This window comes from Heloderma suspectum, chromosome 7 (genome assembly GCF_057233095.1).
Source record: "Heloderma suspectum isolate Gila_16-S chromosome 7, 16-S_ref, whole genome shotgun sequence".
In the NCBI taxonomy this organism is placed as follows: Eukaryota; Metazoa; Chordata; class Lepidosauria; order Squamata; family Helodermatidae; genus Heloderma; species Heloderma suspectum.
In genome coordinates, this window is record NC_139464.1 from 23,170,145 (window position 1) to 23,314,323 (window position 144,179).

Genomic DNA, 144,179 nt, shown 5'->3' on the forward strand with positions numbered 1-144,179 from the left:
ACTCTTGGTGCCTTCTGTCCCCAGTTCTGGTAACTTCATAATAGGTAGGCCAACACATCAACATTACACGCAACAACATTTCTTGTTTTTTCCCCCGCAGTCTCGGCTCTGTCATCAGACAGCTTGGTCTATTTGGCAGGTTCCCCATATAGACAAAATATTTGTTTCTGAAGTCCCAAACATATAATATTTGCAACTCCATGGAGGTTTGAGCTTGTGTCCCCTACAAGTCCCATATTACAAATCACATGACAATCTCAGTTGTAAAATGGGTTATTCTAATACAAGGTGATTTCCAATTTTCCTTTTCAGCAGTCTTAGCTTACATGCTCAATGCTTGCATATAGGATCAAAGGTTATCGCTTCCCACAAAAGCATGTCTGCATCCTACTATACCAGCTGGCTGAAATTTAAAGGGAGGAGCTCTATTTCTGCATTGTTCTCATGGGGACATGAGCCAAATTACACTGAGACCAAATAGCTCAATATGCATCTCCTCTTTGCCTTATCCTAACTAATGTTATAGTATTTTCAGTAAAGACACTGTAAGAATTTCGTCTATCCCAGCACCTTATGGACTAAGGTTTTGATTCTTACTGACATACTGATGATTCCCAGTCAAAAGATTAAGAAAAGGCTGCTACAGTCCCACACAAAATGTCCAATTTCCTGGAAATTCCAGTTCCTGATTTCCTTGTTCCTATAGTGGCAGGAACTGGCAGTGCATATAATCCATGGTCAGGAGAGGGGAACACTGTGATTTCTGCTGAGTAATCCCTATGACCAGTTACCAGACAGTGTCTCAGTCTCAGTCCCAGACCACAGACAGCTGATGTTGATTAAACAAAGAAATCACAAAAAGTTCTACTATTCCTCGCATCCACCCTCTCCTGAAGGATTTCAGTGTGACATGATTGTAAACAGTTTGTGATCATCCCAGTGCTATGCCCACAACATTTGGGGCCTACCACTCCCAGCCTAATAATGTACAATACATTCACCAACAGAAAGGTATTTTTTTTTTAAAAAGGCAACAGGTTAAAAAAAAAATCTGTAAACTGGATTCCATTCCAAACACGCATATTAATACAAATATTTTCCATAGTCCCCTATCTTTCACCCTGAAAAATATACCTGAGTTTTAACAGTTTATGAAACTTTCAAGTCCCTCAAACAGAGCCCCTTTAAACCCTGAATGAAACAAAAGTCTCTAGTCAGAAACAAGTCACTAGTTTGAGACGCTTCCTCTGCATCATTGTGACAGCCCTATGGCTGGCTCAGACCCAGGACAATTCCATGTTAATAGAAAGGCACCAAGGCACTGTAATCCACCAGACCTTGGAAGCCAGATGCTGCTGGGAAAGAAGATGAGGGTAGAAAGCATTTGCCCTTTTTCAGTCATATGTGGTTCTCATCTTCTTTTAATCCTTCTGTTCTTAGACTAGCTCTAGAAAAGAATAAACAAAAAGGTGATCAATACTTGTTTCAACAGGACTTCTTTTTAAATGTGAGAGTCAAATATCAACTAAAGCTACGTTAGCCAATATGATGAATGACTAAGTGCATTCAAGACATCTGCGTTTGTCTTTTAAATAGCAACTGCAGGGGCACATGACAGCAATAGGAGCTTCACTTTTGGAGGAGGGAAATAGCAGCTTTGGAGGATGATTTTTGTTAGGACTGTAGCATGAGGGAAAGGGAAGCTGATCAGGACCACCGCTTGTGGGGAGTTTCTTTTTTTTTTTTTCCAAACTTTCCCCCCACTCTGTGGTCTTGAATAAAACTACTCCCTACTTCAAAACTGCTATCCCCATGAAAGAAAACTGCTATTGCTATCTTCATTCCCACCACTCCCTACCCCGCAGTGATTTGGGGTGCAATCCTATGCATGCTTAGACAGAAAAAAATCTTGCGCGGCTGGCTGGGGAATGCTAGGAACTCTAGGACTTCTTTCTGTCTGAACATGCATAGGATTGTGCTCTTAAAAAATAAAAACAGACACACTCAATTAATTCATACAGTTATGCTGCAGTCCTATATTCCCAAGCCCCACTGAACTGAATGGGGCTTGCTTCTGAGTAGACATGTATAGGATTGTATTGTTAATGTATCATCTACTTTGGTCCTGAGATGGTACCATATCAGGCCACCCTAACACAGCACTGATTTACAGCCTTTGAAAACAAAGACCTTGAGAAATGTTATCAGCACCAGACAGAAATTATTTCTCATCTTCCCAGATAGGGCAACCAGAGAGCCAATGACTATGAAATCAAGAGCAACAACTTGGTGTAATGGTTAAAAGTGTGAGCTGTAAACTGTAAATGCCTGAATTCAAATCTTGCCTCAGTCACCAACTTGCCAGGTAGCTACAGGCAAGCCACAAGTGCTTTCTCTCTCTCAGCCTCAGCTTCCCTCTGCATTCCACAAGCTGCAATGTGGGTATTATAATGCTGACCTGCCATACTGAGAAGGGCTTTGAACAATCCAAAATGCTATATAAATGCTATGAATTTTTAAATTATTATATTATTAATTATTCAGATGGCATGAAATTAGCCTGTATATCTTCTTGTTTACTAGCCAAAAATCTCAGCTTAAGCAAAAATGCACAGAATCTGAATGTGTCCACAGGCACAAACAAGAATGAGAAAAGAATAGTTTACCATTGGCTCTATTCCCTCTCTTCCTACATAACACATGGGAGAGGGCTTTCTCTGTAGTGGCACCCCAGTTGTGGAATACCCTCCCCTTGGAGGCCTGATTGGTGCAGACGTTGGTTTCATTTTAGCACCAAGTTAAAACATGGCTTTTCACCAAAGCCTCTGAAGGCTAACTGAATTCCCCCAAGTTGCACACTGTTTTAACTGTTTTAGATTTTCTAATTTGCATTAGCTAATTAATAAATTAATTAATTAATTAATAGTTTAATATGCTTTTAGCTGTTTAAATTATTCATTGTTTTATACTGTTTAAATTGATTTTATCTGTATGCTGCCCTGATATCTTAATTATACAGGGTGGGATACAAAAGTTTTAAATAAATAAATAAACTGCTAAAAGTCTTGCACCTTTGATACCTGATGATAAGCAAACATTGTCCCCTAAATTCTGTTCTTTATTGGCACTTACTTGATCCAGAGGCAATGCTGGTGGTTTCTGTGGTGGCAGCTCTTCCCGGGCTGGTGTTGCTGTAGGCACCTTTGGGAATGGGGCTTGTGGCTGGTGCATGTGCATTCTGGAATCACACATAATGGAGATGGAAACTTTAGCAACCATAGCCCTTTCATATGCACACAGTTTACCCAGAGACATACATTTCTGAACTGAGAAAATCATTTGGTGGAGAGGGCCAAATTTCATGTTTGGTCATTACTTATTTTTTGTACTGTTCATATCTATGTTGTGTTGAGTTATTTCTTTTGGGTTGAATACAGATGGAGGATAGGAAAGAGAAGTCTAATTCTGATAAGCAATGGAGTTAGCATTGTAAGCAACCATCAGTCTTAATTACTGAACTATTTCTTCAATCAGTATGAAATAGCTGAATAATTTCCCCTCCATAAAATCTGAGAAAACACTATTGCTGAGTTCACCATATGAAAAAAAGATCATGATTATACAGTATAGCACATAAATGATTAGAGCTGTCTCCTCTGTCCTTGAATGGTTGCATGTGAGGCTCTCTCAGAAATGATAACAGCTTGTGCTGTTCATTGTTGGTTGCAGCTCTTTGGAGTCTTATCTTTATGAAAGCAACCACCATTCACCACTTCCCCCCTTCCTCCCCCAACCTCCCTGACCCATGGAGAACAGTCTTACCCTGCTGTTCTATACATATCTGGGGACAGTCCCCCCATGCCACCTCCACATCCAGTCTGTTCCATCATTAAGGCCTGAAAGTGCCCCACATTCTCTTCTTGGCACCGGTACAGAGGTCCCTCATAAGCAAGCCCATTGGCTTGATTACTGGCTGGATGATGCGACAAGTGAGCATTCACTGGTGACCCATAAGCCCTGGGCTGGAAGTGACTGGCTGGATGTCGTGATGCATAAGGTGTCCCTGCCTGCAGCATGACACCATGTGGTGGGAAAGCAGATGGGCTAAATCCAAGCCCAGAAGAACTCATGGGTGGTGGGGGAGAACCATACAGGTACTCTCCTGCTGCAACTGATCTCTGCCTCTTGGTGGCTGCATTATGGTTGTCCAAATCAAGAAACTCTTTGGGACTCTCAGGTCTCTCTTGAGACTCATCTGTTTTCTCAGCCTCTGGTGGCAGGTCTTGCCCACTGCTCGGAACCTCTTTGGTGCTTGCCATGTCCATTCGGTTTGGGGAAGTCAGAGCAGTGCTAAGCACCTCACAGCCCTGCATGCTACTGCCCATGGTCCCTCTGTCTGAGAAAGGAGGCCTAGTCAGAGGTGACTGGGCAGGTGGATGCCCAGTGGGATTGGACTGGGGAGGGAAAGACCTCTGCCAGTCTGAATAACCCTGTGGACAAGCATAGTAAGGAGGCTGCTGGTAATGGTGATAAGAAGGGGCAGGCTGAGGCTGGTAAGGATATGGCACTCCCTGGTGGGGACGGTAACGAGGGAAAACACCATGGGGGTTATTAGGCTGAAAGCCCCGAGCAGAAAAATGTTGAGAGTGTGACACTGGAGGGGGCTTCCCTCCCATCATAGGACTGAATCCCTGCAATCCTGGATTAATGTGGTATCTTGTGGCTGAATTTGGATACTCCAAGTTGGGCATGTAGAGAGTGGCAAACTGGCCAGAGGTGCCTCCCACTGGACTGCCATCCACACCAGCAGGAGAACTGGTGCTCTGTCCAATGCAAGGCACAGTTGTTTCCAACAGATTTTTTCCCCCAGTACACCGCGGCTTCTCCATTATATTAGCAGCAACTGCTTTCCCTTCTGTTCCACTGGATGGCCCTTCACCTACAGCACCATTTTCAGGCACAGGTCCTCTCTCCGTTGCTGTTACGATGTCCCTCACACACCCCTGGGCTACCGGACTGGTATAGTTACTCTCCACTGGCCATGTGCTCTTGCTCTGTATTGCTTTTGGATCGTTTTTATTTCCAGAATCATCTCCCTCCCCTTCTTGTGTCAAGTTCTGCCTGGAGCAATCCATTTGCAAGGGGGGCTTGGAATGAGGTAGCAGCTTGGGGTACGTCCCTTCTGGGAGGCCAATACACTGGGTTTTCTGTTCCACTCCTGATGGAGGCTCTGCTGCACAAAGGGAAACAAAAACAAATCAAAGGGCTTTTTCATAGTACATCATGCAGCTCTTTGGCCACAAGAACTAGTAACACCCCAAGCAGTTAACAGTGCAACTCTAAGGCCTAATACAAACATAATATTAACCAGGTTTTCTAAGATGGGCATGTAGGAGCATGCTCATTTCAACAAGGGTTAGCAATGGTCACATGCAAAACTGAACTATGATAAAGGGGTGGGGTTAGAGCAATTTAATGGGTATGTGCATGTGTGCATGTTCCTCCAGGTGTTACCAAGTATGAATGTAACATGTATTATTGACAAGAATTTATTGTGTTTTATATTCAAATTCAAAGTGATCTTGATAGGCTGGAGCGCTGGGCAGAAAACAACAGAATGACATTTAATAGGGATAAATGCCAAGTTCTGCACCTAGGAAAAAGAAACCAAATGCACAGTTACAAAATGCGCGATACTTGGCTCAACAATACTACAAGCGAGAAGGATCTTGGAATTGTTGTCAATCACAAGCTGAATATGAGCCAACAATGTGATGTGGCTGCAAAAAAGGCCAATGCTGTTTTGGGCTGCATTCATAGACGTATAGCTTCCAAATCCCATGAAGTACTAGTTCCCCTCTACTCAGCACAGGTTAGGCCTCATCTAGAGTACTGTGTCCAGTTCTGGGCACGGCACTTTAAGAAACAAAGCCTTATGAGGAGAGACAGAAAGAACTGGGCGTGTTTAGCCTTGAGAAGAGAAGACTGAGGGGAGATACGATAGCGCTCTTCAAGTACTTGAAAGGTTGTCACGGAGAGGAAGGCTAGGATCTCTTCTCAAATCATCCCAGAGTGCAGGACACGGAATAATGGGCTCAAATTCCAGGAAGCCAGATTCCAGCTGAACATCAGGAGAAACTTTCTGACTGTTAGAGCAATATGACAATGGAACCCTTTACCTAGGGAGGTGGGCTCTCCCACACTGGAGGCATTCAAGATGAACCTGGACAGCCACTTGTCAGGGATGCTTTGACTTGGATTCTTGCATTGAGCAGGGGGTTGGACTCGATGGTCTTGTAGGCCCCTTCCAACCCTACTATTCTATGATATGAGTGTTATTCATTATAATCTGTGTGGGCTAACTGTAAGTATAGAGTGACTAGTTCTATATCTGCTATGAGGTAGCTTTAAGTGCAAACATTTGTTCTTGGAGCTAGGGTGATGGAGCTTGCTTCAGGTGGGCTGATCAGCTCTTGTAAGTGAAAAGCTGTTTTATATCATAAGGGGACTTTTGTAAGGGTGCTTCTCAAGTTAGCTGTAAGCCTGGCTGTGTTAGGGAGAGGCCCTTTTAAGGTTAGGTGCAGGAGCTATGACCAGGTCTGAAGCTTGTGTTTTAAGTCCAGCTGCATAGATGTTTTTTTAAAAAAAAATAGAGGTAATGTTAGGTAGAATGTTATAAATAATGAGATCTTAACATGGCTGAGCAGAGAGATCCTTGAAGAACGAGAAGATTATCAACCATGATTACCCAAGCTCTGCCAACCATGCCTGCTGGATAGGTAACTATAAGATCTCAGTGATTCATGTTTTGTTGGTTGAAAGAAGAAATTTAATTTTATTAAAAATCTGTTAGCTTTTTAATACTCTTTAATAGTTAACACTATTTCTGTTTAATAGTGTTAATAGTTAACACTATTTCTGTTGTGCGTCTAAAATTAGCCCAGGTGTATTGTATGTAGTAATGTGTCTTGCTTGTTTTATTCTTGCAAGGTTTTGCTGTTCTGTAATGCTGTTTGAGCAATAAATATATATTTTCTGGTACCAATTTGTATTGTCTAGCTTGAGGGGTGTTCAGGGATCACAACTCATAAATTGTAATAATACTTGAAGTCCAAAACACTCAGCTGGGATTTATAAATCTGTAACTAAGTGCTGTCTATCCATATGACTGCAGTTTTCTCTCTTAGTCAAGTGAATCACAGATACACCTGCTCAGGTAGGAGAAACAAGCTAGTCAGATGGAACAGTAATGGTTCACCCATCTCACAAGTATTAGGAGGGAGTATGCAATCCCACAGCCTGCTCCCAATCTCTAGACCCCAATTATGTTTTTATGTAGCTGGAGTGAAACTCCATCACCAATTATTCTCACAGACAGTTATAAATAGAGCAGGTAATATAACAGGAACATACTGAAGGAAATTTGCCAGATTTACTTCAAAATAAATATAGAGCTAGAAGGAGAAAGGCTGTAACATTCTGTACACATGCTCCATACATCAAAATATGGTGTTAACCATATTTGTGCACCTATTATTTGAATGGGAGAATTTTTCTGTATATTTGTGTCAAATCGGTCTGTCTCTTACTCTGCTGCTCTTAACAGTGCTCTATAAAATCTACTACTTTCTACTTGAGGCAGTCACTTCACTTTCCCAATGCCATAAGAGGGATGTGTATCACATTTATACTAAATATTAAATCAAGATTTATGTATGGCAAAGCATCAAAACAAACAAGCCCTAAAGAAACCCCATTCACCAGTGGGCATAGCAGTCTCTATGCAGGTGTTATTTATTGTAAGAGATTATTGTGAGTAAGACCGAGCAAAGTACCACAAAAAATAAATGGACCTAAATTAGTTGCTCAGCTGATGCAGTAGCCATGTTTTGCCCTAGCAAAGCAACAATATGCAATTACCTCGGTTGTTCTCCAGCTCTACTGTCTGACTGGTGTCCTGAGAGTTCCCATTCCCTGAAACTGGTTTTGGAGGCTGAATGTTCATTGATGCCACACGGGCCAGTTGTGGGAATGGTCCAGGTAAGTGTGGGGGAGGAGGCTGTCGTGGGTGATAAGGCACACCAGGTGGGCATACCCGGGAGGACAGCTGCTGCATGGCAATCATCTCTGGACTGTCCATCATGGAATCCCCACCCTGGGCTACTCTCTGCATTTGAGGAGGAGGCCCAAATAATGAGGCTGGTAGCTGCTGCTGCATTCTCTGACCAGGGCCTTTGCCTGGTTGTCGGATATATCCTGAGGGTGGAGCTCCATGAGGTAGGAAATTGGATTGCTCAGTCCACTGATTGGGTAGCAAAGGTGGTCTCAGCGCCCGAGGTTCCATCATGTGGCTCACAGCACGCGGTGGCATAGAGGGGCATGCACCCATTGGAGGTTTCTTGTCTACTCCTAGGGCCATCTGATTCGCTGCATCATGGCTTCCATTCCACACAGCAGGATGTGCACGGTTTAGGTACTTATAGGGTCTGTACATATGGCCAGGGGGAAGCTCTGAGGTCTCTGGTTGTCGCATGGGGGGCCCATTGTGCCTTGGAGAAAGGAATCCTTGCTGGAATTGTGCAGGGGAATACATACTGGCATCTGAAGGAGGGCTGCTCATCCGACCAAACTGCAGGGACCCAGGCTGAGGTCCTATTGTGGAGACATGCATTGGTCCTGCACACACCTGCTTCTCTGGAGCAGGAAGCCGATGTCCTCTCAGATCATTTAATCCAGCTGAAGGCTGAGGAAGGAAACCAAAGGAAAAGAGGCAGGTTCAATAAAAAAAATTATAGCACAGCACAAGGGAGAGTGGGGGGGGGGTCATAGCAGAGGAGGGAAGGGTTAACTCTCCCGTCCCCATGTGCTGTAACGCCCCCTCAAAAATCTCCCCACTCTGCAATTAAGCTTGGAAAAAGCCTTCCACTGAAGCTACATTTCTGCAGTGAACCCAAAACGAGTTCCTTTTTCCTGCTCTTAGTACTGCAAATCTTCCTGACCCTTAGTCTTTGTTGTCTGTTTTGCTTAACTGCATGACTACCACCACCCCGCCTCAAAACCCCTTTGTTGTCTTATTCCTTGTCCAAATACACAAAACTTTGCAGTAACAGCAACTGTAATAAAACCATGGGTAAGTAATCATTCATTTGCAAACACAGAATTTAGGTTTCCTTATCACAGACTTACATTTAACCCTTACATACGCAGGTGGAAGCTCACTTCCTACTATGTTTTTTACCTGTATGGCAAAGTGCTGGTGCTGCTGACCTGGCTCACCAGGGTGTGGTTCTGGTACTCGTGGTGATCCATATGGCTTCGCTGGATCAGCCCCATGTAGAGAGCTAAATGTTCCTGGCATTGCTGGCCTCTGAACAGGAAAACAGAAGTCACCTATGAGGTTTGGTCAGAGGTGGAGCCTCTGGAGTCACAGTCTTCAGTAATTTCAGATAAAGGAACTACCTTTAACTTCAAATGGAAACATAAAGCATAAAGGACCTATTTACTGAACCTGTCTGCCACTCTGCTCCTCCCTTTCTTTCTCATTCTCTTAAATTTCTTTATTAAAAATAGTTGTCCCCTAGCACTGCAGCAGTCAGAGGTGAACCTAGCAACATAGCAGAAGTTCTCCCACGGGCTACCTGCTATAACTGCAGGCATCTCCAAACAGAAACATGTGGAATCATCAGTGGCAAAGGCCAGTCGCCTAGTGGACAGAGTGTCAGACTAGGACCAGGGAGAACCAGGTTCAAGTCCTCACTCAGCCAGGAACCCCATTAAGTGACACTGAGCCAATCACACGCTCAGTGTAACTTATCTTACAGGGTTGGTGTGAGGAGAAAATTGGGGTGGGGGGGAGAGACAGAGACTATATATATACTACCCTGATTAAGAGTGGGATAAAAGTGTAATAAATTAAACAATCAAATAATTCTTTCTTAAAAGTTAGTCATTGTTTCACAACACGGTTTTTTGGTTATAATTAGTATAAGTTTTAAACCGGGTGATGATTATCTTCTTTATTATTCTCATTAAATTAATGCATTATAAATACTTGGCCATCGTTTGACCATTCAGTTGACCAAATCTTTTTTGACTGCTCAAATGCTTATCCCTATTCAAGACCACTAATGATCAATGCACAAGCGAAGTTGATGAACCACCCAGCAGTCATCAGAACCAAATATGCCTGTGTCTGGAAGAGCATCAGTTTCTACCTCCTGCCTAGCCTCGTTTGTTTTCCTGGAAGGTAAATCTGATAGATAAATCATGTTACCACTCCTGATTCTCAACAGATGCATCACTTCAGAAACAAAAGGTTAGTACACAACACCCTAGTCACCACATGCACAAATGCAGACAATTCTATTAAGAATGGTAATTTGTCTGCTTCCTTCCTTCTCCTCTTCTAGGATTTTAAATTAAATTTTCCCCTACTAATGTGCTGTACAGCAGATGTGATCTGAAACAGCCTTGCTTCAAAACTGGGAAATCAAACTCACATGTAAAATGTAACTATCAAGTGTATGAAGTTTTGGGATTGTTTCTCTAGAACAGTTATTAAAAAATAGAATCCTACTATGATTGCGTTACGGGTGGGTAAATTTATGAATCCTACTTTAATTTTTATTCATTCTTGGACCTCAGCTGATACCCAGTAGAGTTTGAAAAGGCTCCCCTTCCCTATGACCTTCAGTTTCCTTCCTTTTTTCTTAATGTTATTAAGGATGATCACAACTATAGCAGAGTGTTGGGTAGTGTGGACTCGAGCCAAATCAACTTTTCTTTGGGAAGACTCAGTTATGTTGCTCATGCTAAGGGGTGTGTAATTCATCACTACATTTGAGACTGGAAAGAAATTTTCTCCCCCAGTCATACTGGCCAGTGACCTAGGCAGTTATTGGGGATGGGTGCGGGAGTATGCAGTTCCCTTCCTCATTGAACTATTTGGAGCAAAATGCTTCATTGCCAAACTTTTGTAATACACTACCTCTCTGACAAAAAGTTTAATGTAGCCTGTGAACTGAGGCTAGATAAGTCATCTTCAAACCCTGATTCTATTAATTTGTATTCAGAAGGTATTTCTTTGCAGCTTAAAAGGTTAAAATACATTTACACTGAAAACAGTCCTTCCAATCCTCATACTTTCCAACTGCCCACTAAAAAAAACTGGGTTCTTTCAAGTCCAGTGTAAACTGCACCAAGGAGGAAGGAATGGGGGAAAGAAAGTGAAGAAGCCTGCATTATAAAAGACAACATTTTTTTTTAAAGGAGTGAATTAACTCTAATGCTTAATGTTACTTCCTCCCATCTGTTGGCAATTGTTCTGCCATCTCTGCCAAAGGATGTTTTTTCCTTTTGGTCCACTGGACTACTCACCATCTGCCCAGGATGGGATATACGGTTGGGCACTCCACTGTAGTGGTGTGAGCGCAAGAAGCCACGCCCATTGGAAGAAGCCACCTCTCCAGAGGGCTGAATTGAGCTGCTACTTGGATCTTCTACAGAGAAGGAGAAGGAAGACGAGGAAGAAGTGGGAACGCGATGTTTCGCCTTGTGAGGTGGAAGTTTTCCTCCGTTTTGCACATGTGGTTGCTTTTTGCCAGGTCCTTCAGAGTCTCTGGATCGTGTCCAAACATTTCCTGCAGTAGAACGTATAGTCCGACGACTTCTTTTCTCCCGCTTCCCATCCTCTCTGATCCAGAACTCATCATCTGTGTCTCCATCTTCTCCAGGAAAGTGCTTCATCATTGCCCGGTGGAAGCATCTCTCTAAGTTATAGGCCATTTTAGTGTATTCTGTGTTTAAACAAGCAAATCAAAGAAACTGAGTTTCATAGAGAGGCCTTTTGAATACTTACATTTCTCCACTGACTGGATCTACCCTTGACATCTAGGCTATTCCTTCTCTGTGCTTTACCAAGTTTGTTTTACGCAAGAAGCAAAATACAAGCAAAAGAACTGGAAAATGGGAGACTTATATTTCCTATGGATTTCAACCTATCATTTCAGTTGCATTCCTTATTTTAAATTACCCATATGGGTTCAAACTCTAATACCACAGAAGCCTCTGTGGTGTGTAAATAGATGATGTAGATACAGTGAAGGAAGTTGCACTATAACTCCAATTTACAGTGCTCTCAATGCTGTTCGTGTGCTCTAAGCTCTGTCAATATATGGACAGGGCTCTGAACAAACAAAAAGAGCTGGAGTTGCCAAGAGGAGACCATGCTCAGTCTTGTGGCTTCAGTCTAGGGTAGCTTACCCCTGAATAAACTGGGGTAGAGTACAGCCAATCTTGGAAAGTGTCTGAATGAAGAATTATGGGTTTCTCCTCTCCTTTCATTTCTGGTCCAATCCAGCTACAAGAGGCTGGAAGAGACTTGTTTTCAAACTATGTGCATCCAATAGATAGAACTCATGTTCCCAAACTCTTACCACTGTTTTCACCATTGTATTTAAGGCAGTTCCTGAACATGATCTTCATGTCACCCACAAATTCCTCCTTGGTGTAGTATTGGCCTCCATTTAGCTTCTTCTCCATGCTGGAGATATCCATGGGAGCCTGAAAAATACCATCAAAATTTGTTTCAAGCTAAATAACAGACCTTGAAAGTTACACTCCTCCTTAACAGAAGCCCTCTCACTCTCTCTGATCAATGAGGAAGATTCCACGTCATCATCTACAACCCAGTGACCTGAATGCAAAAACAATACTGCAGATAACACATCATGTTGCCTACCTTAATGATCTGGTAGTAATTTGGAGCATAGGATTCATCAACTGGCTCCAGAAATGGCCAGGAATCCTTGTGAGCTTTCACCACATCTAGAACTGGGAGCAGTAAAAAGATGGTAAACTGTTACACATAACAATGGGATGCCAATACTTCAAAAACAAACAAACTTGCAAAGCTAAGACCTGGAGTGTGGACTGACCTTTGTACATGGCAGTGAACTCATCATCCAATTCAAAGCTGTAAAGGGGAAATGCACAAATGAATATGAATCTCTTAAGCGTCATCCTTCCTCCAACTCTGGCTCTTGTATAGAATTCTTAACACTGAACATTCAACTCTAGCAGGTGTAATCCTTTCCAAGTCATGCCCTTCCCCGCCCTAATTTTCCTGCCACAAATCATTCCTCCATAACTTTCCTTCCTGCCCCCAACATCAGGGACTACCAATTGTTTTTTGTGTACATGGATTGTTTTTCTGTATTTATAGGCAATTCAGTACAGTGTACTTACAGGTCCTTGGTCTTCCTCTCATCCCTAGCAGGTGAACTGGGATCCAAATGAGAAAGCTCAGGGGGAAGCTCCTTCCCCTGGGCCAGCAGCCAGGCCCGCTCTTCTCGGAGCTTCCTTCTCTTGGCTCGTTCTGCAGATGGGGAAGAAAGTCATTACATTCCTAAGAAGTTTCCCTGCAAAATTCCCAAGGGGTTACTCAATTGCAGGTTTCAGGAGAGTATATGCACTGCTGGGTGTCACCACCAGAATACTGTCATCTTTTCAAAAGAGGCAGAGACTAGATAGACCTCGGTCTGATCTTGCATGGCTTTTCTTATGTAAAGGAACTTAGGTGGAATCTTGTGCCCTTGTAGGAAAGTTGCTACTTGCTTCTGCCTACATAATCTTACTCAGCAGAGTATGTCAGAATGATCTACTAAGCAAGCAGAGGTCAGCAGTTTACTTTGCCCACTCCTGACCAGGTAGTGGCGAGAGGATGTCTGTTGCTCTTTTGTTGGAAGGGAGAGTTCCAATTGCATGGGAAAGAACCAGACGATCAGCCTGCTCGTGTGGATGCAACAAAGCCATGTGGGATAGCACCTTGAGGAAATAGCCTCTATGCAGCTGGGTGAGCATGCAAATGGAACTCATGTGCTCCCTAAATGGGAAGCCTTGCTAGTAGATGCACCAATTGTATTATGAATCCCAACCACCCAGTTGTGAGGGAGTCATTTTGTGTGATGCTTTCTGGAGCTTGGAGAGGTTGCCAGGAATACAGAAGGGAGCTATCATTGTGAGCTAGAGTATGAGAAACAAAAATAAAGCAAGGGGATTTTAAACACACATCCCTCACTACGTCTTTATGATGGTCAGGTGGGATGTAGAGATTATCCTATGAAAGTGTCTGGAGTGATGAAGTCTGAGGTATTTTCCAAAGAGAAGCATGATATCAACTATCTAAATGACAGAGTCCATATAAAGCTATTATTCAGAGATGGGAGAAAGCAATTAAGCCCCCAAACAGAATGGCATACTGGATGTTAAGAGGCATTTGTAATGACTGCAATATGTATAAAACGAAACTACAGACCAAGAGCAACTAGTTACTTTCTTTTCCTCAACCCCAAATTTCAGAATGGATCACATGCAAGTTTCCTATCCTGAAGAAATCACAGGAATGGAAAATTCCATCTTTTAAATCCTCCTCTATACCCAATGGTTGCAAGTCCATCTCCCCACACCCAAGGCAAAGGTTTTCAAACTGTTTATTTATTTAATTTATTTATTACATTTATATCCCGCCATTTTTGCTCTTTAAGAAACCCAAGGCGGCGTACATAATCCTCCTCCTCTCCATTTTATCCTCACAACAACAACCCTGTGAGGTAAAAAACATGGGTATTCCATTTCACAAAGGTAAACCACATGCCTTCCACTGCCTTGACTTTCTCCTCCATTTCTCGTTTCCGCTCCTCCTTCAGCATTTGTTCTTGCTCCTTCTTCTGAACTGCCAAAAGGATCTGACGCTCCTCCTCCTCTTCTCGCCGTCTTTGCTTCTCTATTCTGTTGAGCACCTGTGGAGTCACCTGCAGAAAGAGACACATCTGTTTACTTATTTATTACATTTATATCCGGGCTTTCCTCCAAGGAGCAACAACTCTTGTGAGGTAGATTAGGCTGAAAGATAGTGACTTGGCCAAGGTCAATGAGTGAGCTTCATGGAAATTTGAACCCATTCCTCCTCAGTCCTAGTCTAACATTCTAGCTAATACAGCATACTGGCTCTCTATTTATGATTATATTACTTGAAGTTATAGCCTAACAAAAGAATACCATCCCAGGATGACATCTCCCTGTAATTCTTCTCTTGGTCTTATAAATGTATCTCCATATGGCAAAATCAAGATATAACCAAGAGAAAAATATTGTTTTCAGTGGCAGCATTTCCCATGTGTGTAGTTTGATTTCACTATACAAGATGACATAAATAACTAGGAAATAATTACATCAGGGGTGCACAATCTTTTCAGCCCTGAGGCCTATATCAGGAGGGCTCACTGGGGTCATACATGCGCGCGCGCGTGCGTGCACACACATACACGTGCGTGCACATACACACAGCCTATCAACCATGCTTTAAAATGCAGAATCAGTTATAACTGAAATAAGATACGCTCCTAATTGAGAATGCAGAGAGAGACTCAAGTTCTTTAAGACATAAATCTGGGATTCTCTTATGGTTATGGCTGTTTGCTTGAGATTCCTTGTTTGAAGTTGTTTTAGAATCATAGAATAGTAGGCTTGGAAGGGGCCTATAAGACCATCAAGTCCAACACCCTGCTCAGTGCAGGAATCCAAGTCAGAACATCCCTGACAGATCGCTGTCCAGCCTCATCTTGAATGCCTCCAGTGTGGGAGAGCCCACTACCTCCCTAGGTAATTGGTTCCATTGTCATATTGCTCTAACGGTCAGGAAGTTTTTCCCGATGTTCAGTCGGAATCTGGCTTCCTGTAACTTGAGCCCATTATTCCATGTCCTGCATTCTGGGATGATCGAGAAGAGATCTTGGCTTTCCTTTCTGTGACAACCTTCCAAGTACTTGAGGAGCGCTATCATATCTCCCCTCAGTCTTCTCTTCTCACGGCTAAACATGCCCAGTTCTTTCAGTCTCTCCTCATAGGGCTTTGTTTCCAATCCCTTGATCATCTTCGTTGCCCTCCTCTGAACCCTCTCCAGTTTGTCTGCATCCTTCTTAAAGTGCGGTGCCCAGAACTGGACACAGTACTCCAGATAAGGCCTAACCAGTGCTGAGTAGCAGGGAAATAGTGTCAGGAGTGCCTTGGTGGTTTCTCTCAGTAGATTCCAGTAGCCAACTCAGACACAGATGAAAGGATTTCTTTTCAAAGCTTTAATCCTTTTACAACTTAATGACCCTTTCAGATGCTAATCACCAGCGACTAAAGCAAGGAACAGCAGAGTGGCCTAAGCTTCAGGTAGGCAGTTGATCCCCGTTTGAAAGAGAGTCACTTGAAGACCCAGAACTTATGGGCTAGGGAGAGATCCTCCCTCTTTCCCTTGATTCCATGGGAGGCGGCTGTTGCTTGCGGGCCAAACGGGCGCTTACGCCTCCTTTCCGCACCCTCCATCGCTCGTCGCTCTTTGTGTCTGCGTCAAGCATCTAAGAAGCCCCCCTCCCGCACTCCCTCACTACCAGGATCATTATCTATCTCAGGAATGCTGGCAGGAGGAATCTCTGCCAGGTGCTGAGCCTGTGAGGGATGAGCTGGCTCCTCTCCCACGGATTGCTGTTCCTCCTCAGAATCCGAACTGCTCTGAGGCTCTCCGGGCTGAGTTTCCACCCTGATAAATAGTACTCCCCAGGATTTGGAAGCTATGCTTCTATTAATGCAGCCCAAAGTAGCATTTGCCTTTTTTGCAGCCACATCACATTGTTGGCTCATATTCAGCTTGTGATTGACAACAATTCCAAGATCCTTCTCGCTTGTGGTGTTGTTGAGCCAATTATCACCCATTTTGTAACTGTGCAGAACTTGGCATTTATCCCTATTAAATTTCATTCTGTTGTTTTCTGCCCAGCACTCCAGTCTATCAAGATCACTTTGAATTTTGTTTCTGTCTTCCAAAGTATTAGCTATCCCTACCAATTTTGTGTCATCTGCAGATCTGATCAGCATTCCCTGCACCTCCTCCTCCAAATCATTAATAAAAATGTTGAAGAGCACTGGGCCCAGGACTGAGCCCTGCGTTACCCCGCTCATTACCTCTCCCCAGTTTGAGAAGATCCCATTTGAGAAGATCCCATTGATAAGCACTCTTTGAGTCCGATTCTGTAGCCAACTGTGGATCCACCTGAGAGTTGTTTCATCTAGCCTACTTTTAGCTAGTTTGCTAAGCAGGATATCATGGGGCACTTTGTCGAAAGCTTTGCTGAAGTCAAGGTATATTATGTCCACATAGATAGATGTTATCTTGTGTATATTGTCTGTTCATGTGTTTTTTATGTAAATGGCTTTTAATATCTGTATACTGTATTTTTAATGTTTTTAATCTTTGTAAAACTGCCCAGAAAGCTTTGGCTATTGGACAGTATGGGAATGTTAATAATAATAATAATACCCCATATTTTAAAGAATTTTTTACTTTATTTTTTTTAATGTATAACAATATCACACACATATAAAATAATACTCCAAATATGTATACATATTACAAATGCAGCAAAAATTAAAAATTAAAAATGTAAGACGAGGAACACCATTCAACACAATTCATACAATCCTGATTGGCACTAGACCTGCAGAGCTTATTCGTAATCATATATACTAATAGCAAACTCCTTCTCTGAATGCAAATCCTTCTGCAGTTCTTGGGGGTGGGGGGACTACAGGGAACAGAATGAAGCATTCTGGAAGAGGGCATGGCTGGCTGGAACCCTGAACAGGAGCATTCCACACTGCTACAAATTGTTGCAGGTCCTACTTATATAAGTAATTACTAGTCCCCAAGCTTGAGTTACATTGCAGTGTAATCTTATGTATGTCATTAAATTCAATGGGACTTAGTCCCAGGTAAATGGGTAGACAGTTGCAGCCTTGGCTGTTGTTTGAAATACAGTCAATTTAACCAGTGTTAACTGCTCCCATATTTTTATTAAGCTATTCTACCTTTCTTGGTCTCAACTCAGAATTCAAATACCTGGCAAAAAGAATTCTAGCAACTGCTAATACACAAGTAGGTTTCTTTGTACATCTTAGACATGATTATTTAAAAATAATTAAGAACACACATTATGGGTTCGAAAGATATTTATAGCTAGGACATCTCATAAACAGTACTGATTACCATATTCCAAAACCTTAGTGCTTTCCTACAGTTCTACTACATGTGATAGAACATCTCTAATTGTTTCTCAGTGCCAACATTTGCCAACTCCTATACGTTTTTGTAGAATTTTCATGACGTTAAATGCTGCTGGGAGACCATTTTGAAACATTTTTCTCTATACCTTAAGGCTATGAAGAACTGGGATCCTTTATTGAATAAGAAAATCTATTATAAGCCCTTCTCCTGGACCCTAGAAACCATCATTACCTACAACATTATAGTATCTAATTCTGTGAATCAGACAAACCATATATTCAATGAAAAATAGAATAAATTATGAAAATATGCCTGATTTGGATACACAGTTTGTTCTGCTTGAAGACTGTATCTGAAGAAAAAAAATACATCTATATTATTCCACATTTTTGTCAAATTCATAGGAAACGGGAAATGAATACTGAAGGACTAAGGCGTAGCAGGAAGGACTGAAAGCTGTGTGAAAAACAAAAACAACCCTAGCCAATAGAAAACTGTATAGTTCTTCTAATTTGAGCTTTTTCTCATAATCTTGAAGGCTATAAACCTGCATTTCCCATTGTTTGCATTCTGGTTCTGGTCAAATCCTCAATCTTCAAAATAAGAACTGCTCTGCTTCTGTTTACAAAGTCAATTATACTATTGGTCATCACTAGATAACTGATACCTGCATCGTCTGTCAACATATCTATCTCACTTAGAGAGCTGTATAGCACAGATCCTTCCTTAATGCCAAGAGAAAACCTGCACACCCCCAATGGCTTTACTGTAAGCCCCCATGGCTACCCTGACCTCACCACTGTCACTGCATTCTGCCTTGCCTCTACTCTCCACTCCCTTCCCCACAGATCCTCATGTACAGCACTCTTTCCTCACCACTGCTAACAGCAAGGAAAGAGCAATCTATATCAGGATCACTGGGGGGGGGGGGTGCACACACGGGTCTGTGCAGCCCTTGATCCCTCATCACATGTGGCCCTCTGGGCTGAAAAGCTCATGGACTCCTGCTCTATAGTTACCTTCCCTCTATATTTAGGTTATAAATGGTCTCTCAGTCCTAGTTCTTGCTAAGGTGTGTCTGGGCTACAGCTGGGGGATCACATGTGGAATGCCTCTCTGTACAAAAATAATAATAAATCCCTGCCTGTAGAAAAATAGCATGCCAGGTAGAAGACTAGGACAGAACCCTTATATCATACATCACTTCTGGCTGCAGCTGGAGGCTCCTATGATTGAATGCTTTGTCCACATAGAAAACTAGATACATGGAAGGAGCATTCAATCATGGGAGCCTCCATCAATAGTCAGAAATGGCATTGACCGGACAGGTTTACCACCTCAGTGAAAACTTTGGCACCATGAGAATTAATAATAATCTGGAGCCTCTGCACTACCCTTCAAGGCCTTGGCCCATCATTAATCCAGAGAAAAAGCCTGTGTCTTAGATATTATTGCTTCATTTTTTTTCACCTCCTGCAAATGGGGCCAGGAGGGCACTGATAAATTGTTGGAAAGGCAGGCTAGCTTCCACTGGAGATACCCTAAGTGCCTCTCTATTTGTGTTGTTGCAGAAATGCTATTTAGTCATTCCCTTCAGTAATGCTCCCACTGAGAATTGTCTGACATCATCTCCCACGCCTGCCACCAGCAACAGCCATGCATTAAGGAACCTACCCCAGGTCCGTTTGGTCCTCCAATAGCAGAACACTTCAGTTCAACAAGGATGGAAAAAAAAATATAACAAGCCTTGGGTGGCTTCACAACATGCCAGATCCTGGGAGAAAAGTGCAAACAGAGCAGAAAACTGGATACAAACACCTGCTCCTCACATCCACACAAAGGTGTCCTTTGAGTGTAACCCTATCCACTAGAGTGAACTTGTGTATTTGAACAAGTGCTGCTTCAGTACTCAATTAATCCAAAGTAACTCATCCCAGGAGAATAATTTAAAAAGAGAATCAGAGCCATTAGCTAGCGAAGAGACCTTTTAAGTTATTTAAGCCCATTTCGTCTGACCACTCACAGGACTGTCCCCCAAGAATGTATTCAGATACAGTAGTGCCTGAATAGTTATGGTTAGGTTAAGATAAATATAATAAAAGAAAACTACTCAAAATACATAGCCTATCTTGACTGGTGCTTCTAGGGAATTATTTCCCAGGACTTTTAGATTTTTGTAAACAAGCTTTGTTTCAACCTTTTGACTGTTACGAATCTAGTGTCAACAAATAAGAAAGAATTCAAAGGGCAGCTAGGAGGGTAAAGGTGAGGCTGTCTCTTTAAATTCCACACCAAAAGAGTCCAGCACAGCAACCTGAATATGTTCTTCTGTTGCTAACCTTGGGAGCGAGCTGCACAATTTACTGAAGACATCATATGCCATCCCCCATCCTGCTAAAGGCAGATTGTTCAATAAACTTATCAGGTAATTGCTTAAGAATGTATAATGCTGCCTTCTACAGAGACAGACCATTGCTCTATCTAATCCAGATTTGTCTAACCTGACTGCCTGCAGCAATCCAGCACCTCAGGCAGAAGTCTTTCCCATCAGCTGCCACCTGACCCTTTTATCAAGGCGATCCACAGGACTGCTTACTATTTTGCCTTATCCATATCAAGTGCGTGCACAACTTGCTTTAGTCTGTAGCTTGGCTATATGGTGGGCACTGCAACTGAGAAGGTGTTTCCTTCTGTGCCATGGCCAAATGAGCTTCAGTAGGCCTGGGTATGGTAAACAAGGCCTCCCCCTAAGAACTTAAGAGACCAGGGTGGCCTATATGGGAGAAGGTGGTCTCACAGATAATGTGGTTCTGAACTGTTTAAGGACTTATAAACCAAAAGTAACACCTTGAAATGGCTTGGTAGCTAACTAATAGCTAGCTGGTAGCCACTGCAGAGTTTGGCGATTAGCTACCAAGCCATGTTCAAGCTTTCAGCACAGGGTTTTAGGGTTTCAGTCTTAGAGTTTTAAAGGTCAAAGCCAGCACTTTAAACTGAGCTCCGAAATGCACTGGAAACTACTGTAGCTGGTACAAGATTGGTGTAATACGATCTGGCCATCTAGTTCCAATGAGGATTTGAGTGGCCACATTCTGTACCATCTGAAGTTTCCAAAGGCAGACCCATATAAAGTACATTACAGTAGTCTAGTCTGGACAGAACTAGGGCATGCATAACTGAGGCCAGGTCCACTTTTCCTATATAGGGTCGCAGCTGACATACCTCTCAAAGTCAATAAAAGGCACTCCTGGCTACTGCCGCCAACTGTGCTTCCACAATTACTGTTTTGTTGTTGTTATGTACATTTATTTTTATTATTTTATTTATTTGTGAAACTTATATACCAATGAATATAATAAAATCCCTCAGGAGTCACAATAAGTATTAAAATCATATTTAAAATACAATATTAAAAACACAACATTAAAAACACTTCCAACTACAACAAAAAATTCAAGCAGTAAAATGGAGCAGCATTATTAATTTAATTACAGCTCAGGGAAAGCCTGGGTAAACAAGTGTGTTTTCAGAAGTGGTTTAAACAATGCCACATCTTCTGCCTCCCGAACCACACGAGGGAATTTTCCAAAGGGTGGGTGCCGCTGCAGAGAAGGTCCGGCATCAGGGTTCTGCATGGCGGCATTCTGTTCATTTGGAATGACCCGCAAGGCCTCCTCTGATTATCATAAAGGTCGCCTGGGTATGTATAAGGGAAGGAGGTCTGCTAGGTATTCCTCGTCCCAAGTTGTTTAGGGTTCGGTATGACAATAACATAACCTTCTATGTGGCTCGGTAGCTAATAGGCAGCCAGTGCAGTTCTTTTACACAGGTGTTGTGTGAGCATAGCTAGGTGTCCCAGTAACAGAGATGTGAAGGTTTGGAAAAAAACCCAGAAAAATTTGGACAAAGCCAGTTTTTTCCCCAAGGACCATTTTTGTTTTATTCTGAAAAATTGGAGAAATTGAACAGCGTTGGATTATGAAATATTTTCCTTTAGAATTTAAGACAAAGTGTTTATATATTGTTACCAAGCTTTTACTCCCCCCAAATGATTTCTTAAAACTATGTAATAAGAACACTTATATAGAAAGACTAGAGATGTAAAATGTCTGGAAATAATGAAGCCATGGGGGAAAATGTTTTTTAATCCCCTCTGTAAGATTCTCAGCGTAGTTATTTCTTTCATTTCATATTAAAATTATTGATCCAATGTATTTATTACTGGTAAACATTTTGGGATGCTCCAAGTCATGCTCAGTTTCCCAACATGTGAATAGAGTCACCCTATCATATATGGAAGAAAATGTACATTCTTGACAGTCTGGATTTTGTTCTACAGAGCTGCACTTGTTTTTCTCTGCCTCTAGTTCTTCCTTCTCCTGGCTTCTAGGTGATTCAGATATTTCAGGGACTACTTGCTGAAATTCCCTCATTCAGACATAAACTAGGAACCTAAAATATGTTACGTATAACTTGGTTTACTCATAAAATCAATCATCTTGGGTATATTACATTTTAAAAGTATGATTTATTCAAATTTACTGAGTTCACTTTTTAACATTTTCAAATATAACAATAATTTTATAAACAAATCAAGTTATACATAATATAACCTTAGGAACACAAGGGCTGCTTTACATTCCTAAGGCAGCCTTCCTAAACCTGGTGCTCTACAGATGTTTTGGACTACAATGCCCAGCATTCCTGACCAGTAGCCATCCTGCCTGAGGCTGATAGAAGCGAAAGTCCAAAGTATCTGGAGAACACCAGGTTGGGGAAGTTTGACTTAAAGGAACAAAGTGACTTTAGAAAGAATTGCTTATTTTTCAATTTTCCCCCAAATTACTGTCCCCCCACTCCCGAAAAACAGGAAATATTGTGTTTTTTTCCCATGGTTTCAAAATTTCCAGAAATTTTACATCTCTACCCAGTTAGCACCCTAGCTGCTGCATTCTGTACTACCTGCAGCTTCTGAACCATGCACAAGGGCAGCCCCACACAGAGCGCAGCCCTATGTTGGCAGAAAAGCAATTCAGAAATACTATTAATATTAAAAGCAATCATAATGAATAAGTTCAATAAAGTTCAATGTAAGCAAGTGTAAAGTGATGCACATTGAAGCAAAAAGTCAATTGAAGCATAAAGTTCACATATATGTTGATGGGATCTCAGCTGGTGGTGACAGACCAGGAAAGGGATCTTGAGATTGTGGTGGTCAGCGCAATGGAAACATCAACCCAGTATGCAACTGCAGTGAAAAAGCCCATTGACTCTACTTAGTTCCAGTCTGGTTTCTGAGAGATTTGCAAATGCTGTCCATATGCTCTCAGGCTTCTCTCTAGAACCATGAAACCTAGAAATATTTCCTTTTTACTGAAGGATGAGTTCTAAGGGGCCAGATTCTACCCTACAGTTTGTCTTCTAGGACTAAAATGAAGTTATGTTGCTATCTACAAACTGCTGTGACATTTCAGTGACTGTGTATTAATCCATTTGTGGATTCATTAGGAAAGGAATGAAAAATAAGGCTGTCAATATCATAATGCCTCTATAAAAATCTGTAGTGCCACCACACCTGGAATACTGTGTGCAGTTCTAGTCACTGTACCTCAAAAGGGATATTGTTGAGCTGGAAAAGGTGCAAAAAAGAGCAACCAAAATGATCAAAGGGCAGGGGCAACACCACTATGAGGAAAGATTACACAGTTTGGGGCTTTAAAATTTAGAAAAAAGGTGAACGAGGGGGAACACAATAGAGGTATATAAAATTATGCTTTATGTGGAGAAAGTGGACAGGGAGAAGCTTTTCACCTTCTCTCATAATACTAAAATCTGGGGTCATCCAGTGAAGTTAAATGGTGGGTGAGTCAGGATAGATAAAAGGAAGAAATTATTCTCATAGTGTCTATCTAAATATGGTATTTGCTACCACAAGATGTAGTGATGGCCACCAACTTGAATGGCTTTAAAAGGATTAGACAAATTCAGGGAAGACAAAGGCTATCAGTGACAACTCATCATGATGGCTGTATCAGAGACAGTATGCCTCTCAATACCAGTTGATGGGGAACATGAATGGGAGGGTGCTACTGCACTCACGTCCTGCTTGTGGACACCTTTTTGGCCACTGTGGGAACAGAACGTTGGACTGTTTCAGTCTCCTCTTCACACAAAAACATGTGCTGAAGAACATTTGGCTCCACCCAAGTTAACAAATACAACACTGTGTTGCCCCAGCCATGGTGCCAAGATAGTGATAAATCAGACCTAGGTTTACTTACAAGGAGTATTTTATTGAGTAACTTACAGCACACAGGCATACCCAATGGTTGGATCAGACAGCTTCTCTGAACCCAGAGCCATGAGGTACAATGGGTTTTATACCATACATGTTAGCAATCAGGCAGCATGACAACAAGCGCCCCCTAGTGTTCATTCCCAGCACAGACTAGCATTGTGTGGTTCCCAGCACAGCCACCTGCAGCTCAGCATAAACACATTTCACTTCCCAGGCACATCTTGATTCACTCATTAGTATGGAATGTGCTAGCCCGCGCTATCGGCCCTTTGACTCATCTTTACATGCTCAGAGGCTTACGAGCAAGGGAATTGCACCAATAATGAACTTAAGCAAGCATTATGGATCTCTAGGCCCCTCTACCCCATAGTAACCTATGGCTGCGAGAGCTGGACCATAAGGAAGGCTGAGCGAAGGAAAATAGATGCTCTTGAACTGTGATGTTGGAGGAAAATTCTGAGGGTGCCTTGGACTGCAAGAAGATCAAACCAGTCCATACTCCAGGAAATAAAGCCAGACTACTCACTTGAGGGAATTATATTAAAGGCAAAACTGAAGTACTTTGGCCACATAACGAGAAGACAGGATACCCTGGAGAAGATGCTGATGCTAGGGAAAGTGGAAGGCAAAAGGAAGAGGGGCCGACCAAGGGCAAGATGGATGGATGATAATCTGGAGGTGACGGATTCGAGCTTGGGGGAGCTGGGGGTGGCAATGGCCGACAGGAAGCTCTGGCGTGGGCTGGTCCATGAAGTCATGAAGAGTCGGAAGTGACTGAACAAATAAACAACAACAAGGCCCCTCTAACACTACAGGTGACTTGATTATCTCCTGGGGCCAGTACAAAGACCTAATCAGAAATAATGTGAGATATGTAGCTTTTGGCTTAACCCCATTAGGTCCCTATCCCCACCTCAAACAAACCCTATATCCATGTAACTGCATTTGCAAATATTCATGCCATTATCCTCCTCCCTCTGTTGTCTCCTCTCTGATAAATATTAAGTTTGAACATAAGAACATAAGAAGAGCCATGCTGGATCAGACCAAGGGGCCATCTAGTCCAGCATTCTGTTCACACAGTGGCCAACCAGCTGTTGACCAAGAACCTACAAGCAGGGCATGAGTGCAACAGCACCCTCCCACCCATATTCCCCAGCAACTGGTGTACATGGGCTGACTGCCTCCGATACTGGAGGTAGCACATAGCCATCAAGACTAGCAGCCACTGATAGCCTTTTCCTCCAGGAATTGGTCCAACCCACTTTTAAAGCCATCCAAATTGGTGGCCAACACTACATCCTGTGGTAGCGAATTCCATAGTTTAACTATGTACTGTGTGAAGAAGTACTTACTTTTTATCTGTCCTGAATCTCCCACCAATCAGCTTCATAGGATGACCCCGGGTTCTAGTATTTTAAGAGAGGGAGAAAAATGTCTCCCTATCCACATTCTCCACACCATACATAATTATGTACACCTCTATCATGTCTCCTGTTACCGTCCTCTTTTCCAAGCAAAACAATCCCAGCTGTTGTAACCTTCTCTCATAGAGGAGATACTCCAGCCCCTTGATAATTTTAGTTGTCCTTTTTCTGCACTTTTTCCAGCTCTACAGTATCTTTTTTTAGATACTGGTGACCAGAACTGTACACAGTATTCCAAGTGTGGTCGCACCATAGATTTGTATATGGGCAGTATGATATTGGCAGTTTTATTCTCAATTCCTTTTCTAATTATGCCTAACATGCACTTTGCCTTTTTTGTAGCAGCCGCACACTGGGTTGACATCTTCATTGAGTTGCCCACCACAACTCCAATATCTCTTTCCTGGTCAGTCACCACTAGCTCAGACACCATCAGGCTATACTTGAAGTTGGGATTTTTTGCCCCAACGTGCATCACTTTACACTTGCTTACATTGAACCGCATTTGCCATTTAGATGCCCATTCTCCCAATTTGGAGAGATCCTTTTGGAGGTTTTCATAATCCCTTTTTGTTTTAACCACCCTAAATAATTTGGTGTCATCTGCAAACTTGGCCACTTCACCGCTCACTCCTAATTCCAGATCGTTTATGAACAGGTTGAAAAGCACTGGTCCTAATACAGATCCCTGTGGGACCCCACTATTTATTTCCCTCCATTGGGAGAATTTACCATTTATTCCTACTCTCTGCTTTCTGTTCTTTAACCAGTTACTGATGCATAACAGGACCTGTCCTCTTATTCCATGACTGCTAAGTTTGCTCAGGAGTCTTTGGTGAGGGACTTTGTCAAAAGCCTTTTGGAAGTCCAAGTAAACTATGTCTATCAGATCATCCCTGTCTACATGTTTACTGACACTCTCAAAGAACTCTAAACTCAGTTTATTGACACTCCCAAAGAACTCAGGGGGCTGGACTCGATGGTCTTATAGGCCCCTTCCAATCCTACCATTCTGCTATTATATGATGAATGGTTAGTGAGACAGGACTTACCTTTGTGGAAGCCGTTGATTCTTTTTCAGCAGGGCTTGTCCCTCTATGTGCTTAATAAGTTTATCTTTAATAATGCTTTCAATCAATTTACCAGGAACAGACGTTAAGCTAAACAGCCTATAATTTCCCAGATCCCCCCGGGTCCTTTTTTGAAAACTGGTGTTACATTGGCCATCTTCCAGTCCTCTGGTATAGAGGCTGATCTTAGGGACATGTTGCATATTTTGGTTAGAAGACCACCAATTTCATACTTGAGTTCTTTGAAAACTCTAGGATGGATACTATCTGGGCCAAGTGATTTATTTGCTTTCAATTATCAATGATGTTGAGAACTTCATCTTTTGTCACCGCTATTTGCCTCAGTTCCTCAGATGCCTTTCCTGAAAACATCTGGTCTGGCACAGGTATCTGTCCTATATCTTCTGCAGTGAAGACTGATGAAAGGAATTCATTCAGCTTCTCTGCAGTCTCCTTGTCCTCCTTCGGTACTCCTTTAACTCCACTGTCATCCAATGGTCCAACTGTCTCCCTAGCTGGTTTTCTGCTTTTGATATATTTAAATAATTCTTTATTGTTGGCCTTGACGTTGTTAGTGATATGCTCTTCAAAATGCTTTTTTGCATCTTTTATTGTCTGTTGTGCAAGCTTGTGCTGCCTTTTATTTTCCTCACTTGGGCAAGACTCCCATTTTCTAAAGGAAGCTCTCTTTTCTAATAGCTTCCTTAACACTGCTCAGTAACCATGTTGGCGACCTCCTGGACTTGGTGCTACTTCTCCTAACCTGTGGGATACATTTCAGCTGAGTTCTATTATTGTGGTTTTGAGTAATCTCCAAGCATTTTGAAGGGATTTAATCCTCTTGACTTCCTTTTAACTTCCTTTTTACCAGTTCCCTCATTTTAGAGAAGTTTCCTCTTTTGAAGTCAAATGTGACTGTGCTGGACTTCCTGGGCAATTTTCCACTTAAATATATATTAAATCTGAGAGCGCTGTGATCACTGTTTCTAATTGGTTCAACAACAATTACATCTTGTACTAGGTTCTGCGAGACACCACTTAGGATTAAATCCAAGGTCGCCTCCCCTCTGGTCAACTGTTCTAGGGCACCTAGAAGTTTTTAAGTTCTTCAGATCATGGACCTGTCCTTGCTTATATTATTCTGCAAAGCACCATGGAGACTGATGGCATTAAACACAAGTGTGAAATCACCAACCTTTTTGGCTTGGTGTAAGTTTGGGTTCAGCTGCGACTGAAGCTGGTCTGGTTCAAGCCAATGAAAGTTCAGGAACTGGTTCAGTTCAGCATAGGGATGGGCAGATTCCCTACCTGCTGCTCCAGGGGGAATCCGCCTGCGGGGGGAGGCAATCCGTCCCTCCCCCCAGAATCCTCTTTGGCCAGCTCTGCTCTGCAGTGATTCTGCAAAGCTGGCTGCCAGCTCCATATCACCAGTGATACAGCCGGCCACCACTGCCGTGCCGTATCGCTAGGTTAAGGGCTGAGTCCAGACGCAAATGGCATCCACTATGCCATTTGCAGCCATCAAGCTCTTAGATTAACCTAAAAGCAGCTGTAAATGGCTGCATTTAGCTTAAACTAAGGGCTTTACGGCTGCAAATGGGGTCCACTATGCCATTTGCGTCTGTGGCTTTTCCCGCGATGGCGTATTCGACCCCATTTGTGGCCGTAAAACCCTTAGTTTAAGCTAAATGCAGCCATTTACAGCTGCATTTAGGTTAATCTAAGAGCTTTATGGCCGCAAATGGTGTAGCGGATGCCATTTGCGTCTGGAGTCAGCCCTTAACCTAGTGATATGGCACGGCAATGGGAGCCATGTTGCTGGTGATACGGGGCCATATCACTGGTGATACAGGGCCGTATAGCTGGTGATATGGAGCTGGCTGGAGGCTCCGCGGAGTCACTGCAGGGAAGATCCAGCTCCGGAGAATTCCGGAGGGATGCGGAGGTGAGTAGTGCCATTCCGCCGCAGACTCCGGAGGCCGAATTCCTTTGAATCCGGTCTCACTGGGGTCCATGGCGGATTTCTCCACCATCCAAAGTACTTTGTATGCAGAACCGCATGACAGCTGTGAGATGATATATTGTATAATTTGGGTAGAAATGCCCTTGGGCCTGAAGAATGTGTGTTTTCTGCTTTTCTGTAGTGCCACCCACATGCCTGCAGCTGGGGGCACTGTTGGCTATGCAGAACAATAGGTTCCAGGGACTTCTGATGTCTCCCTTCTGCTTTCTCTTCTGATATAGCCTCCACAAAAGGCATTCTCTCTCAGATTTCAGGAATGCAAGATTTGCAGCCCCATCTGCCTTGGTCTTGTTGCAGACATTGCACAGACCCTGTCCTTCCCTCTCTCCCCCTGTATGATTCCTACTAGGATTCCCGCAGCTTCTCCTTAACGAAGGTGCTGCTCAGAAGGTTTTTTCATGAGGAGCTAATCTGAACCACCTGTCTGAGAAATACTCTAAAGGATTAGAAGCCTACAGGGCTGTTACATCAGAGTTTTAAGTTGTATCTACATTTTTGAACTAGAAGGAAGGTGCCATTCCACAGATACGATACACGTTCATAAACAAGGAGGGTTTTGTGCTACTACTACAATCTTCCTAACTTCCCCGCATTGTGTCTTGACAATCCTTCCAACTTAAAGAGAAGCATATGTGCAACTGCAAAAACACAAAGCACTAGATATTCTGTTTCCCTGGAAATGTGTATGTCTAGAGATTTGCATCCAAAATAATTGCTGCCTCCCCAATTAGGTAAAAAACAGCAGGGAGGAACTTGAGTGAACAGAAGGCTGGACACACACACTGGGCCATGGTCAGCGAATAACCTATATTAAGTGCCGTGGCTGCTACAGCAAGCCTGCTATTTATTAGTACCCATTTGTCTCTCTCTATCCAAATTTGAGATTTTTGCTGCTGCAAATAATTATGCACCATATAATTTAATGGATTTTTTTTCTGTTGCACCTCTAAAATCTAAGAATGGAAATAATGCAGCAGCACATACATCTCTCCAGATGTTCCTCTGTTAAACAAGAGAAGTGGCTCCTAAGGTGAAGATAAGGTCACACTTTTTACTCTGATTAATTAACCTAGAATTAGCACCACTTCTTGGCATCACAGTATACAATCCTAACTTTGTTCACAAAGTTATATTGAAAGAATTGGCCATGGTTCTGAAAAAGCTTAATTCTACAACCTGTATACGTTTATACAAATTAAGCATTTTTCCATAATTTATCTTATTTAAAACAATTTATTCTCCTTTTTGTGATGTACAGACAGCCTGGGGTGTGCTCTCATACTATCGTGTCCAGTCTCTCCGCCATTAGAAGGTAGTTCAGTTTACCAAAACCACCTGTGAGAATGTCAGTGTTAATTTCTCAACATAATTTTATTCATTCATTCACTCACTCACTCATTTCATTTCTATACCACCCAATAACCGAAGCTCTCTGAGCGCTTCACAAAAATTAAAATTAATATCCTTCTGTTTATCCAAAATCTAGGACAATGTGTTACATCCCCAAAAAATCAATCCAAACCTCACCTCTCAGACACTGCAATCTCAGATTCTTCCTATTAAGAATGTCTAGACTGATGAGAAGCTGCCAATATGTACCTGGTATGTACCTGGTATGTACAAATGTGCCCCAGGTACATTTCTATTCCTCTCCTTTCCACTTGTGTATAGCAAGAAAGGCAATTGGCAACTTGTACAAGTGCAGTTTATCAAGGCAAAAACAACTTCAGAAGTAACTTGGCATGAATCTCAGATTTGGGAAGGCACTGATTTGTAATTATATAGTGCAGAAACTGCCACTGTGTACCATCTCACTTCCCAGATGTGGAAGAAACAGCTTAATCTGCCATTCAATACTTTGAAGTGCTTCAACAGAGACCTTTGTTTCTGGATTACAACGAAGCCCGGAAGTTCTCTGTGGTGATGACAACCAGATGGCTATCTGGGAGGTAGGTATACAGCCAAATATTCTTCCCAACCTGCCTCTAGATTAAATGAAGGCATTTCAGGAGCTTTATCTCTACTGCCAAATAAAGCTTCAGTGACTTTATGCATAGCTTTGTAATGTTCTTTGAGATTGATAAAATGAAATTGGCTTGATGGTAATCATAAACTATACACCTGTGTCTCTCCATCTGGGGTGAAGTCACAGCAGGCAAGTTGTGTGTTTTTTCAGGTAGAAAGTGTTTTATTAACAGTTATGGATAACAATAATATCCAAATGACATATTGGCCCTGTTCAGATGCACATTAGGCTAACCATGGTGCATCGTGGCTACCGCTAACCACTGCAAGTGCTACTGCCGCACGTACAGGTAACCATGCTCCTCAACATGATTAGACTAACCACTCTCTAACCACCCTCCCTCCCGCAGGAACCCGCAGTCCTCCGGATGGGTGGCCATGCATCCTGGTAGCCTTTGTGCTGTCAGCAATTTTGGTGCTTGCTGCTGCTGGCCATTTTGGTGCTTGGTGCTCAGTGGTTCAGCAGCCTGCTGCCCCCTGTGCCACAGTATACGGCCTCCGGGCATGTCCTGCAGCATGGACTCACATGGTGTGAGATCCGTCTTTCCCATTCCGGAGGCCTATAAGCACTGCTCACTGCTGTAATCCAACACCTTGATGCACAGCACATTCAAGCGTCCCCTGTGGCACAAATGGACACAGGCGGCCATCAGGAATCAGCTTCCGTTGCTTCTGCCAACCATTTATGCCATGCAGGCACAGTGCTGGAGTCCATGCTGCTGGCCATGCCCATAGCAGTTGTGGGCCCTAGCAGCTCTATGCTCACTTATCTGCTGGCATGCAGTGGGCTGTTGCTGGGGGCAGCGTAGCAGCAGGCTCACGGCAGCCTGTGTCATTTGCTGATAGGCAGAGCTCAACCATAGAGATTTGTTGCTCAGGCATGAGTGGCTACTCCTTCTTTGGCCGTTCTTGCCATGGAATTCTATGGCAGCTGTAAATTAACCATGGAGGCTGTTCAGACATCACACTGAGCCATGGTAGAGCCCACTAACCATCTTGCAGGTAGTGGTTAGTGAACGCGATTAGTCCATGGTTAATAAACCAGGATGGTAGGGACAGATGACTGTTCAGACATCATACTAAGCCAACATGGTTAGCGCAAAACTCCTAACCATCATGGCTTAGCATGATGTCTGAACAGGGCCATTAAATATCTACCCAAGATGCATGAGTCAGAGCAGGGAGGTACTGAAGAGGGGTCTGCTATAATGACCTAGATGATTCTCTCCAAAATAGTAAGCTTCAAGTGTAGCAATCTGGCAAATAAGCTGTTTGTTTACACTGGTGTAAAAAATTAGTCTGGCAGGTATACCAGAGACAGAGAGTTGATCTTCATATTAAGCACCCAAGATGCCATAACATTGATGCGTTTCTCTCTGTTCGTACTTCCCCCCTATCTTTGTCCCAGATTAATTGTGAGAACCCTTTATTTAAACTGCAATTTAAAAATTTTACATTAAAAAATATTAAGTAATTAGATACAATCATAAAATGCACAGTATCTCTACTGTATTAACTGGGACCAGGGATTATGAACATATTATGTTATGTACACCAGTTGCTGGGGAACATGGGTGGGAGGGTGCTGTTGTACTTATGCCCCGCTTGTGGGTTCCTGGTCAGCAGCTGGTTGGCCACTCTGTGAACAGAATGCTGGACTAGATGGCCCCTTGGTCTGATCCGGCATGGCTCTTATGTTCTTATTATGCCAGTATTGTATCATCTTCACTGACTCCCAGTCCATTTCCAGACCCAATTCAAAGTGCTGGTGTTGACCTTTAAAGGCCTTCACAGCTTAGGACCTTGGTATCTGAAAGACTCCCTCTTCCTGTATGTACATACCTGAGTCCTGAGATCATCAACTGAAGCCCTTCTTCAAGTGCCTCTGCCAAGTAAGTTATGGTAGGTAGCTATGAGTGAAAAGGCATTTTCAGTAGTGGCTCCCCATTTGTGGAATGGTGCCACAGAGAGACCTGCCTGGTGCCTACTTTAATGTCTTCTTGGTGCCAAAACTCTTTTTATTCTGTTTTTTTATACCTCTGCTCCCTGCTTTTAATTGGTCTGCGTTGATCTTAACTGGTGTGTTTTTATTTGCAGCATGTTATTGTATTTTATTATAATGTATTTTAAATTATTTATTATTATTTTATGCTGTGAGCCACCCAGATAACTTACTGTTATGGAGCAGCATAGAAATAGCATAAATATCAGAAACATAAAGTAAAACACATACCTGGCACTCCCATGCTCAAAAGGTCTCTTACCTCTTGCTGGATTGGCTTGATGTGCTGATGATCTGACATCCACCTGGAAGAAAACTCCATCCGGTGCAAACGTTTTTCCTGAAAAGTGGAGAAAGAAGTTAACATGGATCATCACAGTTCCTGCTGTGAGTATCCATTATTATTAATAATAGTTTCTACAATATTTTCAATGTGCAAAGGGCTTCACAATGTATTTCTCATTTATGTGCCATGAAATCTTGATGCCTTTATTAAGATAGAATCATATGAAATTACCCAAAGAACCAGTCTGAGTATTCAGTTGCTTGGGCTGATTTTTAAAATGACATCAAAAACATCATTGGTTCAGGTAGTTTACTATTGTCTACACTGACTGGCAGCAGCTTACCAAGAGTTCAGGCAAGGGGTCTTTCTTAGCTTGGCTATTCCTATTAGCCTATTTTTAAAATGACATCAAGAACAAGATTAAAAAAAAAAAAAACAGGCACCAAAATGCTGCTGTGGTGATTAAGTATCCTCCAGACTCAAATCTCAGAGAGCCAGAGAGTTGAAAAGGGCCTAGAAGACCACCCAGTCCAACCTTCTGCCACAAGATAGGACCATCCACCCATCTATCCACCAGCCCCCCCCCGCCGTGATTCTGCTCAACCAAGAATATAATGTGTCAGAAGGAAAGAGTAAGTATATCCACACATACCAGTCTGTCAGGAGGCGCCCTAGCGGCCTCTTTCAGTAGACTCCAATAGCCAACTCAAGACACAGACAAAAGAATTCTTTTCAAGGCTTTAATCCTTTTACAACATAATGACTCTTTCAGATGCTAATTCACCAGCGACTAAGCAAGGAACAGCAGAGTGGCCTATGTGCGAGTAGGCAGCTGATCCCCGTTTGAAGGAGAGTCACTTGAAGACCCTGAAATTATGGGCTAGGGAGAGATCCTCCCTCTTCCCCTTGGGTCCACGGGAGGCAGCCATTCCTTGCACACCAAACGGGCGCTACGCCTCCTTTCCGCGCCCTCCATCGCTTGTCGCTCCCTGCGTCTGTGTCGAGCATCAAGCAAGCCCCGTTCCTGCACTTTCTCACTGCTAGGATCACTATCTATCTCAGGAATGCCAGCAGGAGGAATCTCTGCCAGCTGCTGTGCCTGTGAGGGATGAGCTGGCTCCTCTCCCACGGATTGCTGCTCCTCCTCAGAATCAGAACTGCTCTGGGGTTCTATCGGCTCAGTTTCCACCCTGACACAGTCAAGCCACTACAAAAGAAGGCATGCTCTCTCTCCCCCAGATCCCTGCCAATGTGAGGGATGGGGAATAGAACACATATTCACTAATACATCCTCAAGAGAAATGTTATTAAGTTCATCTTCATTCTACTCTTCCCATCTCTGAGCATACCTGCAGCCACCACTCATGGAGGTTACCAGTTCTTCCTAAACAAAACAAAACAAAACAAAACAAAACGGCCTTGTCTACTACAAAGAATGTGGAAATTGTATTCTTCAAAGTAGCTCTTCAGCAGTTCCAGGTAGTCAAAGATCTTTCTACTTTTCCCCATTGCTCACTGGCTATCTGAATTTAACCTTGTGACAAGAATGTACTTGTAAACGTCTTCTCATCTTCTAAATCTTCAAGATTGTGAAGAAAACATTAAACACCTGCTGGTAGTGAATGCAAATGCCTCAGAAATTCAAGGAGTCTTGAGCGAACGATCCAAAAGCCAAATGTCTTCTACTATGCACAGGTCCTGTCTCTCTCCCTAGCACCAAGTCCTGTCTCTTTTCTTCTCCACAACTATTGCCACTCCAACATTACCTATGTGTACCCTCCCCTTTCTCCTCCATTAATCTATGCATGTCCCCCAAAAAGGACAGGTCAAGCAAAATTTCATAAGTTACAAAAGTATGCAAATGTATCCTAAGAAAATTAGTATCATCTGGATAATTTATTCCAACAACTTAATTTTGGATAGGTGGCCACAGAATCTGAGTCCTGTAGTCTTTTCCTTCTTCATACAACCAAGAAGTATACTTGTTCAGCTACTCTCAACACTTGAGGCTGCCTCAAAGGATTCAGATATTCTGTCTTACCTTTTGTGCAATCATGTTGCAGATCTCTGGGAGGAAATCTTCACTCAGGAGTTTGTAGAGCTGTCTCTCCCTTAAAGATGTTCTTTCTCGGAAGCTCTCCGTGACCTGCCTCCACTCCTCTTCTGTCTGACACAGTAACCACCATGTTCCACGACCTGGTCCTTGAGAACCTTCCATAAAATAAAGATGCACTGTTGCTAAATCAAATAGAGCACAGACATTACCTCTAATAGGTCTTACATGACAGGTCTTATATGACAGTACCAATAAGCCAGAATCCAGATTTCTGTGCGATGCATTTTGCAATTTCATCTTATACATTTGACTATTTATTTGGGTAACACCCACAAGAAATTCACTGGTGACAAATCAAAATAGAGTCCATACTTTGATTTCAGCCATTTGATTTAGCCATTTCAGCTAAAATTTGATGGATATGACATTTACTACATATCCTCAGTCTAATACTAGATTTAATGCCTTGAAACTGAAACCACGAATGAAACAAATAGTCAGCATGGCACCATGGTGACACGACTAATTGGTTTCCCTCAGACTGTCTGGTCAGTTGCTATGTGCTCTGCATTCCTTGTGGGCATTTTAAAGGCCTTAAAAATGTAACCAGCATCTTTCTGCAAATCTGTACAGTCATGCCTTTTATATGCTGAAGGGCCAAACTAAATGTAAGGTTAAAGGCACGATTGCATTTAATGCATGTAGGGTTTTTCTAGACATGTTAAATGTTGAGGGTGGGAGTCAGGATTGGGATTACAGCATGTAGGGAAGAGGTTTTTACTCGCCACCCCCACCCCCAACTATTTTGTTGTTCAGTCGTTTAGTCGTGTCCGACTCTTCGTGACCCCATGGACCATAGCACGCCAGGCCATCCTGTCCTCCGCTCTCTCCCGGAGCGTGCTCAAGTTCATATTCATTGCATCCGTGATGCTATCTAGCCATCTCATCCTCTGCCGTCCCCTTCTCCTTTTGCCTTCAGTCTTTCCCAGCATCAGGGGCTTTTCCAGGGAATTTTCTCTTCGCATTAGGTGGCCAAAATATTTGAGCTTCAGCTTCAGTATCTGTCCTTCCAATGAGCACTCAGGGTTGATTTCCTTTAGGATTGATTGATTTGACCTCCTTGCAGTCCAGGGGACTCGTAAGAGTCTTCTCCAGGACCACAGTTCAAAAGCATCAATTCTTTGGCGCTCAGCCTTCCTTATAGTCCAGCTCTCACAGCCATACATTACTACTGGGAAAACCATAGCTTTCATTAGATGGACCTTTGTCGGCAAGGTGATGTCTCTGCTTCTTACTATGCTGTCTAGGTTTGCCATAGCTTTCCTTCCAAGGAGCAAGCGTCTTTTAATTTCATGGCTACAGTCACCATCTGCGGTGATCTTGGAGCCCAAGAAAGTAAAATCTGTCACTGCTTCCCCTTCTATATGCCAGGAAGTGATAGGGCCAGATGCCATGATCTTCGTTTTTTTAATGTTGAGTTTCAAACCAGCTTTTGCACTCTCCTCTTTCACCCTCAACAACAGGCTCTTTAGATCCTCTTCGTTTTCTGCCATTAGGGTGGTATTGTCTGAATATCGGAAGTTGTTGATCATTCTCCCGGCAATCTTAATTCCGACCTGTGATTCATCTAACCCAGCGTTCCTCATGATGTACTCTGCATATAAGTTAAATAAGCAGGGTGACAATATGCAGCCTTGTCGTACTCCTTTCCCAATTTGGAACCACTTGGTTGTTCCATGTCTGGTTCTGACTGTTGCTTCTTGACCCTCGTACAGGTTTCTCAGGAGACGGGTAAGGTGGTCTGGTATTCCCATCACTTTAAGAATTTGCCACAGTTTGTTGTGATCCACACAATCAAAGGCTTTAGCGTAGTCAATGAAGCAGAAATAGACGTTTTTCTGGAATTCTCTTGTTTTCTCCATGATGCAGCGAATGTTGGCGATTTGATCTCTAGTTCCTCTGCCTCTTCGAAACCTAGCTTGTACTTCCGGTAGTTCTCGGTTCACATACTGCTGAAGCCTAGCTTGTAGGATTTTGAGCATAACCTTGCTGGCATGTGAAATGAGCGCAATTGTGCGGTAGTTTGAACGCTCATTGGCGTTGCCCTTCTTTGGAATTGGAATGTAAATTGATCTTTTCCAGTCTTGCGGCCATTGTTGAGTGTTCCAAATGTGTTGGCATATTGAATGCAGCACTTTAACAGCATCATCTTTTAGGATTTTAAATAGCTCAGCTGTCTCCGCTAGCTTTGTTGTTACTAATGCTTCCTAAGGCCCACTTGACTTCACTCTCGAGGATGTCCAGCTCAAGTTCAGTGACCGCACTATCATGGCTATCAGGGACATTCAGATCTTTCCTGTATAGTTCTTCTGTGTATTCTTTCCACCTCTTCTTAATCTCATCTGCTTCTGTTAGGTCCCTGCCTTCTTTGTCCTTTATCATGCCCGTCTTTGCACAAAACGTTCCCTTGAGATCTCCAATTTTCTTGAAGAGATCTCTAGTCTTTCCCATTCTGTTGTTTTCCTCGATTTCTTTGCATTGTTCATTTAAGAAGGCCTTCTTGTCTCTCCTTGCTATTCTCTGGAACTCTGCATTCAGTTGGATAGATCTTCCCCTTTCTCCCTTGCTTTTCGCTTCCCTTCTTTCTTCAGCTACTTGTAAAGCCTCATCAGACAGCCACTTTGCTTTTGTGCATTTCTTTTTCTTTGGGATGGATTTCATTGCTGCCTCCTGAACAATGTTACGGACCTCCGCCCATAGTTCCTCAGGCACTCTGTCTATCAGGTCTAATCCCTGAAATCTATTCCTCACCTCCACTGTATATTCATAAGGGATATGATTGAGGTCATACCTCAATGGTTTAGTGGTTTTCCCTAAGTTCTTCAATTTAAGCCGAAATTTTGCAACAAGAAGCTCATGATCTGAGCCACAGTCAGCTCCAGGTCTTGTTTTTACTGACTGTATAGAGCTTCTCCATCTTTGGCTGCAAAGGACATAATCAATCTGATTTCGATATTGACCATCTGTTGATGTCCATGTGTAGAGTCATCTCTTGTGCTGTTGGAAAAGAGTGTTTGCTATGATCAGCGTGTTCTCTTGGCAAAACTCTATTAGCTTTTGTCCTGCTTCATTTTGTACACCAAGGCCATGCCTGCCTGTTATCCCGGTGATTTCTTGACTTCCTACTTTAGCATTCCAATTCCTTATGATGAAGAGGACATCTTTGTTTGGTGTTAGTTCTAGAAGGTGTTGTAGGTCTTCATAGAACCAATCAACCTCAGCTTCTTCGGCATCAGTGGTTGGGGCATAGACTTGAATTACTGTGATGTTGAATGGTTTGCCTTGGATTCGTACTGAGATCATTCTGTCGTTTTTGAGATTGTACCCCAGTACTGCTTTTCCCACCCTTTTGTTGACTATGAGTGCTACTCCATTTCTTCTAAGGGATTCTTGCCCACAATAGTAGATATGATGGTCACCTGAATTAAATTCGCCCATGCCTGTCCATTTTAGTTCGCTGATTCCCAAGATGTCGATGTTCAGTCTTGCCATCTCATGTTTGACCACCTCCAGCTTACCTTGATTCATTGATCTGACATTCCAGGTTCCTAAACAATATTGTTTTTTACAGAATCGGATTTTCTTTTCACCACCAGACACATCCACAGCTGAGTGTCCTTTCGGCTTTGGCCCAGCCGCTTCACTCTTTCTGGCGCTACTTGGAAATTCCCTCTGCTCTTCCCCAGTAGTATATTGGACACCTTCCGACCTGAGGGGCTCATCTTCCGGCGTCATCTCTTTTAGCCTTGTGATACGTTCCATGGCGTTTTCTTGGCAAGAATACTGGAGTGGGTTGCGATTTCCTTCTCCAGTGGACCACATTTTGTCAGAACTCTCCGCCATGACCTGTCCGTCTTGGGTGGCCCTGCACGGCATAGCTTATGGCTTCACTGAGTTACGCAAGCCCCTTCGCCACAACAAGGCAGTGATCCACGAAGGGGACCCCCAACGATGGTCCTGATTAAAATTCCTCCTTCACCAGAAGTTGCTAATGGCCTCAGGAAGGAATTTGCATTGGCATCAATGGAAGCTTCTCTCACAGGGTTAATAGCAACTTTGGGTGTGTATGTGCGATTTGCATTCAGACTGCGGGAGGGGGAAAGGGTTAAAAAGGGCTAAACCACAGTTAAACTATAGAAGTTGCTGTTGCAAGATGTAGTGAAAGCCACTAACTTAGATGGCTTTAAAAGGGAATTAGACAAATTATGGAGAATAAGGTTATCAATGGCCACTAGTCAGAATGGCTACATGCTACTTCTACTTCTAGGATCAGAGACAGCATGCCTCTGAATACACATTGTTGGGGAACTCATGACCTTCCCACAGGTATCTTGTTGGCCATTGTGGGAAACAGGATGCTGGACTAGATGGGCCTTTGGTCTGACCCAGCAGCTTTTCTTATATTCTTAACCCAGTCTCACCCGACCCCCCCCAACACACACACACTACTGATCTTGATCCCTCCCCCTGAACCTTGGTGGCTGTTACTGAGAAGAAGAAAATAGACACGTAAAAAGCAAGCATGCATCTAACGTGCCTAGTTTGGCCCTAGATATATTCTGTATCTAAACTCGCCCATCCACACTGTGGGAAAGCTTAGATATACAATATATGTAAGTGTATTATTCTCATAATGAAGATTAATCAGTGCTTGAATATATATGGGAGTATAGCACAGCCATAATGAAAACTATGGCATCAGTGAGAATCTGGGAAAATTTAAATTCCTGGGATTTGGAAGTCTGTTTACATAAATTTTAAACAACCTGCCTGCCTCCAATCATAGTTGTGTAGTGATGCACAACAATGTTTAAAAAGAGGGCTTCCCAGCTCTTATCACTAAAATGACAGGGGTCCCCCAAAAACCAAAACCCTATCACAGTCCCCATAGATTTGGAGGCCTCAGCTCAAGAGGTGCATAGATGGAAGGGATGAACAAGGGAAATGGAGTGCCTCCAGTAAGGTCAGAGGTTCCACTGTCAAACGTGATGAATTCAACCAGGGAGTATAAGGATTCCCCTCCCTCCTCCTATGGAATAACGAGTAAGGATACAGGTGCTCAAAAGAGCATTTGGTATCATGTGTCTTGCATGCATATTCTGCCCCATGACTGAAAGAGTATCAATATGATGACACTAGGGAAGACAATATCTCCAGACAGAATCTAAACCCATTCCACATTTAGCTGCCATTCCTTTAAATACAAGAAGATTTTCTACTGAAAATCCAAGGAATACAGGCCAACCTCTTGTTGCCCATCTGCTCAGAATGAAATGGGCAAGAGAGAGAAGACAGTATCAGGAGACTTTCCATTCTGGGATATTGCACTTTTAGATTAACTACGTTTAAACTTTCTCTTACCATTTCTCAACTGTGACTCATGCACAAGTGCATTTTCTTCTGCCTTCTCTCTACAAGCAAAACGAAAAGATAATGTACTATTAGAAAATGATAAAAAGCAACTTAAACAAAGAAATATGCCTACTGCTGGGATAAAACACAGTGTCACTGAAATGTCACAGCAGTTTGTAGATAGCAACATAACTTCATTTTAGTCCTAGAAGACAAACTGTAGGGTAGAATCTGGCCCCTTAGAACTCATCCCTCAGTAAAAAGAAAATATTTCTAGGTTTCATGGTTCTAGAGAGAAGCCTATCATCTGCAAATCTGTCAGAAACCAGATTGGAACTAAGTAGACTCAATGGGCCAGTTCATCATAATTAACCACAGTGGCTTATTTAAATTGTGTTGCATGTCTGGCATGGTTTCCATAATCACTACATGAGCATGGCTTGTCCTGTCATCCGAACCCAGGCAGCAAGGCTTGTTGGAGGTGGAAACAACCCTGCAACAGCCCATGAGTTGTTGGAGGGTTGTGTCCCCTTCCAACAAGCCATGCCGCCCAGGTTCGGATGACATGACAAGCTACAACCAGGCAATGATTATGGAAATCGTGCCCAGCACGCACCGCAATTTAAATAAGCCATGGTGGCTTATTTAAGCTGGTTCTTTTAAAAAATAGATTATTAGTTTTCCAAAACAAAATCAACCAAACCAAGAAGAAGAAGAAAAAGAAAATTCAATAGATAAAAAGAAATACATTAAGTTTAACTCTAATTATTGACAGAGGTTAGTACATTTAACATCTATTCATATTTTCCCGCTTTACTTTACAGATCAAGATATAAGTGGAATCCATAGGCTGCATAAAAGTTTTCATTATAGTTCTTCAGTATATCAAGTTTATATTTAGTCTTTTTTCCATACTCTGAGGAAAGGCTTTGACAAGTACTGCTGTATATGTTCCTGATCAGTATACAGAATATAGAATAAAATCCTGCCATATTTTATAAAAGTCAGATATTCGCCTTTGCCTTTAGCTTACTTCAGTTGGTATGTCAATTTTTCTCTCACGGCTATTTGCCATAATTCCATATACCATGATTTCAATGTTAAAAGTTCTGCAGTTTTTCAATTGACCTGGTTCACGTGACATGTCAGGGCACAGTGGCTTAATTTACCCATGTTACATCATGCTGTGGTTTATTATGTCATGCGAATCCAGGAGGCAGGGGTTGTTTGAGGGTTAGACAAAATAACCCTAAAACAAGCCATGGGATATTTGAGGGTTGTCTAACCCTCAAACAACCCTTCCCGCCTGGATTCGCATGACATGACAAGCCACAGCAAGCTGGGCACCCATGGGCACCATGCAAAAATGGCATCCATGGGTATCCAGCACAATGCAACAGCCCCCATGGGTAAATGAAGCCACTGTGGTTTGTCATGTTGTGTGAACCAGGTCAAGTGCTATTTCCACTACACCAGCACTAATAAAAAGTGCTACATTCTCTAAAAGTGCAACCTTTACAATAAAAATAAATGACCCTAATAAAGTACATTTATACAAATTAACATGTTTTTGAGTCTGAAATCAGTGTTTGTGCTTCCTTAGGCCCAGGTAAATCCATCCCTAATTCAATTCAAGAAGCCATTTTAGGATTCAGCAGCATAAAAATATAAAACACAGTGACATCTTAAAGGCCATCTACTTTACTGCGATATGGATTTTGAAGCAAAGAGCTGCTTCATGAGCTGCAAAGGCACAAGGGATACACACACATGCGCACACATACATGCGCGCACACACACACAGGTTAGAATACACTGAAGGATAAGCCAATTTAACAAAGGTATTCTATTTATTTAAAAGTTTTTTATACTGCCTTTTCAATTAAAAACATCCAAGGCTGTTTAGAATAGAACACAAAACAGTGAAACAACAATAAACAGATCTGCTGACAATTGTTGAAGTACTAGTTCCCCTCCACTCAGCACTGGTTAGGCGTCATCTTTAGTACTGTGTCCAGTTCTGGGCACCACACTTTAAGAAGGATGCAGACAAACTGGAGAGGGTTCAAAGGAGGGCAACGAAGATGATCAGGGAATTGGAAACAAAGCCCTATGAGGAGAGACTGAAAGAACTGGGCATGTTTAGCCTTGAGAAGAGAAGACTGAGGGGAGATATGATGGTGCTCCTCAAGTGCTTGGAAGGTTGTCACAGAGAAGAAGGCCAGGATCTCTTCTCGATCATCCCAGAGTGCAGGACATGGAATAATGGGCTCAAGTTACAGGAAGCCAGATTCCAGCTGAACATCAGGAAACATTCCCTGACTGTTAGAGCAATACGACAATGGAACCAATGACCTAGGGAAGTAGTGGGCTCTCCCACCCTGGAGGCATTCAAGATGAAGCTGGACAGCCATCTGTCAGGGATGCTTTGACTTAGATTCCTGCATTGAGCAGGGGGTTGGATTTGATAGTCTCATAGGCCCCTTCCAACCCTACTATTCTATGATTCTAATAACGAGCAGCACTAAAAAAATCACAGAAATGACAAATTCATATAATATTTGAAAACCTGGGGAAAGTACAGTCTTCAACTAACACCTAAAAGACAACAGTGTAAGTCACAGATGAGCCTCCCGGGGGGGCAAGTTCCATAAATGGGGCACAGCCTGCCTCACCTCAGATGGTAACGGCATGCCGTACAGAGAAGATCTCATTGTACAGGCAGGTTGGTGTGGGAGAAGATGTTCCCTCAAATACCTGGATCCTAAACTATGTAAGCACCAGCAGATTGCATTGTGCTCAGAAATTGATGGCAAGCCAGTGGAGCTCTTTAGGCACTGGAGACATGCACTCCTAATGCCCAGTCTCAGTTAGTAGCCTAGTGGACGTGTTTTGAACTAACTGCAGTTTCCAGGCAGTCTTTAAAGGCAGCTTCACACACAATGCATTGCAGTAGTCTAACCTGGAGGTTACCAGAGTATGAATAACCATGGCAAGCTATCTTTGTTCAGGAGGAGTTGCAGCTGGTGCATTGGGCTTAGCTGGCGAAAGGCACTCTAATGGCAGAACTGGACCAGTGTGCACCCACCAGACTGTGAACCTAATCCTTTACCGAGTGAGTGCAACCCCATTCAAAACAGGTTGCAGACTACCTCCCTGGACAGATGAACCACCCACTCACAGTACCTTCATCTTGTCAGGATTGAAGTTCAGTTTGTTGGCCCTCATCCAGTCCATTACTGCTTCCAGGCAACAATTCAGCACTTCCACTGCCTCACCTGAAGCCGATGTAAAGGAGAGATAGAGTTGAGTGTCATCTGCATATTAATGACACCCAACTCCAAAACTCCAGATGAACTCACTCAGCAGTTTCGTATTGATTTTTTTAAAAGCACAGAGGACAAGGTGGAAATCTGTGTGACCTCATTGCCTAGAGGTTACAGGGTTGAGCAGAAGTCCCCCAGCACCACTTTCTAGAATCGGCTCTCTAGATAGGAGCAGAACCACTGAAACACTATGCCTATCAATCCCAAAACAGAGCTGTTTAAAAAATACCATGGTTGGTGGTTTCTAAAGCTGCTGAGGGATCCAGGAAAATTAGCAGGGTAGCACTCCCCCTGCCTGCCCTTCTCCTGGTGCAGGTCATTCATAAGGGCAGTTTCTGTGCCAACCTCAGGCCTGAAGCCAGACTGAAATGGATCCAGATAATCAGTTTCATCCAAGACTGCCTGGAGCTACACAGCTATCACCTGCTCTTACCCAAGATGGGAATATCTTAAATAAGCTGCAGCCCTCAGGGCTTCTTCAGAAATGGCCCCACAACATAACTTCTTTTAATTAATTAAGATTTATACTCCACCTTCCCAATACATATGTATTACTAAAGGCAGTTTAGAGTAATTAAAATCACAATAGTAAAATAAGAAACAAACATGACAGATAAAATACAGTCTTCAATAAAATCACTTCACTCACAAATTAAAAGCCTGCTGAAATTTTAAAAGAAATTCACAAGCTGGCAAAAGGGAATGAGGTCATCTGAACCTAATGGGGCAAGCTCATCCATAACACTGGTGGCACTGAGAAAGTCCTATCCTTCAACCCAACCAACTGTGCTTCTGCCATGGATGGGACACAGAGAAGGGGCTTCCCCATTTGATCTTAATGAGCAGGCAGGCTAATATGGGAGAAGGTGGTCCCTCAAGTATCCTGGACCCAGGCCATTAAGGCTTTTAAAGGTAATCACTGACATTTTGAATTCCACCCAGAAACTGACCGTAACCAGTATAAAGCATTGCAGAACAGATGTAGTATGATCCCATGGGTGAACACCCATTAACATCCTTGCCATTGCGTTCTAGACCAATTGAACCTTCTGAAAACTCTTCAAAAGCAGCCCCACGTAGAATGTACTACAATAATCCAATCTAGCTGCAACTCAGGCATGTGCTACTATAGTCAGGTCAGACCTTCTGATAAATAGGCAGAAATGGTACACCAGCCTAAATTGGTCAAAGGCACCCCTGGCCACAGCTGCAGCCTAGGCACATCCAGGTATAAAGCTGAATCCAGGAGCATCCTCATACTGTAAACCTGTTCTTCAAGGGAAGTACTACTCCAGGCAAAACAGGTTGAATCCCTACTGAGTCCATCTCCATCCTGACCAGGAACACCTGTCTTATCTGGATTACGCTTCAATTTATAAATGCTCATCTATCCAACCCATTGCTGTTTCCAGTCACTGATTCACGAGATCAATAGCTTCCTTGGTATTTAATGAAAAGGAGAAATAAAGCTAGGTCTCACCAGCGTATTGATGACAATGCACTCCAAATACACAGGTGATCTTTCCTAGCAGTTCCACATAGACGTTAAATAACACGGAGGATTAAATTTTACCCTGGGGAACACCAAGGCATTGAATTGGAGCCTCCAAACATCACCTTCTCAAACAGACCCTCAAGGACAGACCAGAGCCAACACAAACAGTGCCTCCTAGGCCCATCCCTTCCAGGTGGCCCAGAATATCTGCTGCACTGGGACTGATGGTGACTGAGCTTCTGCCATCTTGCTTACCTGTTTGTGGCACCCTCCTCACAAATAGACCTACTGCAGAAGATCTTGCTTCCCAGAAAGTTCCTGCTTCCTAGGGAGGCTGGGAAGTAATTCAGCATCTTCCAGCAGCCCCAGCCACATTGGACCATTGCTGGACCCAGGGCTATAAGGGGTGATGGGCTCACAGCCAGTGGGGTAACACCGGGGAGGGGGGTACCTCTTTGGAAGGCCGGGAGGCTGAGGTGGCCCACTGTGTTTCCTTTTTGTGTGTGTGTGGACTTTCAGTTACATTTTAGCACTGACTGGGTCTTTTAGATTCTGTATTTCAGGAGGTGGTTTTAATGTTCCTTGCATGGGCTTTTTGAGATGTGTCTTCAATAGCGGAGATATGGGATGGGGTTGGGAGCAGTTATTCAATAAATTACTGGCAGCAGAAGATATGGTAGGACATTCTAACCTGGCCATTTCAGGGAAAGGAGGAGAAGCTGCTGGCTACTGTTCCCTCCCTTCAGGTTACCTACCCAAGAAAACCATAATGATAGCAAAAGTAGTTCTTCCAGCCAAACAGTCCTGCTTTTTATTGCCAGGTCAGTCACTGGGAAAACATCACTGATCCAAGATTTAATTGGGAGTGAAGATGCTGACCTGGCACATATCACAGAGACCTGCTAATGGAAGAGGGAGGATTGCGTCTCACCCCACTTTGTTTTGAAGCCCTGGCTGATCTGTGGAATACAAAAATGGCCTGGGTGATTGACACTATTGCTCCCCCTGGTGGAGCCAGGTCAGTTCCCTGGTTTAACAGGGAGCTGAGGGTAATGAAACAGAAGGGATGATGACTAGAGTGCCCCTGGAGAAAACATTGGACAAATCAGACTAAACACTGGCTAAAGTCCAACTGAGACCTACCCTATGGCAGTGAGGTCAGCAAACAAGAGTTTACTTCTCTGCCACCATCACATCTGCAGAAAATAGGCCAGCAAAGCTTTTCTGTACTGTGGAGGGCCTCCATTGCCAGGATCCTAGAGGGGAGCCGGAGCAGTCAATGGCTCACTGTGAGAATTTATTTCATGTTTTGTGGATCAAGTTGCTCAGATATACCTTGATTTGGATTCCAATATTGGGGCAGGCCAGGTTAATATGGCTGTGAACTGAACTGCTTGTCCAGTCATGTTTGATTTCTTTTAGCTTGTAGATCTCAAGACTGTGGATAGGTTGTCTGTAGCAGTGAGGGGTACCACCTATTTATTTGACCTTTGTCCCTCTTGGCTGATTAAATCAGCCAAGACAGTAATGTTGCTATGGTTAAGGAAGCTGATTAATGCTTCTTTGCAGGAAGGGATTGTTCCCTCTCACTTAAAGGAGACAGTAATAAGACTTTTATTAAAGAAACCTTCCCTTGGCCCAGAGAGTTGTTACTACGCCTGTTTCAAATGTACTATTTTTGGCTTAGGTGGTAGAGAAGGTGGTGGCCTCACAACTCGATACATCTAAATGATACTGATTATGTGGATCCATTTCAAATCAGGCTTTCAGTGGGATATGGGATTGAGACTGCTTTCATCACATTGGTGAATTACCTACGCTGGGAACTGGATAGGAAGAGTGTGGCCCTATTAGTTTTCTTGGCCCTCTCAGCTTCTTTCACTACCATCAACCATGGTTTCCTTCTGTGCTGTCTGGTGGGGTTGGGCCTTGGTGGGCACTGTGTTGCAGTAGTTCTGGTCTTTTCTTCAAAGTCATGTTCAGAAGGTGGTGCTGGGGGACTACTTTTCAACACCACAGCTTCTGGCTTATGGTGTCCCACAGGATTCTATCTTGTTTCCTATGTTATTTAATATCTACATGAAGCCACTAGGAGCTTTGGTATGAGATGACACCCAGCTCTACTGCTCTTTGTCACTTAACACCTAGGAAGCGGTCAAGACCCTTGCATGTTGCCTGGGCTTGATAATGGGCTGGATGAGGGTGAACAAGCTGAGATGAAATCCAGGTAGGACAGAGGTGCTGTTGTTCAGTAGAAAGTCAGGCTCAGGGATTGGAATTTAACCTGTTTCTAGAAGGGGTTGAATTGCCCCTGAAAGACTGGGTCCATAGCCTTGGGAGCACTCCTTGATTATGTGCTGTCCCAGGGTCTTCATGTGGCAGTGGTGGCAAGGAGTACATTTGCATAATTACATTTAGTGCACCAGCTGTGACCTTCCCTGAGTTGCTCTGATTTGGCAGCAGTTATCCATGCCTTGGCCACATCACATTTAGACTCTTGTAATGCGCTCTACATAGAGCTACCATTGAAGAGTATCTGGAAGCTTCAATTGATGCAAAATGCAACAGCTATGCTGCTTATGAAAATCATATTACTCCTATATTGAAAGTTCTGCACAGGTTACCAATGGTTATCCAGGCTCAATTCAAGGTGTCAGTTTTAACATTTAAAGCCTTAAGCTGTGTAGGGCCTGGCTATCTAAAGTACTGCCTGACTCACTATGAACCTGTCCAGTTTCTAAGATCTGCAGGAGCCCTTCTGAGGACACCATCACTTGCGGAGTCCCACCTGACAGGCACAAATGGGATGGCTTTCTCCTGTGTCATCTCCAAATTGTGGACAATCACTCTGTTTGCTTTTAGAAAAGGTGCCAAGACAACTTGCCATTTTAATTGTTTTAGTGTTTTTATTGTTGTTTTTAATGCTTTAATCAGAGTTTTATTGCTGTTCTAATTCTTACATTGTTGTTCTTATTCTTTTGATATGTTGTACACTGGCTTGGTGGCTTTTGGAGAAAGGCAGTATAAAAATACTTCAAATAAATAAATAACATATCATGGCCACCACTGAGAGGACCAGCAAAACCAACAGGGTTGTACTTCCCCTGTCTAGGTCCCAGTGTAGACAGTCTACCAAAGTGACCAAAGCTGCCTCAGTTCCCAAACCAGGTCTAAACCCTGGCAGTTCAAAGCAGTTGGGATTGCTTTCTCTCATGAAGAGACATTTATTACCTCCTGCACCCAGGCAGTCAATCTCCTTCCGCTAAATAAGCCACAAAGGCCAAGGGTCAGGCAAGCATGAAGTAAGCTGCACTCCTTCAAGTACCATGTCCACATCCTCAAGCTGCAATAATTAACATTCATCCCATAACCCAAGTCTAGATGCTGATTTAGACACACCAACTGCTGAACTACTGCTGTCCAGGTTGAGACGGATATCCTCCAAGAGGTTAGCAAATACTTCACAGTACTCCTCTTCAGAGGATGACCAAGAGCCCCATGAACCCCGTATCACAGAGGAACTGCCTTTGTCTGGGGACCTTGAGATGGATCAGCAGGATCCTGGGGCCTTGGAGGAGACATCTGTTGGCCCTAACCCTCACAACACAGTATCATCTCAGACTCAGAGGCAGATGCCAAGTAGCTGCCTAGCCCTAAGGAGCACAGGCAACAAAATGTCAAAGCTCAGTCAGCTGACATAATAGGGGCTCCTCATGAGTAAAGATATACTTGTGATCAAGGACCTGCTCATGAGCAGACCATCCCTCAGGTTGCGCTAATGGCCTGCAGCTTTGCTTTGGGTGGGGCTCTGAAGGCTCAAGTCTTAAAAGCCTTCAGTTTCAGATGCTAGGAGTAGGAGTGATGTTTGAGTATAAGCTTTCAGTACTGAGCTTCTATATTTGACTGGTCTTGTACTGCTAACCTCTGGATTCCTGATAAAATTCTGCTCCTTGGATTGTATTTGTATTGGATTATTTGCCTGTGCTTGACTTTGGCTCTGGCTCAGACCCTATTTTTAAACTGCTCTCTGCTTGACTGGTAACACTGTGCTTCTGACCTCTGCCTTTTGACCTTTGAGATAGATTTGCCCCATAGACTACCTCAAGACTGTGCCTGAACCAGCCACAGCAGGACACTGGGGAGAAAGCAGGTTGAAGTATGCCTTGAACTACTCCAAAAAGCTCAGCTGGATATCATCCTGAGGATGCAATGGTGATGGAGAAGTATTGCTTCTTTGCAATCACTGCCACAGACTAGGCTCAATAATAGGTACCCATCTGTGTTTGGTCAGGTTTCCTTTGAGACTTCTGCTTTGCATTCTTATAATCTTCTTCCCTGCTTCATTGCCTCTAGTTTCCTGGAAAACCAAGAAGACTGGGCTTTGCAGAGTGAAAGAGTGTGCTTGGGAGCGACTGGCCTACTGCTAGAGGGCAGTCAGGAATCCTTCAGTTCTAAAGTATGAATTGAGGATAGAACAGTACGAGCTGGATCCAGGCTCAGTAAGTTGCACTTAAGTCCCATTGAAATCAATGTGGAAAGTTAGTCATGACTCAACTTGAATGTGGAGTTAGTCATGACTTAACTTGACATCAATGGGATTTAAGTGCAACTACTTTAGTCTGGATCCAACCTACAACCTTGCTGATAGTTCACTCTGTTATTGCTGCCTCAGATTACTGAGGTATACCATTCACGGTAACCTTATTGAAGTATACTACTTACCACATATAAGTGTTTACTCCCGTGGAAGCTTAAATGTGACCAGTAAAGAATAAAATACCTCTGGTGTCATCTGGAAATGTCTATAGCGTGCACTGAAAATAGATCATTACTAGTCTATGGCCTGTTTTCTCCAAACTGTTTCTTTTTTATAGAAGTATTGTATAGAGTTGACCATGCTTTGCTTAGCAGCTCTGTAAAAGTCACAGTTCAAGTTGCAACAGATGCAAGGGAATTACATTTGCTTCTAATTAGAAAGTTTGTTAGGATTCAGATGCCCTTCATAAGACTGTACATCCAGCAGTTTGTGCTGATATTCATTCCTTGTTATCCTAGCCACTCACTTTTCACACAAACCTTCAATTTTCATCCCTGTCAACATTTAGACTGTAACCTCCTCTACTCTGTAAAGGGTTGTGTACACTGATAACACTAAACAGACAAAATTTCATTTGCCTACTGAGGTATATCAGGTTAATATTCCAAGCTTAGTATTTCTTTACCTCAAGAGATTCTCCTCCAGCAATTTTTTCCTCTTTGGAGGTCGCCCTCTTCTTTTTACTATTTTTCCAGGAACATTTGGAGTGCTTGTCTGTGTCCCACATCCCCTGAAACACATTGAAAAGTTACAGAATAGCAACAGAACATGATAGCAGCACTTGGCAAGAGCAGGAGGATAAGGAGAGAGCAGTGACAGTAAGATATATTGGAACAGCTGGTGTCAGCCAAGTTAGGAGGGATTAGCTCCAAGGAGGATAATGGGAGGCGAAAGGGCCCAGCCACTTGGTGGAAAATTAATTCAAGAACAGGTACAACCTCTTGATATTTGAAAAGGTATGTTTCCCTGATTCAGGTGGACTCTTCTACCTCAAGTGGCAGAAGATTTAAGTCCTACAAAAGGCTATGCTTGGCTTTAGCTGTCCTATACAAGAACCACTGTGGTCTAATGACTACAGCTGAACTTGGATTTGGGAGACATGGGTCCAAGTTCCATCTCTCTCATGGATTTATTGTGTGGCATTAAGACAGTCACTCTATTGCCTTCAGTTCCCAACCTGTAACATGGGAATAACAGTGAACTAACTCACAGGATTGTAGAGACAAGCAGAATAAAACAGTAAATCACTCTGAAAATAGTACATTACATTTATAAATGAAAAGTAGAAGTGATCAGGAAATCAATAAACTTGCCCATCTTGTAGTCCTCACAAGGACAGTTCAACCACTGTTTCTTTCCTAAATTTGCTCCTCTCTGATACTCTTATCCACCTACTCCTTGTTGACAAAGGTAAGTTTGTACCTGTCCAAAAACAACTCTCCATTTGGTTTCACGATTTCCTCTTTGTACAGCCGTGTGCCATAGAAATACCAGTAGAGGGCACCATTGCTATCCTCGCCCAATGGTTCCACCCGGAGGCTATCTGCATCCAAACCCTGTATTTGAAAGCACAAACACAAAAAGACAACAGTTGAAAAGCAGCAATCAACACTTGCCCCCCTGATACCATGTAAAATATAAGTATTGACACAGTCCTGGGCAGACAACAATATGACTGAAAGAATAAATTGTCCTTCCTCTGCTAAATGCAAGTTTCTCATGGTCATGTTCTTTTTGTTTTAACATGCTACTTTTAACACACACTGCTTCTGACAAAGTTGGACAAATAGCACCAAGTAGTTTTCTCTGCAGCATGAGGGAATTGTATGTGGGAGCTTAGAAGACAACATTCAACCAATATTGCTACCCCATTTCTTACATTCATTACAAAAATCCTGCCTATATACTCTGGAGCCACTATAGATATTCAAACCCCCGTCTGCCCAAAAATGACCAACCATGGCAATTTACACTGAGATTTATGCACTGTAAATATATTCATGAGAAAGGCCAAGTAAAGCTTGCTAATGCCCAACCCAAAGTGGCCTCTTATACCTTTAACAGCAAAGCAGCAGGTGGGCTCTCCCTCCTCAAGTGGCAGAATTCTAAAGTTCCACAAAGACCATAGTTGGCTTCAGCAGTAAGCAGGTGCATCTTCTCCTACTACAGTTCTGCAGTAACAAGAGAAGCCGCACCTGCTTAACTTTTCTCTCCAAGAAACTATGAAAGGGACTTTTCTGATATAATGATTGCCTGCAAAGGAGTGTTCAAGGGATTACTTCCATGGAGGCATTATGCATGGAAAATGGCTATGCAGAGTTGGTCATCCTTGTAATTTTGGGGTGGGAGTGGGTAGAGGGAACAATCTGATCACAAAACTGGATTCCTGCTGATTCTTGGTCATAGATGCTTAATGAAAAATTGACTAAGATCAGTGTCATGTTTTTCAAATGGATTACTCCAACAGGAGTATTCTAAAAGTGTTTTCAGACTACCACCTGTGGTTGTGATGGCTGGCTGATAAACTCACCACTAATTTGTAGCATCTGGCCACATGATGAGACAAGAATTACAGCTCCCTCACTTGCCACACTGGCTACATTCAGACAATTCTCTAAACCACTGTTTGGATCATAAACAAGTGCTGTCCTCACAGATTTGCTTGTGCACTCCATTCTCCACCACCATGCATGAAAATTCATTACTTCCTGTTATGGAATCATACCATACTTTGCCATTACACCTGAACTGGCAAATGATGGCTTAAGTGAGCTTCCCAAACCAGGATCAAGCAATGTGTGCTAGTTCAGACTTAATGGAAAACTTGGTTTGATTAAAACAGGAAGTAATTAAGCAAGCTCCATGAACATGGGAGCATATGAGTACAGCGCTCATTCATGATCCTCCAAATCATGGTTTGAGTTCAGCCACTGAGTTTATAAGCTGATACCTCACCACAAACAACCATCTGGAACCAGGCTCAACAATGCCAAGGGAACATTAAAAAGGAACTGGCTGGAAGACAGAGAAGCACTCAGCAGAGAAGCAATGAAGTACCTTAAAATGCTATGCCTCCTTACACTGATTTTAATCATCACTAACACTCACATCTTGAGAGCTACACAAGTTGTTACCCTTTGGGGTATATTAATCTTACAAACAATAGTAAAAAATGTTTAGTCCGTTTTAACCAGCCATATTTCAGAGCTGTTATTAGCAACAGTAACAACTATTGTTAACACACAAAAGGTTTCCATGACCACATGCATGTATCAGGGCCCAGTTATCAAGGACAGTAAGGGAACAGCAATTAAGTCTTCTAAATCAAAGCAGATTATACCACCACCCATAGCATTCATAATTAACAATTACCTTGTTAAGAGACTGTACAGAACTGTGCAAAGTAACTCTAACAAACAATGGAACTAAAAGAAATACAGCTAGAGATAGTAAGGTGTTGGAGAGGAGAAGTTCTTAAGAGCTGATGCATCAAATCAAGGGAGTGCAAGAAGCCTTGGCCCAGATGATCTTACCTGACTGATTAAACTATTAAAGCCTAGATAGTTTCTTAATATCGCCACAACTTCAAGGATCCTTCCTTTAAAGAAAACTTGTAAACGTAACAACATGGAACCCATGTAGAGCTGATTCAAGTTAAAAAAAATCTGTGCAGGTGAGCCACCAATAAATCAAAGTAGCAAAGGCACCAGAGAGCAAAACCCAATTTCACGCACCCAGTTTCTTTTGGTTGTCCAACTTAGGAGACCCCAGAAAATGATACTACCTTTTAAATGAGCTTAACAAAGGGACATGAAAGATAACTGTGAATACAATGTGGTGTCTTCTTGGTGGAAAATGTGAACCATTTCACTTTCCATGTTCCCCATCCAAGATCTGCCATCATTCAACACACCTTGAGCAGATCAAAGACATCATCAGCATCAAGTCGGTAATCACAAAGACGGTGCAGTATTTCCACACGGGTGCGCAGGGGCAGCTCCTGGAAAGTAGATTCTCGTAAGGGGTTGGGCTTCCCTTCCTCCAGTTCCCAGCGATAGTTGATGATATCTTCAAGATAGCCATGAAATGTCTGAGATCTTAAAAAGAGAACAAATGCCCACATGGGTGCTGTCTTACACAACTTCATACAAATTACTAAAGGCATTCTATGTAGCGAAGGGGAAAGATCCATCTTTTCATAGTTGATAACAAATATAAAAACTTTGTTTAGGCAAGCAGGCACTTCAAGATTGGCCATGTTCCTTGCACAGGGCTAGCTGATATGCTCTGTTTTGCTCATGGAAAAGTTTATCTCAAACAGGACAAAAGTTAGGACCTCATATAATTTTTTTCTCTAAGGACAAGTTTTTAGAGTGATTCCAATGAAGGCATACATTGTCAATGTCATTGTCAATGTCATTGTCATTGTCAAGATAATGTTGTCAGAACTAGTCATCCAGATACATAGACACTATTCATATTGCTTACTCACATTTAAGAAAAGCTTAAAGGCTCATATTTAAGAAAAGTTTCCGAGTGGTAACAAGGGTAATGAACGAAAATTATCAAAGGATTACAGAACCTGTCATTAAAGAAACAATTAAGATAGGAGGGTCTAGCAGCCCATATAAATTATTCATTAATAAATTGAAGTTAGTGATGGAAGTTGATATATACACACACACACACACACACACACACGTATGGGGAATGAAATTCTGAAAGGATTTAACTCAATCACAAGCACCAAAACCTGAGCTAAGTACATTTATGAAGTGTGTTACATAATAATTTAAATCTGTTATCTCAGTAGTTAACCAAAAGAATTCAAAAATGCTTCTCTTTCCTCACATTTTATTCCATCACTCTACAAATCATCATACTCAAAAAATAAATTATGAGTACAATGGGTTTATGAGAGATGACTAAGACAATTTTCCCTTCAGAAGGCTCAGCAGATGTAAATACTCAGGTTCTGATCACGGTATTTGCTAACGAAGAGGAATTTCCCCCCAGCAGAGCCTTAAAAAAACCCGACTACTTCACAGAACATAGCATGGCTCACATAAGAAAATAAGAAGAGCCATATTCATGCCATTATCCTCCTCCCTCTGTTGTCTCCTCTCTGATAAATATTAAGTTTGAACATAAGAACATAAGAGCAGCCATGCTGGATCAGACCAAGGGGCCATCTAGTCCAGCATTCTGTTCACACAGTGGCCAACCAGCTGTTGACCAGGAACCTACAAGCAGGGCATGAGCGCAACAGCACCCTCCCACCCAACTGCAAGTATGCAACTGGTGTACATAGGCTGACTGCCTCCGATACTGGAGGTAGCACATAGCCATCAAGACTAGCAGCCATTGATAGCCTTTTCCTCCAGGAATTGGTCCAACCCCCTTTTAAAGCCATCCAAACTGGTGGTCATCACTACATCCTGTGTTAGTGAATTCTGTAGTTTAACTATGCGCTGTGTGAAGAAGTACTTCCTTTTATCTGTCTTGAATCTCCCACCAATCAGCTTCATAGGATGACCCCGGGTTCTAGTATTTTGAGAGATGGGGGAAAAATGTCTCTCTATCCACATTCTCCACACCATGCATAATTTTGTGGCCCTCTATCATGTCTCCCCTTACCCTCCTGTTTTCCAAGCTAAACAATCCCAGCTGTTGTAACCTTCTCTCATGGGGGAGATGCTCCAGCCCCCTGATAATTTTAGTTGCCCTTTTCTGCACTTTTTCCAGCTCTACAGTATCCTTTTTTAAGTGTGGTGACCAGAACTGGACACAGTATTCCGAGTGTGGCCATACCACAGATTTGTATACCACTTGCTGATAGGGTTAACAACTACCCAAGGGTGGTAACTGTGGGGGGTCTGTGGGCCTCCTGCAGGTTGAACTTTATGGAGCACCATAAGGCACCCAGAAAAAAACTATGTGTATGTGTTTTCTAATGGCCGCATTAGTGCTACTAAGTGCTAAATGGGTTAAATTTAGCTTTAAAACAAGCTAAATTTGATCCGTTTAGGACTCTGTAGTGCTAATGAAGCCATTTAAACATGTTTAATTTTTGCTGCTGCCACTGATGTCAGCAGCGCAGCGCAGACTGTGGTGGCAGCACTGGGGGGGCACATGCAACTTGTGGGACATATGTCACCCTCCCCAGGAATAGACCAAGATTAGGCTCAATCCAACATTATGTCCACTTGCACAATAGGAATTTCCCTTCTCCTCCTCCCCCTGTAGCTCCCCACATGTCCCCAAATCTCCTCAGGAGATTTGGGGGGAGGGGGTGCAGGGGCAAGAAAAAATTCAGTCCACCAGCAGTGTCCATTCTGCTGGCTGAAGGCTGACATTGGATACAACCCTGTGTTCAAACAAACAGCTGTGTTTCCATACCATCTAGTTTGATGGTTAGAGCACAGATACATCTCAGATTAGCCCTATTTTATATGGTCTCTGACATCTATTTGCCCCATTTAGTTTTTATTCCAACATATGGACTCCAACATGGGAAACCATCTTCAGCACCAGGCCTCATGCATACATTATTCTATTCATACTGCAACAAGCTGCCACTTAAATAATCAGCCCACAATTCACTCTGAATATTGCATTATTTGTGCAACTGTCAGAGAACATATACACACAAGATGAGCTCAGCTGGACTGGACCAAAGAACCATCTAGTCCAGCAATCTTTTTTCAACAGCAGCCAGCCAGATGCTTCTGGAAAGCTCCAAAATTAAAGGCAAAATTGAGGAAAATATTCACTTGTATTCAGATCTTACAATAAACTATGGTTTAGGAGTATGGGAATGTGCTACGGCAAGCCTCAGGCTCACATATTCTCAGCTTCTCTCTCTCTGCATGTGAAAGGAAGAAATTTAAAGCTTCCAGTAGTTGTTGTTTCTAACACAGTGCAATTTCCCATTTCATCCAAATAAGATAACCTGTGATTTGTACAAACCATAGTTAACAGATCAGGATATTAAAACAGAAGCAGACCATGTTTTAGCATTACATCTGAAAACAGCTAATGAATTAATTCCATCCAAGATGAAAACATGGTACATGGGGGTCGGAGGGAGTGGAATGTGATTTTGCAGTATGCATCTTGACTTTCTTTACTGTATCCCATATTTTTTTAGTATTTTGCGTCTGGGCAAGATATTAGGTAGTTGAGATAGGTAGGTGTTCCTTCTACCTCTAAACTCCTACAATTCTAACATCAGAGATTCACATTTAAAGATCCATCTTTGGAATCTCCCTTAGCAAATTTTAATGTGGATTTGAAATACTGAATTAATTTAAACCTTAGTTCTAAGCACAATCATCTGCTTCTCTGTACCTGTTGGCAAGCAGCATCACATTCCCAGCCACTGAACAACCTCCCACGAAAAATCAAACAGGCAAGCTCATGCAGTCAAACAATTACTTTTATGACTCTTTCACATCCAAACACACAATGATTTATCATCAACCGAAACTGCTGACATAAACAATCCAATTAAGAAACTCCAGGTCCGGATTTCCTCAAATTTCCAATCACTCAATGATTAATTGAGACCCCTCTCTGAAACCATTGACCAGTTGAAATTGTCATCAGTTAGACTGACATAATAAAAATCTAATAAAGAGACAATTCTTCAGTCTGGATTCTTGTCATAATTGAGCATTGGATTTGAAATGCATTACTGTGGGCACTGTTTTGTTTCAGTCTTAAGAGCATGTTTGGATCATACCCAAACTCCAAAAGATGAATCTATCAAGTTGTTCACTGTTAGTTTGTGTTTGGGTCATATCTAGGATATCAAGTGATGGATAATATTTATTTTTAACTAATTGTGTTTTAAAAGCCAGAGTCTTAATTAAATTTAAATCATGTACATGTTATAAAATTTCATGAAGTTTTATTTTTGTTTTTGGAGATCCTGAAGAGGAAAAGTATAATTTCCAGTTTTATTAAAACAACACTGTTCTTCATTATTAGAAGCAAAGGCTATTTACTGATCTATCCCATCAGGTTTTGGAATATGTTACCAGAGTTTAAAAACACAACCCAGAGTTTAAAACCAAAACTAACTCAATTTTTTCTTATTAGGGAGGAAAAGTTATAAGTAGTTTCATCTCCAAAGGCACAAATATCGGCTAGGTTTTTTAAAATAAAAACTGGAAGGAAAAACCACCCTTAAGATTCACCCATCAAACCTGGGGCAAGGTGGAAACAGCTGGTGTCTCTGTGCAAATTTCATAGGAACAAGGCTTTCAAGAGTCTCGAATCCCAGAATTTGCCATCAACATCAGTTGAAGAAAGGATTTCTGATGAAAGCTTAAGTTTTAGAACCATTTAACACATTCCATTTTAAGTGTATTTCTAAAAAGTTAGAGATGTATATCTAAGAAACATGACTGTGCATGCTAAACACATTTTCAATCACATTAGTCATGGCATACTTTTCTAACCTGTATACACACAGAGGCAAAAGTGCTTGTAATATGCACGATGTAATGTGTGTATGAACCTGCTGTTACCTCATCAATTAAATCTTCCAGTCCTAGATATTGACCTTGTTCACACACAACCAAATGTTCCTGATAACCTTTTTTTTTTAAAAAAAATCAGGAATGAGTATGGTGACTGATCGCTCCCACTGCAACTGCAAGCAGCTAAACAACACACGGACTTTCCATCCATGGGAGCAACCAGTTAATAGCACCAGCACACTGCCTCATTCCCAATAATCCAGATTTTTTTTTAAAGGTTATTGTTGCATACAAACCAGCCCAATATAACTAATGGGAAATGAGTCTAACTGGCAGTCCTCAACGGACTACTAATTCTGGAGTCCTGCTGAAACAGAGCTTGTGAGGCTGGTTATCAGAAGCAACATTCATTTGATCCTTGTATGTGCAGTAGCAACAATCAGAAAAAGCATGTTGGGTGATGCAGTTGAAAAATAAATCAGAACAATCTCAATAGTTTTTCTTTCTTTTCTGTTTTTTTTTTTTTCTTGCTGTTCAAAACAAACATATTGAGTCATGAAACTTGCCATTTCTAGATGACAAGGATTTGAGTATTTAATTCCAGTTCCTCTGGGGAAATATGTCTGTTGATTCAACCAATCATCTTGAGTATTTGAATCTGACTTTTACATAAGTGGCTAAAACCAGAAGCTTTCGCCCTTCTGCCCCATGTAAGCTGCAATGAGCCTCTGTTCTTAGTGGAGCACTCCAGGTCCTCTTGTCAATTTGTGTAGACTACCACTGCATGGTTGTTGCTTTGATTCAGGCTATAATGAGAACCTAAAATGAGAACCAGATGTTTGACGGAATTTCCAGTTACCCTCAACTTCAACTTTATCTTTCCTTTTACAGTAAGCCAGTTTCCCAAGCAAGCCTAACTCTATTGCCTTCCCAAACATTTTTTTTCATTCTCACTGTTGAATGTCACTATTAGGAAACTGTTTTTAAAGCCACAGTTCCCTGTCTAGGCATCGTTTAAAAAAAGAAAAGAAACAGGATATGGAAAAGCAAGGATATGACCTGGTTCACAAATAACAACAATGCAGAGTATGGGTTGCTGTCTTACCTAGAGTTTACTCATGATTTGTCTGCCTGACGATCACATGAAGAGCAGTTTTTTTTTTCACTTCCTGGGTTGTCTGATTCCCTGCTCCTTCCCCTGCTCCTTCCCTGTATCCCAAATGCCTTTGTGATGCTGTAGCACTGGTATGTAGAGTGGTCAGGGGTGTGTGTGTTGTTTTTTGTTTACCATTCTTGCCCGCTGCCTCTGTAGCCTGGTGAAACAACTCATGAACAACTCATGGTTCTGGGTTTGCACATAATGACAACCCTTAGTTAAAAGAACCCAGAGTTCACAATCCAGCAACAATACACAGGTTCACTTCCTGTGCTGCTCATGATTAACAATCCATAGTTAACCCATAGTTCCAGGTTCACACGTAACAACAACCCAGGATTGAGCAACCCATACTCTGGGTTGTTGTTACATGTGAACCAAGTCTATAAGTGTAAGCACCATGACTGGTAGATACATAAAGGGAAAGGGGGATCATGTTTATATGAACATGGGAAAAAATGGTTGGCACAAAATAGTAAAATAATTAGCAGCAGTTTTGGCTAGTTACCATCATAATCAGCTATGCTTGATGGTATTTTAAAATTATTGTAAATAAAATGCTGCTTCAAGCCATTTTAATCTATTATGGAATGAGTTCTGCCCTCTTTGGTTGGGATAAAAATCATAATTACTGGAATGTATTTGGAAGAATTGGGATTTTCAAAATGTCACTTGGATTTTTCTGATAATAATAAATTAAGAAACTGTTTTAGAAAATTGAAATTTCTGGATAGAAAGCATTCTCTCTCTCTCTCCCCCCCCCCCCCAACTTCCCAAATAAGAAAAATTTCCTTCAAGACATACATGTTTCTGTTGTTTGTACTAACTGGAATTTCCACATAATTCTCATATGCGCTACATAGAACACATTACAGTAGACTCTAGCACCATATTGTCAAATCCCTCTCTTCCAGGAAGAGATTTAGTTGGCACATCAGAACTGCCAGAAGATGCTTCTGGCCACTGTCTCAACCAGAGGATCCAAGAAGGAGACCCAGATCCAGACCTACTCCCAAATTATGAACCTGTTTCTCCTACAAGAACACAAGCCCATCTAAAATCAGGACTTCCAACACACATCAGAATTGGCATTCCCCACCATGAGAAACTGTTTTGTCTGAATTGGGCTTTAATTTATCCATCCTAATCCTGTCCATTACTGAGCCCAGACAACTACTCAAGGATGAATACCTTCAGACACTGTTCAGATAGAAAGGAGAAATAGAGCTGTGTGTCATCAGCATACTGATGGCTAAAATTTCAGAAATTTCAGATAACCCCACCCAGCAGTTTCACATAGATGCTTAAAAGCACAAGGGACAGAATATATCTCTGTGGGATTTCACAGGAAGAATAGTTCCACAAGCACCATGTTCTGAAACCTCCCAGAGAGTGGAACTTGCATAAAAGAATGCCCCCAGCCATACAAGTTGGTCCAGAAGGATGCCATGGTTGATAGTGTGGGAAACCACTGAGACGTCCAGGAGAATCAAGATTATTATTTATATAATACCATAATGTGCATGATATTTTACACAGTAGATAGGTCCCTGCCCTGAAGAGATCACTCTCTCAAATTCGATAGAGGGGAGACAGAGAGACAGGAGCAATATAAAGGTGAGTGTAAAACAGGGGAAGAATATGTGTTCAATTCAATTACACATACTTAGACAAAGTTACACGTCGGATGCCAATGGCTTCATACAAAAGGTGAGTTTTGAGGAAATTGAAGGAAGAGAGGCATATTCATGCAGGTGTTCTGGAAGAAAGTTGCAGGCATAAGGGGCAGCAAGAGAAAGGGCAGAGTAATTTGAGGGAGGAAGAGACATTTAGATGGATGAGTATAGCAGAGCTGGAGGGGTGAGAGTTATGACCAAGAATATATTAGGACATGTGATCAGATAAATAAGAGGAGTGGGAAGCTATGGAGAACTTAGAATAAATAAATAAATAAATAAATAAACAAACAAACAAACAAACTTTGAAGGTAAGCACAAGGTTTGCACTGGATCCAGGAGTGGACATGAGACGAGTAGAGAGATTTAAGGAAGGACTTAAAATGACTGGAGGAATGAGAGAGGAGAATGATTCTGGCAGCAGAGTTATCAGTAGAGGCAAAGAAGGGGTCAAGATGTAATAATGGAAGACCAGAAAGGTGAAGGCTGAGTTTTTGCCCAGGGGGCCATATTATCAAATGTTGTAAGGGAAGATTTATATCCACCCTACTCATATTGCTCTAGAACTATTCTGGAACCCAAATCCACTGAGCAAAGAAACTAAGGGCGCAATTCTATGGCCACTAGTCAGCGGCTAGATGGCCATAGGATAGGTCGGTTCCCGGGAAACCTCAGAGCCTGCGCTCCAAGGTCAGTTACCTGAGAACGGACCTCAACCCTCCCGCGCTGCCTCATAGGCAGCTCGGAACAGCCCCATGCTCGGAAGAGGAGTGCAGAGTGGCAAAAACAGGGCATTCCCGGGGGTGTGCCAAGGTGGCGAAGTCGGAAATCCGGTAAGACACATCCTACATGTTGTCCGGCTACCGCTTCCCACACTCCGAGGTCCCACGACTAGACATCCAGGCAGGGGGAGCAAGGAGGAGATCCACTCCTCACCACTCCTCCCGCCCTGCACAGGCTCGGAGGCAACTGTTGATCAAAGTAGGATTGCTCCCTTAGATCAGTGTATCTGTAATCTAATTAATTTGGCACCAACCTTTTCAATACTGAAACTGGATGATTATTTATACAGTAACATAAAATTGGAAAAACTCCAGTTTTTAAATAATTTCATGGAAAACAGCAGATACATTCATTCGTTTTATTTCCACCCCCGTCTTGATACTTCCCACATTTTGTGCAACACAAGCGGAAGGCCCTACCGGAGCAGGCCACAGTATATACAGGTGCAGTCCAAATAAAGGGAAAAGGTCACTGGTGGTTAGTTATCTTTACTACCAAAAAAGTATTAGATTCATTGCTTCCGTAAGAATGTTCACTTCAAAGTTTCTATTAGGCTGGAGGAGGGCAATCTTAGTTCAGGGAAGCATTCACTGGCAGATGAACGGGTAAGACATATAATGTTTCTTTCTCTCTCTGAAGCAAAAGGGACCATTTTTCTAATGACAGCCAAGGTCATGAATGCTTTATTTTGAATTACATTGGCAATATTTTCTTCACAAATGCAACTTGTCTAGAAGAAAATGAAGATTATGGGGAGGAGTCTAATGTGTGTTTGAATGACCTCATTCAGACATCATTAGTAGGGTCAGGAAAAGCAAGGACTGTATCATGAGAAGGAGAAAGGGAAAACCTAAGGGATGGCTAATGTTCTCTACCCTACAGCAATCTATCTATCATGAGTTGTCAAAAAAAAGGGCTTGTTTCTGATTAAGGTCAACCTAATCTGAGTTACAGCTGCAGGACTGACCCCGGACAGCCACAATGGAGTTCTTTGCTTATCTTTGGGGTGGGGGTGAGGAGTCCAAAGGGGAAGCCTCATAGCATAGCTAATGGCTTGGAAGCTATGAAAAAGCTAAACTAAGCAAGGTATTGTCTCTGAAAAAAAGAAAAGGAATTATAACGTTCATATGTCATACTTTTTCTAAAGACTTGTGCCTGTCTAGCCAAACTGCTAACAGATCCTTGTCTACCTTCCTTAGACATATTCATGGCAGATAGGTTTTTCAACAGCTATTGGCCATGATAGCTAAGTAGAACCTTCATGTCCAGAAGTGGTATATCTCTGAATACCAGATTGTTCTGTTTTTCACATAGCACTAGGCACAAACAACAGGGAAGGGATTTGACCTGCTTCTGGGCTTCCTGGAGGCATCTGTCTGGCCACAGTGAGAAACAGGCTGCTGTTCAACAGCGACCTTTGCTCCAAACCAGCAAGATTCTTCTTGTGTGGGATTCCCAAGCCTGACTTAAGTGGTGAGTAAGGACAGAAGCTTTGTGGGTAAGTTCCCAGACTATCAACAATGGATGCTGTGCTGAAGACAGGGATTTCCCCTAAAATCAGGGTGAAATTTTTTTAAAAGCATATTCCAGACTTCCATCAGTTCATCTCCACAAAATGGTTGAATTTCTCCAGAGAAGACGCTGTAAAATTGGGGCAGAAAGTCTAAGGTTAGGAAAAGAATTTGGCCTCTGCCTAGGTCCCATCTGTTGGATTGCAACTCTTGACTTGGAAATAAATGTCCTGAACAATAGCAGTGCCAGCAACCCAATCTCATGGCTAATGAAAAATACTCTACTTTAAAAACTCCATAATCAGGGCCATTTATTATAACCCATACAAGGTCTTACATTCAAGTACAAAATATATACATTTCATGTTAGTTAAAAGTGTGCAAATGCATATAAATCACATTTTCCCCTTCCATGCATATTCAAGCAGGGCTTCGATATGTTCACAGTCATAACTCTCAAGTTTGACACACATGTGGCATGCCCCTTTTGTAAATGACACAAGGCATGACGTTCAATATGTTTTTAGGTGTTTAAATTATTTATTGTTTTATAATGTTTAAATTGATTTTATCTGTATGCTGCCCTGAGATCTTAATGATATAGGGCGGGATAGAAATGTTTTAAATGAATGAATTAATGAATGTGTATTTTGCATGAATATACAACTATTTTCTAAGAAGCAGCCATTAGAGGAGGGAAGGTGCTAGCTAGTTTTAAGCCAAGAACTATTCAATTTTCAGTGCATCATGCATACTTAAAAATATCCCCACCCCTATCAAATAAAACTCTGTAACTAAAAGCTCACTGCCAGGCAAGGAGGCTGTTGATGCGATGACTCCCACAGCACTCTCGCAGATAGAAATGAAACAGTGTTGGAGCGGAGTGAAATCCCCAGGGAAGCTAGGGGAATGGAGAGCCGATGGGGGCCGTCTAATCTAATAACAGATCACATCGCAGACACATGTATGAGCTTGACAGAAGCAAATGCAGCCACTTAACCTAGAGATGACAGCTGAAGCAGGCCAGTTTCACTGCTACCCAAAAGGAGAAGACTGGAAAAGAAGGAAAAGTAGCAAGGTCATTACTAAAGCACACAGTCAGGAGAGGGCCTGATTATACGGGATGGCTTCCCACACCCACAGCACAAGTGTCTGACAATAGAGACTGTTTTCTTTCTTAACCACACTTGACACTTTTGCTCCATAGTCAACCTGAGGAAAACACTATTAGAAAGTGATCACCTGAATGCCCTGCTGGAAATCTTGGATCAATCACCTACCTATTCTCTGTATTTCAACTGGGTTAAATATGTAAAAATAGCTTTGATAGATCACCATGAGAAAAAAGATATCTAGGACTCATTAAATAAACTCCACAGATCCACAAAGCAAACCACTATATATCATGCTAAACCCAAATATTGCAAGCAGAGCTACCTTATGGAGGTGGGAAACTTTTTTACCCCTGAGAGCTATATGTGGCAATGGGCAGTGGATCAGGAGCTACATACCAGTGATAGGCATGGACAAAGATGACAGAGGGCATGGCCATGGTTGTCATCCCTCTCTCCCCATTCTCTCTCACAACACACCCTTCTCCCTCACTCTCTTTCATTCACTCTCTCTCTCTCTCACACACACACTCACCCCACCCCAGCACATATACTGAGATCCCATTGTGCCTTCCCTTCTCCACTGCCCAGATTATGGGTGCTAGGTACAGCCTTTCCCCGGACCAATCAGCTGTTTGCTGGGCTGGACAGAGCATGAGTAGGATGAGGAAGAAGGTGCATGGTGATAATTCTCCATACATGCCTTCCTCCCCAGGTGCTTCCCTCAGCCTGTCAAAGAGCTGAGCAGCAGGTTTGTGGGGGGGGGGGTGTTCAGGGGAACTGGGCGCTGATAGCAGGCCGTAGGTCCAAACTCTGGGTTGTGTGTCTTCCAACAACCCAGAGTTCAGCGTTTGGACATCACAATAAACAACCCTGAGTTGTTTATCACAGCGGGAGCAGGCAGGCGGGAACCGGTATACATACTTGCTCCTGCTGCACTTTCAACAATCCATGGTTTGTTAACAACATGCGAACTGGGTCATTATGTATAATCAACTCAGCTAGATCCATATGCCTTTCAACTATCCCCTTTTGTTACACAAGGCCATAAATCTAAACTAGTATTGCTTCACCATGGGATGTCAATGCTGGAATTTAGCTATGAGTAAGTCATAAAGAGAAATGAGGATCACATACCATGATATTATATTTTTATGTAAAAATTCAGCTAGGGGAGTCAAGGAAAGCAAATTTCATGAGATGTCAAAACCTATTTACTGAATGCACATGGCAAAGATTTATCAGGGCATAAACACTGATATCAGTTGAGAACTATCTAGCTTTTCAGTTAATACTGGCATCCACTAAAGGGGAGGAAGATGTGAATCTCTTTACTCTCCTTCATCAACCTACATTTTTTCACAGCTTTGGTCAAACAGAAAAGCCAGTTAGTGCTCTCAGAGCTCTACTAGTAAGAGCTCTACTACTAGGCAACGGTAGCACCAGCAAGAGAAATCAGACATACTTGTTACTTTGAACTATCTCATCAGTTTCCTTTTAGCCTCCATCCCAAATATGAGTATGAAGCTTTTCTATTTTCATTCAATAAAAGAGAACAGAAGCCAAACAGGATCTATCTATTTGAGGACATATCTGAGGAGGGACAGGATAGGGTGCTGAAGTAGGTAATGTCTTATCACTACATACTAGACATTTACAGAACACACACAATAGTAACTCTACTGGGGGGGAAATATTTGAAATTTTAACATATAGTTGCTTTGCAAAATACCCATTAAAAAGCCATGTTTATTTCCATAACCATGTTCATTTTCCCCCCAACAAACACTAACAAAAACCGGGCAAAATTTTAAGCCAAAAACTAAAGGCCGGGTGGGTATGGTCTTGACACATGTTTTCACTCCAAGACAAATAGGCAAATTAACCCAAAGTACATTTAAATTGTGCACCAGAATGGTTCTCAGCTAGGCTTCCATTTCCAAAATTACTTTAGAGTACATTATAATTAGCAGGAGTACTTTAATCATGCTGCACACAGAAAACAATAGCCAGGCAGTTCTAGCCCAGTCAACAATTTTTACATGCTGTGCAAGAAAATAAATAAATAATGAGGCACATGTTATAGATGTAAATCACTATATAAAAATTAAACCATCCTCAGGTGGGCAGGCAGTATTTATGGAAGAGAAAGCAGATACAGTTAAGTATCTTCCAGACATTGCCATGTTGATGAGAGCTCATGCATCCTTGGCTTAAAGTCTAAGGTGCAATCTTCTTGATTGAGCTCCTTTTATACTCCCCATTTCTGCCAGAAATTGCCATTCAAACTGGAATGTGTCTGGTCTCATACATATGAGAATTACTAGCAAATCCTTGAGTGGAAATTGCAGAGAGAAGTCAAAAGCTCAGATACTCTAAAGTAATAGGCTGTTCTTTCATTTTCTAAGCCCCGTGACTAGGTAGAATGTCCATCATCAGTTTCCACTAATTCCATTTTGTGTGCAAATTCTAGACTATGTTGCATACCCCTAACATCAAATGACACATACTGCCCTCTACCAGAAGCAGGTAGATTATCAGTAAATGCATTTATGGCCCCATGCAATTAAATTATTCAGGTGCCATCCACAAGAAGTGTTTGCTCAGCTTACCTCTGTATATATTAGAATATTCCATCTAACATTATAGAATACTAGCAAGTGTTTTAAAGTTTTTCCCTTTTAACATCATGTACATGGATGGTTTCTGCATAAATGATAAAGAATTCTAATTGTAAGTATTGTATTATAGAATACTTTATGCAGAAACCATCGTAAATGATATTAAAAGGGAAAAATCTTAAAATTTAGGTGAACGTAAGGGTGAAATGTTATTTTACTTTACTCATTTAATACACTTCTATCCCACTTCCTCTACAAGGAGACTAACAAGGGAAGTGAAGGAAAGAAACAAATCAGGACACGTGATGGCTGAGTGTATGTAGTTTCAGATTACATGAATTACCAAAGTTGCACAATTTCTATTTGTTTCCATGGGACTTGCATAGGGCTCCTATGTCATTCTCATGCAGAACTTTGTGCAGGGTCAGATGGGGGGTGGGGGGCATATTTAGCCAACCAGAGCCTTACACTGACTACATTCAAATATTCCAGGCATGAATTATGAATCATAATAATACAACAGATGGAATGAGTAAAATAATAATCCTACAGGCACTCTAGATCAGAAAGCTATCTATTACAATTACACTTATTTAGCACTTAGTTCTGACATCTTCATTTTCAGTAGTCCATCAAGTTGTGGAACACCTCTTGATGGTGTTAATTCTCTTTATTCCTAAAAATATGTAAACTATGGAATTAGACTACTCACGTAATGTCGCTGCGCTGGTAACAACCTTGAAGAAGACAGGCAATTAGATCACTGATGAACTCTACATCTTCACTGTAAAGAGCTGCTTCAAGTTCCTAATGAGAGAAAGAATGATTAAATAAATTTATCCAAAATTCCTTCCTGACTGGGGGGCAGTGGGGGGAGGAGGCTTCAACAACAATGAGCTCTAGCAGAATATAGTTTGCATTGTCATTATCATTTCTATAACATTTTCAGCATGCTGTTTGCTTTACAAATGCTACACGATTTGCATTTCTCACACAAATGGTGTGAAGTTATTATTCTTGACTTAAAGATAGTAACTGATACTATGCTTTGCCCAAAGCCACCCAGGAAGAGGATGGTTGAGCAAGGATTCAAATATGCCTTCCAACCCAAGTCCAATATAACATGCACACATTTCAGTTTGGATCGATGCTTTCTTTCCACAACTATAACTGGAAAAAAAGATAATATTTGTATTATTCTCTGGCTATGCTTTCTCTCTCCTGGTCTTCTGCTGTTTTAATTCACTACAACAAATTGTAAACAAAGGCCTTATAATCATGGATGTGGGTATGCTGGGGTCCATGGAAACAGAGAAAACCTGAAGAATGTGGTTTTAGGCAGACTATACAGTTTTCTGAGAATGTAATTTTTTAAAAGCGCAAGTTTCTAGTTCTTACGACTGTAAAGATATGCTTGAAAATGTGTGGGCAATGCTTGCTGAAATCTTAGCAGCCAAAGGGTCAAGATTCTACAGGTCAGAAGCTGGTGTACTTTGTATAGCTCCAAAACCTTCTCAGAATTAGCAAAATCAGAATGAATTATGCAAACTAGTAAAAAAAAAAGGGGGGGGGAGGCTAAGCTACACAATATGATAATTAATGCAAATTTGCATAATTGATATAGGCTACTTTGTTGGTGCAGGCATGGGATTACCTTGTCACTTTTCTTTTTGTGTCAAATATATAGAACGTGCTTATAGTTGCTTCTTTAACAGTTTAGTATGTGTGTAGTTTATATGCTTATTATATACGTTCATCTAAAGAGACATGTGTGTACCTCAATTTTTCTGAAAGTTGCCATCTCAAAAGAAAAATTGCTCATTAAATGCCAACATTTTGAAGTGGTTTATAGGCTGAGAACAAGAGCAACTGCTTTTGGAGAGTGTGCTCTTTCCCTCTAGGTTTATTTTTAAATTGCTCTTACAACAAATCTCCCCAATGCATTTTAAACTCAGAGTGCCAGTTCAGACATCACACCAAACCATGGTTTATCATGACAGGAGTTAACTGAAGTGAGACCTGGGCTCGTGCCCTGTCCTTCTCCTCTGGTGTAGCTGTGGAGAGATTGGAAATGTTCACTTCTGTTTCTGATTAACCAAACCCTAAACTGTGGTTAGGGGCTGCGGTGGCTTAGTGGTTAAGACACTGAACTGCAGACCGGAAGGTCGGCAGGACAGCAGTTCGAGACCCGAGTGCAGCATGACGGAGTGAGCTCCCGTCTTCAATCCCAGCTCCTGCCAACCTAGCAGTTCGAAAGCAAGAAATTGCAAGTAGATAAATAGGTACCGCCTCGGCAGGAAAGGTAACAGCGTTCCGTGCACCTCGGTGTTCAGTCATGTCGGCCACATGACCACGGAAGCGTCTTCGGACAGTGCTGGCTCTTCGGCTTAGAAATGGGGATGAGCACCGCACCCTAGAGTCGGACACGACTGGTTGGGGACACCTTTACCTTTTTAAACTGTGGTTAATCTTAATTATAGTTTGTTGAAATATACCAGCTTCATAACCCAAGGTTTGAATTTGGCTTGTTTCAAACAAACCATCATTAAGGTTAACCACAGTTTGTCAAGTTCAGAGAAAACAACAAACTGTGATTAATCAAAAATGGAAGTGAAAGCTTCTAATCACCTCCTCATGACTATGCCATTAAAGAGAGGGGGCAGTGGGATTGTACAAGCCTGAGGCTCGCTAAGGCTCATTCCCATCACAATAAACAGTGGTTTACTGTGACATCCAAATCAGCTCAGGGTCTTTTATACAACAGTTTGGAGGCTCCAAGGAGCACAGCTTCTGAGAGGAAGATTCTCAGAAAAACTCAGATGCACACGTAGAACATGCACACCTGTCAGGATCTCTGGCAATATTAGTATGTCGTCTTTAACTAACAGTGTCCAGAAAAAGAGGAGGCCTCAGCAAAACCAAGTCATGTCAGAGACACAACTCTTCTACCCATGTCTTATTAGAGGGATATGTAATATGCACCTAACTGCTGAACAAATTCCTCTGGTGAAGAACAGTGAAATATATTGGGAATTCTTAAGTAACTACTGGAATTTATTGGCGTTGCCTGCTGCATTCTTTTAAACTAAAAGCACACACACACAGGGCCGGTTCGTGCGATACGGATGGCTCATTGAGGTGACCGGGGTTGTGTTGTGTGAACCTTACCATTGTAGGTTATTCGAGGGTTAAAAAACCCTCACATAACCCTTCTACTAGTTTTATGATATTTACAGTTCTCACACAGAGAATTAATATTAATGATAGACTACTTAAAACACAGAAGGAATTTCCCGTCTTCTCTATTCAGCAGCCCTAGGTGTTATTTGGGGCCAAAGTCACCTCAAAATTACTAATCTACCTCTGCTTGCACAAAAGGTAAAGTAACACATGTCAGAGAGTTCCTAACATTCACTATGTGATCTTAAGCATGCACATTAAAAATGGCACAGGGTTCAGTCTGGGCCATTTTGTTATCCTCCAGTTTCCTAGTGAGTGTTGGGGAGCCAGGATATATTGTGATGTGCTCATATAAGTACTGATAATTATGGGTCTGTGGGGCTATTGGTAGATCTTTCCATATTCAGTTCAAAAGTTAGGGCACACAATACACAAATAACAAAAACCTATGTATCAGTTTCATTAATATTCTTAATATTTCCTTTTATTTATTGTTTACACTTATATTCTGCTTTCCCTCCAAGGAGCACAGGACAGTGTACTATTGTTTAATAAATGGGTTTTTGTTATTTGGATATTGTGCACCCCAACTCTTCAAACAAGGTGCTGAATTTTTGTTCTTATGTAGGATATCATTACAAACCTAAGCACAGAGTGCACAAGCCACTGCCTCCTCCACATTAGTGTATCACAGTATCTGCAAAAACAGTACAACTGCGCAAACGACAATGTCATTTTTCCTTTTAAACATCATTTCTACCAAATCATTAAGTAGATTTTGAGCTTGGGAGACAGATGTGTGTGTTAAAGAGCAGTTTGGGGAAGTCTGAATAGGTGTGAACACTTTTCCATTACATAGCCAAAGACCCAAACCTACAGTTTCTACTGTACATAACTTCCACCTATGAAGATGGGGAATGTGAGAATACCATTGTTACATTAATTTCTGTTGATAAAAGTATATGTGGGAGGAACATATTTTAGGGAAATAAAGGTACCATTTAAAAATTTCAGTCCTAATGATGAAGACTAATCTGGTACAGTAGTTAACACGACTGTTTAAGCAGATGATGAAAACACAAACAGCAACTGTTACTTTTAAGAGACTTGCTGGCAAAGAAAGGAGGAAAAAGCAGGATTCTCACTAGCTCAACTGCACAGTGCTCAGTCTTGAGATAAACTGCATCCCCTAAATCCTTTGTTGTTCCCTTTTCTCCTTGAGCATTGAGCTGTAAGCATAGAAATCTAAACCTTGCCAAAATGCTTTGGGGACAGAACAGAAAGGAAACAAGAGGAGGCAGCAAATCAGCACAGTATGTGTACTGGACTGGCGGGAGGAGGTACAAAATGGAGACACGCAGTTCCTTTTCCACCCCTCTATACGTTCACAGAGCACTGGACAGGAGAGAAAAGCCATATTCTCCCCCTCTCCAGCTGGCGTCACAGCTCATTAGGGAAAAGCCTGTTTAACATCTCTCCCTTCACCCCCCATGACTAAATCCCTTGGAGTCTTGCAATGGCTGTTGGGAAAACACACACAGCATACAGCAAGGGTTTCCACCTCACCAAGGACAAGCAATGGCTAGCAGCAGGGCTAGGACAGATACAGCAAGGAAATACAGATCCCTAGACACTAGGCTGGGAAAGAATGTACAATTCTGCTGTAGAAAACCCGTATTTGTCTATCAGGCCAAGTATTTCCCTTGTTTATAGTGTTCACATTGATTCGCTAACTTTAGCCCAGGAAAAACCCTGCCTGATATATTAAACCATTCGACATTTGCTGCAAACAAGTTCATCTACCAAGTGATCAAGAAAACCTAAAAGGAAATCAAATTAGACTGACTATGCATGTTGAATTTAGAAAAAAGATTAAAGAGAATTATTACTGATAGCTTTCAAATACTTAAGGATGTCAGAAGAAAGAGGAGGAACAGTTGTCCACACCTTAATTCAATGAGTGTAGGACAGTGGTAAAAATTATTTTAATGACAGGAGTTGTTTCCCCCCCCCTCTCTCACACACACACACACACACACACACTATATAGAAGATAAAAATACTACAAAACAAAATTACAATTCAAATCAAATGTAAATATTACAATACTCTTAGAATTTAAATACTTATTGAAGAAATGAAAATTATTATTTAAAGAGGATATAACAAGTCATTCCATACACAAACACACACACCTTAGCTTTACTTGAATCAAAATATTATGAAGTCTTAAATCTAATTTAAATCTAACTTTAAAAAAAATCTGCTCAATCTTCAGCATCAGAACTCAACATTTTCAAATTTCATATTGAAAAAACAAATTTTTAAAATTATTGGCTTGCCTAAATTACATTTGATATCTCTCTCTTGACATTTTCTTAATTAATTCTCCTATTCCGGTACTGTAAAAATTATGCAAATATTCCAAAGAATCCTTTTTTTGTTCTGTATCCTTTTTGTTGTGTATCTTAAAAACTTATCTCACATATATTACAGTCCTTTGCCATATAGCCCTTTTCCACTCCTCCATTGTTAGTCACTGCATTTTCTTCCAATATTGGGTCACTAACAAATGGGCTGCAATCAAGATATTTTCCTCTTTCTTATACTAACAGAGCAATCCTGTACACCGATTACACTGGGGGGGGGGGGGTGAGATACACCACTATGCCAGTAGAACGGCCTCCATACATCCCATATACGTTTAGCCCAGGAGGTGAGGGGGAAAGCACACAAGCAGAAAATACAAAAAAACAACACAAAAAGAAGTGTTCCCTGTGACCCTGGAAACATTGCCAAAGCCAACCAGAGACTGTGCAGGCAATGCTGCCCCCACAAGTGGCCACACATGGAGGGAAGCAATTAACTCATGACAGAAACGTGCCCCCAGCACACACCCCTGCATCACCTCATTGAGCTAAGGACCATAGCTCAGTGATAGAGTACATGCTTTGTGTGCAGAAGGTCCCAGGTTCAATCCCCAAAATCTCCTGCCTGAAACCCTAGAGAGTTGCTGCCAGTCAGTGTCGACAGTACTGGGCTAGATGGACTAAGGGTCTGATTCAGTATAAGGGAGTTTCTATATTCCTACCACATACACAACATGCAAAATGACGCCAGAATGTCCCCACTCCGTTAGACACAGTGGCCTGGTTTGCACGATCATGGCCAGGGAAATAAACCATTGTGGCTTATTTACCCTCCCCCCCGCCATGTGTGCCACAACCACAGTTTTGGAGCACAACACACAAAGGTAAGGAACGCCCACACAACAACAGCACCAACATAACTCATTGGGCAAGATGCCTGAAAACAGGAGACACGGCCCTCCTGGGGCAAGTGTTCAAGATCCACCAAGGGAGGAAGATTCTTTTGACAATCAGCCAAAGGAACGGGCCAGGACACACACTGACAGCAACAGCCTGCAGTGCTTCATTCCACAGGGCAAGCGGTTGAGAAGCAAGAGATGAAAGTTTGAGCCCCACCAAGGGGGAAGGGGAAATGTCCCAATTTATCTTTTACATGACTGGCAAAACACAGTTCTGTTGGCAGCAAATTGAGGGAGTTCCCAGGGCTTGAAGCCACACTGCAAGCTCCACAGAGCACCTCCAGAACTACTTAGCCACAGCAGCAGACATGAAACAGGCACATCATGGGGAACATTATTCCCCCAGCCCCAGGACTGTGTCACAGATTCCAAGAGCTAGCAGAGGAGCCCTAGCCATGTGGAACAACTCATGTTTTACATGGGGGACATTCCAGGTGCAAATCCAGGGTAAACCCCATACTAGGAAAGGTGGGGAAGGGATTCCACACCAGGCACAGCTGAGCCAATTGGGAGGTGTACTGCATGGACCAACAGCTTGACCCAAACCAGTCCTTTCGGCTCACACCCTCCTTTGGGCAAGCAAACCATGTGACTAATCTCGACACTCTGTGTTGCCTTATAGGCCAGCCCTGCCAGATAACATCTCAGAAGGACTTATTGCCTCCCCTGTAATCTCTCCCCCATCTCCTTGCCCAACTTACTGTCTCATACACCCCAGCAGCAGCACCCATCCCACTTGTGTCTCTGCCCCCTCGCAGTCCAGAGAACCCAAGTAAGCAGAGGAGAGGTCATTGGCTCCAAGCTGCTCAAGCTCCCCGTTTGCCCCACTCTGAGGTCAGCTGAACCCAGATCATACTAGGCTGGGACAAAGGGATCCCTGTCTACCGCTCTCTAGCAACAAAGGCACAAAACATGTGGAAAAGTCAAAGTCTTTATTCAACAGCATCTGGGATGTAGTGGATCCTAAAAGGGAAAGATACAAGTGTGGAGTTACCAACCAGTCACACAAGAAGGGCTCCCATGCCTCAGACCATAATTTCACAGACAGCAAGAGAGCAGGTGCAATGTTCCTCATGGCACAAGCTCCATGGCAGGAACACCCTCACCTCTTATATAACCGTCTGTCACCAAGTGGAAGGTTAGAGGAGCCTGCCTTGAGCCAGTAGGTTGTCAATCCTATAGATAAACAGCCAGGTGCATCCCAGTCACCATGGGCATCATTATTTACAGGCCTACCTGGGCATGGGCCCCATATCTTCTGAGCTGTGCCCCAGATCTTTTGAGCTGTCCTAACTACTATTTTTTTTTTTTAGTTTTTATGATAAATATATGCAATTTGGAGACCTGGCAGCCTCTATGGAGCTGACTGAACCTGCCAAAGTTCAGACAGTTAGATCTAGTGGCTTTTGTGCTAGCCACAGGTAAAAATTTGTTTTTTTCAAGAAAATCTGCCAAAACAAAGAGCTATAATTTTTTTGTGCTTCCACATATGTGCATGGAATTTGGGGATCTGGCAGCCCCTATGGAGCTGACTGAACCTACCAAATATCAGACAGTTAGGTCCAGTGGCTTTTGTGCTAGCAACACATAAAGTTTCCTTTTCTCACAGACTAAAACAAAAGGTAAAAACTGTCAAGCCCACAAGGGATTACAGATCCTAATCAGAGATGTTTAAGGTGACCATTAGGGGGTCACTATCCCTAATCTCTAGTGTAGGGTTTTTTTTAAACTGCAAATAGTACTTTCCTTTTGTCTGACCTGAATCTGCCACTATTCAGCTTCACTGGATGATGTGAGGCTCCTCACTAAGGGAAGAATAAAGTTAAACATCTCTTTCGCTGCAATACACATTACCTGGGAAAAAGTCACACTGAACTCAGCTTATTTACTGCACTGCTCCACTTTCACTACGCCACATAATTTTAAAAACCTCCCCCCTTATTTGCCTTTCTTCTAAATTAAACAGCCCAAACATTGAAGCCTTTCCTTATAGAGGAGTGATTGTACTCCACTCTCAATCACCCCACTGTGACTGGAGACTGCTGGGTTAAAAGTTCAGCCCCACTGGCAGCTAGATGTCACTTGCAAAAACTCAGTTCCCCCCTCCCAACTCCTCCTCTCCCCCTCCCTAATCTTAAAGGAAATTGTTACATTTCCCAAACAAGCTGTCTAGCCTTCAGAATCGTCTGAAACAACCTGAAACGATTGAAACCAATCCAGACCCACTTTGGATCTGTACCAATTTGGTCCGAATCACCCTGCTTTGGTTCAGAATTTGGACCCAGATCTGAAACAGCGCACAGCCCTACCTAATACAAGTCTGCTTCTTCCCTGTGAGCTCAGTAGCCTTGCTGTTACTAGAAGGGCTTAGGACTCACTCCCTTGACAGACCAATAGGGACTCTAGTGTGAATGCACCAACCTTTTAAACTAGAGGGGAGACTGCCATCTTTCCTTCCACAGTCTGCTCATTGTTTTTTCTCTCTCCCCCTACTTTTCTGCTCTTACATACCCACTGTTGGGAGCTTGCTTGCAATGAAATTTGGAAGATGGAGAAGGAAGGGAAGAGCTCCAAGTGAAATACTGGTATTTCACACAGCATCTGATTTTATTGCCCCAAACTGGAACTTTTGCGTTCTACAGAAGTTTAGTAGCTTCAGTACAGCAAAGGATCCAATTAGCCTCCACAAACTTCTTTCTCTCCCTCCACTTTAATTTATCCTTAATAGCTGTAGGACTCAAATTATTCCAAAAGGAGGGTTAGGACTACGCGGCGTCATGGTCAAGAAACTGCTGTTTTTAAAAAGCTAGAAAAAGCCTTCAGCCACCTCACCTCATAAAGTTAATTCAAGTACGTGCAATCCTTACAAACCCTCCGCAGCCTCCTAAATTCCTCTCATGTACTACCTCTCTGAAAGGAGCCACTTGGCTTAGGGAATTCTCTCTACCAGCCCCCATCTGTCAGGGTGGACACTGAGCCCATAGAACCTCAGAGCAGTTCTGATTCTGAGGAGGAACAGCCATTCGTGGGAGAGGAGTGCGCTCATCCCTCCCAGGCCCTGCAGCTGGCAGAGATTCCTCCTGCTGGCATTCCAGACATAGATAGTGGTCCTGGGAGTGAAAGAGCGCGGGAGGAGGGCTGGCTGGATGCTCGACGCAGACGCAAAGAGCGACAAGCTATGGAGGGCGCGGAAAGGAGGCGTAGCGCCCGTTTGGTGTGCAAGCAACGGTCGCGTCCAGAGGACCCAAGGGAAAAGGGGAGGGACTCTCCCTAGCCCATAAGTTCAGGGTCTGCAAGTGATTCTCGTTCAAACGGGGACCAACTGTTTCCAACCCGGGGCATACCTTACTCTGCTGTTAATAGCTTAGTCGCAGGTGATAGTTATTAAGTTGTAAAAGGAATAAAGCCTTGAAAAAGATACTTTGTCTGTGTCTGGAGTTGGCTACTGTAGTAGAATGAAAGAGGCCGGCTAGGGCTCCCTGACAGCTTGGTCCCCGTTCCTCTTTTTTTCTCTCTCTCTCTCTTGCTCTCCTCCCACTGCCAAATGGAGGGTGCCGGATACCCGACCGTGCAGGCTCTGGTGCAAGAGAACCAGATTCTCCGTGATCAAATGGTTCAACTGACAGCTGCCGTGCAGAATGTACAGGCTGCGGTTCAACCTCCGCCACCTCCGATTCCCCCTCGCCGCAAGTGCCCAGTGGCCTTGCCAGAGACGTTTTCTGGGGAGAAGGGATTTTTTCAGATTTTCAGGGCCCAATCGGAGCTGTACATGCGCCTTCGACCTGAGGATTTCCTGACAGAACAGGTTGGTGTGGGCTTCATCATGTACATGCGCCTCCTCCCATATGTGCCTGCCCGGACCTTAAGATCATCATCAGCGGCCCTTCTCCGTGAGCCCCTGCCAAAGGAAGTGAGGCGGGTGGCTACTAGGAGGAGGGCTTTTTCTGCTGTGGCACCCCGGCTCTGGAATGAGCTCCCTAGTGAGGTTCACCTGGTGCCTACATTGTATTCCTTTCGGTGCCAGGTGAAGACCTTTTTATTTTCCCAGGCATTTTAGCATTTTAGCTTTCTAAATTTTTATCTTTGCTGTTTTAAATCTGTATTTTAAACTCCTGCACTGCTGCTAGGTTTTATTGTGGTTGTATTGTTATATTGTGGTTTTAATGTTCTATATATTTTAAATTGTTTCATTGTGTGTTGTTTGATTTTAATTTTTGTGAACCGTCCAGAGACCTTCGGCTATTGGGCGGTATAGAAATGAAATGAAATAAATAAATAAAATAAATAAATTAACCTACTTTCCGGCATGGCCGCTAAATGGGCTTTGGGACTCCTTCTCGCTAATGACCCCCTGCTTGGGGACTATCAAGGTTTCATGACAGCGATGGCCTGTTTTTTTGGTGACCCCCTGCATACGCAGATGGCTTCTCAGGAGATTCGCCACCTCAGGCAGGGCAAGGACTCAGTTTCCAGCTAAGCAACAACTTTTTGCTTGCCGATGCAGGATTTACAGTGGAATGATGCCGCACTGGTGGCTCTGTTTCTGGACAGTTTGAACGACGAGATCTTGAACGAGTTGGCATGCATGCCCAGCCCGCCGACTTTGGAGGACCTCATCCAGACCTGCCTCCAGATAGATAGTGGGCTGGAGGGGTGCCGGCAGACCCGGCGGGGTGCCAGGGGCCGATATTTCCCTCCTCCCATTCCCCGTTTCCTGCCCCCTCCCCCACCCCCTGCCCCTGCGGTGGGGGCGGAGGAGACCCCGATGCAGCTGGGAGCTACCCGAGCCCCGCTGCCACCAGAGGAGCTTGGGCATCGGCGAGCTGACCGCCGCTGCTTTAGGTGTGGAAAACCGGGCCATTTCGCCAAGACCTGCTGCGTTAGATCCGCAGCTCCTCTGCCTCCCCCACTCCTCCTCCTCATCCCCAGGCCTGACTAGACTGCCCCCCAAGCCTGTTGGGGGCCTCCAGTTAGAGGGTCGGTTCCCCACTGGGTGGGTGCCTTCCGCAACCCCCCCACCCTCCCATCTGCTATTGCCAGTTCACCTACGCTCCTCCCAGTGGGGTGGGGTGGAAGCCCTGGCATTAGCGGACTCTGGAGCTACGACCAGTTTCATGGATGAAACATTCGCTCTCTTCCACAAGATTCCTACCCTGCCCCCTTGGCAGTGGAGACCATCGACGGGCGTCCTCTCTCTTCGGGTGCGGTGACCCGTATTACAATTCCACTTACTCTGCACGCCCAGTCCCACGTTGAGTAGATTCATTTTCACTTGGCCAAAGTTCCCCTATACCCAATCGTACTGGGTGTTTCCTGGCTCTCTAAGCATAAACCTCAGATTCCTTGGGGGTTTCAGCAGGTGGAGTTTGTGTCTCCCTACTGCTGGGAGCATTGCCTCCCCGAGGAGGCGCCTGTCCCAGTCCAGGCCTTAACCCTTTCCTCTCCCTCCTCGTCTGTTTCTGGCAGTTCTTCAGCTACCGTCATCCTCCCAGAGAAGTATGTGGCTTCTCGGGATGTTTTTGACAAGAAGGAGGCTGACCAGCTCCCCCCGCACCGCCGTTTTGACTGTGCCATTAACCTCATTCCAGGGGCGACCATCCCCGCTGGCCAGCTGTATTCCATGTCGGAGCTGGAACTTTGAGCTCTGCACAAGTTTTTGGACACAAATCTCAAATGTGGCTTCATTCGCCCTTCCTCCTCCCCCGCCTGTGCCCCTACCTTTTTTGTTGCCAAACAATCTGGAGAACTCCACCCGGTGCACGACTATAGAGCCCTCAATTCGGTCTCCATCCCTGACAAGTACCCCCTCCCCCTGTTCCCTGAGATGCTGGAGTGCCTGGGGTGAGCCAAGATTTTCACAAAGTTGGACCTGCATGGCGCCTACAATCTCATTCACATCCGGGAGGGGGATGAGTGGAAGACCTCTTTTGGAACCCAGTACGGAGTGTATGAATACCTAGTGATGCCGTTTGGGCTCGCCTGCGCCCCCTCCCCACATTTTCGCATTTTATGAATGCCATCTTCTGGGACTATTTGGACACTTTCCTCATTGTATATCTCGATGATTTACTTATATTTTCTGAGGACCCCCACACCCATCAGCATCATGTCTTTGCCGTCCTCTAGCGGTTCCGCAAGAACCATCTTTATGCCAAGCTGGAGAAATGTGTGTTTGACCTAACCTCTTTGGACTATCTTGGCTACATTATCTCAGCTGACGGAATCAGGATGGATACTGCAAAGGTCCAGGCTGTCCTCTCCTGGCAGGCTCCATCCACCAAGAAGGACTTGCAACGTTTTCTGGGGTTTGCAAATTTTTACAGAAAGTTCCTGCCCTGCTTTGCTCGGCTGACATCTCCTCTCACAGACCTCCTTAAGGGCAGGAAATCTCCTTTTCATTGGACAGCATCTGCCCAACAGGCTTTCGAGGAACTTAAGAGGCTTTTCAGTTCTGAGCCGATCCTGTTACATCCCGACCCGAGGAGACCTTTTGTAGTGCAAACTGATGCCTCTGACTTTGCGGTGGGGGCGGTGCATTTTCAACCAGATCGGGTGGGCGGCGGGTTGCAACCCTGCGCCTACCACTCCAGGAAGCTGAACATGTCTGAGAGGAATTATACCATCTGGGAGAAGGAACTGTTGGCCATCAAGTCTGCTTTGGAGACCTGGCGCCATCTTCTAGAGGGGGCGCAGCACCCAGTCGAAGTTAGAACTGACCATCGCAACCTCGAACGTCTTCAGACAGCCCGTGCCTTAACCAGAGGCAGATTAGGTGGTTGTTTTTTCCCAGTTCCACCTTAAGATTTGCCATGTGAAGGCCTCCAACAACCTACAAGCAGATGCTCTTTCTCATAAGCCTGACCTCCAGCCAGGGGGTGAGGGAAATCCCCCCCCTCTCTGATTCTTCCCCCCCAAGGCCTGGCTGCAGCTGCGGTGCCTCACTCTTGGGAGGAGCTCCTTCACTCTTCACAGGCTCAGGATGCTTTTGTTCGCAGAAAAGTGGAGGAATTGGGGCTAGCCTCTGCCCCCCCACACCCTACCCCCTTCTCTTTGTGAGGTCGCCTGCTTTACCATTCTGGCTTGGTCTATGTGCCTTCTAGACCCCTCCACAAGAAGGTCCTCCATCAGTGTCACGACTCCCCCACAGCTGGGCATTTTGGTGTCGCCAAGACCCTGCACGGAGTGACGTGGGACTTTTGGTGGCCTCGTGTGTGTTGGGACGTCAAGACCTATGTCACCTCCTGCCCAACCTGCCAGCGGGCGAAAGCCCCCTCAGGCAAGCCCACAGGCTTGCTTCACCCCCTGCCTACCCCCTCAGGACCTTGGAAACTGCTCCCCCTTGACTTCATCACTGACTTGCCTCCCTCACACGGTAGGACCACCATTCTGGTGGTGATGGATTTGTTTTCTAAGATGGCCCATTTCATCCCCTGCTCTGGGTTGCCCACAGCCAGGGAGATGGCAGAGCTGTTTTTGGCGCATGTTTTCCGGCTCCACGGATTGCCTGAGGGTCTCATTTCGGATAAGGGGGCCCAATTCACTGCCCATTTCTGGAGGGAGCTACTTGGGCTTCTATATGTGACGCTCCGTCTTTCCTCCGCCCACCATCCATAGACGGACAGTCAGACCGAGTGCACCAGTGAGACTCTGGAGCAATATTTGCGCTCTTATGTCAATTACCAGCAAGATGACTGGTTTTCCTTGCTGCTTCTCACGGAATTTGCTTGTAACAATGCCTGCCATGCTTCCACCCACCAAACTCCATTTTTTGCCAATTTTGGTTAGCACCCCAAGGCTTTCCCGTCCACCCTAGCTCCCTCTTCGGTGCCGGCGGCCCATGACTTTTTAGAGGAGTTCAGAGCAGTACACCACCTCTTACGGGTCTCCCTCGAGCAAGCCAAGACAGCCTACAAGGCCTCTGCAGACTGGCGGCGCCAGCTGGGTCCATCTCTGCAACCAGGAGACTGGGTTTGGTTGTACACCCACTACCTCCCCTCTCACTCGCCCGCAAGGAAGCTCGCACCTCATCGCATGGGGCCTTTCCAGATTACTGCCCAGATTAACTTTGTTGCTTTTCGCCTGGCTCTCCCCCCCTCCATGAAGATCCATCCTGTTTTTCATCGGTCCTTGCTGTCCCCCCTGGTTTCTGGTGACCCTCATCTCTCGACCGGCTCCCCCGCCACCACCAGTGCTGGTGGAGGGGGAGGAGGAGTTTGAGGTCGCAGAGATTCTGGATTCCTGCCTTTCTCGTGGACACCTGCAATATCTGGTGGACTAGAAGGGGTACAGGCCAGATGAGCAATCCTTGGAACCCGCGGAATACGTACATGCTCCGTTACTGCTGAGGCATTTCCACCAGCTGTACCCCCACAAGCCCGGGGTGGGGCCTCATGGGAGCGGGGATGATGTCAGGGTGGACACTGAGCCCATAGAACCTCAGAGCAGTTCTGATTCTGAGGAGGAACAGCCGTCCGTGGGAGAGGAGCGCGCTCATCCCTCCCAGGCCCTGCAGCTGGCAGAGATTCCTCCTGCTGGCATTCCAGACGTAGATAGCGGTCCTGGGAGTGAAAGAGCGCGGGAGGAGGGCTGGCTGGATGCTCGACGCAGACGCAAAGAGCGACAAGCTATGGAGGGCACGGAAAGGAGGCATAGCGCCCGTTTGGTGTGCAAGCAACGGTCGTGTCCAGAGGACCCAAGGGAAAAGGGGAAGGACTCTCCCTAGCCCATAAGTTCAGGGTCTGCAAGTGATTCTCGTTCAAACGGGGATCAGCTGTTTCCAACCCGGGGCATAGGTTACTCTGCTGTTCATAGCTTAGTCGCAGGTGATAGAGTTATTAAGTTGTAAAAGGAATAAAGCCTTGAAAAGAATCCTTTGTGTCTGGAATTGGTTACTGGAGTAGACTGAAAGAGGTCGGCTAGGGCCCCCTGACACCATCCCCCATTTCCAATCACCATCTTCTTCCCTTCCCTCCCCTATCTTGTTCTTCCTTTCTATTCTTTATTCCACCCAGAGCACATCTTGGGGAATTCTTAAAGAGAATTCTCTTTTGGTGGGCAAAAGTTCTGAACTTTTGACTTTCTACAAACAGACAAGAGGTTTGTTTTAGTCCTTCTCCTCACTCAAGTCTTTGAGAAAAGTGGGTTCACATGGTTGCAGAGAAACAAATCTGGGGCTGTTTTATTTGTCAGTTGCCATTATCCAGCAATAGAAAGGGCTGTAGCTCAGTGGTAGAGCACATGCTTGGCCTACAGAAGATCCCAGGTTCAATCCCCAGCAACTCCAGGTAGGGCTAAGAAAGAATCCTGCCTGAAACTCTGGAGAGCCACTGCTGCCAGTCAGTGTCTACAATACTGGGCTAGATGGACCCAGGGTCTGACTCAGTATAAAGCAGCTTCCTATGTTCCTATGAACAGAAAGCTTTAAGAAAAATAGGAGTTTGGGGATTGTTTTTTAAGTGCAGGGGAGATAAATACTGCTTATTTATCCAAGCCTATGAATGCCCACTCAGAAGCCCCATTAGGGCTTACCCTCAAGAAAGTGTGCATAGGATTCCAGCACAAGTTACTTCTGCAGCAATGTTTGCATCCTGATGTTCTGCATGTTTACTCAGAAATAAATCCTGAGTTGTGAGCATGGTACTGCAGGCTTAATACAGTGCCTACCCAATTCCAGTCTAACGAATTGACTACCCTTTCAGCTCAGTCTTATGCATGTTTTTTCTTTTTCTTTTTTTCATTTTGCATGAACTCTAGCCTCTGTGGTGTGGGAAAGACACTTAGTACATGCTCAGAGTTTCTCCATAACTTAACCCTAGTTTTGAAAACAGACTCATTGGCTGAATCCTGGTGAAGTCTTGGCACAAATGAAGTTATGGGGAGGAAGATACAATGAGAGCTTGTGCATGAGGAGGAGGAGGTAGAGGAGAGTTGCACAAAACGAGACATCTGTTTTTATGAAGAGTTGCTGGAGGATGGTAGGATGAGGAGGGATGGTTGCATGGAGGGGAACAGAATTGGTAGGTGGAGAACGTAAGTGCTCAGTGATGAAAGAAAAGCATTCTGCATATGCTTGGAGGCACTCTCTATTTAAGAACATAAGAAGAGCCATGCTGCATCAGGCCAAGGTCCATCTAGTCCAGCATTCTGTTCACACAGTGGACAACCAGATTCCCATGGGAAACCCACAAGCAGGACATGAGTGCAACAGCAATAGCACATTCCCACCCATGCTCCCCTGTTGCCGACATTGGTGAAATGTAAATAAATTCTAGTAATGCTAAATTTGCATGCATATATATCCTTCAGAAACTTTGCAGATTTCTTGCCTGGGAGACACCTCTAATAACCTCTGCATTTTCATACAAATTTACCCATAAACTATTGGGGGGGTGAAGGGAAGGGAAAGCAAATCCCTCCCTCCCCCAAAACTGGAGAACTCCCCATCCACATGAACTGCTGTGCCTATCCTTCTGAAACTTTTCTGGTTTCTTACTTAGGCTGTCTGTAATTTTCAGAACAATGGTCCACAAGAAACATAGGGAGAGAAGTATGCCCTCTTTTGGAAAACTCAAAATGTCAAGGCTATCCTTGCACAAAACCCCCTGTGGCTATCATTCTTAAAATTGCCAGACATGATCTCCTCTGATGAGGCAATGAATCCTGACATTTTTATCCAATTCTTCAAAGGAATAAATTGTTAATGGCAGTTCCCTTTAAAAGAAAAGCAAAATATAAACCCTGCACCTATTTTTCTGACACTAGGCAGGTGCAATCCCATTCTAGGAGGCTACTGTGCTTGAAATTATCATCCAGTTCTGACCAAGAGAAAGAAAATTACAGTTTTTTCTAATTTCCCATGATAGTCAGCAGGAAGCATAAAGACTCATTTTTCCAAACCTTGCCTCAGGTTTGGTGCTGAGCAGAAGCGGGATCTTTTTCAAAATGCTGAGTTGGGGTCTGAGTTGGGGGGGGGGGTCAGTGCACACTTCTTATGTATGTATGTAATCTATACAGACACAGAAGCACACCACATGCACACCACACACACATACACAGAGGTGCGCTTAGACTCGGACATATAAATATGCACATATAAATTTGTGTTATGGGCCTGTGCCCCACATCTTTTAAGAACCTAGCAACACCCCTGCTGGCCATGGGGTAGGCATCCCTCATGGTCTGCACAGAACAGGGTGTGCTTCTGGGAGAGCGACCTGTAGAGAGCATGGGGAGACACAGGCAGAAGTGCTCTTGAGTGTTTGGCCAGCAGTTTCAATAGCTGGAGTTGAGTGCCTAGCATTTGCCAACAGAGAACTTGTATGAATGTGTGTGTGGGGGGGGGGGGTTGCATCCCCCATGTGGGAGATACCGTTCTCCACTGTTGGAGAGCGGAAGAGTGTAACAGCAATACAGTTCACACACTCACATAGACACATATAACAAAGGAAGATAATTGCAGAGATATTACAGAAGTTAATAAATTTTAGCATATATTCCCTTCTTTTGCTTACCTGTCTGGGTGTTGTGCCCTGACACCCTCAGTTGTTGGAATGGAGTGGGGTTCAGTGTTTGTGTCTGGAGTTCCAAGGTGGGGTACCTGTTATGTTTCTAGGAATAAAAGTGTAAGAAATGTGTTGATGTTCCTAGGAATGTCCTAGAGACGAGCTATTTGTTCAAAGTGCCCTTTGCATTGTGTGCAAAGTGCCCTTTCTCCATGTTTCCCCGTAAAGTTCCCCTGTGTGAATTCTAAGTGAACTCTTGAGAGCCAATGCGGTGTAGCGATTAAAAGTACTGGACTGGGACTTGGGAGATCGAGGTTCTAGCCCCCACTTGACCATGACATTCGCTGGGTGACTTTTGACTTTCAGCCTAATCTACCTCACAGGGCTTTTGTGAGGATAATATGGAGAGGAGGACCATGTAAGCCACCTGGGTTCCTTGCAAGAGGAAAAAAGGGAAGATATAAATGTAATAAATAAGCATGCACAGTTTGGAACCAGAGAGAGATGGACTTGTGTCCACTTACCTTACCATCTCTATCATCTTCCTGTGTGGAGTTTACACACTGGTGAGTTCTAACTGGGACAGATCCTATGCTCTGTCATGGTGATTTGGGGGGATGCTCATTGATAGGGGGGCAGGCACTTCATAAAAAATATTATTTTCCATTTAAGTCACCAGGAGAGAAATGCCTTGCACCAGTTCTGGGGCTGGTGTAAAGCTGCACTGTCAATAGTGATGTGGTCATGGTCTGGGGAAGTATAGGGCATGGTGTAGCTGTGCTCCTCCCCAGTGCCACCCACATCCCACCACACCATTTCAGCAATAAGTAGTGCTTATCAGTTATCCTCTGTTGCTGTTGATGCTCTATCATTTTTATTTATTCAAATAAATATGTATATGCCACCTGTGTAATATAACACAGTAATGGTAAAATCAGTTTAAAAGAAGTAACTTACTAAAAACAGCAGCATCAGAAACAAACTCATGATCATATATATATATATATATATATATACACACACACACACACACACACATACTGTACCCCTCCCCATGAGAGGGCAGGTTCCATAAAGAAGTCACAAGTATAAATTCAAAAAATAGCTGCTGCTGGCAGGATCAAAACTGCATCTTTTAGCAGAAGGACAAACCTAATCAGCAGTGATTTTTAAGACTAGTTTCTTAGTAATAAATAAATGAATCCTTCATAATGATGTTTTCACTCAAGTCTACCTGCTCTGAAGACTAGAATGGGAGTAAACACAAAACAAAACTATATGTTTTGCTTTGTTTACATGAACCTTGGGGAGGTCTAGATTTTTTTCCCCCATGACCACTCAGACTAAATTTGAAAAGCTGTGCTTTACTGTGATGAAATTTAAAAACTTTACACTTAGGGCAGGCAGGCAAACCCAGGACTATCAGTAGTCATTTGGACCAATCTTGTATTGGGTAAGCCTTCTATCCCCCCTGTGACTGCAGGGATTAAGGGGTTCACATCCCATGTACAAACCAACTCCAAAATGTTAAGTCTGCTCTCTGACTCCATCTGTTCTCTTGCAAGCAACTTGGCAAAACCACTTGTATTTGTGCATCATTCCTCTGTCACAGCTGCGGTTAAAGGACCCCTTCCCCAATTTCCTAGGCATCTTCCCTTCCCTGCAGCCTTCTAGGCAATTGCACAGCAAAAAGACTGTATATTACCCACTTTCAAAAAGATACCCAAGAGCTTTATGGCTTCCTGAATTGAAAGTGCCTCCACTCTCCCCTCCCCCACTCCAATTTCTGTATTTGAACTGCAACTACAGCAAAGACAAAAGACAATACCAGAGTTAGGAGTCAACACACACACATACACACACCTCCTCCCAGCCACAGAAACAGCTTCTTGGCACTTCATCTGCAAGGGAAGATGAACTCTGAAGGAGTCAGGCATTGTCCAGAAGGCTGCCGCTTTCTCATAGAAAAGGGGGAAGAACATTAATAACACTAAACATTGTTCAAGAGCATCAAAAGATGATATCCTGGGCTTGCTCTTTCCACTTTTCTATACTCATATCTTCAACAAGAACCAAATATGACAAAGGAAGAGGTCTGCTTCTCTTTGGGTTTGCTCTTAATGATACTATTTGCAGACTTCACAGGTTTGGTCCCTCCCCCAACTGTTTTATAACTACACATAGGAGGCTGTTTGGAAAGCACTAGAACAAGGGGATAATGTTACAAAGGGAGCTTAGCAGAGGTGCGAGGTGATAGCTGTTACAAAGACAGGGTTATAAACTGAAAGCCACAAAGTAATTGTGGTATTTCTTTCACATTGGCTAGGCAAATCCAATAGCCACAACAAGCAGCCCTCTATGGCAAAAGAAAAAAAAAAAAACTTTAAAAAAGTGAATCTCTTCTGCTCTCATTAGGTAAAAGCTGAATGAAATGGCTTGGCTTGTCTCTTGCTCCCAGTGGCATGGTTGGCTTAATTTAGCTGGATGCAGCGTTAAAAAAAACAACCTCAGAGCTCCAGCAGATGAAATAGGGCATTGCCTATGAAAGCTAATGCCACATTAAATATATTGATGTTTAATGTGCCCCAGGAATCTTTACTATTTTAACCAATAGGCAAGGTATGGTGGTATTTTAAACCCAGGGGTCATATTCTTTAGCACCCAACTGCTTGGGGGCCAGTTCATAGAGGTTAGAGTGCATTCTGCCTTTCCAACAAAAATAGCATTCAAAGTACCTTACAATAAGATACAGATTTCAAACAAAATCTTATCTACAATGTATAAAAACAAATAGCTCAAAAACACAATTAAAAACAATAATAAAAGAAATAAATAGTACTCAACCAGTAAAAAAAAAGTCTTCAGCAGCAGACCAGCTTACATGTCAAAGGCCTACCTGAATAGAAACGAATTTGCCTGCCAGCAGGAGAACAACATAAAGGGAGCCAACCTAGCCACCCTGGCTGGGAGTTCCAGACCCTGGGAACAGCCACTGAAAAGGCCCTCAAACTAGGGATGTTGGAGGAATCTTTTTGAGAGGTAGAGCTCGGCACGTTTTCGCTAGCTCGACACCCTGGACTCCAGCTCAATCATCCTCAAGTTGGCCCAACCTGGTGTGCGATGAGTCAGACCAACTTGTGGATTTGGGGAGGGGGTTGAGCGCAAATCATAATTTGCGCAAAATGACAGCCATAAATAGTGCAATTTGCACAAAATTGTGGCCGTAAATTATCTAATGGCCCAAAAACTTGGGCAAAAGACTTGGTAAAGTTCCATGATTTCAGGAACTATCGCACGGCTTGGCTTGCAAATGCAAGCCAAGCTGGGTCTGTTGCACGGATCCATTTGGCCCCCAAAAAACCTGTTGTTTCCCTGCAACAGACAACCCTCCCCTCAACTATACTGAAAATCCTACTGAGCTATGAAGCTCACCTTGCGTCAGTTATTACCTCTCAGCTTGACCTATCTCACAGGGTTATTATGAAAATAAAAGGCAAGCAGAGGTTGGAGGAAAGGTAGGATATAAAATTAAACCAGAAGCCATAGTTTCAGTTGGGTTTACAATTCTAGTTTGCAAGCAAAACTATAGGTTAAAGTAACCATAGCTGGCATGATTTGCAGGAAACAACAAACTATAGTTATTGTGATCCAGGAAGAGAGAGAACAGGGAGAGCACAAGCCCGGAGAGCCCATGGCATGGGACATTTGAAGTGGCAGGGACATCTGAAGTGGACCACAGTGTGGTGCACTTCCCTCCCTAAATTGCTGGATGTTCTTCTCCAAAGCATGAGATTCAAGAGACCTTTTTTGGGGGTGGGGGAGAAGAGCCTATCAGTGTACAAATTCCAATTGATACTTTAATCCTACAGACGAAAGAAGCTGCTTCTTTTCAAAAGTAAAAGTGCCCTGAAACTCTAGTTTGCCAAGAAATGTGGATATGTTTATGAAGGAGATGCAAAATTATCTTGCAGGCTAGTGCCCACAAGCCACCAGTTGGTCATCCCTTCTTTAGATCAAAAATATCAAGTAAATAATTTTCCATGTGTTGTTTAGATAATCCTCACAACAATCCTATGGGGTAGGTTACGTTGAGAGTCAGTGGCTGGGTTCACATAACACAACAACCCATGGGTTGAGTGTGGGTTGTTGTTGAATCGTGGGCTGTTGCTGAAACATGGGTTGCTTTGTGTTGTCAGAACCCAACTGCGCTAACAAGAGAACCCATGGCTTGTTGTTGGGTTGTGAACTGTGGGTTGTTTGTGGATAACAAACCATAGTTTGCTAGCACAGCTGGGTTCATTCAACACAACAACCCACATTTCAATGACAACCCACACTCAACCCATACTCAGTTTTGAGCGTGGGTTGTTGTTTTGTATGAACCCCGTGACTGACTAGCCCAAAGATACTCAGTGAGCTTCATGGCCAAGTCGGGACTAGAACCCAGATCTCCTGATTCCCAGTCCAGCACTCTAACTACTATACCGCACTAGCTCTTATTAAATTTATAACTCACTTTTCCACCCCAAAATTTTTTTTAAAAGCAAATTAAGCAAATTTTCACATAAGGTTTATTTTGCTTCGGTTTATTTTAGTTTATTCAGTTTATTTTAGTTATTCAGTTTATCATAGTTTATTTTGCTTACGTAGTGGGGAGGGGTTAAAAGATATGCAGGCCACTTTTGCACCATGGGCATTGAACACTCAGCCATCACCTTTGAGCATCCAGCAACATGACTAGTCAGTCTGTTGCAGCAGGACAGAAATTGGGCTGGCTGCTCCTCTGACAGCTGACATTGCTGGGTGGGCTAGTAGAACCTGCTGTGGAGATCTGCAAGAAGCACACTGAAAGCCTTGTTCCGTTGGGCAGAGCTGGCTTTCACTGTGGACATGTTTGCACATCACAACACCTCATCATGAGTTAATTTACCTGCAGGGGCTGTAGTGTCATTCCGGGCGCCCATGGGAGCCATTTTTGCATGGTGCTCGCGGGTGCCCAGCTTGCCATGGCTTGTTGTGTCATGCAAACCCAGTTGGCAGGGGTTGTTTGAGGGTTAAACACACCACAAATAACCCTAAAACAAGTCATGTGTTATTGGAGGGTTGTCTAACCCCCAAACAACCACTGCCGCCTGGGTTTGCCTGACACAAGCCATGGAAAGCTAGGCACCCACAAGCACCATGCAAAAATGGTTCCCACAGGCGCCCAGAATGATTCTACAGCCCTGGGAGGTAAATTAAGCTATGGTGGGCTGTTGTGCTGTGCAAACCAGGTTAGTCACACATGATTTTTTTTTTCACATGAGCTATCTAACTATGACAAATGATCCAGCTGTCAGGAGAACAAGACGATCCATAGAAAAGTGAGAAAATGTACCACAAAGACCTGTGGCTTTGAAGAAGGAACCTCAGGGAATTCTTTCACTTGTACCTTGCACCATAAATTAACACGACACGTGGGCCACAGCTGCCAATTGCACTCTAAGAGCCTATGCACATGTTCAACAAACTGAATACCAAACACATGATAGATGCAGGACCATGACACAGCCTGCCTCGCAGCCCTACGTAACATTCAGCATAACATAACATTCAACAAAACAACTCCAGCCATTCGATATAACAACAGTATGCAAAATGTTTACACACAGAGATATGATTTTGTGGGGCAAGGATAACATGCTTAGCAGGTGTATGCATGTAGGAACCTAAGCACATGCACCCCATTTTGTTGGCTGTGTGAAGGCAGGTAGTTTTACATCTACAGCACCCTCATAGATCCCGACTGGCCCACTAAATACCCACACAAAACATGACTGCAGGGAGATGTAGCACCCTTCTTTACGTCATACTAAAACTGTACATGATCACACAATCAAGTAGCCAATTAGAATAAATACTTGAAACTTATTCCACTGGGCTTTCTAGCATCTCTTCTTAATCAGTAAGTTGCATTGGGGAAACATAACACATTTGTTTTGAACTGTAACAGTACTGAACACCATCAAGGTTTAGAAAAAGGTTACAATATCTAGTAACTATTTCCTTTTCTGTACAAAAACTGTTTGCATAAAAAATGAATGCATTTATGGTCTCCCCTGCCGCTCTTTATGCTTTTCCATACATTTAAATATGCTTCAAAATATATCTCCTTAGAAAAGAGGCATTAGTTTAGTGGCAGAGTTAATAAGAGTCCATGAACTCAGAATCTCAATACTCTAGTCAGTTTTGTGGCAGTGTTGTCAGCAGACAAAGCCTCTGAAGACCATGCTGTTTTCTCCCACTATAGCTAATAGTCCTGTCCACCACTTCAAATAATCCCTTTTCCCTTAGAATAGAGCATCTATCCTGCTTATCCATATATTTATTTTGCTGGATGAAAGGGGTATCCGGCCATGATGTAAATGGAAGAGGATAAGAGTGGTATAGACTTCCCACTGTGCACATTATTTATTTAATGTATTTACAGCATTTTTACCCTACTGGTCAGCAGAAAAGAGAAGCTGTGGCATTCCAGTAGGAGACCAGATGAAGGCCACCACCACCTTCGCTTTCTACTCACAGACAAAATGAATTGCCCAGAAAAGAATAAATTAGACAATTTAGGTTCATAAATAAACAGCGGATGAATTTACAATTCATATGGGCTTTGGGGTTCCTCTAAATACATGGGGAATGCAGTCACTGAGTTGTATTCATGCACAGTGAATTACCTGTCCAAATAATTAAGTACAGGCCAGCCTCCCTCCCCCTTTGTCTGCCTTTACTTGAACTAGGAGAAGCCCTGCTGTAGGCCTATGTTAGGAATCCAGCTTGGAACTTGTATATAACCCTGTTTAATAAACCTGTTATATTGCCACATTTGTATGTACCCTGAATAAGTAATCAAGGTTTAACATACAACACACCCATCACACTTAAAAATTGTGCAGGCATCTAGAATAACTATCACTGCCTAGCTCCTTATTTATAGTCATTTATCTGAACTAGAACCACCAACACACCCAACACAAATATGCAATAGAACCTACCATGATAATGCGTATAATGGGGATGTTTTATGTATTTACTAAGGGAAATTAATCTGAAATAAGTATTCTTAAATATGTGCCCCTAAATGAAACACATGTGAGAAGTATATTCTGAGTAAGCAGTTAATAAATCCCTCAAAAAGTAGATGATTAATATTTTTGCCTTTAAAACTGTTTATCTCATATTACATCTGCTCAAACAACAAAATCTTGGGTATGTGTTGACAAATCCTAGATTCTGTGATCAAGAATACAAAGAACAAACCCACACACACTCAACTTATCAACCTGCTAAAAGCAATGCTCAGGGTTCCAGCTGCTGAAAGCACAGATACTAGTGTGCACATACTGTCTTTTTTCCTCTGTAAAAAAGACCATAAACACATGCACACACACTGAGAATGTATGTCCCCTGCCAATGGGAACAAATGTTCAGCATTTTCGGCCACTCTGCTTTGCACAGCACAAAGTGACTGCAATCACAGACTTACAAAGAGCGTCAGCATGACTATCTGCTAACAAACCAGTTAATTCTTGATACTATTCCCAGAAGTATCACTGCTTTAGTAGCTCCAGTGTTCAGTCAGGATGCACTGCGGAGGGATAAATACAGAACAGCTGATCCCAAAACGTTGCCAACTTCAATACTAAGAGGCTTCCTGGGTACCTAGTGGGAGTTCTCTTAAGCTTTTAAGCCCATTGGCAACGTGGTGAACAGGCTGTAGCTCCAAAGCTGGGGGCTCAAAGTTATAATCCCATTTCAAAACACCACCTCCCTGGCCAACAAGCAAGGAAGCAGGATGAGGATGCTCTCCATTTTAAGTATGGACTGGCTGTGGCTTCCATCTCATAAGCATGAGGCTGAAAAAGCAGATATTAAAAAGGAACCTCCTCTGAATCGAAATGCCATTCTAAACATCCAGCAATTTACTCTCCAGCAGCCCTACTTCCACAGATTACACTCATCCCTCAGGTTATATTCAACAATCAGCCAATTCTGCAGTCTAACTTGAAACTAGGGCTGCAATAAATATTGACCCTGTTTGGATGTAACGGCAGTGGCTAGCAGCAATTTGTGAGTTAACTGTCTTAGGTTAACTTTGGGTTGTTTAACCTATGAACAACCCCAAGTGTCCGTGTTCGGATGTCATGGAAACAAGCTATGAATGCAGCATTTGTAGGTTGTTCCAGGAAACTGAAAGCAACTTGTGCGCAATGCACATTCCTGCAATTTCTGGGTTAATTAACCCACGAATTGCCCCTGGATGCCAGTGTAACATCTGAACGGCTCCATTATCTTTTAATTTGGGGGACAAAAATAGTTCTGGAGGTGGAAGGGGGATGAAGATTTCTCTCTCTCTCTCTCTCTCTCTCTCTCACACACACACACACACACACACACTTTCATTGTGCAAATATTAACCTTTTTTCAACCCTGTTTATTGCCATTGTTCCTATTTCCTGCTTTTGTGCCATTTTTTTTTTTTTGTGCCATTTTTATTCCTAGAAACTATGAACTCGGTTGAGGATCATGTAGTCAATGTACTGATGTCACAATGCTATACAGCCAATTAGATGTGACATGTGACGACTTCATTAAGGGTAAACAAAGCTAATCAATAAAGAGGGTAATTGTGAGAGGGCTTTGGGGGTAAGTCACATATGTGATCCCAGCCAACTGAGGATCATGCAGTAAATGGGGTAGCCATTGAGATGGGGCTATCAACTCAGAAAGGCCGTAAGAGAGTACAATATAAATGAACAGGCATTCAGGGAGTAAATCATAAACTATGGTTTCCGGTTTGGCTTATTTCCACTAACTATAGATTACCACAGTTTGTCTCAAGTTCAGATGGCATGGCACAGACAGCTTGCTGTAAGTGTGGTTCTTCAAGTGGTCATCTATGCATTCACACATATGGGCCCTGCACCAATGCGCAGCCCCTTTCAGGAACCTTGTACAGACAACAACTCAAAGAACCAGAGTTACAGGTAAATGACCCACCCTTCTTCTTTGTGGTCTCTGTGCATCACACATATGGGCAACTAGCGAACTAGCTTACCAGTGGAGGGCAGGTGTCCTATTGCAATACCGATGAGAGCACTGCTTGAGAGCACTGTGAGTAGGCTTTCACTCTAACATCCAACCTATAGTACTTCATAACAGTAGAAGGCTGCAACCAGTTTGCCACACAGCAGAGGTCCAGAATTGGCACACCTTGAGCGAAACAATGGAAGTCCTGCGAATTCATACACAAAACAAACCACTTACACCACTAAGGCAGAGAGGCATTATGAAGACACTGGCAGCCCTTTGCAGTGACCCTCACACCACAGGAGGAGGCTAGGAGACTTGCAGAAGGGTTCTGAAAGGGACTTGTAGAAAGCCAGTGCTTGCTGCATATCCAGAGAGTATAGTGTTGATTTCACAGGAGTCACTGGAGAAGGGAAGAATATAGGTAGGACAATGTCCTAGTTAAGGTGAAATTCAGGCATAAATACCATATCCAGACAGAGAACCACTTTATCCCGATGGAAGGTTAGGTAAGAATGGTCCACCCACAGTGCACAGTATTCATCATCAAGCAGATGTGGTTGAAAGAAAGAAGGCCATATTCCATGTCAGGAGGCGAAGATTGGTAGTCACTAAAGTCTCAAATGGTTTAGACATCAAGGCCTTCAAAACTACAGAAAGACTACATACTGGCCATCAGTTGTCAGACTGGGAGAGCCAAATTCCAAAGATCCTTAGGAACTACTTGACGAGCCAAGCTGAGAAAATCTGAACACTCTGGACTGGGGCATGGCTTGCTGAGATTGCAACCAAACAGACCTTGAGAGAAGGTAATGCCAACTCCTTCACATGGAGGAAAAAAGGAAAACGAAGACCATAATGCAACTGGTATTGAAAAGGATCAAAATCATAAAAATTGGTGAAAGCAACAAAGCACTTCCATTTACCTGCATATGACATACATGTGGACAGCTTTTGTGCTGCCTCCAGCACCTACTCTATGTCTGATGGCAACTCATCCATGAGGGCACTAGTTGGATGTGCCACACTGTCATGTGGAGAGTGTTGCGGTCCAAATGATGAATCCTGTCCTGGTTCATGGTGATCAGGTTTGGGATCACCGGTAATCAGAGGTACTGTCCTGATGACAGATTGAGCATGAGTGCAAACCACAGCGGATGTGAAAAAGATGCAGTCCATCCTGTCCACCCTGATCCTGGCTAGAACACAAGTGATCAGTGGGAAAGGAGGGAACCCCTCCAAAAGTAAAGGAACACCTCCCCTCACAATTCCCTGTCCAGACCTGCTCTGCTGCCAAAGTGGCAACACTGGTTGTTCATCAACCTGGTGAAAAGGTGCACGGGGCGGGGGCAGAATTAAAACAGGAGGGGGATTACCGGTGCAGCCGCCATCTATTCATGCAAGGATGAGAGAATGCGATAGAGCCATTTGCCACTACATCGTAGAAAGGAGCTCCGCTGACCTGAAATGAACATTTCTGCTCGTTTTCAGGGTTAGTTTTAAAACCGCAAATGCCTCGTTGTACAAGCGGTAGGTCCTGCAAACACAACAGAACCAGCAGAGGCATAGCGGCTCTGTCCTGGGACTGGCCAATGTGATCATATTATGCCAGTACTCCTCCATCTACACTAGCTGCCATTCTGTTTCCAGGCCCAATTCAAAGTGCTGGTTTTAAACTTTAAAGCCCTAAACAGCTTGAGGCAAGGTTATCTGAAGGAATGCCTCCTCCCATATTTACTTACCTGGACATTAAGATCATCATCGGAGGATCTCCTCCAGGTGCCCCTAACAAATGAGGCAAGGTGGGTGGCTACAAGACAGAGGGCCTTTTTAGTGGTGGCACCCTATTTGTGGAGTTCACTCCCCAGAGAGGCTCACCTGGCACCTACGATATGGTCTTTCCGGTGCTAGGTGAAGACTTCTTTACTCTCCCAGACATTGTAAAAACTGTTTGTATTGCTTTTAGTATTTTATTCTTCTGCTAGTTTTAATTTGGTTTTATGTGCTGAGATGGTTTTATTCTTTACTGCTGCTTTTGTCTTGGTTTTATTCTGTACTTTAGTTTTGATGTTTGCATTTTATGTTTTTGATGTATTATACACTGCCCAATGAACTTCAGTTGTTAGGTGGTTTAAGAGTACAGTAAATAAATATGTGATAGCAATTAGAGTTTACCCAGATTCCTGTCAGCAGGACCCTCAAGTAGTCTGGTGGATTCATGATCACTATATCTCTGAGGGGAAGGCTCCCAGAGAGGAGGTGAACATCCATCCCAGGAATACTGAACCTCAGGCCCGCAGGCCAAATCCAGTCCATTTGGTGTCCCAATCTAGCTTTCTGGGGTTCCACAGATGGGAATCCCTGCTTACCCTTGCCCCACCCCATTCCCCCAATCACCAATCATTTGGAAATTTCCCAGCTTTTGTGTATTTCCTCCATTCTACAAGGTTGAAATACCCCTCCTCAGCTTAGTTACTGGCAGTAAGAGATTTAAACTAAAATATACTGGTATTTTTGGTGTTTTGGCCCCATCCACCACTGAGTGCTTCTCCAATATTGAATTCTGCCCTTGGTCTGAAAAAAGTTCTACACCCCGGTTTTAGCAATACATCTGAACCACTGCATTAGGTTTCTACAGGATATTGTTGTATATTTAGATTGAGGTGGCTATATTCCCTTTTCAGCATAGACTTCACCATTCAGTAGTATGGAATTTACATTCAAATGATGTACAAACACAATGTCTGTGAAGTCCATACAATGGGTACTATCACGACCATCCTTCTCCCAATCTATATGGTAACCATCATTGTAGCCCAGGTATAAGGCACAACATTCTTGTGGGGAGAGAGATTAAAAAAAAATCCCAGAAGATTGTCTCCCCAAGAGCCTCACTTCCACAGACTGTACTCATCTCCCTGTCTGTACCCAACAATCACCCAATTTCCTTTCGATTTAGAACAAGCAAGTCCACCCTGTCAGTTACCCAATCTCATTGAGGAAATCCAGTGACTTTAAGAAAAAAAGAGCTTGCTATCTCTATTTGCTATGGCTCTAGCTTGAGCTGGCATGCATAAGTAGCTGTCACAAATAATCCAAAATCAATGATTTAATTGTTTTGTTGTCCCTTGTGTAAAATATCATCATTAAAATCAATTTTCCTCACTTGATAAAGTCATGAGAGGGCCAAGGATTTCTAACCAAGTGATAGTATTCATTTCCTGCATCTAAAAGGCCCTCAGTTGGATCCCTAACAGTTGTGGAACCACAAGTAGCAGGGCTAGGGAAAACCTTTTTGCCTCAGACCCTGAAGAGATTAATGCAAGACCCACTTACACTCAGGACTGACAGTATGAGGTTTATGTGGACCACTGATGGTTCCTTATATCCTTATCTAACTAATGATTTTAAAATGCCTCCAGCTAAGTTGCACTGCTATGCAATATAACCACAACATTCTGCAGCTGTTTTCCATAGAACCCAGTGTCTGCAGCCATTGTTAATTTAGCTGTTTCTCAGTGGAAACCTTCAAAACACAAATATACTGAAGATCTATCGTGTATTTTCATTTCAAGACTCAGTCATCAGGAATAAAACCTACAGCTTGGGAGTGAACTGCCTTTTCCTTATGAACAAAATGCTTAGGCCTTATACACACTGTGCTACATGGGTGGCAATTTGTCATGAAGCATCGTGCAAGGTGTTCTTACATAACTACTGTGTATGGCAGGCCAAGCTGTTCCAGTTTCTAATACACCAATTATGTGCTATTCATGTAGTAGATTGTGTGCAGACATACTGGACTATGGAGAGAACTGTTTTGAAGACAAAGCATAAGAACCTTAAAGATAACAATTTAAAACATCACTATTTAACAACTGCTACTTGTGCATATAATCATATTCATATGCTGCCAAAGGAAACCTAAACTGACACATAAAAGTGTAAAAAAAATGAACAAATATCTTCATAGCTAAAAGGATATGTTAAAAGAGCAAGAGCTTTTATTTAAGCAATTAGAATGAATTTTAAAGCAATGTGCTACAGAATCCACAAGAAATACACAGTAACAGAAAGAAGAACTATATCAAAAATGTCCAGGATGCCCCAACAGAACATATCTAATTCAAGTTACCTATTATGGCACACAGCAGAACATGAGCACTAAAATACAAAATTAAAATCAACTTTTTATACATGTGAAGCAAAATTTTACACCTCCATTCAGTACCTAAATTACATCAGGAAGATGAACAGCTAAGACTTTCAGACTTTGATAGAAACTATTCAAGCATCCTTTAGAGACTTGAGTTAGCTAGCTAACATTCCCAGGCTGGCCTCTTAATTCCAATTGGAATTCCACATTTCCTCAGCTTTCCCAATGGCCACACAGTACTGCTTTGCTCCACTGAGCCGTCATCCTGCACAGGATGCTAGTAAAATAAAGCCAATCGGGGCCCAACACTGTTGCTTAGTGACCAAGACTGCTGCTTTCACAGCAGCCGAGAGAAGAACCAGGATCCTCACAGGAATTCACATTCTGCTAATCACAGCTGGGGGAAAAGATGCTGGGAAGAAACAAGATTACTGTTGAGAAACTGTGATGTAAAAGAAAATCCTGTTGTAGGCTTCAAAGCTAAAACTGTATATGTAGTTTTCATTGTGAACTGCTGCACACTGTTTCAAAAACAAAAATGTGAACACAATTTTGGAGAAGCATGAAAAAGGAAAATGTTTTTTCTACATTGAAAGAACAAGCAACTGGCTGTACTGCTTTTGCTTTGTAGTCCATCTTTTACCTAAGGTTTAGTCTGTATTACAACAGCTGAAATATTTTTAAAATATACAAAACCAAAATAGCCAAATTAAACCATTGAACAAGAAGCCCAAATTAAAAGAGCTTACAATGCCTCGGGGGGTGGGAATCAGTGTTTTCTCTCTCTTCAAATCATCACAGAACAAAGCTGAATCTATACAAGCAGCAGAATGAGGTACCAGAATGGACTATATCACTTCAGGCTAAAGATGGGGCATATTACTTTTGACTGCTTCCCTGCATTAAAAAAAATCCCTTCAAATAAAAAAAAGCACACTGGGGAGAAAGCCGTTTGACTGCTGTGCTTGTTTTCTATTGCAGAGATTTATTAATGTAGGGAAGCACTCAAAAATATCATTGCCTACTCTGAAGCTGTTCAGCCCTTGTTACTACCTCAATATTCTACCACATCATTCTGCTGCATGTATAGACCAGGCCTAGGAGTTCCACAAATGTAGAGGGACACTCTTGGCTATTCAGCATGTCAGCTGGATGTAGATATAATAACAAGACACAGAAAAGGGGGAGGGAGAGAGACAATTTTAAGTCCACAAAAAAGTTAATAGTTGCACAAGAAAAAAGGCAAAGTCCTTACCAGCTTATAACAGCTTCCCTGCCTAGTTTCCTGGAAGCAGTTCCCACTTGCCATGGGAAACCAGATGAATTCAGAAAACTGATATAGAAGGGATCAACTCATTTGAGGCCCTTTTTATAGGTCAAATAAATACAACACCTTCAAATTGTGTCCTGAACAGTAGTCAAAATTACTGAAGGCCCTGCTACTGCACCATCACCTTTGACAAAGTGGGCTTCTGTCTTTCCTGAACTACTTTCTCAAATGAGCTGTACGTGAATTAACACTATCCTCTAAAATGTTTCTGGAGACCAATATTTTCTAGTGTTCTGAAATATTTTGTGTGAAGGACCTGTAGCTGAGTATTATCTTTATTCAGGACCAAGCAGCCCATTCTTAGCACCCCCTGCCCCCACTCAGAAACCATCTTCCTGGCAGCACAGTACTCTGCTTTGTCCTAAGCTCCCATGACACACCCAACAAGATGGCTGTTATGTATTCTGGGTGGGTTACTGTGAGTTAGTCATTATTTTGAACCTTGGCAGTCCCTGTGGATTTGGGAGTGGGAGCAGTGGATGGAGCTTCTGCTAAGTTCTGCAGCTCTGTGTGTGATAAATAAAGGCCAGTTGTGTTTGAGGCCTGCTGAGTCTCCAGTCATTCCCTCTACCTATACAACAATTTGTGGTGACGAAGGTGGGATATTGAGCTACACAGGCAGCAAGGACTGTGAATCCAATGAATGCAGCTAACTGGTAAGCAAACAGCTAGGCCCACTTAAAGAACTTGAGCAACTCCTGTGTGTGTGTTTTAAGAGAATTAAAATCAAAATGGCTGTTTTTGGACATATCAAAGAGTTTGATGTTAGTCAACCTGCTTCCTGGGATTCTTATGCAGAACAGCTTTCATTCTATCTGGAAGCAAATTCTATCTGGAAGCAAATAAATTAATGAATGCTGAACCAAAGCGAGCTCTGCTCTTAACTGTTTGTAGGCCACTGACATTTTCCATAATAAGATCCCTCACTGCTCCTGCCTCACCCAAAACTCAGACATTTGATGAACTTCTAGGACTATTGAAGATACATTTCTCACCAAATCCTTCAGTTACTGTGCAGAGATTTAAATTTCACCAACAAATGCAGCAACCTGGAGAGAGCATTGCCACTTATATTGCAGAAGAGTGTCATCTTTCTCAACACTGCAACTTTGGGGATTTTCTAGAGATATGCTGAGGGATCACCTTGTATGTGGGGTTTATGATGAAGCATTACAAAGACGCCTCCTGTCCCAGCCAAACTTGACATTTGCAATGGCTCAAGAAAAGGCACCGGCATTAGCCAGTGAGACTGCATCGCTGTATGTCACAGAACTCAAGAGAGTTGCAGATGATGTAAATGCAATCCAGAGCAAGCAGGCTGAGAATTCTGGGCAGCAAGGTCAACAGAACACAAGAAAGGCACCCTCCATAAAATCTGCAGATAGGCCCTGGCTTACCTATTCCTGCTCAGGCTGTGGAGGACCACATCAGTGTTCTCTGTGCAGATTCATGGATGCTGAGTGCAAGTTTTGCAAGAAGGGTCACCTTGAGCGAGTCTGCCATTCCAAATCTGTCAGCAAAGGCTAGGGAACTATAGCAAAGGGTCACTCCACCTAGCATCTCATGGGGTTGACTATCCACAGGGTGATGAAACTCAACAGCTATATCACATTCAGAAGGTCTGTGGCAAGGAACCTCATGATTCTGTGTCGTATGCAACAATATTAATCAATGGCCGGAAGTGCAAAATGGAAGTGGATTTGGGGCCTGGGGTATCCATAATTAAGAGATACCTTTAATCACATATTTTCTGGGACCCTTACTCCAGAGTTGTCAAGTCTATCATGCATTCTGCATGATTACAATGCAAAGAAGGTCAATATCGTTGGATGCTGCACTGTAGATATACAGTATGGCTCCTTCCAAGGGAAGCTTCCACTTATAATTGTGGAGGGGCAGAAGAAAAACCTCTTCTGGAGAAACTGGTTCTCATCAATAGGGATTAGCTCAAGGAATTCATGCCCTTACTACAGGTCAGCTTGCAGCAATTGTTAATAAATTTCTAAGGGTATTTTCTGGAGAATTCGGAGAATACAAAGGGAAGCCAGTGTCACTCCATCTGGATCATCTTTTGCACCAATTTACATGAAAGCCAGGAATGTGCCTTTTTCATTGCAGGAAAAAACTGAAGAGCTTGAACATCTCATCAAGCAAGGTGTGCTACAACCACTTACACAGACCCGGTAGTCTATGCCCATTGTGCCAGTATTAAAGCCTAATGGGAAGATGAGACTGTGTGAGGATTACAAGTGCACTGTGAATAAGGCACTTAAGCAGCATCCATACCCAGTGCCTGCTGTCAATCAACTCCTCGCTGTTCATGGTGGAGGGAAAGTCTTTGCAAAACTTGATCTGGCCCAAGCATATCAACATTTGGTTGTTGATGATGCCACAGCAGATGCCCAAACAATAATCACTCATTGAGGGGCATTCTGACTAAAGCATCTGCAATTCGGAATTTCTGTGGCCTCTGGTCTGTTCCAACAATTCATGGAAACCTTACTTTCTGGAATTCCAGGTGTTGTGCCATATTTTGACAATGTCCTGCTCATGGGATCAACAGAAGAACTTGCTGAATGACTTCAAGAAGTCCTACATCATTTTGACACATTCCGCATTCATGTAAAAAAAGGGCAATATGAAATTGGAACCTCCAGCGTAACATTTTTGGGCTATTGTATTGAAGCTTTTGGCATTCACCCTACTGACAAAAAAAATACATCCAATTCATGATGCACCTGCTCCAAAAACACAGCAGGAACTTTAAGCCTTCTTGGGACTTCTCAATTTCTACTATGTGTTTCTGCCACAAAAGGCTACCATTGCTGAGCCACTGCATTGCTTCCTGGGAAAAGGAGTTCCATGGAAATGGAGCAGCCAGCATGAGAATGCTTTCCAGAATGTCAAACACTTGTTGAGTTCAAATTCCTTGCTTGTACATTATGAAAAAACCCGCTAATCCTTACTACTGATGCTTCTTACGGGTTGGTGCTGTGCTAAGCCACAAGTTTCCAGATGGTACAGAGGCACCAATAGCTTATTATTCAAGGACTATGTCATCCACCAAAAGGAACTTTGCACAAATTGACAGAGAAGCCTTGGCTGTTACTTCAGGAGTCAAAAACTTCCACAACTATCTCTATGGCCATGCTTTTGAAATATGCACAAACCACAAGCCTCTTTTAGGAATCTTCTCTCCTAGTATGCCTACTCCATGCATACTATCACCTCACATGCAGTGCTGGAGCATGCTGCTGAGTGCTTATGGTTATACACTTGTCTACAAACCAGGAAAGGCAATAGCTAATGCCGATGGATTGAGTTGGGTACCACTTCAAATGCCAGATTTTGTTGTACCTCCTCCACTGGAAGTCTTGATGCTAGAAGCCCATCTTGACCCACCTCATCAGGCTAATCAAATTGCTAGGCTGACTGTTCGAGATCCTGTACTGGCTCATGTTTTAAACTGGGTATGGAAGGGATGGCCAAATGAGGAACTGCCAGAGGAATTTAAGCCATTCAAACATTATCAGCATGATGTCTGTCCATAAGGGATGTCTGCTATGGGGAAACTGTGTTGTTATTCCAGATAAGGTAATCAAACCATCTTGACCACACTGCATGCAGCACATCCAGGGATTGTTTGTATGAAAGCATTGGCCAGAAAGTATGTCTAGTGGCCAGATATCGACTTGGATATTGAAAAAACTGTAAATGAGTGCAGTACTTGTCAAGCCACTGGGCACAATCCACCAAGAGCACTTATCTTTCCATGGGAAGTGAACAAGAAGCCTTGGTCAAAAATCCATATTGATTTTGCAGGACCATTTCAAGGAAAAAAACTTCTTGATTGTGGTAGAATCTTATTCAAAGTGGCTTGAAGTAGTCTTAGTACCATCACAAACAGCCACTGCAACAAGCACCGCACCACTTATTTGCTACCCATGAGTTGCCTGATACTATAGTCTCAAACAATGGGACTGCTTCTATATCTGAATTTAAATCATTTGCAGACAAGAACCTTATTCGGGCTGTCACCACTGCACCTCATCATTCCCAATGGTCAAGCTGAACGGATAGTGCAGACAACAAAAGATGCCCTGAAGTACATTGCAGGAGGAGACCAGCCAACATGCCTTGCCAGGTTTCTTGTTGCTCAGCATGTTACTCCTTGTGCAACAATGGGAGTCAGCCCTGAAGTGTTACTTATGGGGCAGCATCTAAAAATTTGCCTTGACCATCTCCACCCAGATTTAGCTGAAGACTTACAAAGCAAATGTGAGCAAGCTCTGGATGCTGCCTTCTCAGCTCCTACTCTCCATTCATTTGCCCCACACGATCAGGTGTTTGTTAGGAACTATGGTGCTGGACTAAGGTGGGTTCCTTCCTCTATCATTGAGGTCACTGGACCTGTGTCATACAAGAGTCAGTGAGCAGATGGGTCAGTGTGGCATCGCCATGTTGACCAGCTGAGAAGGCATTCTGGCCAGTGGGTTGTCATCAGCAGAGGTAGCTGCTGAAGATCCATCTGGAATGGATGTGTTTCTCTCACCACCAGTTGAAATGCCAGAACCACTAAATGATGGGAACAATACTCCTTCCTTACCTATGGCAGTTACTGAAAGAAAGTAATAGGAGCAATCTACACCTACTAATTGAGTGCAGAGACTGTGCCGTGAAAGGGTGCCTCCTTGTTGGTTGAAAGACTATAATAGCTAAGTGGGGGAGAAATGTTATGTATTCTAGGGGGGTGCTGTGGGTTAGTTGTTGTTTTGAAGCTTGGCAGCTCCTGTAGAGTTGGGAGTGGTAGCAGTGGGTGGAACTTCTGCTAGGTTCTGCAGTTCTGTGTGTGATAAATAAAGGACAGTTGTGTTTGAGGCCTGCTGAGTCTACAGTCATTCCCTCTGCCTTTACAACAATTGTCATGACTTGTGTTCCTGCATATCCATCTGAATCTACCATTTGCAATAACTTTTCTTTAGATATTTTTTCCTAGGATTGCCATTTTTTTTGTAGCAGAGCTCCCATGCCTTTAACTGCATGACATGCAGAATTCAACAGGTGTAGGTTTCCTACGCATGCAGATGAAGGAACAGAAAATTCTTCACCTGCCAATCTGCTCATTTAACAGCTATGAAAGTTGGAGGAATCTTGCTAGAAAAAGATGGCAACCCTAGTGTAAGATGCGTTAAGTTGGAAAGGAGAGATTTGTGGAGAAAATTACCAGAACCATGTGGGAAGCTGCTTACCACGAACAGCTTACCACATGGATGAGCCTCCAATAAGTAAAATAAAACCTTTACTTAAATTCTTATAGAGAAGAAAGCTTTCGTAAGAAATTTATTGTAGGATGCTATTTTGTAGTATATAAAGGAATAACTACGATATAAAATGAGACTGATCGCTGCCCGTAGTCTTTGGCTACAATCCTCTACACCAGAGCTTTCTAAACTGTGTGCCGCAACACATTAGTGTGTCGGCGGCAGTGTGTGGGTGTGTCACGCAAAATGCAGAAAATTGTGCGGAAGGGCACCGCGGAGCTCCCTTACTCGCGTTTGCTTCCCTTGGCCCCTCCCCCGGAACTTCCTAAAGCAGCTAACGTTAAAGCAGCTAAGGCTTAGCTGCTTTAACATTAGCTGCTTTGGGATCATGTGGCGTCTTGACGTAGGACGCACGTGACTGGCAGTGTTGGAGCAGTACAGAGAGGAGTGTGGTAACGCTGGCTGCACGGGGAGTGCGGAGAATTCGAAGTTAACGGAGCAATTAGTTGAGCAATTTGCAGTCAGCTCGGGCGAGAGGCTTCCCCACATCCTCGGTGCAGCTGCAGGGAGGCGGGGTGAAACAACGGCCCGCCGGACACCCCCAGAGCAGGGAGGGACGTGCCGGGCAGGCGAGGAGCTTCAAGCCTGCGCTCCTCAGAAAGACAGAGGTGCGGGGCGAAGAGAGGGGAGGGGAGGCGCCGCCCTGGGAGCAGAGCTCGGCCGACGCTGGCATGGAGAAGTAGCAGCAGCCACCAGTCCTGCAAGGTTTCAGGTGCGCCCTTTGCAGACTTCTGCACTGTGCTGCCACGTGGCCAGGCCAAAGTAACGCGTGGGTGGAAACACCGCCTGGGACTGCACTGAGCGGGCTGTCGGCCATCTTGGCCAGTCGGAGCTCAGGGGAGGCCAGAAGCCTCAGAATCAGCGTGCTCCCAATCACCTGGGTGAGCGCAGCTGCAGGCTGTCACCCAGTCAACCCACCTGCTGCTGGCTGAAGGGAGACCACACTCCCAAACCCAATGTGCAAACAGCAAGCCACCCACCACGTGCACTTATAATTTGATTTCTGCCATTTATTTTTTATTTTCTCTGCTGTAATCATGGATTGACCACCCACCGGCAGTGTACCACCGGAGAGTGCTGGAACTGGACTCTGGACATAGGCACTGCAAATATTTAGAGCAATATAGCCTTGTAGTGAGACATATATATTTACACCATTTTTGTTGGACTTTTGCTTCTCTACTTCATGTGTTTCTGAAGCTGAGCTCCTACCTGGACCTATGTGTCCTAATATGTATTGTAAATACTTCAGTTAATTTTGTTTATTTTTCACATTTTCTCCCGGTCCTGATTCCTATCTTTATTTCACTTTATCATTGTGGGAGTGGAGCGCAGGTGCTGTTATTTTCATAAGAAAAAACAGAGTAAGATAAGCGCTAAAAACAGTCCTGTTATTTTCATATTTAGTTTATGCTAAAACCTAGAAATAAATTCGCATATATTTATTCATTAAATTACAGTTGAATTACCTGTAAAATGGATACGTTTCTAATTAAGAAAAGGAAAGCTGGTGAAGATGACGTTTGCAATGAACAAAATGTAGCAGCTATAGAGGAAACTACGCAAGAATCAATTGTTGAACGGTCTGTATTAGTATATAAGAAGTGTAAAGGAAAAAATTCCAAGCCTTGTTTATACAGTAAAGATTATATGAAACTGGGGTTCACATTTTCTGGTAATGAAAACAATCGTTGTCCCCAGTGTTTAGTTTGTGGGGATATACTTGCAAATGAAAGTATGGTACCAAATAAATCAAAGCGTAATTTTACCTCAAAACACTGTCATTTGTCAGAAAAACCAATAGAATACTTTATTGAGCTTTCAAAATCTATATAGATGCAGTCTGCATCATTCACAAAGAGAATGAAGGCATCAGAGAAAGCTCAAAAGGTAAGTTACTTGGTTGCAAAAATAATTGCCAAAAACAAGGACCCACACGCTATTGCCGAAACCACCATAAAGGAATCTTGCTGTGCTTGTTCAAACAATGTTTGGGCCCGAATTTGAGATAGAAGTTAATAAAATCCCTTTGGCAGATAACACAATCAGAAGATGTATTCAAGACATGTCTGATGACATTAAGCAGCAAATGAAGGATATTTTTCAAGACAATAATATGATCTTTACATTGCAATTAAATGAAGCAACAGATGTCAGTGGGTTAGCGCAATTATTGGTTTTTATACCTTTCATTCATACTGACAGAATTATTGAGCAATTCTTGTGTTGTCTAGAACTTCCAATGAGAACTAGAGGTGAAGATATATTTAAAACTTTAGATTGCTTCATGAAGGAAAATAATTTGCAATGGTTTAAATTGTGTAGGAATATGCACAGATGGTGCACCCTCAATGGTTGGTTCAACAAAAGGTTTTATAGCTTTAGCAAAGAAAGAGAATGAAAATATTATAATTACTCATTGCTTTTTACATCGCGAAGCACTAGTCGCGCAAACCATTGGAAATGAATTAAGAAAAGTTTTGGACAAAGTGATTCAAATGGTCAATTACATTAAAAAGTAGACCTCTTCAATCAAGATTATTTGCTCATATTTGTGAAGACATGGGAGCAAGGTTTAAAAAGCTTCAACTACACACAGAAGTTTGTTGGCTCTCAAGAGGTCGAATACTTTGTCGTGTATATGAATTGAGGGAAATTATGCTTAAACTTTTTGAGGAAAATCAGCAAAATGAATTCTGCGATCTAATTCAAAGTAAACTTTGGTGCACAAAATTGGCATATCTTGCTGACACATTTGAACATTTGAATAAAATAAACACCAGTATGGAAGGAAAAGGAGAAAATATCTTAACAGCGGTAGATAAAAGCTGTGCTATGAGAGACAAAATAGCAATCTGGAAAAGGAAAGTGAAAGAAGGAAATTTTGAAATGTTTTCCAAAACTGCTGAGTGCCAGCTAAAATGTGATATCAGCTCACTAATTGTTGACCATTTCACATTGCTTGAAGAGAAAGTTCATCATTACTTCCCAAATGTTGAAATCCAAGACTATGACTGGATCAGAAATCCATTTCTTCCAACTGCAACGAGGAACTTTTCACTTATTGAAGAAGAATTAGCTGACATAAAAAATGATCGAAATCTGTTAATGATGCATAAACAGGGTGACTTAGACAGCTTTTGGATTCGCTTTTCAAAAATGCATCCAAACATAGCTAAAAAAGCATTAAAAATTATTCTGCAGTTTTCTACTACATACACTTGTGAAGTATCCTTTTCAACGATGGCAAACTTAAAGACACTGAAACATGGAAGCTTAAAAATGCTTGATGACAAAATGCAAGTGTCTTTATCTAATATTCCACCAAATATTGAAAAGCTGTGTTCATCCCATCAACCTCATACATCCCATTAAAATGGTAAGTAGTTATTGGTGTTATTCAACTTTTTTAAATTCTTGCACATATTTACATACTGTTACTCATAAATGACAACAATGTATGTTATTATCTTACAAATCATATATTTTAAAAAATATAAATGAAAGGTTTTCATGAGATATGTTGTATCCCCATACATTTCGTTATTACAATTTATGTATGTGTCCGTATCTCTTATAACTGGTTAGTTTAACCTCCAGTTTGCTAGTAAAACTGAATTACCATGTCACGAAATGATGCATGTCTAAAAAGTGTGTCACCAACACGAAAAGTTTGGAAAGCTCTGCTCTACACAGTTAAGCTGCCAATACAGTACTGACTTTAACTGGACTTAAAGCAAGATTGCTGCTCTTGTGTAACACTTTACAGTATTGTGAGTTTCTCACTATGAAGTTAACAGATGTTTTGAAAATCACCTAGGATGTAGTTAATTAAGCCTTAGCTGGTACAGGTGAGCTACGTTATCTGAAATGCAATCAGAAAAGGGGGAAGATCCTGTTTAGATACCAGAGAAAAGACAACTGTCCCTGACTTGTTTTCTTCCAAGAAATTGGGAATGCATAAGTAGTGAAATAGACTGGTAAATAACTGTCAAAGTGCTTCATTGTTTTGAGACAAGAACCCTGGCATTTTAGCTATCCAGATTCAGAGCACTGTTGTAAATAAAGCATTAATTAATATTAGACATTTGGAACCAAAGCACTGTGTTGGTTTTGTTTAAATGCCAAGACCTCCTTTCAAGCTGGTCTATGGCATTATTGCAAGCACTACATCCTACATTTTCTGTTCTATATCTGCCTGTTATGAATGCCACTAAGTGTGGATGAATAATAGTTTATGCTCCCTTCTAGCTTTAGCCAAATGTTTAATATCCACAATAAGGTCAAGAATTGCAACAACAACACCCAGAATCTTTACTTAACAAAAACTCCTGATCTCAAGGAATGCAAGAAGACAGTCCTCACTTTTCAGGAGAACAGCCCTCACTCTTCAGGTTATCCTTCTCACAGAGCTTAGTGGGAGAGGCCAGCTTACTAAATGCACTCCTTTCCTGGGAAGGTACGACAGTCTCCCAGACTGAACTGTAACTGTAACATAAAGAATAATCTAATACAAATACTAGCACTAGTGGTCAGTACAATCAATGTATATGTTCATTGTTTGAGCAAGAAAACTACTATTTACAAGGGCAGGTAGTAGGAGAGCATCCCAGGAGGCCCAACATACCTCCCCACATATAGACTATAGTCCAGAAGGTTGAGCCAATTCCAACCCTGTATGGAGTGGGCAACTTTCCTCCTGCATTCATTAAGAACAGAAATTTATGCTAAGCAAAAATTCCTGTTTTCTCTGAGGAATGCAGTCCTCGCTCTTCAGGTTATGACATAGCAATATTGGGTAGGCAGGGTTAGAATTAAGAGTCTTCACTGAGTCACAACCCTTCAGGGTTGGGAGGCAGATGCACCTGCAGCACCTGCCTCCCAAGGTGCTACCAAGACAATGCCAAGGTTTCCAGCTTGTAGTGATTGGTGAATGTATGCACAGAAGAGCAAGTAGCTGCTCTACAAATCTCATCTAAAGAAGAACATCCCCTGAAGGCTAAGGAAGTTGCTGTGCCTCTTAGATTCGCTGTGTAAGTACTCTATTGAGAGGTTTATATGCTACTGAAATGCATTCCCATTCCCATCAGACCTAGTAAGCGCTGAACTGTAAATGCCACAGAGTGGTGCTGAAGACACTGAAGCCCGACCTGTTACTGAAATTAACATGGCTCCGATGAATGCGTTCAGTGTGGACTTTTCTTCATTTACATATAGGCCCAATAACCCCAGAAGGTTGCGAATGACTACTATGGCTATTTTGACCCCTTGGACACAGAGATGTGCATGTACCACTATCATGCATCTGGTGAAGACCCTTGGGGCAGTGGCCAGTCCAAATGGCAGCACCTGAAACTGGAACATCTTGGAGCCAATGAGGAAATGCAGGAATCTCCGGTACGAATGTTCGATAGCAATGTGGAAGTAAGCATCCTTGAAATCAACTGCTGCGAACCATACTCCCCAACAGAGGAGTGAAAGGATCGTCGTCAAAGTAGTCATCTGGATCTTTCTGGGGGTAACGAATGAATTCAGGTCTCTAAGGTCCAGAATCAGATGTAGTCCTCCATCCCATTTGGGAACCATAAAATAATGGGGGAAAACCCCATCTGCCTGCTGGAATGGTATAACTCGTGGTACAACTCCCTTCTACAAAACAGACTCTATCTCCAAACCCAGCACCTCTGACGGGGAGTCACACGTATTGAACTTATGGGAGGGAGGATGTCGAAGTCTATTCTGTAACCATGCTGGCTGATGTTATCACAGTCCAAGCTGGAAGGAAATGAGAAAGAAGAGTGCTGAATACAGGGGGACAGGAAAGGGGAGGAAGAAACACATTGGGTGAGTCAAAACTGCCATTTGGAGACATTATCAGATCTTCCACAGGCCTGACAAGAACAACTGGAGGACTGCCTTCTGTAGAGGCTGGTATCGAAAAGCATGGTCCAAAGGCTAATGTGCCTGGTATGGAAGCTGTTGCTGGGACCATTTAGGAGGTTTGTCCAAGGCCCATTTTCTTAGCAGTTGACTTAGCTTTTTGGACAGTGTCTATTGCCTCATCTGTCTTTGCATTAAAAAGACCTTCCCCATCAAGCAGCACGTACTCTATCTGGGATTGAACTTCAGGTGTTAGACTCGCAGAGCATAACCAGGCATGCCTCCTCAACCCAACCACACTGACCACGGCCTTAACCTGATGTCGGGCTGTGTTGATCTGTTGCCTTGACAGCTTAAGGGCCTCCACCTGAAAAACGCTCACCGGTTCCCTCTCATCATCTGGGATATAATCGCATAGGGAGCTCATTTTCTCGCATTACAACAATTGATAGCACGACATGGTAGCTTTGTAATTAGCCACCCGAAGTCCTAAAGCTGATGATGAATACAGTCACCGCCCCAACACATCCAGTTCTTTATCCACAGGTGACGCATTGATTTTCTGTGATCTTCCTTGAGAAGATTCCACTATAACTGACCTGGGAAGACAAATCCTGCATCCTTCTCTTGGACTCAATACATAGACTCAACACGCTTCAGTGTTGGTGTCATGGACGATGGCACCTTCCAGGATTGCTGGACTGTTTTCAGAACAGGATTGCCACCAGGGTAGACAATCTGGTATATACCACGTCAAAAACCAGGTCCTGTATGCGCTCAGTTGGTTGCTGAGTGTCAATGCCTAACAACAGCTCCATTCTGAGCACCTGGTCTGTGAAATGCCCCATGTCCTCTGAAGGAGAAGCTCTATCTTGAGACAGAAACTGATGGCAGTACTGAGGAAAACTAAGTCAGATCCAATTGGCAATCCTCCACAGAGTGAGAAGATGCCTTGAAATCAAGTGCTGTCTCCTCCTGTAGCTCCCATGCCAAAGATGGAGAAGGTGGTAGCAGGCAACTCAGCGAAGCAGTTCCACATAGCTCTGCCAGCTGTGCACTTGGTGCCCAGGATGGCAGATGACCTTGAAGAAGAGATTGTAGCCGCCATATCGGGGGTCAGATTAAGTAGCCTCATGCAGCCTCATGCTTCATGTTCTCGCTGAGCTCTTGCTCTCTGAAATATATGTTTGTAAGCTGACGAGACACAGGAATTTCTTATCTTGTCAACAAAGGCTAAGGTCATAGAATTGTATATCATGTTCTCTGCTGTTCTCTGCTTATCATGGCTACCCTATAACCCATTTCTTGTATTATAAACAATGGTGCTAAGAGAAGAAATGTTGAAAACTGCAAACCCACACAGAAAGGGGCGGGGGAGATTTTGCATATGTGTCACAATATCTATAAAAACAATGTGCTGATGTAAATCGGGGCTTTTGGCTCTTTGGAAGAGATTCCAGCCTTAAGCCCGCACGTTAAATAAAGAAAAAACTCTTTTTCCTTCACTCCGTGGTCTCTCTGACTCTGAGTTCTGCAACAAGATGAAGATCATGGAGGTACTGGCGAAGAAAGAAGAAAAGACCTCTCTGCTAGAGGTCACGATAAGGTTGCTGAAGGAACAGAACGGTATCAAGGGGACATCGCACCAATGTACCTGATACAATCATAATACATGCTGTGGTCTCACCAATACTGCCACTCTGGAAATGGATAGGTCCTATACGGTGGGAGGGACCAATCAGAATATCAATCCCATTCTGTAAATGGGGATTGGGACCTTTCACAAGTACCTGGTCCATATCGTCTTCCTCTGTCCCTCTCTAAGAGATCTGACCGGACCGACTCAGGAGAAATCTCCCAGTGTCTAGACTCCCTAGGAGACAGAGAGTATGTGGCAGATGAGCTTGAGAGCTGGGACTAAGCCTTTCTTGGATCAGAGAGGGGTCCTTAATCTTGTCCTCAAGAGGTTGATGGCGTACATGTCAGATCCTGCCTCAGTACCGATGTTGATATAATCATCACTATCGGCGAATTCAATAGTAGTAGGGGTGCTAGTATGGCGGTTTTAGGCACTGGGTCACACAGTTTTTTTGGAGTTCTTCTTCTTTTTCTTTTGCTCTTCCAGAGCAGGCTTTGGGCGCTTGCCTTTTTAGATAACTTTCTAACAGCAGTAATTCCTAGAGAACTTCCCAGAGTCAGAGGATCCTTTCAGACTGTGTCTAGAGTTGAAGAACGCAGTAAGTATGCTTAGACGAAGATATTCTGGCAGGCCCAGGTGATGGTTCCCTGGTCTGCGGAATCAGTGCCTTCTGGGTATCCACTGCCTCTAAAGCCTTCTTCCAGAGGACAGCTTTTAGTCTGTCCAGTGTGTTCCTCCAGGCTTGCTTAGTGAACGATTGACAATGGGGACAGGTCTCAACTACGAGAGCCTCCCCAAAGCAAAAGAGACAGAGGGAATGTCCATTCGTGGAGGCAGCTCACTGCAGCAATGAACACATTTGTGGAAAGGGGCCTTTAAGGCCATATGCCCCACAGCGATACAGCAATTGAGGATCGTGAACAAAAAATACTATAAGCATTTTAAAAAAAAAAACACACAGAAATAATGACAGACAAATTAGAAAGAGGAGAAATGAGAGAAAACACTTAAGCAACAAAGTAAAAAATGCTAAATGGCAACATGAAGTTCCCTACAAGGCAACCAGCAAGGCGGTCGAAAAAGAACTGAGGGTTTGGGCAGGAACCCAGTAGTGTCCCCTACAGTAGGACAGTTGGGGAGTGTTCCCACCAAAACGATCCTCCGCTATAGAAGTTTCCCAGACCGAGGCTCCGTGCAGGTGCAGAGCCCATAAGGGTGGTGCATAGAGACTACAAAGAAGAATGTCTTGTGCAACTGTTCCTGCTCAGCCTCCAGGCTGTTAGATGGAAAATTTCAGGTCCTGGATGCTGCACCGGACCGTGAACCAGAAAGTCACATAATCTTGGCAGAACCCATGGTCTCTGGACCAATATCACTAGAAGCAGAGGGAACCACAGTCTTCAAGGCCAGCAGAGCACTATTAGAATGATCTGTGCTCCTTTACTTCTTACTTTGCATAGCACTCAGGGGATGAGGCCAAGAGGTGAGGAAGCTTATGGAAATCCTTCTGACCAATCCTCCATTAGTGCATACATCCCAACTGCCATTTTGTTTTGTAGTTTGATCATGTATCTGAGCACCTGTGAAATTTTTTTGAGTTGCAGAAAGATCCATTGCCAAAATGTCAGATTAAGATATGCCCTCCTGGAATATCTAAATGGAAGACCTGGAAGGCAAGCTTCATTTTTCTGAAATATAGCCAGCTTATGCTCTTTTGAACCTTGCCCCTTATATGTGCTCCCCACCCTAGCAGGCTGACAATTCGTTATCATCATTTGTGCCAGGGGCTGCAGGCTGACTCCTTTTGACAGCTGTCCTTAGCCTGAAAACACAAGTGAGTGGAAAACCACTCCGGAATCTGAAAATATCAACAGAAATATAATTCAATGTTTCCATGCAACCACTGAATATTAAATTCATCATTTTATAGTAATATAAACATACAAAGTTACACATTACAATAAAAAACAGTGATCCAAGACATATTTTAGATGCATCCTTGATATACTGCCATTTGAAATAATCATTTTGAAACAGTCTTTCAAATCACACTAATTAATAGAAGGAGGAGCAATGCTCACCTCTCAGAGGATTATTTAAGGCTAATGAATGATACCAGGAATGATATCCCACTCATTTTTCAAAATTTTCTTCAAAATACAAATACCTATGGATAAGATATAACAATTTAAACAAACTGCAGCTTAAGAATACCAAGCATTTCAACATGCATCTGTTAAATATACATGTTGAGGAAAGAACGAAATATTTTAAACATTTAAAAAAACCAAATAGAGGACCCCAGTACTTACAAATTTCCTGTCTAAATGTTTTCTGCATTGGTGAGAAGTCTTCTAATCCTCTATGTCACACATATTTATCTGTATCTAGAAAATACAATATAGTGGCGAGAAAAAGGTTGTGAACCCCTTAGGATTGTCACATGTTTCCAACCTAAAATGTTATTAGATCTTAATTTAACCCCATAATCCTAAAGAACAGTAGATAATCAGATTAAACAAGTGACACACAGACATGATGCTTTGTCAACATTTATTTATCTACAACTGATTCAACATTCAATATCCATGTGTGAAAAAGTATGTGAACCTTTAGATTCAGTACCTAGCGCCACCCCCTTGAACAGCAATGATTTCAAGTAAGCATTTCCTGCAACTGTTGGTCAGTCTCTCACATTGGTTTTGAGGAATTTTGGCCCATTCCTCCTTACAGATCTGCTTCAGCTCCATGACATTTGAGGACTTCCTTGCATGAACAGCTCACTTCTGGTCCTGCCACAACATTTCAATGGGGGTTTAGGTCCGGACTCTCACTAGGCCATTCTTCCACAGCCATTCTTTTGTAGATCTGCTTGTATGTTTATGATCATTGTCATGTTGCATGACCCACTTTTGGTTCAGCTTCAGCTCACGGACAGATGGCCCAACATTCTCCTCTAGAATCTTCTGATACACTGCAGAATTCATGGTTGTGTCAATGATGGCAAGCCATCCAGGTCCTGAGCCAGCAAAGCAGGCCCAAACCATCACATTCCCACCACCATGCTTGATGGTTGGAATGAGGTTCTTCTGTTCAAACTCAGTGCTCATTTTTCACCAAACATGTTTCTCATTGAGGCCAAAAAGTTCTACCTTTGATTCGTCTGTCCAGACAACTTTGTTCCAGAAGTCTTGGGATCATCGATGTGATCTTTAGCAAACTTCAGATGGGCAGCAATGTTATTTTTGGAGAGCAGTGGTTTCCTCCTGGCTATCCTCCCATGAATACCATTCTAGTTTAGTCTGTTTCTGATTGCTGAGTCATGAACGCTCACATTAGCCAAGGTGAGAGTGGCCTTCAGACCCTTGGATGTTGCTCTGGGGTTGTTTTTTACTTCCTGGATAATGTGCTGGTTTGTTCTTGTTGACCGCTGTTAGGTAGAGTGCCTGTGTTCTTGAACCTTCTCCATTTGTAGACGATCTGTCTGACAGTGGATTGGTGGAACCCCACATTCTTAAAAATGGTTTTCTATCCCATTCTAGACTGATAAGCAGCAATGACTGTTTTTCTGAGGTCCTCAGAGATGTCTTTTGATTGTGGCATGATGTGTTTCCACACAACCATATGGTGAAGACCAAACTCACAAAGTTTCTGATCCTTTTATAGGGTGGGTCCTCCTAAATTCACTCCTGAAGATCTACGTAATTACTTAAACACCTGATTCTAATTATTCCCTTTAATTGAGCTGATGCAACCAGCAGTTCACTTATTGTTTGCCTAATTTATACATTGTTTTATTTCACAAGACACAGAATTCGTTAATATAAACCCTATTGGATATTTAGAAAAGGACTGGTTTTGATTCATGAGGGCTATCATGGTAAAACTATGGCATTTCCGTAATTATCATTAGGGTTCACAAACTTTTTCCCACCACTGAATACTTATATAAAGCAAAAATCAGCCAAAAACATACACTACTATTCAAGAAACAAATCCTTTCTACTTACAGAGGATAAGCAAACTCTCCACAAGCTGCAAGAAGTAATTGCTCACTGCTGGCTCTGAGGGAAGTGACTCTCCTCTTTCCAAGTTATACCAATTCGGGAGAGAGTTAACCATTCACTCCCAAACTGCAACCTTCATTACCACCACCACCCCAGTGTGGCAATTAGTCTTTGAAAAAATCTCCCATTGGAAATGTGTGGGTTTTTAAAGCATAATTGCTGCATCAGGGCCAAGGAGGGGAGCTCTGGAACAAAAGGAGGTGGATCCAGCCCACATGTCGCCAGTTCCCCAACAATATTTTACCAGCTACGCTGGTTACCAATTTGTTTCCCAGCTCAATTCAAGGTGTGGTTTTTTACCTTTAGAGCTCTACATGGTCTAGAACCAGAGTATCTCTAGAATATCATACTGCCACGTATTCCTCCCATGTCAGGGTTTTCATTTTTTAAAGAAAATTTGAACCACTTCATACCCCATGTATACTCCTCAACAATTAAGGCGTCAGTTGTCCTGTGGTGTTTCATCTCCCCCATTTCCATTTTTTTTTAAAGCCCAAACACTTTTACCTTACAAAGCTATAAGGGGTCCTATTTCCCCCTACTGAAATAAAAGCGAAACTACCAAATGCTAAGCATTTTATCCCCAACAAATTCTCAAAAAATAACTTAGCATTTTGCCTGTATCATAATTTCCATTTTTTTCTGGTTATATCACTTCAAAAGTACTACAGTAATTTTTGTTGTTTTGTTTTGTGTACGTTCCTATTTATATAGAAACCCCCCACATATGTCCTATAAAGCAAAGCTAGAATGGCTAAATCAAGCTTTGTATATTGAATATTTACGGCATTTTCATTCTTTAAGTTGCTTTTTAAAATTTGTGACTGCCTCTCCGTTATCAACCATAAAAAAATGACCATTGATTTAACCATCATTACACAATCTAGAGGGAGTTCTGGGATTGTACGCTTCATCTCACCTAACTCCCCTTTCTATAGTGCAACCCTGCTGGCCATAACCATATTAAAGGTTACATTGGCGTTAAGGTTAACTATAGTTCTCTTTTAGCCACGTGGTCATTGATTTAAACAGTTGCTTTGATCCACTAAGACAGAGATTGACTTAAATCATTTAATCCCCCTCCATCATTTATTCTGACAGTAGCAATCTGCTATTGAGTTCCAATAGACTCCTTTAAAGTCTGGTTAGAAATAAATATATGATTTGTTTTCAAAATGATTCCAGGTTAACATAAAAATATAGCGTAATGGTATCACATCCCCAAAACGTAGTCTAATACAAAAACTATTGTGTTAAATTTGATCCCACAATGTGAATTTTAAACATTTTAATTTTAAAAAAACACATACACAAAGCAGAATCCTTTTGTTTAGTTAGGGGCGAACAAATCTGTGACATATGACTGGGGAAAAGATACAACCCATCAATTAGGCAGTCTTCATTGGGCTATCAGAAAGCCCTGGAGGAAAAACTGAACAAAAAGCAAAACAGAAACAAATTTTAAAATGCCTAGGTGAAATACTGGGCTCATAATAAATAATTAAAGGGATTTAATATACTTCAATAGCCTAGTAAGATTCCACCCCCATCCCTGAACATCACATATAAGAAAACAGCATTGTAGGTTTGCACTATGAGAGTGTTAACTCCTATGTCAAGATATAACCAACATAGAGCAGAGATAACCCACTGGGGGAAAATTTACCCCTAAGGTCCAATGGAGCCCTGCAATATTTTGAAATGGATTTTAGACTAACAGTATGACTTACTATGACACTCTTCAAATATTTCTGCATACCTACAGGGAGAAAATCCAGCAAGAATACAGCAAATGCACTTGGCAGGTATTTCTTGTAAGATCATAGATAGTATTTATATAGTTTACGGTAGTATTTTAGATTTGTAAGAACTTCAGTTTTATGAGGGAGGCAGATATTTCTAATAGATTTCTCATACAGATATTATCAAGCCGTGACAAGCCACTGTTTATTTTTTGTCTCCTTAAACTGAGGAAACTTCCTAACTGATACTTGTCCACTTCCCTTGTCCAGACCCAGTGCTCAGGGGCACTGTTTAAATATGCATTAAAGTCGTTTCCTACCCACAGCCATGCCATGCTGATTGCTAGTAAAGCTTCAGCACTGGGCCGTGGAAATCAAAAGCCAGCTTGTTCCCACCTGCCTCTAAGACTGTAAGGGCCATGTTTCCAATATGCATACTGACTTTCAGTGGAAAGGCAGTCTTACTACATGAATGGGGGTCTGTTTTTTGTTCCAACAGCATTTCTGAAGGGAGACTGGAATATAGCCTGGCCTACAGCTTTCATCCCTTAAAATGTGTGTCCAACTTTTCAGGCAAAAAGTGTTCATCTGCACAAACATTAACACTCATTGCTGACTACACTGTGGAACAAGGGTAAAGAATTAGAAAAAGACAAATTTTCGTAACATTCAAGAAGCGGGTGTCACAAATACTATAATGGCAGAACAGGAAGTGACACTGCCTTATTTTGGGAAAGTGCATCAGCATGATTTTAAATACGACTAAAAGAGTAGGTTGCTGCAGGAAACAGGAGTAGGAGGAAAGGAGTGTTAGTTTTTATTCCTGTTTTCCTGGAAGTTACTGAATAACTTCAATATGCAGATATTCAGACTGAGACACACACACAGCATTTTGTGTCAGTGCATATTTATTATTTATGTAACCCATAGCCATGATTAAGAGATTGGAAGCAGGCTGCTTTTACCAAGCTACCTCTCACATGCAAACTTCCCCATCTTCAATTATAGTTTGTCCTTATCGTTTTGTCTAACAGTGAACTCAATGTATTCGTTTGGAAGCAAACCAGGGTCTGCCAAAAATACAGTGATTTCTACATATTTGGGGTAACTTGCTAGGTATGCAAAGAACAGAAATTTGTAGATTAACGAATTTTCTAAAAGACAGCAACCCCAAAACTGCCTGACAAGAACCTGTGAACTTAAAGAATGCTGATGGCAGTTGGACCTAGAGACAGAAGGATCTAAAGCAGTGGTGGGGAACATATGGTCCTCCAGATATTGCCGACTGCAACTTCCATTAGCCCTAGCCAGCATACTTAATGGTGAAGGAATATGGGAGTTGCAGGCAAACAACATATGGAGGGCCACCCATTCCCCATCCCTAGTCTAAAGGAACCAAAAGTCAGGCAGACTATATATGTCAACTAATTAAGACTATGGTTGAGAACAGTTGAGACACAGAATGTTAGGATGTCAGTTGAAACACACCCACCCCTCAAAATATGGAGGACAGGGACAGAGAGTGAATTGGCCTGCTCAAGCCCCTGAGAGTTTGTAGTAAGTATCCTGAAATGGAGGGGATAATGCTGAAACTGACCTGGTTCTCACAATACCAGAGGGGTTGTGAACCTCATTTGTGTCAATGTAGCTTACCGTAATGTCCGAACCTGGCATGGATTCAGCACAGTTTGTTAATCACACACAAACCACCATGAGAACCTATGGCTTGTTGTTGAAGGTGGCCTGCCATGACATGTGAACCCAGCAGTGTGACTTGTCAGCGGCTTCTCGGCATGGGATACAGCAAGAGTGGCAAAAGCCCGGCTGCTCCTTGCATTCTTGCTAGTGCCACCTCCAGCCTCCCTCATCAGTGATGTCTGCCCTTCCACTGATACAGAAGTGGCATTTGGGAATGTCTGGAATGCATTTGCAAGCTTTTTTTCTCTTTTTGGTGCTTCTTAAATGCTTCTTAAATGGACAAAAGAGCTCATAATTTTTTTATTGGGGTGCTGCTTCTCAAGTGTGCAAATGAGTTCATAATTTTTTTAATTATTATTTTTCCTGGTCCTTTGCAAGTGCGCAGAGTTGCCTCTCCTCTACGTACAGTCTGCGGTGGTAGTCGCCTTGTCAATTTCCTTGTAAATTACCTACTCCAGCACCTCCCTTGACCACAAACTCCAAAAGTGGCAGCTGAATGACAACAGAGCTACTGGAGCAGAGGGGTGTACTAACTGCAGGAGTATTGGTGCACTTACTGCGAAAATGGGTTGGGGGTTTTTTAAATTTTATTTTTCTGTCATTCACAAGTGGACACTTCTTCATGTCAGATAAATAAATACATAACCAAACCCATTTTTGAAATGAGTATACCTGCCCACCCCAATAGCTCCATCCCATTCAGCTGCTGCTGCTTTCAATGTTTGGGGTTGAGGGAAGATCTGAAGTGGGTCAAGATGTAATCCAAAGTGAGGATGAAATTGACAAGTGGGATTTTAATACATACATAGGGAATACTGATCTTTACTTTTGGAAAAAATAGCGGACAGGTGAATGTGTGCAATTGTGCATGACAGAAAAATAAAAAAATGAACCTATTTGCATATGTCTGAAGCACCATTTTTTTAAAGTTGCGAACAGAAAAACTGCACACAAGAGGGGTAGCCATCAGAGTGGAAGCCAGAAACGTTTCTCTCTATAGGTACAAGGACACAAGAGGGGCTGTGCCGCAAAGGCCCATGGGATATGTGCCGGGAGTGGGTAGGAAGACTAAGGTAGAAACAAGCTATGGCAAGCCACAGAGTACCCAATCATCTGTCAGGAGTAACGTGGGTTAGTGATTGAACAACCAACCCACCTTGGCTTATTTTTAGGGTGGTTTATCATGATGCGCAAACCAGTGCAGTGTGTGCTATGAGGGTATGGGATGATGCAGTCTCTTAAACTGCAACCTGTGTTGACACCACTACTAGTTTACAGCTATAAAATGCTTAATATAGAGTAGGAGAAAGCCTAGGCGCAGCGGGGGGGGGGGAGCATTATCCCTTCCTAATCTCCAGCAAGAGTCTTGAGCAGGAACACTCTTCTTATGGGGTGGGGATACACGGCAACATTAAGTTCCACATCTCACTTGTGTCTGCCTTAATGTTAACTATAGTTACTACTAACCACAGTGTGCTCTTAAACTAGGATATGAAACTAGCCATATGGTTTGTTGCTATATCCGTGAGCCGAAACAAGCCTCAGGCTCATGTGAGGGAAGAACATTTAAAGCTTCCATCCCTGGTTAGGAACCAGATTTGTTGTTGCATCCAAACCAGGATCCTGGTTTCCATATATTTATTAGCATGGTTGGATGTTCTGTGTAGGGAAGGCCCTGAAAAACATCTTTTAGGAAATACTGTATGTGTGTGTGTTTATTTAATTCATTGTATTTATATACTGCCTTTCTGCCAAGGCACCCAGGGTAGTTAAAAAATATTACAAAATATAGAAAAGCAGAATTCTGTCAGGCCGAGCGCTAAGTCTCTTCAGGACCTCCCTGGCCTGGGAATTATTTTGGAGCTAGCCAAGATAGCCACAGGTCAGAGACCCTGCACCTATGAAAACTCCCTTCAGTGTTGGATGGATAGAAAACAAAAGACCACAGCTTGTGAGTGCCTGGTAATTCTAACAGTAGGCACAGGTACTACCCAGGGGGGAGGGGCAGATATAGTCATACTTAAAGTAGACTCATTGATATCAACTTAAATCATGACTAACTTAGGTGCTGTGGATTTCAGAATGACTCCATCTGGATGAATATATATGTAGAAAACTATAGTGAGGAGTATCAGGAGACAAGTGGGGCCTACAACAAAATGTTGCAGTGCGGAGTGTTATATCCAGGGTTCCTATTTCATCCCCCTATTCCTTCCCTGCTTTTCTGTTTTTCCCCCATTCAATAGTCAGCTAGCATTCTTTGGGGGTTCTTCCCTTTGGTTTTTTCTGTTAAAAGATGTTTTGTACTTTTGCAAACCCTCAAACCTGCTGATTCTTCTCTCTTGTGTGTGGATGGTGCTGTTTTGGCTACGTAAAGATCTACACTTGCAGAAAAATGCATCAGAGCTTGTTCCCCTTTTGCCAAAATGACTACAGAGTGATGCTAACACAAAGTTCTGTTTGCCTCCTGTGGCAACTTTCCAGGTACTGTGTGATAAACAATACTAAAATGAATGAGGGGCAACCAATCGTGCATTGTTGCATAGCGCTCTTTTGAATGCATGCTGGGATACGTTACACCAGGGTGCTTTAAATTTTCTTGCCTCTGAGCAAATCCTTACATGGAGACAAAGGCAAAAGTTGCTCCATTATAGGACCTACAAGGAAAAAGGAGCAGATGTGAATTAGGATGGGACTGAAGGGCACAGAAAGACATGGCAGAGCAGACACAGCATCAGCAGAATGAGAAAGGAAAAATTTGTTATGGGGACTAGATGCACATAACTTTGAGAGAGACAGATTGAGCAACTGCAAAATGAAAACATTTCTGAACAGGTCTTTGGAAGTCAAGATCTCATTCTCCACAAACATGAGCTAGAGAGGAAACAAACAGAGGATTATTTTGTATGCTACATACTGAACACAGAAATTGCTCAGTTTGCTAAGGAGCAGTCCAAAAATGTCATAAATATGAAAATGCCAGCAAACTGTTCTTCTTGCTCTTTTTCAAAGCATAACAGGGAATCAATTAGTATAATTAAAAGATAATTTAACATTGAGGGGAAAGTATGTTACTTTCTAGTTAATTAATGGCATGCAGAGACCAACAGATAAGCTTTTATTAAAAAAATATGTATTCATTGAATAATGGGTTCTCCGTGTCATTCCAGCCACAGTTACCAGAACAACATGTGCTAATATGGTTAGAACTAAAGTAAAACATTTCCTCACTATGTATATACATGTTTTTTTAAATTCTAGATTATCCATTCTGAACTTCCTGTAGAACTCAGCAATATTTGCACCTTTGCATGAAACACACACACACACACATGTGCAAAAGGAATGAAGGCCGATTCAGATATAACACACCATGGTTTGTTGTTATATCTGAATGCAGCCAAGGGAGAAACAAAGGAGAAACATGCACTCAGTGGACTCTTGAGACCCAAAGCACATATTGTGTAGGAAGATCTTGTAGATGTAATTGGTGGCCCCCTGGGCTCTCAACTGCTGCAATGAAAGGATTTTTTCTGGTCAGATTTCTGAGAAATCTGGTTTCATTTAAAATGGTGTTAACTTTCTAACCCTCATGGATTCATTAAAAAATAAATCTGAATATGTGAAGTCAAACATGTTTGATAGTTTTCAGGTGCAAACAAACTGTCAAGCACATTTTTTTTTTCACATGCACACATATGTAATTAGTTATTAACCAATAAAAAAACTTTCAGAAGATAAAGAAGCCCAAGGAACCAAATAAAATAAAAGATGAGAAGCCAACAGCATCTAGATTAGACTATGATAATAGGTACTACGTACTACAAAATATTGTCTTTGAAGATTGCCTGGAAACTTAAATTGTATCAAAATGTGGCAGCCAGAAATATTAACTAGAGCTCACCAGATGGAGTGTATAACTTCAAAATTGTTACTATCTCATTTGTCTCCTGACACAATTCAAAGTGCTGGTTTTTACTTTGAAAGCCCCAAACAATCTGGGACCAGATCATGGAAAGAGGTCTGAAGTCAGCCCGGAACCAGAATGAAGCCAGTAGTCAGGACTGAAGAGTATTTCAGGACCAAAGGGGAAACCAGGAGCAAGGAGCAAGACAGAAATCAAGACAGAAGGCTAACCAAAGGATACAGGAACAAGCTGAAGCTCAGGAAGACATTATTGCTCATGCAAGGGTTAACTGGAAACCCTCTTATATTCTTCCGGTCTAGGTGGGACTGTACAGAGGCCATGAAGAAGAAAAACAGATATACTTTCACATAATTAAGCCACCAATTACTTTCAGGGCTGTGTGTGTTTCACTCATCCACACATGAATCAAACAAATATATATTATGAGAGTTGGTGTCATACTATGCTTTTTTAATATTTTCAGTAAAAATGCGATTGCTAGAAACTTGCAAGTGTGACCAGTATCCTTTGACCAACAGGTAAAGCATGAATGCCCCTACATTTTCCACCCCAACCTTCTACCTCACCCTCAAATCACAAGGCCTTCTCCCACAATTAAAATTTCTTCTATAGTACATTATATGATCTCCATTTCATAGTGGGGGACCCAGAGATGGGTTGCCCACAGCCACATAGGAGACAAAGGTTCAAGGTCAATTCCACATCTACATGACTGTACTGATCTCTTCCTTGCCTACTGCCCTGGAACGTAATTCCACATTTTATCAAACCTGGTTTTTGCTAGATGTGTGGTGCAATCATATGCATGCTTACTTGAAAGTCCCACTGTGTGCAATGAGGATTACTTCCTAATAAGTAGGCCTTTGGCTAAAATCCTATGCACGCTTACCTCAGAGTAGGTCCAATTGAATTCACTAGCACTTACTTCTAAGCAAACATGAAAAGAATTGTGCTGCAACAATATGTATATTTCCTCTCCTACCCCAAGCATGACATTTGCATTATTCTCTGTGTGTGTGCGTGTGTGTGCGCATGTGTGTGCATGTACAAAGTATACCCAGCCCTTCCCTCATTATCTGGACCTAAAAAAATATGTTCTTTCTTATTGATTGAGTGTATTTGTACCCTGCCTTTATACCAAAAAAATGGCACTCAAGCAGCTAGAAACACAGGTCCATAAATTTTGGCCAGCCTTGGAAGCCAAGCCAAAATTTGTGGCAACTAGGTCCCCACATCTCCTCTTCAGAGCAATCCTTGTATGTTTACTCCTCACTAATGTCACTGAGAAGTTCAGCCATGATGGTTTTTGGTACATGTGTAGCTGGTGTTCTGTATTTTTTTGGCATTACCCTACCACCTTCCCTAATATTTCTTTTGTTCTGGAGAAGAACTTGGGTAGATGTCCCAGCCATCAGCTAGGATCAGAAGGATTCTGACTGTAGCATGCTAGTTGCCTAACTTTTCTGTAATTTTATTTAACAATATTTATGAATTACATTAATTCATTATGCTTACATTAAAAGAACTTTAATGTAGGAAGAATGGAAGAGAGTGTGGTCATTCTTAATTCCTTTGGGCAAATGTAGCAATTGTCATTCCAAAGACAGAGCATAGGTCAATGACCTCCATCCTTCTTTGGGGCTGTGAAATACCTGGAGAAGAAACTGGTGGCCCCTTGAGCAGGAGTAACTCCCATAGAAGGTGTGTCTTGGAACTCAATGGAATGGCTTCAGGCAGTGATAGAAAGTACCCACTTGTCAGTAGCGATGGACCTCCAAGCTGCAAGGAAGCGTCCAGGTCTGTTCGAGTGAGAGAGGGCCAGTGGTCAGACCTTTATGTAAGAGTCAAATATGACATTTGTATTGGATGGATTTTTTTACCCAGTGCAGGTTGGCAGTGTTTGCCCTGAAAAGATCTCCAGGAGTGAAAGGAGGAGCACAAGCTAGGTTTAGAAGTTCAGTTCAGAACCAGGGTGGCTCTGAGGTAGCCATTGGCATTGCCAGTATACATGTGGTTGGTTGGCAGAGGCTGATGAGGATTGGGGCCTAATTCCCACCTTCTGGGTGGATGTCTTCATTTTGTAGATGTGCTCCAAGCTATCATCCGTAGACACTCTGAAGAGGCCTTCATTGTCAAATGGTAGGTCTTCCACTCTCAAACTAGCCTCTTGATGAAGCCCTGCAGTACAGAGCCAAGAAGGCAACTCAGAGAAATAGCGGCTGCCATGGCCTTGGAGCTGCTGCTGGCCATTTGGCGGGCTGTGTTGATCTGTTGGCCAGCGAGCCTGGGATAGGTTTTTTATGTCTTCCAGGAGATGGTCAAAAAAAGTAGCTACTTTTTCTCATAGAAACTTTGGTAGGCTGCCATGCAAGCCTTGTAGTTTGCCAACCAAAGGGCTTGGGCAGTGGTGGAGTATATTCTGCATCCCATTGAGTCTAATTTTTTCCCCTCTGAGTCGACAGGGGCAGAGTGATTGGGATGCTTTGAAATTACGGGGTTAGGTGTGGGATGTTTGAAGAGGAAGGAGCAGTCTTCCTCCTGAACCTTATATAGGTTTTCTGTATTCTTGGATGTGGGCTGGAGAGTAGAAGGTTTTGCCCAAGATTGCTTGATAACATGCAGAAATGATGGACGCATAGGAATGGTAACATGGAGTGGGGGCTACATTTAACTGGACCCTTTTAAACATCAGTCTGTAACCAGAACTGGCAGAGCCTTGATTTCTAGGCCTAGGGATTTTGCTATCCTGAGAATTGGTTCTGCTTATGGTCTGACATTGTACAATGGAGAGAGAGGGTTTTGATCTCCCACAGCGGCATCTGAATTGAAGGCTGAGACCACTATGCACGAGGAGGACGACAAGTCGGAGCAATAGTCATCCTATGTTGAAGAAGAAGAATTAACCAGTGTTTCCATGTTAGGGGCCAGTGATGTTTGGTTGAACTGCCGGTGGTAAATGTGTGGTAGCTGGTGGCTCAGGAAGCTTTGTCAGAATCACTTCCTGGAAGAAGTTAGCTGGAAGGTGAGGACGGAAAGCAAGTGGTAAGCTCTTGGTAACATGGTGGTTGGCGGTAACTGAGCGTCAGTTGGTCTGGATACCATATAAGAATACATTCTATGTTTGGAGGTTGTCGTGGGTTGTTTTAGGTAATGAGAACGAGAGCATCGGCAGTTGGAATGGTGATGCTGAGTGTCTCTATCCCTATTCTCATGATAGTGCCTGGAGAGAAATTGGTGCCATCGTGGCGAAGAGTGATCATCATTCTAGTATGGAGGGGACCTGCAGAAAGGGGGCATATATGGCTGTACCATGGCATATCATAGCAGTGTTGGAGAAAACTTCACAAAGAGGCTACAGAGGCTGGCAAAGGCTGTTGGTATCTAGGGGATCTATACCTCTGAGGGAAGTGGTCTTGAGGGATATGATGGTACAGTTCCGGTTAAAAGAATTTCCTGGGTTCACTATGATACTGAACCCAGACAGTGAATGCCATCTGGGGAGTTACAGCCCCATGGGAGTTGCACTTTTTCTAGGAAAGTGATCGTAGAAGAGTTTTAGGGATCGGTGGTAACAAAGGCGGTTACTTTATAATCAGCATAGCCTCAGGTTCGCTATCTGATTCTATCCTACGAGCAGTTGTCTTCTTATTGTTCTTTGGTCCTGGTGCTCAGGGGTTAGCACGGCATTTATTTTGGGACCAGGTCCGTTTGATCTGCTCAGTCTCGACCATTAGTATCAAAGGCTCAGTTGCAAGTTGTGGCCAAAGCTGTCATTAAAGCAAGGACTGCTACTCCTGATAACAGGGACAGTTGCCCTGTAGTGCTTTCCATGATTGGGGATGCTGCAACTAGCTGAGAGAGCTGGAGATGGCTTCTTAGAAATGGATGCCGAGGCAGTACGCAGAGGCTGATTCAGTGTGGTTGTATCTGCCGCCTTGAGGGCTTGTTTCCACAACAGCATGTGAAGGCACAAACTATAATCCTTTTCTTCTGGCCTGCTTAGTAAAAGCTTGGCAGTGGATATAGAACTCCACCCTGCATGCCTCTCCAAGGCAGAGAAGACAGCTGGATTGTCCATCAGTCAGTGGTATCTTCCCACCACAGTGGTGCACTTCTTGAAGGCGGCTTTGGAGGCCATGTGCCCCTGGCTATGAAGTGGAAGAAGAGAACTCAGAGAAAAGAAAGAAAGGGAGAACTCTGCTCTGCATCCCAGGAAGGGACAAGAAAATCTTTGGGGAAAAAAATTGCCATGAGGCAGAGAACATTCTAAATGCTGCTAGTCACTGCAGCGGATGGAAAGGTACTGAGAGGAAGGTGGGAACCATGCCTGGAGTGTGCGCAGAGGAGGTGGGCATGACTCCTGCCCAAAACTCTGTTTCAGATTTAGAATGTTCTGAATGACTGTTCTGCACAGGCACATAACCCATGTGTGAGTCACAGAAACCATGAAGAAGCACTTATTTCATTGTATGGGAGAGGTAGTCAGCTTGTGGCCGTTCAGACGTTTTGGCCCAGAACTCCCATCATTTCCCACCATTGGCTATACTGGCTTGGGCTGATGGGAATTATAAGCCAAAATATCTGGAGGGCCACAAGTTGCCTATCACTGTTGTATGGTATGTTACATTTAAAAACTTTGTTTTATCAAAGCAATTGAAAAGGTACCAAGATGTTGTTAAAATACATTTCAAGTTTCAATCCTTCTTTTAGAATCTAATTTGAAAGAAAAGGGGTGAATATAATCCCAATCACTACCAAAACAAAAAACAAAACACCAAATAAGAGTTATTTACATATTTGTTAGAAAAGGCATTGCTCCATTTTTCTCATTGTGAAAAGAATAACAATCAAATTACCACTCAATCACTATCAGTCTTTCCCTGCATTCACAGGAAAAGATTTGGAACCTTCTAGGGTAAAACTACATGGAACAGCAGCAAGCCTCTACAGACCTGGCCAATGCCTCTATGAATTTAGTGTATATCCTAGAGTGCTTCCTAGGGGGCACAGGAGTTCCACTGCAGATGTTTCTCAGCAGAAGTCAATAGGGAAAGGGTTCCAAAAAGGTAGAAAGTTTAAAAACCACTACCTTATACCTAAAACTCTATAACAGATGTCTGTTCTTTTGAAAACATCCAACAAACAAGACTCTGAAATCCCAGCTTAATCTGGAATAACTATCTGGTCTCACCAATCATTAATGGGGAATAGAATACCCACAGTGCTAAGGCACTTGGCCAAAGTACAACCTCTAATCCTGTTTTTAAGTACCTTAATGTTGTATACAAAAAGGCTGATTCAAATGTTATAAAACAATTCAGTATAAATATATTCCTTTAGTGTATTCCATTTATTGTACTGGTTCAAAAGTTGGGAGTTGGTTTCAGTCCATCCTGCAAAACTGGCAGTCTATCAAAACAAGAGTTTTTGAGCTAGCATTTTGAGAGTGGACGCCAAAATGTAGTTCTTTCCACATCATCCTATAAAACAAGCATTACAAACTAAACAGGAAGTCATCTAGGACTGGTTGTCCTGTTAAAAGATTACTAGTGATGAAGCAAACTAAAGATTACCAGAGATGAAGTAAACTAAAGAAGGATTTGCTTTCATCCTAATTAGTACTGTTCCCTGCAACTGCTTCACTGTAATTCAAAGTACTAGGGGTTTTGTTGTGCAGAACCTTCTGCCTTTGGAAGCCTTCTATGCCTGCTTTGAAATGCCTGAAATTTGTTAGAGTGAGCAACATCTTCCTATAAAACCCTATGGGGGCGTGGGGAGATGACCAAGTGTCCTGTGGGTCCAATAGCAATTGCCGACGAGGAGAGATTGCATAAATAGCTGGTGTTCACTCTAGAGGCACACTGGAAAAGGGAGGAAGGGGAATTTGCAGTGTTGGGCCCCAGCTGTGAACTCCTCTTGTTTTTGTTTTAGGGTAATTAATGTTCCATTGAATAGAGCCTGGCTATGTACTCTGTAGCTTTTTTATTCTGAATCACTTCTTATTCTGAATCAGAAGCCTTATTGGTTGGGCTGAAAGCTGTGGTAAGAGAGAGGTGTATAACCCTCACTGTGACAGGCAGTGCACAAGTCTGCTGGCTCTCCAACATTCAGACAGGAGGTTGATGGAGTGGAAATATTCCCAAGCCCCCTCTTGCTACTGGGAATTGCAGCCCTAGATACATTTGGAGAGGGGAGAGATCTTACGAAGCACTGTACATCTTGCCATTTTGTTTTCGGCCTACCAGGTTTCTCTTCACTCTGGGATGGGGGAGAAATGCTGATGAACTTGAACTCATTTGCATGGTCTTATGTGGTTATTCCAGTCTGGCAGCACAACCACCTTGCACTCCTGTCACTATCCTCTCTCAACCCCTCAACTTGCCGCAGTCCTCAAATTAGGTATCTTCCCTCTTGTGCTCCCAGACATCTCCATCCTTTGACAGAGCAATCATTTATCAAGTTGTTTCATGCACTGTTGGGGAGGGGGACCCAGGGGGTGGGAGTTTGCTTCATCCCTTTGTTTGTACTCCACAGGATCATCCCAAATCGTCTCCAGCCAACTGCTGAGAATTGCCGGACTTGGGGAGCAAATGTTAAAGGGGTTGCCTTTCATCTACTTGCTGATCCTGCTGCCTTTTTATTTGATCCTCCAGTGCAAAAATAAAAAATAAAAATCCACACACACCCTATCACAATTCTGCATGCATGATTTTGAACGAGTGAAAGTTTAACTTAAGGGATGTAGGAGAAATCCGCAACAGATTCAAATGAGTTTGGATGTCTATGAATCTGACCTGCAGAGTCCACAGTAGACCAGGTTTTTCCAAGTCGTGCAGATTCCATGGACTTGCAGACCATTTTTTTTAAATTGGGGGGGATTTGTGTTAAAGCACATTTGCGCAAGTGCATATTTGCAAACAAGAATTAAATTCTTGTACATCCCTTTGGAAAAAAAAACCAATTCTGTCAATGCACAGAACGGAAGACACCTAACAATCCGCAAAACGCAGACAGAATGGATTTAACAAAACCTGTACATCCATAGGTTTACTGTCATTATTTCTACTCGTAGCATCTCTCATTATCCCCTCTCTCCTGCCAAACTTCCAATTCTGGCTTTAGAAAAAGGAGTTACCACTAGAAGTTTTCTTCTTCTCAAGTTTTAGATATGGGCCACGGGAGGTCCTACTCCATTAACTCATGGCTTCAGCACATACAAGCTGTTTTAGCAATAAGGAGCTTCAGAGGTTTCATATATTATCTACATAAAACATCACAACATTTTACATTTCAGTTTAACGTATAGAGAGAGGGGCAAGTTTTATTTTATTTCAGACCAATCACTGAAGAACTCTGCAAAATAAACTAAGCAACCATCGCTGGACTTGAACCTCAATTCAAATTAGACATGTTTCTCAGCCTGGTTTACCCAACAGCAACTCATAATGATGAACAGCTTATTTCATAACACTGTTGTGGATAAGGATAAAGGATAATTGATATCAAAGTGTTCTTTTCTTAAATGTTGTGAAGAGCACAATGTTACCATTATCAGAAAGAAATACCTTTGCAGCATAATGAGGGTGAAAAAAGCTATATTTAAATAAATACCAGTTTTCCATGTGCAAAATGAGAGTACCGCAGTCCATTTCACCATTGATACTAAAATGATTTTTTAAAGTATGAATCCCCACACAGACTGAGACATTCCAAGGAAGTCTTGCTGCATGTTCCATCTATTTCAGTAAGCAGCAGATGGGTAGAGAATTCATGGTACAGCAACATATAGGGCATATTGCGCCTTACACTATTATAGCTTTCCCTAACCTAGTGCCCTTCAGATGTGTTGACTACAATTCCCATCAGACTCAAGCGATCATAGTCATTGCCATGGCTGCTGAAGGTGATGGACATTGCAGTCCAACACCTCACACATTCTCGGGAATACCCTCCCTAGAAGACCCCACCTGTGCCCACCCATGTCTAAAGCAAATTCTTATTATCAGCTCCTAGAATTAGCATCACCAATGTTATCTTTCTTATACAATTCTAGTGCATGATTTCTACAACTTGTCAGCCACCAAACTATTGTTTAAGCCCCTGACTACATCAAGGAAACTAAAAACTGTCCAATGAAAGGTACACAAGTACACAGTACATATGGCACAGTTAAAGTTCAGTGCTTCCTGAACAGATATTTTGAACTACATTCTGAACAAAACCTAAATACAAGGAACATCCACTATACTATTTCAAGAAAACAAATAATCCTGGCTCATTTTAAGTAGCCCTATATTCTGAATGATCTGATATGCAACAGTTCAACTGATGTTGGAAGGAACAGTCTCCAATAATTTCTACTAAACTTTTAAAGAATTTTATCCCACTCCAGCCAAAAGGCTTCCAGAGCAGTTTATATGAAATCAGGAAAACAGTCCAAACAGTCCCTGCCCATGAGCTAACTATCTAAAAAGACATGACATACAAGGGGACGGGAAGAGAAGAGGAAAAAAGTAAGTATACTTTCAGCAGGACTTGTGGAATGGCCCTGTTTCCACTCTCATTCTCTCTGTACAGCCTACTGGAATGGCTGATAGTGGTGACAGTTAAGCGGGGAGGAGGACTCCCCATGGGGGAAGCCTTCAGCAGGGCTGGTGGAATGGCCCCACTTCTCCTCTCATCTCCTTATCCATAGTCCCTCCACTTTGCAGAGGGAGACTAGTTTTATCTTCAATCAGTGTTAAGGAGCCAGCCTTATAGGCCAGCCAAAAGAACGATAAGCAAAACAATACTCTCTAGCCCTAAAAACTGATTAAGTAGTCTCAAACGTTTAACAGGCTGAAAACAAAACTATGCTCACTCCAGAGTACTGGGATCAGCTTGAAAACACCTCTAGTTTAAGTGTACTACAAGTTTTCAGCATAGCTATATTTGATGTGCAGGATATGTTGGCTGCGGAAGTCACTAATTGGCTAGCACATGCGTATCACACATATACATACTCCCAGAGCAGATTTGCAACCAATTTTAAAGCATATACATTTTGTAAATTAAGTTGAAAAATGAACATATGAATAAATAAATGTGCATATATCCCGCTTTTAAAAATGAAACTTAAAAAGGCAGTCACATTTCCAGAAGCATGAGGGAAAGGTCAAGAAAAACAGATTACTTACCTGTAACTCTGGTTCTTCAAAGGGTTATCTGTGCTGTCACACATATGGGTTCTGCACAGAGCCTCATTTTGGAACTTTCTAGAGCAGGGGTAGGCAACCTGGTGCCCTCCAGATGTTTTGAACAATACCATAAGCCCCAACCAGCATGTCCTTTGATCAGGGCTCACAGCAGTTGTAGTCCAAAGTATCTAGAGGGCACCAGGTTACCTACCCATTCTAAAGCTAAGCTAGTGTTTGGGAAAGCTGTCTGTCCCCACTCTCAGTACTCATGGTTCACAGGGCATGGCTCCTGCCTTCCCACTTAGTTCCTAACATAACACATGCAGCATAAAAGGCCTGTGTCGATGGTATACAGGAGGCCTCCAAGACCCATTCTACCTCCTCCATGAAAATCAGAAGGGTCAGATGCACTATGCCATCAGCCAGAGGCTGAGGACCTCAGAATGAAGTAAACAGCCTGTCGTTAAACTGGTGTCAGTCAAGTACCTGCAAAAACTACAGTCAATTGCTGGATTCTGGACCACAGGAATTTTGAAAGTCAGCTGCATGTAGAACATATTGAAGTAATTCAGTCTTGATGTAACTAAGGCATGTGTTACTATGATATGATCTCACATCTGTAGGAATGGACACACCTAATGCACCAACCTAAACTGGACACTTCTGGTCATGGCTGCCACCTGGATATCTTGGAGCTAAGTCAGATCCAGGAATATCCCTCCAGGGCTGTCTCAAGGGGGTGGGGGCAAACGAGGCAACCGCCTTGGGACACCAAAGTTTGGGGATGCTGAACGACTCTCTGAAGGTGGCAGCAACAGCAGTGGCCATGTGGTGGCGGCAGCATTCCAGCTCCTCTTCCTCCTAGCCAGTGCCACAGCAGCCACAGCCACAAACCTGCCCACTGCTGGTACTACCACGCATCCCACCACTCCAGCTCTCCAGAGCAGTGAGCCAAAGCAGAGGTTCTCAGAGCTAGGCATTTGCCTGCCCGCTGCTACAGGGAGCACCTGGCACAACTCTCTGGGACACTGCCCACCCAATGCCTAACTCTGAGAAAAAATGAGCAGTGTGGCTCACAGCAAATGCCTTGCTGTGAAGGGTCCTTCCTCATAGTGACTGAGGTATTCTTGGTGGGGTAACCCTAGAGACCACCTGTGCTGTGCAGGGGGGAAGGATCCCTCACAGTGAACAAGGTATTGAGGGTGGCTTGGAGAGTGCCCAACACAGTAGAAAAAGAAAAGAGGAGGAAGAGGAGGAGGCAGCCAAGAGGTAAAAGATGGATAGGAGGAAGATGGGTGGTGGTTGTGGCAGCCACAGGGGACGGAAGAAAAGGAGGAGAAATGAGGAGGAGGAGAGTGGCGGCAACAGCTGCCAGGGGAGAGAGAAGAGAAGGTACCAGCATGTCTGCTTGTGAGGCACCACAGTACCACCTTGCTTAGGGCACCAAAATACCTCAAGACAGACTTGTATCCCCTGAAACCACAAACCTGGGTTTTCAAGGGGAGTGCTACCCCATCCAAGACAGGCTGGCATCCTATTCCTAGACTGGCCATTCTGCTAAAGTTGGCTGCTTATCTGTAACTGAAGCTCTTTTGAGTAGTTATCTTTGCAGTCACACATATGGTTTCTCTGCCTGCACAGAACTCCAATCAGGAAACATCTATTACTAGACTATTGTTTTGGCAGGAGTCCCATCCCCACTCTCCAGTCACACACTTAAGAGGGGTGTGGCTCCCACCTTCCCTCTCAGTTTGCCTCCCATCACCCCATAAAAAATGGAAGCAAAGCAGAAGCAGACATAACAGCACCTGCATGAGGGCAGGAGGGTGGGTTGTATAACTTGCACAGATGACCACTCGAAGAGCTAGTTACAAGTAAGCTACTTGACTTTCTTCTTTGTGGTGTCTGTGTACTCCACATGTAGGTGAAGAAGCAAGCTTACTTACCAGAGATGTGGTAGGTGCTAAGAAGCCAAAAGAGATGAGTGCAACCCTCCCAAAGGAAGTGTTGATCTTGGCCTGGACATCTAGCCAATAGTGGTGGGTGAATATTAATGGCTGGGACCACATTGCTGTATGGCAGAGGTCAGCCACCACAACTCCCCAGAGGAAAGCTTTAGATCAAAGGTGGTCAACCTCGGATGGTCTGGGGGCCAATTCCCCCCTGGCCTTTACCGTCCTGCAGGCTGCCCCCCACTCCACTGTAGCAGTTACATTTTTATAAAAATCAGTGGTTTAATCATTATGGAAACTTACAGAGGACAAATTCATTGAAAACAAGCTAAATTTTGTCCTCAGTAAGCCTCCGTAGTAGTTTGCTGATGTTTTTAAAAGAAAAATCTGATTTTGGGGGGTGCCGAGGAGCAGCAGGGGCCACATGTTGCCCACACCTGTTGTAGATGCTGTGACAACTCTGATGGAGTGCACCTATACCATCTCCGGGAACAGGAGCTTTGCGAGATGGCATCACAGATGGACAGTTAAGGAAACCCAGCCCAAGAAGCATTGACTGGAGGCTGCCCATCCTTTCTTAGGACTCTTATAGCAGAGGAATAACTTTGTGCTCTAAGATTCCAGTCCTGTCCAGGCAGAAAGACAGTGCCCAACAAACATCCAAAGTATTATCGTGGACTCAAAGGGCATTGACAAATTGAGGAACAAAACCAGGAGATTAATGTCCTAAAATGAAATGGGAATACCACTTTAGGAAGAAATGAAATGTCCGCTCTGAGGACTGGAGGAGTAAAAATGGTAGGTCATGCTGAAGCATGTACAATTTGATTTCTCTCCTAGCGGATGTGATAGCAATTAGAAATATGATCTTCTAGGACAGAAGCTGAAGAGAGTGTGGTAAGACTCAACACAGAAAGTATGTGGGACAGCACAGAGACCATGAAGAACCAGATGCACATCTTGTCTGGATTAGGCTTCAATATATTAACCCCATTCATCTATTACTGCCCTCAAGCACCATTCCAGCACTTCCACAGCCTCCCTGGATTGGAATAGAAAGAAGGAACAGTTGGGATGTCATCAACATATTGATGACACTGAACTCCAGATCCCTGGATTATCTCTCCCACCGGTTTCTTGTAAACGTTAAACAACACAGGGGACAAGATGGATCCCTGTGGAGTAGCTACTCCTCTTAGCTATTAAGAGTCCAATATTAAATAATCCAGTAGGTGGTGACAGAACTGCCAATTCAGTGTGTTTTGGTAGATTTAGCTCCAGCAGTAAAGCTGGTGTAACTAGGTCTCTATTAACCCAACAATATTAGTGACTTTCTTGGATCAGATGCTGAGCTCAGGAGGGGTAAAAAGGAGAAAAACCTCTGTCTCTCTAGAGTTGCATTATTCCTACATCAAGGGAGAAGCTCCAGAAAAATAAAACAAAACAAAACTAATAAAACACTTGGGAAGATGCTAGGTAATCAGACGTAAATACTTTCACATTTATTTTGTTACCATGCTGCATAATTTCAAAAGGGTCACTGATAACAGCTTTAGGGATTTTGTCAATGGCTTTGTCATACTAAAACTGTATGATTTGACATAAATGTTATGGATACAGTAGGTAGTATGACTCATGGGTGCTGCAGCATTATTACTGGTGGCTGATTTTGAAAACGGTGTCCCCAGACTTATGCCAACTTGCTTACAATGTCTACTCAAGTCCTCATTTAAAACCATGCCTTCTACCTCATACAGATGGAAATTGCTGTCAGGCATGAAATTCCACGAAGAGAGGAAATAGTATCCTGATACATAGGCATGATGGTGGCACTTCCTATGCATGAATGCCCACCCCCCTCTCTCCACTCTGTCCTGTAAGCACAACTCCAACAGGCTGCAATGAGACAATATTCTAGTGAATGCAAATGAGGGCATTTACCATCCTCCTCAAATAGCCTGCTGAGCTTCCAGTGGGTGGGTTCACATGTCACGCTAAGCCACCCTGTGAATAAGCCACGGTGGGCTGGTTGTTCACAGAACAACCCATGATACACCTGACCGATGATCAGGTTTACCATGGCTTGTTCTCCTCCTCCTTCCCCCTCAGTCCTCCAGCAGGTTCCAGCTGCCTTTGCGGCAGAACCTGTCTTGTCTCCTCATCCCAGCCCCTCCCCACTCCAATCACTAGCCCTTTGCATTCCTGGGCCTTTTTTCTCCCTCAGGCTTTAGGAGTATGCAAATGGGGCCTTTTTTATTATTTTTTTTCCCTGTTCCTTCACAAGTGCGCAGGAGTGCACTTTCAACTATCCGATATGTGTAGCTTTGCCTTGTCAATTTCCTTGTACGTTTCAGCTGTCAAAGGGAGCACTGAAGTAAGAGAAGTAGGTGCATCCAAACCCCTGGCGGGTGAATATCTCCCACTTGGCAATGTAATCCTCTCGCTTTTGTTGAACTGTTGAACAGATACTTCTCAGTGTCTTCCACCTTTTCAGCACTTCCCTGAGTCTCCAGCAAGTCCAGAAAAGGGAGATGTTGATACCCCCAGCTTTTCATGGCTCCTTTTCAGAGCACTTACTGTGTTAACCACAGCAGTAACTGCTCCGAAAAGGGGGAGGAGCCAATATCTCCCCTTTCTGGAGACACGGGGAAGTGTTGAATGGGAGGAAAACACTGACAAGTGTCAGTTCAACACTTAAAAACAAGAGGATTATGTTGCCAAGTGGGAGATATTGTCCCCACCCTTTGGGTGCTCCTATCTCTCTCATTCAGTGCTCCCTTTGACAACTGAAATATACAAGGAAATTGACAAGGGCAAGGCCACACATGGCGAAAGTGTGCTTCTGCGCACTTGCAAAGGAACAGGATCTTTTAAAAAAACAGCCACATTTGCATACTCCGAAGCTCAGAAAAAATGAAAAAAAATCAGTGTTGAACAAGCAACAGTCCCTCCAAAGTGCCACTAGGGCATCAGTGAAGGGGCAGTGACTGGTGAGGGAGGCTGGAGGAGGCACTGGCAAGTTCGCAAAGAGCAGCACCAACTTTTTTGCTGCTTTTGCCGAGCAGCTCTGTAGTCAATTGCAGAAACCCATGATAAAATCACTCTCCCTGGTTCAGACAACATGACAACCCACCACGGGTATGAACAACCCTACAACAAGCCATGGGCTCTCAGGGTGGCTTGTTTGCCCATGGTGGGTTGTCACGTTGTGCAAACCCAGTCAGTGTCTTGGTTTGACTAATACATAGCAAAACTACTAGACATTTTACATCCATTTTTAAAAACGATAGCATTACTCTTGAGCCCTGTTAGCACTGAAACTCATACGGTTTCTACCAGAGTCACCAGCTGATTTCTTGAAGGACAGAAAGAAATGTGGATTAAAAAAAAAGTTGTATTTGATTTTATGAATGAAAACACTTGCTGCTGACAGTTCTACATATAGCACCAGAAGGAACAGGCTGTAGCCAGGGCTGTGTGTTCCCTGTGATTTAAAAAAAAGTGTATCAAACTTCCTTTCATAGAATTTGGGTCAGAAGCAGAATTATACAGCCTGAATATAAATTATGCAAAGTAAACAAATTTGTGTGATTGTTTTTATTTTGCATTATTTGTTTAGCAATATTTTACCACTGATTTCATTTATTCTGCCTCCACCAGTTATGGGCAGGGAAAAGAGCTATCTTGGGCATAGAAGCCCCATCCTCTGAACCCTGGAAATCTTATTTATTAACATCTCTGATTTCTGAGGTTTTACTAGGCATTGCCCACATATTTTCACAAACACAACAACTAGAAAATTATTATTTAAATGAAAGTGAAGATTCTTAAGAAGTTGAGTTCTGCGCCCAACACCAATCTGTGTCTTTTCTCTATGAGATTGCAATATACACTCTGCCCTGGCTCAACACACAAAACTCATGCTCTAATAAATAAATTAGTTAATATAAAAGGGTGCTACTAGACTTTCAAATCTGAATGAGGAATCACACCTGGCAGATCTGGGCACAATGATGAAAACCTGGCATCAGATACTACACTTTCCCATCCTCCCCACTTTTACTCTTTGTACACTCCAAAATGTCAGTTTGCTCCATTCCAGACATCTGAGCATTTCTGCATCATCCACACTGGTGCAGCCAACTGAGAATCAGGATGAAAACAGATTCTTTTCTCAAAATACTGCTTGGTACTGCTAATGTCACTAACCTTCCAGCAACATACACACATCTGCAAATTCACTAGTTGCATGGAGAGGACTCTGGCTTAGATGCCAGGAAAAGAAACAACTCATTCAGAGGCACACACTGCCAAATTTTAGCTTAGGTTGCTAGTGAAAGGCTATTATGAAAGTTTCATTTTACAGAGAGGGACAAGGCTTCAGAGTTGTAGAAATGGATCAAACAAATGGGTTCAGAGTGACTACTGACTTTTCTGCCAAGCACATCTAATATTTAGCAAGACATCAAAGGCCAAATAAAATGTATCAGAACCAAAATGTTTACTGAAGCAAAGAAGCCACAAAATGTAATTGTACCCCATAAAATGAAAATACAAGAGGACCAACAGGAGATTGCAAAAACTGTGACCTTTTGTTATGTATTTTGAAAGAAAATAGGATACAGTTTGGGAATGAAAAGGCTGAAAGCTATAGGAAAACTTCAGAAGGAAAGGTAAATTTTAAACCATACCCCACACATAGGTTATATGTACTCTGAGATCTTCCGAGGTGGCACAAACTCTTGTGGCATTTCTGAAAAATGTATAGACCTTGAGCAGGTTAATACTTCTCAGTCTGAATTACTGACTGTAAAATGAAATATTTATTATCTCCTTCTCGGGGTTGTGTAGATGAACAAGTTTATAAAGTACCTGGTCCAATGAACTAGTATGAATATTAATAGTGATTTCAAGCTATTATTAGCCCAAAGATCTGCTTTTCCAACTTGTATCATGGCATCTGATATTGACATTTTGTTTGAGCAATATACCCTGTGTGAATATTACATGTAACATATAGATGTTCAGTGGACTTAGAGGGAGAACAGGATAGCCCACTGGGAAGGGTGTGATGCTGCTTCCCCAATGCATGCAGGTTATGCGGAATTAAGAGCTGATGCAAACTAGAGTGAGAAAGGGAGACAGAGAGGGAGTTGAGAAATAAATGGATCCCCACAATCATCACAGCTACAGTCTGGCATTTAAAAGCATTCCTACTATCAGATATTGACAATATAACTGAGATTTAGGTTCCCAAAAGCAGCTTTCAAATAAGATCTGAAATTACATAGAAATTACCATATCAACCCACTGTGCTAAGTCAACTGTAAAATACTAACTGGATTTCAGGACACCAATTCTTAACCAAGGAAAAGCCTACAAAGGTTACCAAAAGTGTATTTCTCTTTAGCAAGGGCATCAAAATTTTAGGAAAAGTATCACTTATGGATTCAAACAATCCTATTTCCCTAAACCTAATTCCTCACATTTGGCTTACAGAGCTTTCTCCATTTCACCCCCAAAGCATGCCAGCCAGTAAAGGGTTAATTTAATTAGCCCTGTGTGTGCTCAAGGAATTACAGCAACTTCATTTCATTATTAAGTAGCCAATCATGTAAACTCTGTATCCTGTTCAAAGCTGTCACTCTAATCAGGAGACAGCCCTTCAGCTGGAAAGAAAAGCAGGTAGGGCTTCCATGGACTCCAGCTTTGGATTTGGAAAAAGGAACGAGAGAAAAAGGATGCCCCTTTGCTTTTCACAAAACTGAATGTCTCCTCTTAGAAAAAGCCCACAAAACAAACAAAATCCATCCCTGCTTTCATTCCATATGCTTCTACTTTACACTCACAATGGAAACAATTAGCACCAACCTCTTCCCCATACCACAGAACTATCGGCCTTGTCCTCAGAAGTCCAGCAAGATAGGAGCATAGGAAGCTGTCTTATACTGAGTAAGACCACTGGTCCATCTAGCCCCATACTGTGAACACTGACTAGCGGCGGCTCTACATGCTTTCAAGGAGGATTCTTTCCTATACTACCTCCAGAAGCCAAGGATTGAACCTGGGACTTTCTGCATGTAAATCAGAATACCACTGAGCTCTACCCCCTACTCATCATTTCATGTGGACCCCCAAACTAATTCCAGACCTATCTGGCTGCACAGAAGCGGGTCTCAGATTCTACAGGTTAATGATTACACCAGACTGTAGAATACAGCCTCCATTAAATAATATGGTTTATGTGGTATTTAAAATCCCAGTACTCATTTTTTAAAATACATATTTCTGGCCCTCATGCTTCAAAAGAAAAATCTGATAATGTGTAGAGACCTTTTATTAAGGGCTTTGAAATCAAAGTGAGGTAGGAGAGGACTTTCTGCGTGCAGTACAGGTCTAAGTCCTTGGCCTCATTGTCTTACAAGTGTGCTGCAAACCAAAGTCTCAACTTGCTTTCTCCAACACTTATCTCAGTCCATGATAAAACACCTGAATAAATTTGGGGCATTATGAAAAAATATCCTCACATTTCTAAATGCAAATACATGCACAATTTGCTTAATTTATTCCAATCACAGAATTGGAGTTTTCTATTTGCACAGGCCACTGTCTTATTCCTCCCTCTTATACATAATTCTCTAGGCTAGTCACTGCCTTTAATAGGTGAAAAGATCTATTAAATATCTAGGGCATGACTGCCACCCATGTAGGAAAGGAGTTACACAAAGCCATTGAAGCTCTCAAAAGGATGCCAGAAACCCTCCCCACCCTCCTCCATGCACACCATTATCTCCCCATGTCATACAGCATTACTTCCAGCCTGAGGGAAATGGCAAGCCAGCAGCTGTCACACTAAGGCAGGGTCTCAGTGTGCCCTCCCCCCTCTCTTTTACCAGGGATTTGGGATCCAAACGACCCATTACAATTTAACACAGCTGCAAGAAGTGGGACACTTATACACAGCATGAGTGGGCAGTTGGGGGTGGGGAAGAAGGAGAGGAGAGAAAGGCTACTTTGGAGGCTCAGCACTCCAGGATATGGCAGCCGAGTCTCTTAGTCTTCTGCAGAGGCACTAGCTTCATACATTTCATCTTCCTGGACTGTTGCTTCCCAGCCTTTTCCTGATCATTGACATCAGAACACTAAAGGCAATCCAACCATATAAACAGCATAAGTCTATAGTCATCCTAGGGTAGCAATCCATTTTCAAGCCCACACTACACACAGTGTTTCTAAATGATGTCCTACATCTCACACCAAAGACTTGGGCCTTAGTAGTAAAACCAATGACACACAAGCCAATCCCATGAAACCTAATAATTTGAATACAAAGGTACCACTGTAGGGGCAAAAGACACTTTCACTCACAAATGGGGGGGAGGTCACCAGTTTTCTTCTTCTGCTACTTCCCATGTCCTTCAACAGCTATGCTGGAAGCATGGGGCCTGGGGCATATGGGGCCAACTGGTAACATGCACATACACTAGAAGCACCCTCTGCTCATACAGCAGGTTCTTTGGATGTGGATCCAGGCCGCTGTAACTTATATGCATAACTTGATTTAACACCCCACCCCACTCCCAACACACAAATTGCTGCTCAGAAATATAGGATGTGGAGGAACAATAAATGTGGGATCAACTGCATGTCAGAAGCTACAGATAACTGACAGGCCTCAGCATGTAAAGCTTTTAAGCAGCTACCCTATACATTTGAATCCACCTAAAGACATTTGGAATAGGGTTGTGCAGGATCTACTATAGTAACATTCTCATTAACTCAGGAAAAGAACCATGCAACCCTTCTCCTTCCTCACTAACCTTCACAGTGAGTATAGAAGAAAATCAAACCCTTAAACTGCATGATCATCAAAGTAACTGTCCTTAAGAACATGAACTGACTTAGCCATACCAATTTGGAAGATGTCTGAATCAGAAATTAATGACCTTAAGACATCCATATTTGGACAGCACAGTAAAAGCTAGCAACTGTTAAGCAACTCAGTGAAAAGTTTGCCCTAGTCATTTCCCAGAGATTTTCATTTTCACATGACAACCCTGGGAACAAAGAGAATTAATTAACATAATTCAGTCCCTGAGCCAGTTCACACATGATCCCAATGTCTAGGTTATAGATATGACAGGATTGAGCTATAGGCTGGTGTGCACTCCCCACTACCATAAAAAACCTTCAGTGTGAGACAGGGTGTATGTGTGTACCTGACAACACAAGTAATCTGCATTGTATTACCCATCCACCATAACATTCCTTTAACGGAGGTATCCAGAGCACCATCTGCTCCAGCTGTATTAGATGAATTTCAGTTGAAGCATGAGGATGCAGACAAGGTGCTTGGATGAGTTCAAAGAACACCTGTAAGCTCAACTCTTGCCCATCTTGGGTTGTTACATCTAAGAAGGAGGGGATGGCCTGCTGGGTCCAGGAGGTTGTAAATTCCTCAAGAGGGAGCAATACCAACCTCCTTAAAAGAAGCAGTAATCCGGACACTCCTGAAGAAACCTAACCTAGACCCAGAGATGGAGAACAACTGTAAGTCAGTTGCTAACATCCCCTTCTTGGGCAAGGTGCTCGAGTGCGTGGTTGCTGATCAACTCCAGGCATTCTTGGATGAAGCTGATTTCTAGATCCATTTCAATCCAGCTTTAGGCCTGGTTTTGGAACAGAAACTGCCTTGATCACCCTATGGGATGACCTTTACCAAGAGAGAGACAGGCGGAGCGCAACCT

At 42.8% G+C, this 144,179-nt stretch overlaps 1 protein-coding gene across 1 annotated transcript; it reads right to left on the bottom strand.

The window, feature by feature from the left end:
- Window positions 1-258: 258 nt before the first annotated feature.
- On the bottom strand, window positions 259-111,657 carry CECR2 (CECR2 histone acetyl-lysine reader). Its single transcript, XM_084811875.1, has 19 exons — window positions 111,535-111,657; window positions 68,181-68,275; window positions 54,037-54,220; window positions 51,546-51,679; window positions 50,749-50,853; window positions 40,715-40,764; window positions 35,279-35,448; window positions 33,214-33,291; window positions 14,654-14,810; window positions 13,246-13,375; window positions 12,936-12,973; window positions 12,740-12,831; window positions 12,435-12,561; window positions 11,377-11,795; window positions 9,239-9,367; window positions 7,921-8,743; window positions 3,823-5,233; window positions 3,133-3,238; window positions 259-1,447 (listed from the first exon to the last, which is right to left on the bottom strand). The coding sequence occupies exons 1-19, from the start codon at window positions 111,655-111,657 to the stop codon at window positions 1,442-1,444; spliced, it is 4,377 nt and encodes a 1,458-aa protein (XP_084668001.1). The 3' UTR covers window positions 259-1,441.
- Between the last annotated feature and the right edge of the window lie 32,522 nt (window positions 111,658-144,179).

What these genes read in the sequence shown, in the direction of transcription:
- CECR2 (XM_084811875.1), bottom strand. Translation starts at nt 111,657, where the DNA reads ATGAGCTCCCTATGCGATTATATCCCAGATGATGAGAGGGAACCGGTG. An exon ending in ATTACTACCAGATCATTAAG is followed by an intron (nt 12,562 to 12,739) that starts GTAGGCAACATG and finishes GGTATTTTTCAG; the next exon opens with GCTCCCATGGATATCTCCAG. An exon ending in ATACAATGGTGAAAACAGTG is followed by an intron (nt 11,796 to 12,434) that starts GTAAGAGTTTGG and finishes GTTTAAACACAG; the next exon opens with AATACACTAAAATGGCCTAT.